Source organism: Mercenaria mercenaria, chromosome 3 (assembly GCF_021730395.1).
Source record: "Mercenaria mercenaria strain notata chromosome 3, MADL_Memer_1, whole genome shotgun sequence".
In the NCBI taxonomy this organism is placed as follows: domain Eukaryota; kingdom Metazoa; phylum Mollusca; class Bivalvia; order Venerida; family Veneridae; genus Mercenaria; species Mercenaria mercenaria.
In genome coordinates, this window is record NC_069363.1 from 103,068,220 (window position 1) to 103,190,115 (window position 121,896).

Below are 121,896 nucleotides of genomic sequence, written 5' to 3' on the forward strand. Positions count from 1 at the left end.
TATCGTCCTAGCTCTCCATATAATGCATCTAAGTTAGTTGATTTTCTCATGCAAAGTATCTTTCTAAGAAATTTACAGTGTACTAATTCAATACTTCTACCTTCGTTGTAGCCAAAAACTTCAGCACCATAATGTAAAATAGATCCTACCAAGGTATCGAATAATTTACATTTATCATGTGTCTTTAGATCTAATTGATTGAATACTGTGAATAAATTATGTAATGCATGCAGGGAATGCTGAGCAAGATGCTGCTGGGTTCGATACCAGTTCCCGTTTTTAAATAGATAAATACCTAGATACTTGAAGGTTTTAACAACTTCTAAAATTTGATTATTAAATGTGAAAATATGAGTAGAATGTCTTCCTTGTTCGAATATCATTATTTTAGTTTTAGCTATATTAACTTTTAAGTTCCAAGTTTGACAATATATCTGTAAATCATTTAATATTGACTGTAACGCCTCTGGTGTATGGGCAAATAGCGCAGTGTCGTCTGCAAAAAGTAGCATGAATAATTGTAAATCATCTAAATTAAAAAATCCCTCAATATTTCTATTAATGCTGTTAATTAGGTCATTTACAAAAAATAAAAACAAAAGACTTGAACTTGGGTCGCCCTGTTTGGCACCTATATTAGATTCAAAGCTTGGCGACAATTGTTTATTGTATTTTACAGCTGCTTTTACACAGCTATACATACCTTGGATTGCTTTTACAAATTTTGAACTAACATTTTGCTGAATAAGTTTATGAAAAATGAAAGACCGTTCTAATTTATCAAAACACTTTTCAAAATCCACATAGGCTACGTACAACCTCATCTTATTGGATAATGTTTTTGCTATAATAGAGTGTAATATAAAGATGCAGTCTATCGTTGATTTTCCTTTTTGGAATCCGTATTGGTTGTCTATAATTTTTTTTTATTGACCATGTTGTTAGACTTAGTAGTACTTGAGAGTACATTTTTGCAATTACATTTATTAAAGTTATGCCACGATAATTTTTAGCATTTTCCACGTCACCACCTTTATGTATTGGTACAATAATTCCGGACCCCCACGCCTTAGGGTATTCACCTGTGAGAAATATTCGGTTAAAAAGAGTAAGAACAAACTGAGAAGTTTCATGAAATGAACATTTATAAATTTCTGCTATTACTGTATCTTCTCCACTGCTTTTATTATTATTTTGTGAAAAGACTGCCTTCTCCATTTCTGACATGCTTATTTCTCTATCTAGATCTTCATCTATAATATTTTGGTCGTACGTTGCATTATCATTTATCGTATCTGTTCTATACAAAGTTCTAAAATGTTCGTATAAGTCATTTGTTGTTAACGTTTCCGCACTTTTACTGTTTTTGACATATTGTTGTCTGATCTTATTCCAGAATTTACGAGGTTGGGTTTTACTCATCTTATTAAGGTTGCTTTTTTCTTGAAAATTATATTTTTTCTTTTGAATTCGCTTTATTTTATTATTATTATTTTTCGCATTTATATACTCCTTACGTAACTGGTCATTATTTTTATTTTTAACAAAGGCATTTCTAGCTTTTTTGAATTGGGCCCTGGCTACGTAACATTCGGTATTAAACCATGGTTTCTGACTTAAACGTTTATTGGTACAGTTATTGCCCGTGACTCGCGTTTTACCAAACACAGCATGCGAGCATCCGCTAAGAATATCGATAAAGGATTGTACAATAACATTTATATCTTCATTTTAGTTAACTTTTTGAGTAAGATTAGTTATGTCATCTCTCTTTAAGGCTATATTTTCATGAAACTGTAACACTTTTGTTTCATCAAATTTTAAGAAAGTTTCCTCAATTACCTCATTACATAAATGATTTTGTTTCCTGACCGGAATGCTAAAATGAATTCCGCTATGATCAGAAAACTCGTTTGAGGGAATTATATTAAATTCAGAAATACAGTCAAAATCATCAACATGTAACAAAAGATAGTCAACAACCGAAGAACCTAGTGGCGAATGAAATGTGTATTCACCAATACCTTGATCATTGTGTAGGCGTGAGTTGCCGATAATGTACCGAGGTAGACCGACAATTTACCTGGATTATCAATAACATTATCTCGGGAAACCCGAGTAGGTATGTTTACATAGTTTGACAGATTTGACAGATATGGGTCATGATCAATAAATTCATCAAATTCCAATATTTCTGTTAAATTCGATGTACGACTATTTAAGTCGCCAAAAATGAAACATTTTCCTTTTGTTTTATATCGTTCAATGCCGGACTCTATTTCTTCAAAGAAATCGAAGTTATGAGTATCAATAACTGTGGAATTACATGGAGGTATATAAGTACAACATAGATAAACATTTTCATTGAAGTGAAACAGATTTTTTGAAAGTTCTAACCAGACTATACCGTTTTGCTGTTTTTCTATCACATTTTTGTATTTATGGAGAAAGTGTTTGTAATATACAGTAATACCCCCGCTGTATCTGCCTTTACGAGTATTGCGGGTTTTATTTCCAAAAATATGAACACAGTCGTAACTCGTAACCAATAATATCAAGATTTAAATTCACATTTTGTGATAACCAAGTTTCCGTGAGGAATATAAGATCATAGTTCTGGATCTGCATCACTTACTTTCCGCGCTAGACCATGAATATTCCAAGAAAGTGTATTAATATCCTTCTCTCGACTTTCCTAACTTTCGGTATAATCCACTATTTGCCCGTTGGTAAACTTTTTGCTGATTTTATGATTAACGTATAGTTTAGTTCCTACTATACGTGTAGCACTCCCATCTACATTTTCACTCTTGATATAGTCTTGATATACTCTTTTAACAACAATAAAACAGTTAGGTATTTTAAAATACAGAGGTACAAGAGGAGGTAAACATAAAGTTAAGTCAATATGGGGTGTCAATGTAGGGGTCCATTTGTTGAAATGAAATCTGCAAAACAGTTCAAATTGTATGGATAGCCAAAATCTTGAAATTTATCAGCAAGAAGGTGAAGTCGTGTGGCACTGACCACAGAAGTTTGACAAGATAACCAAAAATATACTAAGAGACAGACATTATGCTTCCCATCCCTCTAACTCATCATCAAGGGAACTTGCGCAGAAGTTTAGTAACTTTTTCATCGGGAAAATTTAAAACATAGGCATTATTTTGCACAGCCAAGCTGACTGTGATTCAGTAGACTTGCATTGTTCAGAACACCAGGAAGTAGCAAACTGTCTTATTGATTTGGCTCCTGCAACAATAGAAGAGGTAAAACAAATTATACAAAAAATCTCCAAACAAATCCTGTGAAGTTGACCCTTTACCAACATGGCTTTTGAAGAAATGTCTCGACGACCTCTTACCTTTGATAACAAACATATGCAAACTCCGCAGAATAGGTCACATCAGACGGTATCTTACCAATGATGCTACAAAGGCCCTTATCAACAGCCTGGTTACTTCACGGATAGACTACTGTAATGCCTTGTTAAGTGGTATTCCAAACAGCACATTTAACAAGTTGCAACATGTCCAGAACACGACAGCTCGTGTCATCACCAAGACGCCCCGTCGCAATCATATAACACCGGTTCTGAAGGAGCTCCATTGGTTGCCAGTAAAATACAGGGTGCAGTACAAGGTTCTGGTCCACACCTTTAAGGCTTTACACAATCAGTCCCCTGCCTATATTAGGGATAGGTTAGAAGTGTATAAACCGGTCAGGAACCTAAGATCACAAGACACGCTGGCACTGGTTATGCCAAAAACTAAAAACATGATGTATTGCAATCGCAGCTTTTCGTGCACTGCTCCAAAGCTTTGGTACTCCCTTCCCGTCAAGAATAGGGAAGCTGACACGCTAGCTGCTTTCAAAAGCCTGCTAAAACCCACTTCTTTGTACAATATTTTGTTAACTGACCTATACATTGATGTTTTTTTTCTTCTTCTTCATAAAACTGCGTAGAACAGTATTTTATACTAGTGTAACCTAAATACTTTTAAATATGTTTGTATGTTTATCTTGTTTGATTTATACGTTTTACATTTATGAATTTTGTTAATGTGGAATGCATTATTTTTGTATGCGTATTTGTTAGTATTTTCGCAATTTTTCTGTGAAGCACTTTTGAACGTGTACACGTGCATGAAAAAGTGCTATATAAATGTGGTTTTAATAATAATAATAATTACTATTATTATTAACAAATAAAGCTGTAGGTCCTGATCAAATAAGCCTTACGTTACTAAAAGAAACACGTTTAACAGTTGTAAAACCTCTTTGTATCATATTTAACAGATCTGTTCATAAAGGTATTTATCCTATTGCTTGGAAACTTGCTTATGTAATGCCCCTTTTTAAAGAAGGAATAAAAATTAATCCATCGAACTACAGACATATTTCCTTAATAAGTTGTGTCACGAAATTAATAAAAAGAGTAATTTTCTTTCAGCTAGTAGAGGTGTATCACTAAATATGTGAATCTTTTGTCAAGAGAAAATCAACTTGTATTGTTTTCTGTGATATATCTAAAGCGTTTAATAAGAGTTTGGCACCGCGGTCCTCTTTTTAAATTTAAGCAATACGACCTAAATGATACACTACTAAGTTGGTCTGAGGGTTATCTTTTGAATCGCAAACAGCCCGTCTTTGTTTGTAGCGAAACCTCGAGGATACTCTCACTAAATGGCGTTCCACAGGGCTCGGTCCTTGGATCTCTACTTTCTTTAATCAATGTAAACGACATAGCTGAAAATCTTTTATGCATTACCCGTTTGTTTGCAGATGACAGCTACTTAGCTGTAACTTCTTATGATGTGAATTACATAGAATCTGTATTAAATAGTGATCTAACCACAATTATCTAGTTGTCCAAAGAGTGGTTAGTTGATTGTAATCCTGACAAAACTGAAGTAATGTTTTTTTCTAATTCACAAGTAAAGCCATCTCTTTTTAATGGTATTTTACTAGAATATGCTGATTTTCATGAACATTTAGGTTTAACTTTATCGTCCGATCTTAAATGGCACGAGCATATCAGCCACATAGAAAAGTCTGCATCGAAAGTTTTGAGTTCAATGAAAGCACTAAAATTTAAGTTAAGAACATCTACTCTAAATCAAATTTATATTTCATATATGAGACCTATATTAGAATATACATCTATCGTATGGGATGGATTGTAAAACAAAAACAATCTTTAGAAAAATTACAATATGAAGCAGCGCGTACAGTTACAGATTAACAAGGTCTGTCTCAATACAAAATAGTTCAAGAAATAGGATGGGTCTCCTTAGAGGACAGACGAAATATTTAAAAGCTTCTTACAGTTTATAAAGCTAAAATAGTGTACTCCCTGATTTTTTTGGCAAATATGTTTTCCTCCTCTTGTAGCAGAGATATCTAATTACCCTTTGAGAAACAACAATAACTTTGTAACAATAGCTTGAAGAACTCAGATTTATAGTAACTCATTTATGCCGTCATCTACCCCGATCTATGGAATTCATTAGATATAAATATAAGAAACTCTGAATCAAATCCCCAAACACTTTTGATTGGTAAAAGATGCAAGATTAAGAAACCAATGTAGTAATCTGTATAATGATTGATACAGAAACCATTTAAGAGATAATCCCAGTTGTGATTGTGGGTACCCTATCGAGAATGCTGAGCATTATTTCTTTCAGTGTATCAAATTAGGGAACAAAGAATCGAACTATTTCATGAAACAGGAACTTTTCCTCCTATAAAAGACACACTACTATTATTTGTAACTGACGTATACTCAAGCGAAAGCAATCACTAACTACTTTGACGGTACATAAATTTATCATAAATTCTAATCGTTTTCAGTGAGAATAGCGACAACTTGTTATTTGTAACAGTACCTAACATTTGATATTGATTATTTATCAAACCTCATCTTATCTAAAACGAATACTATACAGTTCCTAGCTTCCAGGAAACAGATCCATGAGGTAAACATAGCAATATCAACATCAAATCTAACATTAAACTGGCTACATTTACTAGTATCCTTTTTTCAGTTTCAGTCATACTTCGGTCTTTTCTTCATTTTTTTCTAATACATGTTATAATTGTTTATTTCATAAAAGTAATTAATTATATGTAATAGTTAATTTTCAAGGGAAAGGCCGTTTACTTATGTTGGTACAACTTGTGGCCCGACCCTATTGCCATAATTCAATTGTTTGTTAACACCTATATGTTAACTCACACCCAAAGTGAGGTTTCGAACCCACAACGATGAGGTTAAAACACTTACCATCCTATGGAATAAAGAAGTCCTGTTAGGGCACCAACCAATTTATGTCGGCTTGTCATACAGGCGAACAAAGGGTAGCATATGACACTTGTCTCCAGACATAAAATATAAACCAAAAATACTGAAAATATATAAATGTGTCCAGACATAAATTACATTCAATAAATACTGAAGTAGAACATATGTCTGCAGAAATATATTCTTGCATAAAACCTTTGTTTGTTTGTTGTTGTTGGTGGTGGTGGTGTTGTTGTGTTGTTTTATTGGGTTTTTTTTTTTTTTTTGGTTTGTTTTTTTTTGGGGGGGGTGTTGTTGTTGTTGTTTTCTCTTTTCTTTTCTTTAAACAGCCGATATATGTAAAATTCTGATGACAGTTGTAAAACTAACTGCTGCTAGCTTTGAATGAATCGATCAGTCACCTTGGCGCGGGAAATTCAAATCACGGAAGGGTTCCGTGCTTGTTGATTGATACTCAGGAACATTTTTGCAATTTTCTGAAAAAGAACGAGCTGGATGGGCCCCCATTCCGTTTATATCCTTTAGTTCAGTAGGGACTATTGAATTGAAAATTACAATGAAATTTGGTATTGTTCCTGCAGCGGGGTGAAGCTGTTCAAAAAGTGCAAAATTGATGATTTTGTATGCTATTTTTAATGGATGGTGTAAAACTTTCGTTTTGTTAACGTTCTATATTCTTGTATGAGAGTCCTGATCTTGCCATTAATTAAAAGCACAAAACATGCACGTAATTTATAAAATGGCCATCCTGATTCTGCTCATTAGGGAAGTGCAATATTGCGACTCGCTGCATGTAAGCCCGGTCGTGCCCAAAATTTTCGAATCTAAATGAACCCTGCTATCTTTTCTTGCATATCAGATTTTCAGAGACTTATATTCCCATAAAGAACTACATCGCTACTTTAGAAAAACAAAAAGACAAGGGGGTGTTAACTTTAATATAAGAAAACTACAGTTCGCGTTAAATACAACACACTAAATTTACTCCTTTTCTCTTTCAATTTCTCATTTCAAATTATTAGATTCTTACGCCGCCATTTTTACATAGCATGCGATAGGAACAGCCGATTTTGATAGAATGCTTAGGTAGCAGGGTACACTGGGCATGGACGGTCTTACATGTAGCGAGTCGCAATATTGCACTTCCCTTATGAGCAGAATCAGGGTGGCCATTTTATAAATGGCGTGCATGTTTTGTGCTTTTGATTAATGGCAAGATCAGGATTCTCATACAAGAATAAAGAAAGCTATCAAAACGAAAGGTTTACACCATCCATGAAAAATAGCATGCCAAAATCATCAATTTTGCACTTTTTGAACAGCCTGCAATGATCCCACTGCAAGAACAATGCCCAATTTTATTGCAATTCTCAATTTAATAGTCCTTACTGAACGTCAGCTCGTTTTTTCACAAAATAGCGAAAATGTTCCCCAGTGTCATTCAACAAGCACAGAACCATTCCGTGATTTGAATTTTTCCGCGAAAAGGTGTCTCATTGATCATACAAAGCTACCAGCAGTTAGTTTTCCAATTGACATCAGAATTTTACATGTATCGGCTGTATAAACTTTCTAAAGAATTAATAATCATTATCTCTCACCTTAATTTACAGACATCCAAAATCACGAAGTTCCATTTATAACAAATATTGACGGGGCCAAAATCCCAAGTGTATCCTGCTACCTAAATGATACATACTGAAACGCAATAGAGTAAACGAAAACACGAAGTCAGCATACAATGCAAACAGAATTCCGGTAAAACTGAAATTAATGTGTGGAGTCTATATCTTACAAACAAACTGTGCAGCTTTCAATCAAAATAAAATCGATGACGTTTGTCGCCTGTGTTTATGTGCCTCAGAGACACTCGAACATTATATTCTTCACTGCTGTGTTCTACCTGCGACGCGTATACCTTTCATTAGTGAGATAAAGTATTGATTATTATAAAGCTTGGGAAGAATCTACAGATCATGACAAAATTAACATTATTATAGACTGTACACACATATGTAGAACGTGGAAGTATAAAAACCACTATAAAAAGCTCTCAGATCTAGAATTCCAATGCAGACGACTGCTGTTCACTCTTCATAATGACCGTTATAGAAATTTAATTCATTAAGCTTACAGCAAGCCTTAATAGGTACAAAACTGCATAAGCCTAGTCATCTAATGTTAGACGATTTTTCGATCATAATAGACATTTGGGTAGATTTTGTATATGTTAATTTGTGGTTGCAGAACGATACAAACACGTGAAATGTTTCGTCTATAAAGGCGGTGAAGACACGGAGATAACAGACAACAAATGCTATTGAGAAAGGGCGCGATAAAGGGGAGAAAGATTAACACTACATGTATTTATATTTGGACTACTTGTGGTAGACCAGCGAAGGCTTACTTTGATTTGGTAGTGATCTGCCTTAAGTGCAGACAGCTGAAACTCTTAAAGTAGAAAGGTACACTTCGAATATTGGCCCCCGTCAATATTTGTAATAATTAAAACTTCGTGATTTCGGATGTCTGTAAATTACAGTTAATTCTGAACGTTAATTTTTAAGAAAATTTAAACAACTGGTACGTGTAAAATTCTGATCTCTGTTGTAAAACTAATTGCTGCTAGCTTTGTATGAATCGATGAGTCATCTTCGGCGCGGGAAATTCAAATCATTGAAGAGTTCCATGTTTGTTGACTGATATTCGGGTTTATCGCATAATGCGGCAGTTTTCCTTTGATCTTTGCAGTATGTTAAACATGGTAACACACATTAATACTACAAAATCTGTGCTGTTATTTTACAAAACTGTTGCGATATACACTTAACAAAATTTCTAATCGGTCAGTTTTTATTGTATTACTATTTTGTTAATAATGCAAGTATTCACACGAAATGTCACATACCGACATTTAAATATGTACTGCAGCTAATTATTGATTTATTTTTGACCGACTCACCGCCAAAGTAACCGCCTTAGGCGTTTTAGCCAATTTAGCATATTTTGCACGTGCATGGCATGTGTACCAATATGCACGTATTAATGAACACTTTTGGCATTACTGACGAAAGTTCTACTAGAAAACACGTATCATCGTTAAATTGACACAAGAGCAATGCGCCTGGCTGTCGGAATTATACAACAAAATTCAAAATCGGGCATTTCAATGAATTGTACTTTGGTTAAATTTCGAAAAAAGAGCGCGGATGGTAAATAACCAACGAATGAAGATTTTTGTAAACGGAAATAAGGTTACAAATGGAAATAACCATCAAAGTAACAGTTACAAACAAATAACATTAAGATTCTATTGAAATTGTAAAAACAATAAGACGCTTGCTGTAAATGCGTCCCAGTTAGCAACATTCCGACAGCTCGATCCCATTGCTCTTGTGTCAGTTTAACCATAATATGTGTTTTTCTAGTTGGACTTTTCGTCAGTAATGCCAAAATTGTAAACGTACACGTGCATGTTGGTGCACATGCACTGCACGTGCAAAATATCAGGCAAAACGCCTAATGCGATTACTTTGGCCATGAGTCACCAAAAATAAATTAATAATTAGTTGCAGTGCTTATTCAAATGTTGGCATGTAAAATTTCGTGTAAATACCTGCATTATTGACAAAATAGTAATACAAATATAAACTGACCGATTAGGAATTTTGTGGAGTGTATATCAACACAGAAATCTCTATAGAGTTTAATTCGAAAAAAAACTGATATATATCAGCACAGTAAAACTGTTCCGATATATATCGCAGCACTTTTTCTCTATCGAGGTCCTATTGACGGAGTATATTTTTTTCCTTTCAAAGAAAAGATGATTTAAGCTCTAATTTACATTTCACAGAGAAAGAATTATCACAAACACCTACATTTATAAAGTAAAAGAATAAATAAACTAAAATATTTCAAAAACTCAATAGTTATCGCCAAATTCAGAAATACATGAAATATATGAAATTCTGAGATTTCTCAAATGTTTCTAAATTGATTTTTTTTTTATTTTTACAAACAAAACAACAAGTTTTAGAATATTTTTGGCCAATGAAATGCAAAGATTTAAAACCAATGCAGAAATCTGTCGGATACTTTTATCTGAGGAACACATTTTCTAAAACAGAAGTTTTAGTGTTTCAGTCAGCGAGGCACAGAAAGGGAATCAGAAGTGTAAAAATAATAATAAACAAATTTAAATGAAAATAATATATAAATTTTTATGATAAAACTATGCGATAAAACAGTTATAATATGTAATGCTCGTGTGTTACGAGAATATACCGGCCTCGACGATATGTGCAGAGAAAAATATCCTCGATGTACCCCTAGCTCTGATAAATCCTCGTAACACACTCTCACACATACTATAACTATTACATATTTTTGTTATTTGGAGATGGCTAGGCCGACATAACATTAATATCCTGTAGTTCATTAGGGCTTATTAAGTTGAGAAATGCAAAACAGTTGAACATTGTTCCTGCAACGGGATCATTGCAGGCTATCGAAAAAGTGCAAAATTGTTGATTTTGTCATGTTTTTTTTAATGGGTGGGGTACCAATTACGTTTTGATAGCATAAAGTGAGCACTTTCCTGTGATATAAATAGCACAGCGACGCTATACAAATACAATCACATAACATAGAGTAAGAATGACACGTTTTGTAAATAGAATCGTCAGATATTGAACAACAATGATGGCTTTTACCATAAGAATATTGAACATACAGTAAGAATAACGACATATAGAATAACAATGGTAACACTTGGAATATGAATGACACGGCATTGAATAACAATACCAAAGATACAATAAAAATAACGAAATATAGAATAACAATAATGACTTTTACCATATTAAGAATATCGAACATACAATAAGAATAACGACATATAGAATAACAATGGTAAGACTTAGAATATGAATGACACGCCATTGAATAACAATATCAAAGATAGAATAAGAATAACGAAATATAGAATAGCAATAATGACTTTTAGAATATGAATGACAAGACATTGAATAACAATAACAAACATACAATAATAATAACATACATACATAATTTAGCAACGTTTGACATGCCATATGTAATAGCTTTTTAAAAGTGTATTTTTTTCATCGATCTAGAATCATTTCCCTATCAGTTTGTAATTTCGTCTGAAGACAAGGTGAAATTTAGAACAAGTAAAATGTTTTACTACGGCTAGTGTTATTCAAACATTATAGATATGCAAATCCTTAAACAAGACTTCATATACAAAAAGCAAACAAAATATTTTGATAAAGTAAGATAGATTATGCTCTCAAACATTATTTTGTCATACTAACGGCATTTATAAAGTTTCTTGTTCTTATATAACTGTACAAAAAGGTTAATGAAGTAGAAGGTATTTCTTTCACTAAAGTAAATCTAATGCGCCAGTGATTACCCGCGACCGTCTTGTGCAACCTAGGATGATCTTGGTCAGGTCATTCATTTTTGTGCAATGTCAGTTTCACATAATAAGACATGGATCCATGTTTATCAACACATAGACATGGATTAATGTTTATCAACACTTAGACATGAATTCATATTTATCAACACTTAGACATGGATCCATGTTTATCAACACTTAGACATGGATCCATGTTTATCAACACTTAGACATGGATCCATGTTTATCAACACTTAGACATGGATCCATGTTTATCAACACTTAGACATGAATTCATGTTTATCAACACTTAGACATGGATCCATGTTTATCAACACTTAGACATGGATCCATGTTTATCAACACTTAGACATGAATTCATGTATATCAACACTTAGACATAGATCTAAATTGTCAACTATTTGATTTGCCATAACTTTGTATACAGTAAATATATACTAAAGAAATTTAGCGAAGCTATATCACCTGTAGATCGCATATTCATACAAACTTTCGATATGTACCGTCTGTTAATGTATCACTGACAAAGTAAAATAAATATTTATCATTTTAATTCGTTATGTCTAACGATTAGATGAATACGGACCCTGTCTCCGACTTGTCTGCAGGCTGATAGCACTACTGGTCGCAATACCTTGAGGGATTTGCCATACAGTCACCTTTGATTGTCGAGGACCAGTCGCACGATTGATTACGACTGGTCCTGAATGGATAAGCGTTCGAAGTCGTGTGACTGTTGGACAACTGGAGATTCCCGTGATCAACAAAGACAATGTAACAATAAACATGTCATGTAGCACAACAATCGCACGATTGAAAACCTGCCAAAGACCAGCTACGACCAGCTAAAATAAGACCTTTGAACATGAAGAACTTGCTACAAGCGAATTCGACATGCCACTACCAACGACTGTCCTGTTGTACCCAGAAACTTTTCTACGACTCCATGAGATTTGCAGTCGTAACCGGTTTTAAGTCGTCTTATCTCAGTGTGACTGGGACAGTGAAATTAAAAGTTGTTGCATAAATGTTCAGACTATAAAATGATTATAATTCACTCACTCTTCGCCCAGATTGGCCAGTCGAGTTCATCTGATAATGTTTTTTGTGTTATCTGAATTATGTTTCCGGTCACTGAACCAAATACAAACATAACACCCCAACGGTTACTTGGTTCGTCCAGAAAACCTAGCGGCCTGTAAATATGTGTAAATGTTAGATCAAATCTGCAAAGCAAAGTGTTCATGTTCATTGACAAGACTGCAGAAACCGTTGTTATACAAGGACAATAATTTTCATGAACGATTCTAAAATATTGAGATATATAATTACAGTATTTTATATATGAGAACTGTATAAGTAAGTCAAGTAAGTATATTTTTAGGTTATCAGCTTTGTATCTAGTTCTACAGTGGAAGATATTGCACGTCGTTAGGAATGCAATATTACTCCGCATATTTCTCGAGGCAAGGCTAAAATATTTTTACTGTGAAATCATTTAAATTCGCTGGCATGAAATTTCGCGCAAACGGGAAAAAGGACTGTTTCGCGCGGGCTTTAATTCGCGCATTTTCAGTTTATAAATGAAAAAATATATATAAAAAATAATAATAGCGCGGTCTTAAATTCGCGCATCGGTTCTTGCGCGAAATACGCGAAAATTCGTCCTACGCGAATAAAAATGATTTACAGTATTACAGACGTATCTACACATATTAAAATTATATAAATATTATGCATTTGTTAAATAGCCTGAATAAAATTGACAAATTGAATATGTACGTACTAAATGAAAAATAATTCAGCGATAAAATGACGTCACGTGCCCATGTCAATATGGAAAAAGGTTCCACTGTAACTTAAGGGAAAGTATGTGAAGATACAAAAATGTTATATATTGGTTACCGAACAAGAGCTGGTCGGCCGCCCAAAAAACCTGGTTTAATTGACTTTCGCTTCTCAAGGAACGAAAGCACCGTCAAAATAAGTACCTGAAAAAGCAAAGTGTCCAATGATTTATTTATCATTCATTTTATTGAGTTAATTATGTTGTTGATTGGCAAATATAGTTTAAGAATTAGTCTCATTTAAACCATGGTCTAGATGTTGTGAAGAGTACACAAGAAAATTTGTTAAATAAGTAATAGAAAGAGCATTGAAACTCGAGGGTAAACGATTTGTATGAGGGGGCGTAGCCCCCGAGTATAAATCGTTTACCCGAGAGTTTTAATGTTCTTTCTATTTGTATCATAGCCATCCATATATGGTAGTTGTAGGCGGTCCACATTGCCATATACAGCAGTTCAGTGAGTACTTAAAATCCTTGCTATACAAATGTGTAAAGCCCAGGTAAAATAAACCAATGCTAGAGCAGAAAATCAATAAAATACACTGCTATCTACTGTTCCAGACACGCTGGCATACTTTTCTATCTAACAGTGCGGTAACTAGCGTGCGGGTATTAAATACCTGCACACTTTTAGTTACCGCACCCTGTACTCATGAGTATACGAATTACCTGCACCAAATTTGTTAAGAAAAAACACCAAGCTATGATACAATAAACCTAAACTGTTCTCTATTAGACTATATAGACGCAGAAAAATATGTTAAGATATTAAATTCAAAACTGTAGAAAGAAGAAAAGGACCAATTCTTCATTCGAACGAATGTTGCACATTAAATCAAAAGATTGATGTAAATAAATTATATGCACCATGATGTGGTAAAAGCTTGGCGCCTATGTGTCTTAAGTCAATATTGTAAACATCCAGAGAATGTCATAAGAACTGAGAGGTGTATCAGCTTTGTACATTTGAAAGATTTATTTATTTCATTATTTTGTTTGTGTCGTTCTCATTGTATATTTGCAACGACTTGTATGTTAGAGTTAGGACACAGTAAGAGAATGACTTACAGCAGGGATGAGAAACCAGGATACAGTAAGAGAATGACTTACAGCAGGGATGAGAAACCAGTGTTCAGTTAGAGAATGACTTACAGCAGGGATGAGAAACCAGTGTACAGTAAGAGAATGACTTACAGCAGGGATGAGAAACCAGTGTACAGTAAGAGAATGACTTACAGCAGGGATGAGAAACCAGGGTTCAGTTAGAGAATGACTTACAGCAGGGATGATAAACCAGGGTACAGTAAGAGAATGACTTACAGCAGGGATGAGAAACCAGTGTACAGTAAGAGAATGACTTACAGCAGGGATGAGAAACCGGTGTACAGTAAGAGAATGACTTACAGCAGGGATGAGAAACCAGGGTTCAGTTAGAGAATGACTTACAGCAGGGATGATAAACCAGGGTACAGTAAGAGAATGACTTACAGCAGGGATGAGAAACCAGTGTACAGTAAGAGAATGACTTACAGCAGGGATGATAAACCAGGGTACAGTAAGAGAATGACTTGCAGCAGGGATGAGAAACCAGTGTACAGTAAGAGAATGACTTACAGCAGGGATGAGAAACCGGTGTACAGTAAGAGAATGACTTACAGCAGGGATGAGAAACCAGGGTTCAGTTAGAGAATGACTTACAGCAGGGATGATAAACCAGGGTACAGTAAGAGAATGACTTACAGCAGGGATGAGAAACCAGTGTACAGTAAGAGAATGACTTACAGCAGGGATGAGAAACCAGTGTATATATTTAGTTAATATATTAGCTGTAAACACGTTGTCATTACAATACTGAAACATTTTATCCTCTCCATCCGACATTGTTTGATCCCGTCTCTAGTTAATCCTGTAAAGTAACGAATTAGAGAATGATTAACGTTCACCAGCATCAAAGTCACCGTAGACAACCCTTGCCAATAGATTCATTAAGACTACTTAAGATTTATATTTGTACAATAAACTACTGTTATAAACGATTGGTCTAAAACATTTGTAAACATCGATTAAATACATGTTTAAGTTAATGAGTGCTCTAGTTTAAGAAGCTTTGTCTGATCGTTTTTATCGATATTACCGATCTGGAGTAACCGTTTAATTGGTTTAGACCAACTAGATAAAGGCTGTTCTAACAGACTAGATAATCCTGTTCCAAAGCTTTAATTCATTAAACAAATTTGGAAGATTCATATTTTTTTGATATTAAGGATAACATGGTGTAAAAGTCATATTTCATGTCTTGTAACTAGATGGTAATATTTAAATAAAATTTGGTCATATTAAAGACATTCAAAATTAAAAACGTTTCACCGAGAGATTTTTCAAATTTTATCATTTTTGGGGGAGATAATCGGTATTGAAGTTAACATTGATGCCTATAGGAAATATATCTTTTTTGATTATGAGAATCTGCGCTTGAGTTTCGAGAAAATTTTGCGGTAGAAAGCTGCATTATATGATTCTGATACAAATATAAAAAAGAAATCTAAATTCCCAGTAGGAAAAAGGAGAAAATTATTTTTTCTAGTTTTCAGGGGAGATAACTCATGAAAAACAAAAATTCTCAGGGGAGATAATTTAAAGTAAAATTTTGAGAACTTCTGTCACAATATAACTTGTCAATACGCACCTTATTTCTATCGTTTGACATTTTCAAAGCTTACATTATCAAGTTGTATGTACGCTTTTGGTGAAATTGGGGCCTATTATGGGTAGTCATCCTTAAAAACAATGCCCATTATGTGTATATGTATGCGAAATAGTATATTAGTATTTTCTTCTTAAGGCAGTTCTGCATGTTTGAAACAATTTCAGTATTGTTCTACAATGTATAATTTCATTAAAATACTTTTTTTTTCAAACCATCAATGTATCCGAATGAAATACAGCCAATAATAATAGCACAGTGTTCGTCATGGGCTTCTATCGGAAAATCGCCCTTTTCTTGTTTTTCGCGTATTGATAGTGAAACTTTTCTTATCTGTACACTAACCTATTTTCAATTATATGGCAAAATGAAAAATAAAATGTATATGTATGTGTGCTTAATTCTTCACAGTTCGTCATATAGCCATTTGAGTCCTTAAATTGCTGCTTATATTTTAAGTTATTTGAATTATTTTACATGAAAACATATCAATCCCTAAGAAAGACAATAGCCCTGACTGTTTAATATATCATCTGAAAAGTAGAGCTCTCAGAATCACCGAGAACAAGGCAAACAGTGAAAATTGCAGACACGGTTTGAGGGTTAAGCCTAACACTTAAAACATAGAATATAATAAAACAGTTCCGGCAAGATTTATGTAACCCGTATAACGGCTACCAGGCATTATTCTGTGTTTTCCGGAAAAATGACGTCACTACCGGTTAATCAAATGTGCTCAACTACCTTAAACAGCGACAAAAAATATTAACAAGAGCTGTCACAGGAGACAGCGCGCTCGACTATTTCGATGCTGGATAGTGAAACTTGGCACATCTGAGGAAACTAGAGCTGTCACTGGAGTGTTTAATGACTCCAATTGTGGATGAAGATATTGCACAATAGCCTGAGTCTATGTCAAAACTATTAACTTAAAGTAATAAGAGAGGTAAAGATAAAATGTATCAAAACACTATCTAAGTATATCCTAAGCAAAAAGGGGCATAATTCATTAAATATTGGTGCAAGAGTTATGCACCTTGTGTCATATGGTGTGGGTAATGATGTTGAACAACTATTTCAAGTTTGAATCAAATCCATTCAGTAATAACAGAGACAGAGTGAAAGTGCATCAAAACTGTAACCTAAAATTCTAAGTAAAAAGGGGGAATAATTCATGAAAAATTGGTGCCAGAGTTATGCACTTTGCGTCATAGGGTGTGGGTGATGATGTTGAACAATTATTTTAAGTTTGAATCAAATCCATTCAGTAATAACAGAGACAGAGTGAAAGTGCATCAAAACTTTAACCTAAAATTCTAAGTAAAAGGGGAATAATCATGAAAATTGGTCCGGAGTTATCCACCTTGGTCATATGTAAGGTAATGATGTTGAACAATTGTTTAAGTTTGAATCAGATCCATTCAGTAATAACAGAGATAGAGAAAAGTGCATAAAACTTTAACCTAAATTCTAAGTAAAAAGGGGAATAATTCATGAAAAATTGTGCCAGAGTTATGCACTTGTGTCATATGATGGGGATGATGTTGAACAATATCTTAAGTTTGAATCAAATCCATTCAGTAATAACAGAGTAGATAAAGTGCACAAAACTTTAACCTGAAATTCTAAGTAAAAAGGGGAATAATTCATGAAAAAAGGGTGCCAAAGTTATGCATATTGTGTCATATGATGTAGGTGTGATGTTGAACAACTATTTTAAGTTTGAATCAAATCCATTCAGTAATAACAGAGATAGAGTGAAAGTGCACAAAACTTTAACCTAAAATCTAAGTGAAAAAGGGGGAATAATTCATGAAACTGTGCAGATTAATTCAGATGATGTGCATATGGTGAGATAATATTTCAGTTGATCAAATCCATCAGTATTACAGGATAGTGAAAAATGGTAATGTAAAAATACTTTATCCAAGGTGGGAGCGAAAAGCCGAGTCACGGTCAGTAGATAATCCATACTCGTATAGTCGACCTACAAAATTATATCTGAATCTAGACCTAGACTATTAGTGAGGATAATCATGTGTACTGTTGACATACAAGAATACTTTGAATAATTATAAGATGTCATTAAGGTGAAATCGCAAATAAAGAATAATTTCTTTAACACTAATCATTATTAAAAAAGTAAGGTATTGCAAGGAAAGAATAGATTAAAAACAAAAACATCAAATTTACACCTGTGTTAAAATCTAATTAAAACCGTGTGCACAATATGTTGTAGACCTAATATCAAGCAAAGAGTACTTAAACGAACAGGTGCAAAATTTCGAAAACATAGCCGATTAAGTGGCGTACAAGTCGATTAGATGAATGTGTGTGGGTGAGGTCATTAATAAACATTAAAATACGAGAAACCATAATATAGCAGATGTCTTAAAATCACCATTTATCTTGCATATTTATCAAATTAAAAATTCTCGGACTACCCCAAGCAGCACCTATACCTTACATCAGCAGTGAATGTATATTCAACTGATTGCTCAGACTGTTTTCAAAATTTTCCGGAAATCCTAATAACACCTAGCTTACCCAATAACCCTTGCTAGTAGTGAGACTATTGGGCTTGCTCCAAAGTTGTATTTGAAAATAGCCTTCAATGAGCCTTAGATTTCAAATTTTCTAATTGGATGACCCCCCGCGAACACCTGCCTAACATATCCCACAATTATCTTATATAAATAAAGAAATTATGTTCAAATTTATGGTGGACTATAAATCTAATGTTTACCGAAGCCAATAATACCCTACTGCATCAGTTGTGACGACCTATCGACATTCTGGGTTATATCACACATCGCTTTCATTACTAATGATTTAATTATAAATAAGGTATCAGCTTCAAAGTGAGACCTTGATTAATCATTGCATCAAATCATTTCACATAGAAGACCTCACCCGGAACATGCGAATTCACCATACATATCCACATTTTGATATTAAGACTTCAGCAAAAAGTCAATACGCAAAGTTAGTAACATTCATAGTCAATATCCTAAAGCTTGTAGTATGTAGCAATGTCATATATGAAAAATTGTCATCAGAAAAAGTTGTTTAAATAAAGGTACACTTCTATTTCTGTCTCTAATGGCTTCAGAAAGGGATTAAATGCCCTGTGTTTAAGCTACAGACAAAGTTTAATGAAAATTCAGCAAAAGAATTCATGGAAATAATGTTTAAAGGCATTTCTGTGTTTAGCTCTAGAGGACTCTACAAGGACACCATTGCGCGTTTTGAAACAAATTTGGAAATTACCTTATAATGGTGGTACAGACCAGGTTTGATCAAGATTCATCATGCTGTTCATAGCATAAGTCGTTTAAAGCTTTTTTTCTAACTTTAGCTCTAGTGGTCACCAAAAGGGGTAAAGTGCCACAAGCAGTAATCGTTAACGTCCGCCAATTGACCAGACGCCAGGCTCCGCCTACAGGTCACGTGGTACCACAAAATACTAAACCTCCGACATTTAGATCGATAATGGCTGCTGCTGCTACTTTACGCGATATTTCTGAAGAGATTGGCAAGAAATTTCTGTCTTATTATGTGTCTTTAAAACATTTAGATGAATTTCGAGAAAGTACTGTTAGGAGTCTTACATTGATAGTTTTGGGATTTTCCGACATTCGGGGACGGAATTAGTTGAGAAAGCATGTATATTATGAAGACAAAAGAAGACGGAAGAAGGCTACACGACGACAATTACTGGTAATATTTATTGTTGAAAATTTTTGTGTTGCTTCTTTAATAAATCACTGACAAGGTTATGCGTGTTTTTATTATTATAAAAATATTTGTTTATCATTCAGTTTGATATTTTCTTAGTATTTTCTCGACTTGTACTCTATCAGTACTTATGCCCCGTGTGCAAAACTGGAAAATGTGCATTGAAGGATAATGATACATTTACATTTTAGGTATAAATAGCCCTTCTCCCTCAACCTAAAAAGAATTCACATCACCGATGTCTTTCCACGTACATGTTGATCGAGGCAACTGAAAAGTTTGGGCACGAATAATGTAGCATTTTTAGTTCATATTTTTGCTACTTGAACATTTTGGCACTTTCTCTTCACAGTTTCTCGTTATGTAAATGTCCAATAAGAAGTGCTATGGCTGAGAAATAAACCAACAATGCCTAGTTTATCTTTGGCCTACGATGTGTCTGCAGAACCCGTAGACTGCCCGTATCCTCCTTTCTGTGTGACTGCGGAGGCAGTGGGGGTGGGGAGGGGAAGGGGGGCGGGGGTATGGATGTGCGATTTTCGTTAGGGCTCCGCAGCCTCTACGACTTTGTTTAGCGAAAAGTTATACATATTTGAATTAATTGAAAGCCAGTAGACATGTCGTAGGTGGCATTGCACAATCTCCGCACAGGCATCGTTAGGAGGCCATGCGCTGATCGTGCAGCCAACGCACGATATTCCGTGGACAAAGTGCCTAAAAGAAATCGTACGGAGATTGTAAACACCCGAGACCTTCGCACGGCACTCGCAGAGCTGCCACAAGGTTCCTGCTTGCTGCAGTACCGAATGAAATCGCATGGATATTGAGCAATCATCGCGCGGCCACCCTACAGCGGCCGCATCATTTCCGTGCGGCGGCCTTTATATGGCATAACATTTTTCAGATGGTTATATATATTGGTCATCTCCAGCACGTAAGATTTCCGTTGGAAGCCTGCGGTGACTGCAAGGCAACTGCACTGAAATTGCACGATTTCCGTATAATCTCCACGCAGCATCTGTAAGAATTTCTCCAGGCATGTACAAAAAAAAAAAAAAAAAAAAAAAAAATGGCACGATGCCCGTATTTAATGTGAACACATACACCGTAGCCCGTAGCCACCTACGATGCCAAATTTAGACTACGTTATCGCACGGCGCCCGGGTCAAATGTGAATTAAGTGGAAGCTAGATATATTAATACCATTGTATATACAAATATGTGGTAGTTTCCGTCGATTTTATCCACTTTCAATTGTCTGTGAGGACGTCCACAAGTCTTAATCCAGCGAAGATACTTCTCAAAACTTTACTTAGGTTTTGGAAAAAGAATAATCTAGGCGTTCTGGGAAGCGACTATCGGACTTGCAAAGTCCCCACTGACACATTTTTACCATTTCTAATAAGTTTTACTTGTATATATAATCATTTTCAAAAGGAATTTATCAGTTATTTTTATCGGTGTCGAGATCGCAATGTCGGAGGGTAATATTTACATTAACACCGCCTGGAGGTGTGCGTCGAATCAAGCGCATTGATTGGTTGAACGCTTATCGATTTTTTGGTTTGATTGACAGCCGGCATTTGGTCAATTTGGTTTCCCTATTGAGAACTAGGCAAATCTAACTTTTGATAAGTAATGCGTCGGCAGCGATGGGAAATTGCATCGGAAATTGTAAAATTATTTTGGTCTTTCGAGTGTTTGACACCAGTGGTGATATTGCCCATATGAAAAAATTATCTCAGTATTTCCTAGGATCGCTTTAAATTAGTTGGACTATATCTAGTATGTGTAGTGCCCTTCTGTTTTAAAAGGCACATAGTTCTGTTGCAGCTTGTTGCAAATAATAGAACATTTGGCTTTTGTTACAGAGAGAATGGAAATCTATGACCATGCACACGATTTTGTAATAAAAAGTTTATTGCACAGGCGCCACTCGATGCAAATGCTATTTTAACTGATATTACTTTACTAAATATGCTTTCAGGTTACTATAATACAATGGCACTAAGTCTAGTTCAGTAAGTCATTTCTTCTACACGTGTATCGGACCACAACGCACGCTGAGTGCGACCGGGTAAACCGCGTGCAGTCTTAGCACTTTTTATTTTTAGACTCGTTCAAAAATTGCTAAATGGTGCAGATAAACACGCAGCCAATTGTCATTCTTGCATAAAAACTACTTTTTTCACTGGATCCGCCCATGTATTAACGGGAGAAAAATCGTGTGCAAACAAGGCAATTCACGTGCTGTTAATACCCGATTTTTATTTTTGAAATGCTTTGCCAGGGATATATGTATGTATTTTTACGCACACTGATATTTGGCATCTGCGTCTTGTTTCTTCCTTAACAACCTCATCTTGTAGCATTATAAATACAATGTAATCCATAGTATGTTTAGCTGTATCTGTTTCCAACCCCAATCGTACTGCCCCCATCAATGTACGCCCTAGCTTCTCTTAGAGTTCACTCCCTTTACAAAGCGTCTGTTCAGTTATTGTAAATAACTGTGAATAAATAAGTATCGCGTGTAACTTGTGCTATTGTTCGTTTTTAGGTATTATATTTATGATTTTGGTAAGTATCAGTCGGTATGTTTTTATCTAATTTCTCTAAGAATTTATATAAACAGCTTGGAAACTTGACACTACGTTCGTACTTATCCGTACTCCAACTGCGTGTCCGTACTCAATATAACTCGAATGCAAAGTTATTATTTGAAATTGTGATCGAGTCCACCAAATTGTGAAATGATATGAACAATTATTGGTAATTTTATGTTTGTAATAATGAGAGATAAAAACTCGCTTAAAAACCTTCAGGAGGTGCTTTTGATAGCGTTGTTTATTTCCGGGCCCTGGATACGGATATTTAAAACATGTTTACCGTTTCCAAGAACAACTGGAATGGTAAATAAAAAATGTACCGGAATCGTCAAGTCATCACGTATGAAAACAATACATAAATCGCCGTGAAATATATTTTTATGCAAGAATAGCGACAATACACGTTTGTTTTGTGTATTAACATCTGCAGAAGCCCTTGGGATATGTTTGTGACCTCGACCTTCGGTCTCGGTCACAAACAATCCCGCGGGCTTCTGCAGACGTTAATACACAAAAAAACGTGTATTATCCCTACATTAAACATATACGCATTTCCTTTCCTGGGTATGAATTTACGTAACAATTGTCGGTAAAAAATACAATGTGATGCGGCCATTATAACTATACATCCATCTGAGTCTGATTACTACTTCCAGTCTTCCATTTTTACCGATATTTTCTCTCAAACTGTAGAATACCAAACCAAAGAATTAACATCGATAAGAAAAGATTCCATATGAAAAGATATACATTATTTCGTAGAAATCCGTCAAATAATTACTGCCTACTGAAGACATGTGGTATGCGGTGTCATGAAAACTTATGTCAAACAAAAAAAATAGAGATAAAAATAAGCTATAGTCGAACCCATCGACATAAATCTATTTGGAAGTTCTATATTGACTTCAGTTTGGCATTACTGCAACTACGTACCCATGTGGTTTCTAGATTCCGAATTGTAGTAACCATCCATCATGTGATCGCCCCTGTACTCGAGTGGTTAGTCGCTGACTTGAAATCACTGTAACCTGTGGGGGATGGGTTCGAGCCTTGCTATCGGCCATATCTCTTTATGTTAGAACGGTTGGCAGATTCTTACGGAGGACGGGAGCCTTGTACTGGTTCTTCCCAGGAGCGATGGTAGGTAAACTGCCCACCCGACATACAGGAAGAACTGTTGAAAACGGGCTTTAAATCCAAGAAAAAAAGATTTTTTCCGTCATGAGCAAGTTTCTTGGCAAGGAAACTTACTTAGTCATGAATCCCGAGTCCAGCACTTATTTTTGTTTGGGTTTAACGTTGCATCGACACATTTATAGGTCATAATTATTGCGACTTTCCAGCTTTGATGTACGAGATGAAATTATTCCAGTTGATTCAATCGCATGCTTACTAGATTCTCAAACACATAAAACTTTATTACCTTTATAACTTGAGTTACGTATATAAACAGCGCATTTATGTTTAAATCAAATTTTTTTTATTTTCAACATGAAAAGTCCCTGACCTAGCGATAAAAATACACATGTTGTTTAGGATATGTGTAATTTTACATCTTTTGATCTTAAACTTATATGCACCCGCTGGCTAAATTTGCATTTTGTAGTGAGTGATTTCTTTTATCAATTTGTCACAAGGGATTTTTTGCATTTAAAGAAAAAAAATACACGTGAAATAAATTCAGATAATGCGACCTTAATCAACAGCTATCGAATGGAAATGTTCGCACACATAATGTAATCTGGCCGAGTGGTTGATGTCTATTCTGTACCGTTCTGGATACAGTAGAGATTGTAAAAAATGTTTGACTTGAAACTGATTCTGAGACACGGCTAAAAACTGCAATATCATCAGTTTTTAAAAACCGTAAATACATTGCAAGACTGACTTTTCAGTTTATGTGTTGTTTAGGCAATTAACGGGAAAACCCCACATAACATAACTTGTCTCGCGTCTTGGGCGGAGTTTATGTAAATGACTGTTACCAAATTAGCCACTCCGATAAGAAAATCGATATCAGTCAGTCACTCCATGTGTATGGTGCAAACATTGAATCGGCACACTATTCTGAAATTGGCAGTATTGAAACTGGTATTGATTTCCTTTACATACAGCTCTAATTCACGTAGTCGGTGTCGTGAAAGGATGCGGTATTTTGACGTTTTTCACTTAATCAGACCGTCATGTTAAAGGGACTAGACTCCAAATTTTGTCTTAGAATGACCTTTTTCTTTAACATTGAAGTTTGGTCATATTATGAACATTAAATGTTAAACTATCTTAAAAGATGGATGATCAAGAAAATGTCCGAGCCGGGAATCGAACCCGGGCCACTTCGGCTATAAAAACTTTTCTACCTTCTTAACCAATACACCACAAAAGAATTACCGCCCCTCAAATTTAAAGCTTTATAAATAAGACATATTACTTCCGGTACTCCGTTACAGACGCTTTTTAATTTTAAATGGAAAAAGTAATAATAATAACAAGTGTTCATGTGTTTTCTATAACATATAATCTGTCGGTAAGTTTTAAAGCCTTCTTTAAGAAATACAGCAAGAGCTTCCTTATATCTGAAAACAATACGATCCAGATGCATGCATGTGCCTATAAAGAAAATGCATACACAACAACGTGGTGAAGCTTTACTAGTATCTTTTAGGCTGTTCAAACATTGATAACGACATTAAAGGTCAAGTTGATAGATAACACGCCATATTGCAAGTACCCACTACTTTACCTGTGATACAGGCTAATTTACAATAAAATATTGACTGGTATTTGTTAATGTTTCAACAAAACTGAGGATTTTTAACGGTGTTTCAATAAAAAAAAATATGAATTGAGATTTACAGGTGAGCAAACCAGATATACAGAGATGTTAAGAGCGATAGGTAAGTCGTACAGGTTTTTACTTTTAAGAAAACTTTAAAGATTTGTGATCTAGTCATCCTGCCAGACAGCGTAACATTAGACTAAATATTCACAATTTTAAATATACACAGAGTTTATCAAAGAATGTCGTCATATTCGTTGATTCATTAGCCTGCCTGACTTTCAAGAATGTTTTTAAAACATAATGAGATAAATCGTTGTCTGTATTCGGGGAATATCTAACTGTATAATCTTATTTGCTCGGTGGTCGGGAACACCCCTGATACTCTTCTAATGTTAGTAATCAGGGGTCATGTGATCACTTCCAGCTTGGCTTATAATCGGAGTAGTCGGAGGTTGATGAACAGTCATCTTTCTTGCACAGGGGTCAGGGAAATCCTGTGATCATAGTGCTCATGGAACACCAGTGCTAGTTTCACGTAAACTAACAATACCAGTTTAAGTGAAATTAATGCACTTTAAGCAAGTGGTCCATGAACATGTAAATATCCTATAGCAGAATAATTTGTTCAAAGAATCCAAATACCTGTAATACGATACTAAGTAAATTTGCTTAAATATTTTATATTCGGTGTTTATTAAACTTTCAAAAGTCTTTGTCACTTTATTGCTGTTTAAACTATTTATGACAAATTCTATACACACAGTGGGAACAACCAGCGCGGTATTCAAACAAACCGCTGAACAATTATCTTTAAGTATTGATTCTGATAGAGGCTTGTTATATTGAATTAAGAGCATCGAAATAATGAATATACGAATATAGCATCGCATGCATGAATGGAATGTTGCATTTTCGTGTGTGTTTCTAGGAATAATCGGGTACATTTTCTATATATTCAAACAGGAATAATAACTGATGGTAATGTTGCTAAATCTGTCCAAGCTCGGAGTTTCCAGACGATACCGTACGCTTCTGACAATCTGTGTCATAGGACTGCTCTTAATAATCTACGTGCTGGTGAACCGTCCTAAATACACCGAGAAGACTGTCATTGATGTTAATAAATGGCTGGAGAACCCGACCACCGGATGTCGCACTTATTTTACCGGATATGGACACGAATTCGTGTGGCTTCGTTATGCTCGTGTCGATAAAACTACAAAGACTTTTTCAATACCTTGTGAGAATAAAATACCAGCATATAACTTTAACTACGGTAAGGAGGGAACCATACTGAAGGAATGGATGAAACAGTTAGGAATGTTTCCATATTCTGAGTTATCGAAATTTCAAAAGTCGGCCATTGATACAGCCACCATTGCTGTCATGAGATATGAGGCACACAATCTTTATCATACATTGTGTGAATGGTACAATGTATTTATTGTAACAAAATTACTTAGATTAGATCCTAAACATGTGAATATCTTATTTATGGACGACAGACCACGTGGTTTAATGGACGACACATGGGATACACTTTTTGGTAACGTGAGTAGATATTCGGAACTGTCACCGGAAGTTGTGTTCAGAAACCTGATTTGGAACGTAATTGGCTACGAAAGTCCAATGAATTTTCATAACTTGAATATACTCCCATATATGAATGATTTTTACAGTTTTTTCATTGGATCTTTTGGCGTAAACGAACAAAAAGCACTAAATTGTGGACATTTACATGTAACTATTATATGGCGTAAAGATTACATGACTCATCCTGAAAGACAGAACGAAACGGGGGGATTGGTTCATAGGAAGTTTAAAAATGAAGAAGAAATACTTCAGACTGTACAAGATGTTTTTCCGAGTCATTCAATAAAAGCTGTGATACTTGAAGAAATGGATATGCAACAGCAAGTGAACTTATTTACAAATACGGACCTGTTGATCGGTATGCACGGGGCTGGAATGTCACATGTGATGTTTTTACCACAACATGCGGCTGTATTTGAAACTTTTCCAAATTACTGGGGTTTCTTAAAACATTTTAAGGCCTTTTCACGTTGGAGAGGTATCAAATACCTTGGGTGGCAAAACAGTGATCCGAAAAATGAATATCCGCATTTCTATACATTATTACCACCGGAAGTATTACGGTCTCATTTAGAAGAACTAAAACTGTATTTATGTCCTTCATGACGTAAAAATGTAACACAGCTAGTGAAGACATTTGTTACAAATGGGTAGTGCTATGTTGATGTTATAATACTACATTCTATTCACCGTCAAATTTTAAGCCGAACATGTCAACTTTAAAAGATATATTCGTCTTTGTCTATGTATAAATTTGGACTGTTAGCTACATGTTAACCATCATGTGAAGTTTTTATATGCATTTTTGAAACTTTTCAACAAATAGCTAGCCAAAGATTATATTCAACACCTAGATGTAGATGTGATGGGGTTTTTTTTCTCATGGAAATGTACAGTTGATCTACAGATGGCATGGTTAGAACAACTTTAACTACGATAATAAATTCAGATTAACCCTTACCTGCTAAATTTCTATAATGAACGTGTCCTTCATTCATTTGGACAGTATCATTATCTCTTATAAGAGATGTTAACCAAATAGATACGAACTGAATGGCGGACAGTGCAGATCTTGATCAGACTGCACAGATGTTTGAACTTAGAGACAGTAACTTGTAACTTGCACAATCATCAAATGTTACTATGTTTTGTATCAAAATGTTTTTTGCGTAATTTTTTGTATTACAAAGGTTAGCAACATTGCGCCTAAGGTAATAACATGTACATTGTATTTACATTTACCTAGAAATATTGTTTTAATGTATGTTTGTTTATAATGTTACCTTAAATCTGAAGTAATGTTATTTGTATTTTGGACCGGAGGCCTTGTATTACAATAAAACCATATCGTATCGTATCGTATCGTATCGTAATCAGTCATGTCCAGCATGATAACGGTTAAATTTTACTAAAATGAATAATGAAAGTGAATAGTATAGCTTTTATTGAACTCGGCTGATACTTAAAATTTACGAAAGAAACCCATAACAACCCTTTATAAAATTAAGTAATTTAGAAAAAATCGAAATAATGCCAAAGACTTTTTCGATATGATATAAACGTTAATTTCTAACATTGAAATATATTGAAAACTTGCTAGGATGTAATGTGCGACCTCATGTCTAGTATCCTGTCACATAATGTCAACGTCTCACGTGCGACCTCATGTCGAGTATCCTGTCGCATAATGTCGAACGTCTCACGTGCGACCTCATGTCGAGTGTCCTGTCGCATAATGTCGAACGTTCTCACGTGCGACCTCATGTCGAGTATCCTGTCACATAATGTCGAACGTCTCACGTGCGACATCATGTCGAGTATCCTGTCAAATAATGTCAAACGTCTCACGTGCGACATCATGTCGAGTATCCTGTCACATAATGTCAAACGTCTCACGTGCGACATCATGTCGAGTATCCTGTCACATAATGTTGAACATCTCACGTGCGTGCGACCTCATGTCGATGTCACATAATGTCGAACGTCTTACAAAACTAATAAGATGGAAATGGAAATCAATATGACGAAAACATCCAGTAGAGAATATGAGATATGTTACAATAAATAAATGTTGCAAGTGTCATCAAGTTGAAACAACTGCATATTAATGCATAAGTGAACCTTGCATTTACGCTGTTAAATTCAGCAGGTCAAAATCAGCATCACTTGTGCCTGGTCAAAATCAGACCCTGGTCAAAATAGCTGGTTAAACTGTACCTGGTAAATTTCAGCATAACTTAGTACCTGGTCAAAACCAGTATATAGTTTGGTACATAGTGTAAATCAGCATAACTTGGTACCTGGTAGACTGGCATCAGTCGTTAGAGTCATTAAATGTAAAGCACTTGGCCATAACATGATGTAACATAACCATTGATTGACACCAGTGCCCTGGATCATAGAATTCTTTATGACCTTCACAGTCTGTGTAATGAAGTGCTTGCCAATGAGTACCTTTTATTACCAGATGAGTCGGAGAGGTGTTAAAGAACTTTATACTTTAATAAACTTTCATAAATGTATCATCTTTAAAATGCAGATAAAGTAGAAATGAGTAAAGTATCGATAATTCATTGTCATGTTAAATCATGCTTTAGATGCAGTTATAGTAATTTCATGTAACTAGTTAATACTTGACCTGTATGTGGAAAAAATGATGATAACATCAAACAGACTGATACTGATTATTAAAAGCACTGTCCTTGAGATCATACGACAACAGAAAAAAAGAGAAAATTTTAGGTATCAAGAAATTAATGCTATACCTCTAAAGAAGCTTTGAATTAATTACTGACAGACTATATGTTATTAAACACATAAGAATTAGTTGTCTTTACTAATTTTTACACTGGAAATTGAAAAGCATTTGTAACGATATACTCGAGGTAAACTGCCTAATTATAAATATCTACATTTAAGGGTCGTTGTATACATATTCTTCCGTGGTGTATACTGCTAAAGACAGCAGGAAAATTTTCATTGCCGTGGCGGCCCGAGTTCGATTCCAGACCCTGGCATCTTTTTTTCTTGATTGAGCAGATAAAGATAGTTTAGAAACAAAAACTTGCATTTTAATGTTCATAGTGTGACCAGACTTCAATTTTAAAGAAAGATCATTTTTAGCCTAAATTTGTAGGTCAGTGCCTTTAATGAGAGAAAGTTAATTAACCAAATCACACAATCGGTCAAAATAATAACTGGCGGTCATTATATTTAGTAACTTTCATGATATACTGTAATCATAATTTTGCAGTGTCTACATAATTTCAGGCCTCCATAGCCGAATGGTAAAGGTCCGAAACCTCATATGAGATGTTTCAATTCTTCATGCTCATAAACTGTCCGGTGGCTTATGGAATGTCGGCGGTTGTAACCTGATGTCTGCCATGGCTGGAACAATGCCTAGAAGTGCACACTGGGTCTTCCTCTACCATTAAATGCCATCGCATGACCAAACTGTGACAGTGTGACTGTAAAAAATAAAAATACCAAAAATAAAAAATAAAAAGTGCAAAAATATCTAATAAAACAATACTGAATTATTGACTATTTCATCTGTCAAATTCAGAACTTGGTCAAATGTGTCTTTAATTTATACTTATGAAGTTTGTGTGAGACATTTAAAAAAGGGAGATGTTTAATTATTTACAAATATATAATCTATTAGATAATCAGAAAATTAAAGCTTTAATGAAATTATAATGTCTATTATTAGTTCTGTAAAAAATCATATCACTAAATATATCTATATTAATTGACCACTGTGACAGAAGTCTAACGATTTCAAAAACAGTTCTAATGATATTATGATAAAAACATAAACTCCTGTCATATTGTCCGTAACAACGAAAGTAATAAAAAAATTCGAAGGGTGTAAATGTTAAAAAGATTTAACGTCAGCAACTATAAATGCTTGAGCATACTTCCTCAGGAAAATTACAATGTGGTAAAGGCTTTAATTTCTTTCATTTCTAGAGAGAAATCAAACATCTGGTACAGGTGATTTGAAATAGTTCAATTAATCTTGTTGCTGATCAGTTTAGGGTGGCTATTGACAGGTGGTACTAATCCCTCTTCATGACATTATATAACCTCAGAATAATGCTCTAGTATAGTGTCACTTAAAGACCTGCTCCAGTCCTACCTTTTAACCTTAAATTGTCACTGAAAAAGCATGAAAATCCTGACTATGAACTATGAAATAGTGTGGCGCGTGGCCGTTAACAATTACCTATTGTAATCATGGGTTGCATACACACAACAGAATTTGAATAGCCGCAGAGCAGGGCTTTAACCCTATATTACTGTTTAGTGTATACTCGACGTTCCAAATAACAGTCCATGCTTACTGAACAAATCAGAAGTAACGGCAAATACAAGTATTTATGAAAATATACCTAATTATTCTATACCTATTTTATCTATCCAGTCGCGAACGTTCATTTGCAACACGTGACCGTACACTATATTACGGTATTTGGATGCACGTGCGTACAAAAATCCTGTATTTTCTGTATTTGGACGCACGCGCGTACAAAAAATCCTGTATTTTCTGTATTTGGACGGTTCAACAGTCCCATGTTAAGGTTTAGGAGTATATCACCAAAACACAGAAATATTTTATAAACGAACAACATCGTTACCAATATTTTACCTGACCATTACATGTTCTGCCGTACTGTCCCGTACTGAAAATATTCTGAAAAAGTTGTCCCCCTTTGAAAATGAATGCCATTTGTAAAGAAATAAAAATAAACAATCGATGAAAACTGTGTTCCACCTAGTTATGTGAAATTTCAACACTCGCACGCTATTACAAATGCATCAAAACAAACATGTAACAGTTCCTTGGAAATGGTGTTTTTAAAAGCGCTTGACTGTCTGGAAGTGGGGCCTGTTTAAACAGTTCTTTTTTCGGAATTAAATGCTTATATCAGTATACTGACACTTATTTTGTAGAGTAATATAAGTAATATACACGCTATCATTACAAAAACAACAAAACAAGTGTCAGTATACTAAAATAAACATTGAATTCCGAAAAAAAAAAGACTTCCTAAATGGGACCCACTTTCGGGCAGTCAAACGCCTTCAAAAACTCACCATTTTCAAAGAACTGTTACACATGTTAGTTTTGATTCATTTGCAATCGCATGCGAGTATTGAAATTTTACATAATTAAGTGGAACACAGTTTTCAGCAATTGTTTATTTTTATTTCTTTACAAATGGCATTCATTTTCAAAGGGGGACAACTTTTTCAGAATATTTTCAGTACGGGACAGTACGGCAGAACATGTAATGGTTAAGTAAAAATATTGGTAACGATGTTATTCGTTTATAAAATATTTCTGTGTTTTGGTGATATAGGGATAAGGTCAGTAATTCGGTCGAAAATGTGCTTCCGTGGTGTAGTCGAAAGAAGTCCATAATAAATAGATCCTAATTTTCCCATTTTTTGCGCAAATTCGTGTAGAACGAGTGCTTTAATCACCATTTTTCACTACTAGAATACATTCTGCATGAAATGAGACGGTTTTCTTGTTCATACACCCCACATGGCAAGTGTTGCAGATCGAAACCGGAAGTAGGTGTTTATTGCGCGGACGAGAGCAAATATGCGCCATTTTTAGGGTAGCAGACCACAACTGACTGGCATTTCACTAGGAACTACATAACCCCCTATTTTCTTTTCATTTTTTCGTTAATTTGTGATAGAACTTTTATGAAAAATAGGTGTAGGAAAAAGTGATGTTCTCTAAAGATACGTGAAGACGACCTGAAGTTGTCGTTTTTTATATGAAACAAAGAAGGATTTGAATTACTGACCTTTAACCTATACTCCTAAACCTTAAACATACGATAAAGCCCGAAACGCGTGAAAATGTTCCGAATGTAAATCGGATGAAGTAGGCGCTCTATGTGCAGAGTTTGATTATGCGTCTTGAAATCTGGATTAAATTTGAGTGTTTTTTTTTGTTACAACCTGGAACAACTGATACGGGGACTGGAAACCGGCATTTATCTTATCTTATGCCTGTCGTCCAATCGAAGCGTATGCTGTAGGTTATTCTGCTATTACTCAAACACTTACGCCTTACAGTTTAACTCGTCCTTTCAGTGAAAATCTGGGAAAGCATTTGTTGAATTTTTTGTTGAAAACAAAAGTTCTGCCATGAAATTATTGCCTGCATCTGTTTTTAAATGGAAAATATCTACATTAATGTTACTTTTCGCCCCGTGAAAATGACTAAATCTAGACTTGTCTTACCCAGAGAGAAAGATGTCGTTTTTTACATGATATTTACCTTGTTGATTCAGAGTATTAAGAACAAAAAAAAATAGGACATATTTTAATGAAAATAGCAAGTCAAAACTGTAAACTGTTGCCTGAAAATATTTCTTTATGATATTGCTCTGTTCGTCACCATTTAAATGCGTGTTAAACCTAGATGATTTTCTGCAGTTTTATCTAAAAGTTCGGAATACTAAATGTAACTTCGTTGTCGGCCTTTTTTAAAAAAAAATTGTTATCTTAATTTAAATACATTGTTTTTTTCACACATCAGTTTTAAGATTAAATTTATTAAACTAATTTTTGGAGTTTAAACAACAATTTCGTTTGAAACATTCCCTACGTTCAAGAAGAATGTTTGTTTCTGTATGTAGAAATCTGACATTATAAACAATAATTATAATTATGGCTCTACAAGATTATGAAAAGTGTCAGCTTTCTGTTATTTTCCATTTTTTTTATTCATCCAACAAAAATCGGCCCTTTGATAAAGGTTTGAAGTTACGTGGTAAAATATTTCTTCAGGGAAGTGAGCTCGAGTTAATTCATAATAATTAAGCATATCACCACATGCAGTCGCATGCTGTTTTTGCTTCAGAATCCCTTTAGATCAATCTCTGATCATCTAATTATCGCCACTTAACATGTGACTGGTAAACCCTTTGAACAATAAGTGTTATAGCTCCATGATTAACATGAGGTAATATGCTAATTACACGCTAATCGATAGTGGCGAAAACAAAATATCGATCGCTAACGACTGGTCGATATTTACAGGTATGGACGACAGCATAATACAGATAAATGTATTAGACCTTCCTGTTACAACACACAAAAACGATTCAAGGGATAACAATGCTATCTGATTTAGATATTAAAACGTTCGTTAATAATCAAAAACTTAAAAATACAGTAAAAAGGATCATCAGATGTTGAAATATTTGAAAAGTCGCTAAAAGAAGCCGTTCCGGACGAAACCTAGACATTGGTATCAGCCCTGACTGAATAGCTACCTCAGCAGTTTTTATTTAACGGTTAAGAAACAAAATGGAGAAGATTATGAATGGCAGCGGACGGGCGGTCAGCATCCAAAACAGGTCTGCTCTATAATTCAGTTTTCGTCGGATCTTCACCAAACTTGCTGACAATGTTTGTGGGCATTACATCTCGGCCGATTTCGATAACCAGCCAAATTGTACCAGGCACTCTTTGATTATAGTCCTTGAATTACTCGAAAAACGGGGAATTTACCTTTGTCCGCTCTTTTAAGTCGAACAGTTTTCATCCGATCTTCACCAAGCTTGCTGACAATGTTTGCGGGCATAATATCTCAGCCAAGTATTATTACCACCCAAATCGCCAAATGGCTGCTGTAGGGAGATTGCACCATATACTTTTTTTAATGATGATACGAAGAAAAAAACAACATTCAATGAATTACGTATATTACGTATGAAGTGAAATAAATATAGAATAAAAAGGTTATTTAAGGTCTAACATTGTTCTGTATAATATATATTTGCACTCTTACCAAGCTGGGAAAAACTAGAAAAGGCAGGAATACAATATTCAGTGAAACATTTTTAATTTAAACTATTATTATAGTAAGATAAAATAGATATAGAATAAAAAGGTTATTTAACATTGTACTGTACAATACGACATATATTTGGACTCGTACCCAGCTGAGAAAACCATATTGAACTCGCCTAGCGGCTCGTCCAATATGGTTTTCTCAGCTGGGTACTCGTCCAAATATATCTCCGTATTGTACAGAACAATGTTAAATAACCTAATAATATCGTGAAGTGGTGCAATAAATAAACGCACTGAAATTAAGTTTACTAACGAACATTTCTTTTCTAACTTTAGTTCGATTTTGAATCACCGGTATAAACATAGATTGAATATACATCTGTATAATATAATGATTATTAATTATATACATTAACGGATCAGACATGTAGACAGTAAATTACCATTAAAAAGGCAGGGGCCAGTTTCGTATTGTAGCCCGGGTATTTGTTTATTTGTTTGTAAAATAGGTAGATGTATTTTAAAGACATTTAAATTCAGCTGGTTATTTATGATGTTTACAGAATTAAGGAGTCCTGCGGGCGAGTAAATATTGTGTAAAATAAATAAATGCTTGACTCCGTGTACACGGTCGGGTCTAAAACAGAAGTCAGACGAAATGGAAACGGTCATCCATTCATCTAGATTCAGCTCAAACTTGCGAAAAAGGTGAAAGGTTATGAGACACTTTTTTACCATCATTAATTTCGTGTGGTCACATGCTTTAAAAATATACATGCTTTAAAAATATACATATGTTTTAGGTCAGCCGTTTCAGATAAAACGGTATAGGTCGTACAAGGGGTACATTTTGGTCCATTTTTGCATCAAAATTTAGCCTCCTGAATCCGCAGTTTTACTCGTTGTTAACATTGAAACAACGAAATCGGCAGACTGGAAATGTTACATGATAAAGTGCTCTGAATATGCAATACATCCACTCTACACTTCTTTGACATTTTTTCAAAACTGGACTTTTTAAATGATACTTTTTCGCACTGGTATCAACGCTACTTGGTGGAATTTTCAAATGACCATTCCCCAAGCCCCCATAAACGAGACCAAACACAATATCAAACTCCAAAACATTGTTACTTCCCCTTAATCAGTACACTCTTGATGATGATTGACGATGTAGAAAATAGTTCTGCCTATATTTTTTTAAGTATCCGCAACTTCTGGAGAAGGTCGGAACTTCTGTCAGTGTATTTCTTACACAAGTGTGAGTGTAGTTTGATATAAACATGCTATATATGATAAGTCTATAAATTGTAACTTGATACAGAAACTCTTTATTTGTATCGAAGCTTTATAAAATCTTCTTTGCTTGTATATATGTCACTGGTTGAAATATATAAATATTCAATCTGGTCAAGTTCTCTTATTTTAAGATTTCTGTTGAATTAATTGGAAGTTAGAATGTGAGATGAACATTTCTCAAGACATAGCGGTAAACAAACAAGGCTCAATGAAAGATGGAAAATATTTGATGACATGCTGTTATTATAAACAGTAAGCTGGTGTATTAGGTAGCAACAGGTTCATTTGCAATCTTCTCTAGTATAGGTACATGCACTGTATATGGCAACTGAAAAGTGTTCACGAATAGGAATATATATATGTTCAGTTGATAGCAACAATAACAATGCAGGCTACAGTGAAAGCTGCTATGACGATCACGTGAAAACCGAGTATTATTTTTTTCAGAACGCTTCCACGAGGGTCTTTAAGACTTCCGTCCCTGTAGTAACGTCGGCCTGGAAAATATAAACAGTTTAAAAAGATGTTAGGAATTATGATCTGGTTATAACATTATATTCACAAACACAAAATAATTAATGCCGTTGGGAAAATAGTCCTACAAATAATAAATGTAGTTTGTAAAAGTAGGCCTGTGTGTACAAATGTTGATTCGGTGATTGTCAAACGAGCTATATCCTTGAAGATAATTGAATGACAATCCACGTGTACGGTTGCTGTCGTAACCCTGGATAGGGTATGACTGTTAAAAAAAATATCATAACTTGGTAATTATTTTAGCAATTACTTGTTAAGTATTAATAATGTTACTTAGGCAATATACAATACGATAGAAATTTATGCAGTACACGATTCTCTGTTAGTATATTCAATGCAAGATCAGTTTTCAATTTACAAAATACACGATACGATATAAGTAAGGAAGTTAATAACTCACTGAAACAATTCAAATACAGTACATTTTGATAACACTGTTTACTTGAGGTGGACGGTTATCCATTATAGCAAGGTCATTTATAACTAAAAGTGACAGACCGTCCGGGTATTTTGGCTACTTACTGTTGTCAGCAACACAACAATCTAGAAGTTCGAGTATCAACTCAATCACCATTTGGTATGCCACCCAGGCAACCAGAACCCACACACAGTAGAATGGCACGGACGCTCGAGCAAGTGTGACGCCCAGTATCAACGCCATGGCTGGAAGAATCAAATTAACGCAGTCTGAATATGAATCTAGTAATTTGGAGGTACCTTTCTTGCATGCCGGACAGGATTTTCCCGTGCTTTTCCGGTGCTAGAAAAACTCATCTTGCACCCAGGGGTGTAAGATGACTCACGTGCACTCAGGTGCTACAATTTATGAATGAATGCGTAAATTCATATGCTACTATAACAAAATAGCGCCTTAACGAAAAACCTTCGTTTCTCTTTATATCTTCTACAAATTGAAGAATAAGGCATGCAAGAAAAAGAATCTATCACTAGTTGAAGGTACGGATGGAAATATCTGGCTCTCGGCTAACTGTTTTGCGGTAACTCGGCTGAGCCTCGTTACCGCCTAAACAATTACCCGAGAGCCAGATGTTCCCATCCGCACCTTCAACCAGTGAAAGATTCTTATAGTACATATGAAATGTAATGCTTAAGAGGGTCACACATTTTGAAAACAAAAATATCTTATCCGATAGTATGTTTTATGTATGAAAACAGGAAACAAAATTAAATGCGTTTAACATTTACATGTGATGAATCACAATATCCAGTGTACTGAAGTTGTAATCGAGAATAATAAATTTTCCTATATACCAGAGAGTATCTGGGCTAGAGTTCCAACCAGCCAATGAGCCCAGCTGAAGATGTACCGACGTTTGGCATCCGGATGTGGACGAAACAGTGCCATGATTGGCTGAAAGAAAACAGTTAAAAAATAATTCTACAAAAGTCATTTCTACCGCTCATAGCAGGAAATTAACACTAGATGATGAGATTTGTGAGGTATCGACATGCTTTCAGTAGAGGATAAGGTTTGTTAGGTGGTATAGACAGGGAAATTACACTAGAGAAAGGATAAGATTTGTTAAGTGGTATAGACAGGGAAATTACACTAGAGGATAAGGTTTGTTAGGTGGTATAGACAGGGAAATTACACTAGAGGATAAGGTTTGTTAGGTGGTATAGACAGGGAAATTACACTAGAGGATAAGGTTTGTTAGGTGGTATAGAAAGGGAAATTACACTAGAGGATAAGGTTTGTTAGGTGGTATAGACAGGGAAATTACACTAGATGATAAGGTTTGTTAGGGACGTATAGACAGGGAAATTACACTAGAAGATGAGATTTGTCAGATACAGGCAGGGAAATTACACTTAAGGATGAGATTAAGGCCGTATAAACAAGGAATTACACAAGAGGGTGAGATTTTGGACGTATATAGGTAGGGCAATTACTGTTGAGGGTGAGATTTGCGATGTACAGACAGTGAAATTACACTTGAGGATTTTGCGAGGTAGAAAATGGGAAACTACACTAGAGGATGAAATTTGCGAGGTATAAACAGGGAAATTGCACTAGAGGATGTGATTTGCGAGGTACAGACAAGAAATTACACTATAGGATGATATTTACAAGGCATAGACAAGAACTACAACAGTGTGCGAGATTTACGAGGGTACAGACAAGAAATTACACTATAGGATGAGATTTAAAAGCAGATGATGAGACCTGTAAGGTAAAGACTGGGAAATTACACTAGAGGATGAGAATTGCGAGGAGGTACAGACAAATTATTACACTATAGAATGAGATTTGCGATGTATAAACAGGTAAACTACACTAGAGGATGAAATTTGCGAGGTATAAACAGGGAAATTACACTAGAGGATTAGATTTGCGAGGTACAGACAAGAAACAACACTACAGGATGATATTTACAAGGCATAGACAAGAACTACAACAGTGTGCGAGATTTACGAGGGTACAGACAAGAAATTACACTTCTGGTATAGGATGAGATTGATGAGGCACAGAAAAGGAAATTACAGTAGAGGATGAGATTTGCGCCTTACAGACAAGAAATTACACTACATGATGAGATTTACAAGGCATAGACAAGAATCACAACAGAGGATGATATTTGCGAGGTACAGACAAGGAATTACACTATAGGATGAGATTTACAAGGCATAGACAAGAATTAAGCAGAGGATGATATTTGCGAGGTACATACAAGCAACCGCTAATTAACGGCTTACTTTAAAAATGTAGTTGGTGACCAGTTTGAGACAAGAAATAGTGTTAGGAATACTCTTTCCCATAAGCGAGAAAACTGACTTTCGCTGGTAACAGCAATCAGCATGTATACCACTTTGGGAACACTTAAAAAACGCTCAAGTTGCAAACTGATTAACCATGTATGACTACACACACATACTGTATGAGTTACTGTACTTACATTGAGTTACTGTACTTATATTGAGTTACTGTACTTACATTGAGCACAACGAAGAATGTAACGATAACACCAAGGTAAGGATGAGCCTTCTGCCAGTTTGTAGCTCCTGTAAGCTGAAATAACAACACGCTTATACTTACTGACAAAGGCACTGTTATGTTGAGTTACACAGTCTAGGATTGAAAGCAATTATAAGCTGACACCACCATAACTTTCACAAAGAAATTACACAATTTAGTTTAAATAACAACTTATTTTCTGCTGATTTGCGATTCTCTGTACATAAAATGATTGCTTTACATTACATTATAAGGGATATTGTAAATCCGTGCCTGAATTCAAACAAAATTACAGAATTTTTCCGTATTTATCGCTGGTATCTCTAGTATAAGAGCTAAAGTATTCTGATATGTATATTATTATAAACTAGGTTATTAAACATTATAAATTAGTTTCATACAGTGATATTTCAAACGAGTACAGATTAGAAAAAAATGCTTACTGGCTCGCCCAATAGGTTTTTCGGATGGGTTCGTGTCCAAATATATCCCATATTGACATGACAAAGTTAAATAGTATTTCTCTTGCTTCATCTAGTAAGGAATACAGACTCCGAGAGTTCAGTTGTAAAAATCTAGGGTGGGTACCTTTCACCTTGATCTAAATTACTTCAAACTATAAAGTAACGGTATTGGCAATAAGTAAACATTATTTTGTCATGCTTATTCTACGATTCTAAGCAGAGAACCAGTCGCCCATACTTCAGAGAAAAGAATAATAGAGTTCCCTCTTCGATCGGGGTAGACAGCTTTGGTTAAATTTAGCAGTCACTAGAGTTACCCTAGTCCATGAGCTGAGCTGAACTCGCATATAAGGGTAGCTCTACTATTGGACGGTCAAATGGTATGAATGCGAATCACTGAATGGAAGAGAAAAATAGGTATAGAAAAATATTCTTACTTCTGACCATTTTTTGACATCGACAAAGATGATTATAAAAGCTGCGGCACATGTGATAAATGCTGACACCATACACATTCTATGAAACTGAAAAATTGTTAAATAAAAAATTTAAAAATTTGTCGCGCAGAACAGCGCGATATATTTTTTTTATCAAAAAGTCGGCCTACTGCATACATAGTTTTCGCAATAGGACCTTCAACACACGTTTGCCTTGCCAAATCTGAAAAAAAATTGTAAGGTCATATATAATAAAACTATTGACTGACAAGCTATTCAATGAGAGTATGATCTTGATTTCATAACAATCATTGCATACATCGTGGTTAAAATATGAAGGGGCTTCCGTGGAATAGTGGTTAAGGCCCATGTTTTCGAATCATTGTCTCCTCGTCGACGTGGGTTCAAAACCTCGAAGGTGTAGAATTCTTCATGTTAGTAAGCATCTAAGCTATCTAGCTGGCTACCGGAAGGTCGTTGGTTATACCTAGGCGAACATCCCTGCCTGAAACAATACCTGGATAGACACCGGGGCCTTCCTCCGCCATCAAAACTGGAGAAGTCTCCAAATGACCTAGATGGTGTCGGTAAGACTCTATACACCGTGACCTTCCTCCGCCATCAAAACTGGAAAAGTCTCCAAATGACCCAGATGGTGTCGGTAAGACTCTATACACCGTGACCTTCCTCCGCCATCAAAACTGGAAAAGTCTCCAAATGACCTAGATGGTGTCGGTAAGACTCTATACACCCAGATGGTGTCGGTAAGACTCTATACACCGGGACCTTCCTCCGCCATCAAAACTGGAAAAGTCTCCAAATGACCCAGATGGTGTCGGTAAGACTCTATACACCGTGACCTTCCTCCGCCATCAAAACTGGAAAAGTCTCCAAATGACCCAGATGGTGTCGGTAAGACTCTATACACCGTGACCTTCCTCCGCCATCAAAACTGGAAAAGTCTCCAAATGACCCAGATGGTGTCGGTAAGACTCTAGACACCGTGACCTTCCTCCGCCATCAAAACTGGTAAAGTCTCCAAAGGACCTAGATGGTGTCGGTAAGACTCTAGACACCGGGACCTTCCTCCGCCATCAAAACTGGAAAAGTCTCCAAATTACCTAGATGGCGTTGGTAAGACTCTATACACCGTGACCTTCCTCCGCCATCAAAACTGGAGAAGTCTCCAAATGACCCAGATGGTGTCGGTAAGACTCTATACACCGTGACCTTCCTCCGCCATCAAAACTGGAAAAGTCTCCAAAGGACCTAGATGGTGTCGGTAAGACTCTAGACACCGGGACCTTCCTCCGCCATCAAAACGGGAAAAGTCTCCAAATGACCTAGATTGTGTCGGTAAGACTCTATAAGTGTCCAAATGACTTAGATGGTGTCGGTAAGACTCTATACCCAACAACAAAAACACTCTTTATCAATTACAACCCTAAAATCCTTTTCAACACAAAAAAGATCTTGTGAGTAAGACCATTTCTTTTAGTTTCATTCTGTAACATCACATATTTCTCTTCTTAAACAAAATTAAAAACAGCAATTGCAATTCAGATTCTAAAATACTGGACATCGATACGCTGGATCTCGAACGATACGTTTTCAAAACCTATCTTTTGGTCATATATAAAAAAAATCCTCTAAACACTACACAAGCATTTTCCTGGGGAAGAATGGCCGCTATCAGGCAAGGCGTGCACAAATATTTTCTGGTACAGCTTCGACCATAACCGTATCTCTATAATTTTTATATAATTAATAAAGTAAGAATGCAAACATCTTGTCTTGGCTGCATTACGATTAAAAAAGATAATAAGTATAATAAAATAGTATTACCGTGAACCAGACTTTCTCATTCAGAACTTGGCTGTTAGGCCACATCGGTTTGTAGTGTCTGGCCAGCACAATTCCTATACTCGCACAGAAGATCCACGCAAACATCATCAGAGACCCTGTAATTATATTGTACAATAACATCTAGCAGATAAACTCGAAAGAAAAATGCTGGATTCAATCGTGTTTACTGTCAAACCATACAAGAGCTGTCCGTAAAACAGCGAGCTCGACTTTTCTGTGCTTGACTCTGAATTAGAGCTTTGCCAGTAAAAAAATCCAAGTTAAAAAGGGACATTACTCTGTCAAAATTCAAATCAGAGTTATGGGAATTGTGTCTCCTGGTGTAGACTTTGATAGTAAATAAATATTTTGAGTTTCAAGTCAAAAGCTTTAATAGTAACAGAGATATTTGACTTTATCAAAAATTTTAACATAAAATTCTAAGTTAAAAAGGGGCATAATTCTGTCAAAATTCAATCAGAGTTATGGGGATTGTTTCTCCTAGTGTAGACTTCGATGGTAAATAAGTATTTTAGGTTTCAAATCAAAAGCTTTGATAGTAACAGAGATATTTGACTTTATCAAAAACTTTAACCAAAAATTCTAAGTTAAAAAGGGGCTCTGTCAAAATTCAAATCAGAGTTATGGGAATTGTGTCTACTGGTGTAGACTTTGATAATAAATAATAATTTTGAGTTTCAAATCAGAAGCTTTAATAGTAACAGAGATATTTGACTTTATGAAACATTTTAACCAAAAATTCTAAGTTAAAAGGGGGCATATTTCTATCAAAATTCAAAACAGAGTTATGGCGATTGTTTCTCCTGGTGTAGACTTTGATGGTAAATAAGTATTTTAAGTTTCAAGTCAATAGATTTGATAGTAACAGAGATATTTGACTTTATCAAAAACTTTAACCAAAAATCTAAGTTAAAAAGGGGCATAATTCTGTCAAAATTCAATCAGAGTTATGGCGATTGTTTCTCCTGGTGTAGACTTTGATAGTAAATAACTATTTTAAGTTTCAAGTAAAAAGCTTTAATAGTACCAGAGGTATTTGACTTTATCAAAAAAATTAACAAAAAAATCTAAGATAAAAAGGGACATAATTCTGTCAAAATGCAAATCAGAGTTATGGGGATTGTTTCTCCTGGTGTAGACTTTGATGGTAAACAAGTATTTTAAGTTTCAAGTCAAAAGCTTAGATAGTAACAGAGATATTTGACTTTATCAAAAACTTTAACCAAACATTCTAAGTTAAAAAGGGGCATAATTCTGTCAAAATTCAAACCAGAGTTATGTGAATTGTGTCTCCTGGTTTAGATTTTGATAGTAAATAACTGTTTTGAGTTTCAAGTCAATAGCTTTGACTGTAACAGAGATGTTTGACTTTATCAAAAACTTTAACCAAAAATTCTAAGTTAAAAAGGGGCATTATTCTGTCAAAATCCAAATCAGAGTTTTGGCGATTGTTTCTCCTGGTGTAGACTTTGATAGTAAATAACTATTTTAAGTTTCAAGTCAATAGCTTTGATAGTAACAGAGATATTTGACTTTATCAAAAACTTTAACCAACGGCGACGCCGACGCCGGGGAGAGTACAATAGCTCTACCTTTTCTTCGAAAAGTCGAGCTAAAAATGGCTTCTTACCATTTTTTGTCCTCCGTGATGACTGGACAGTAGAGTGTGTCTCATTTCATTTTTCTCCCGCCTCTGACTCGTGTGGGGAAGTTGTCAGTTACTTGTCGAGATCAGGTAAGTTCCCTGTACAGAATCCGGTGACAGGTTAGTTCCCGTACAGAATCTGGTGACACCAGTTCTTAAGTTAAACACTGGCCACCATTTAATAATGGAAGTGAACAGAGAGGTGAACACTTTTGTAAAATCAAGATGTGTTATACATCATGTTACAGGTGTCCAGAAGTTACAGAGTAAGAACGTTGTATTTTCTTGAAAGACAGTTTTAATCATTTTAATCTTATGGGCAAAACTTGTAAACGTCAAAGAAAAAACGCTTCGAAAAAATTCTCTTTTAAAAATTTTATGCTGAAAAGTTTATAAAAAGCAATATGTGTATTCCAAATTGCTTATTTGCTAAGTAAATTAAAAGATTTAAAGATCTTAACAGAGTTTTATACCGATCCAGGACATGTTGAGTCAAAACTGCAATATATCTTAATTTTATTGTCCAAAATGACTCTAGACTTTAAGTTTTATTGCCTGATTGCAACATTTCCGCTAAAATGATGCAACTCTATACTCATGTTATTAGATACATAATTCTAGCGCAGTTAATTATTTAATTTGCAATTTCTTTTCATTTAGATCTTGTATTATAACATCATGTTCAGGTAGACTAAGACATTCTATATCAATTTTTCAACTTTTAAACGCGCATCTGTCTTCACTCCCAGCTCGAAAAACATTTTCTTACCCAAATAAAACTACAGAACTTTCAGACCTAAACATCTCCTTCCCCGCCAACAAGTTCAAGGTGGCAACTTCAGATCAGTGTGTAATAATACAAGACACAAAACCCTTTCTAGAAAAAAATTGATTCCAACCCTTTCACGGGCTCAATCTTACCATGAACTTTCACCATGACAGCTACAGCTGATCCCGAGATGTCATCAGTTGACTGGAAATCTACTGTATCCGGCGATATTAGCGGTAACGGATCCACACTGTGCTGGGACTTGAACCCTGGAGGTAAATCAAAGTGTACACAGTTATACTACCTCAGAAATAAATATTTCGGACGTTTTTCTATCATTATTCATTTATCTGTAGTTAGCTTTCATACATTCAAAGTGCATTGTTTAAAATAGACAAAAGTTTGTAAATGTGCTTTAGAATTTTCACAAGTTCCAGAATTAGCAGTTACACCGATAGTTTTCTACTGCATAAAACTGGAATGAGGCTCCTTAAATAAACAATCCCTAGTATGCTGGAATGTGAAAACTGTTGCACATACACATACAGACAAGCATGTTTGTTACATACCATTTGATGCTTTTCCATTGGCTACCAGCAGGTGCCAGTCGGTATCGAGATTAAAAATTTCATTGTTTGACGAAGTTTTGGACTGACTGTATGTACAGGTAAGAACACCATCACTAACACTTCCTTGCGCGTTAGACAAACCTTCAGACGCCTGTAAAAGTAAAAAAAAATGTTCAAATGTCTATAAAAGGGAGAGTTCAGACATGTGTCTGGCATCTTCAAGTAAACAAACCTTCAGATGTCTGTAAAAGGGAAACTTCATACGTTTATATGGCATCTTCAAACAAACAAATCTTCAGATGCCTGTACAAGGGAAACTTCCAAAGTTTTTCGGCATCTTCAAGTAAACAAGCCTTTCAGGTATTTTCAAGTAAACAAACCTTCAGATGTCTGTACAAGGCAAACTTCAAACGTGTTCACGGTATATTCATATTAACAAACCTTTAGATGTCTGTACAAAGGAAACTTCAAACGTGTTCACGGTATATTCATATTAACAAACCTTCAGATATCTGTACAAGGGAAATTCCAATCTTCATGTAAACAGTACGGTTGTTACCTGCGACTTCTACAGCGTTTCAGACGTGTATAGGAGTTACCTCCCTGGCAGCTATTTTAATAGTATTTTAAAGTTGTAATTTAAATATCGCCTAGTAAATCGATATACTAGAATACAGACAGAACTGCTAAAGGCGACTTGTTTCAATCGCCTAAAAAGGCAAAGTATGTAATGACAAAGTACTACGTAAGAAGTGTTTTCTCTTCACGAACATCATACTTACATCCGTTAAAGGTGAATTATATTCTCCAGGATTGTAAGATTTGGCTACAACCACATTGTTACCATTCATTACACATTCCGTAACACTGTCAGTGCCCTGTAGGTGGAAAACAGTTCTCCATGATTTAATTATTCATGATTTTATTGAACAGTATGATGGTTGAGGGCTTTAAGCATATATTTTCACGGTAATGAATTCTACATAAATAACCATATTTACTGTGTTAAACGTAATGTATGCAACATAAAGAAACACCCTTTCGGAAAACACGTGTATGTGCATGCGTACGTGCGCGCGTGTATGTGTGTGTTATATGGAAGCATAAATAATACAGAAAGATTATGTAATAATTTAATGACAGAAAGGAATATACTTTGATACAGCTTTCGCGCATATCTAAACTCCTACAACTTATTTATAATTTATTACAAACACTAGCTAGAGAGTGATAAAAGTAATCAAACCATCTCTTGATCGTTCGACAGTCCAAGCGCAATCCACTGATCTGATCCGCCAGACTCCAGTGTCAAGCTAAGCTCGAAGTCTACGTTCCCGCCATTTTCTTTCCACGTGACCACAAACTTGCACGTGCCATCGCAGTCGGAATAATATATAAATACCATATGGCAGCGTGTGTGACATTGATATTGTCAACCCGAGGGCAGAATGTCACCCGAGGCGAAAGCCGAGTGGTGACATTCTGTTCCGAGGGTTGACAATATCAATGTCACACACGCTGCCATATGGTATTTATTTTATTATACCGAACAAAACTAAACACATAAAAAAGAATTAAAAATGTTTTTGATTCATTTAATTCAACAGTTTCATCTTTAGCGCGGTAATCAGTTGTGTACACATTGAATAGCGACGTCATATTACAATATGACATTGTGTACAAGGGAGGCAATCATATGGCTAAAAAAACTGAAGCAGTTATTTGCCCTTATATGACATTCAAAATATCAGCGCGGTCACATGACCTGACAGTCACTTTCGCTTGATCACGTGTCAAAAAGGTTGAAAATGTTTCTGATAGTCAAAATATCTCCTTTTCGGGTAATGGGATTTTACCATTGTAGACAAAAGTGAGGTATAATAACAGCCAATATCGCTACCACATCCCGATGGTTTCTCCTGTAACATTTTGAAACGTCTTGATGATTATCTCTTATACGTAGAGATAGACCCTAAAATTTTCAATGATAGTATTACATTAAATAAAGTCTAGAAATTAATTTCCAAGTCCTTGAAATAACCAAATATGATTTCACAAATGTGAAGTTTATGATAGTTTTGTTAATATCAATAACAGAAGTTTTAATTTTTAATTTAAAGTTGTGATCCACAAAGAATGACAACTCTTGCCTTGGGCTAGTACTTATAAGTAGATATCTATTAGTTTACTTCCCTTGCAATTACACAACTGAGTGGAAAATGAAAACTGTTTCAGACACAATATCATACTTTTTTGCACAACAAAATCATTAAGGATTTATTCATTTGTGTTTGATTTACCCCTCAAGACATGGTTCCTATGATTCTGTCGACTTACATATGGTAAAAAATTAACTTTTAACAAGCCAATAATAAAATGAAGTACCAGTAGGTAAATAATAGCGCAGATAATACAGTTTTGCTTGTATCAAAATGTCACAATAGATCCACTTTTGTAATACAGAACACCTGGTAGGATTAGTAAAGGTGCAATTATATTGATCTCTATTTCCTATGCCTATTATACGTAAACTGTTTCTTGAACATTCTCCTACTAGGGAATTCATCACTAATATCACGCGTAACCTAGTCACTCTCACACCGTAGATATTATAGGCCTTTTACTCGCCCAGCTCTACCCCGCCCGCCCCTTTTAAAAACACATAATGACGAAACAAAGTTAATATTTTAAGTCAGTATAGGCAGACAAGACTAACCCTGAGTGTCACACAGCCCTGTCTTCAACAGATGTCAGTAAAAGCGGAAACAATTATCAGTAAAGGCAGAAAATCTGTCCGAAAATGTGGAAAGGATTGGCAGTCAAAGTGAAGGGACTGTCAGTAAAGGCGGGAAAAAATAATTAGTAAAGGCAGAAAATCTGTACGAAAAGGTGGAAAGGACTAGGAGTCAAGATGAAGGGACTGTCAGTAAAGGCGGAAAAAAATAGTAAAGGCAGAAAATCTGTCCGAAAAGACTGAAAGGACTGTGAGTCAGATTTTTTTGGGTTGGATTTAACGTCGCACCGACACATTATAGGTCATATGGCGACTTCCAGCTTTGATGGTGGAGGAAGACCCCAGGTGCTCCTCCGTGCATTATTTCATCACGAGCGGGCACCTGGGTAGAACCACCGACCTTCCGTAAGCCAGCTGGATGGCTTCCTCACATGAAGAATTCAACGCCCCGAGTGAGGCTCGAACCGACATCGATGAGGGGCAAGTGATTTGAAGTCAGCGACCTTAACCACTCGGCCACGGAGGCCCCCGACTGTAAGTAAATGCGGAAAAAAACTTAGTAAAGGACCTTTACTAAAGGTAGATAATCTGTCAGAAAAGGTAGAAAGGACTGGCAGTCAAGTGAAGGGACACTCAGTAAAGGCGAAAGAAAAACTATTAGTAAAGGTAAAGAATCTGTCCGAAGAGGTAGAAAGGACTGGGAGTCAAGGTGAAAGGACACTCAGTAAAGGCGAAAAAAAACTATTAGTAAAGCTAGAGAATCCGTCCGAAAAGGTAGAAAGGACTGGCAGTCAAGGTGAAGGGACTGTCTGTGAAGTTGAAAGGTCTGTCAGTAAATACGTGGTGGAAGGATTGCCAAAAATGTGGAAGAACGGTCAATAAAAGAGGTGACGATATTTTCCTAACTAACGTTATTTGGAGGAACGCCGATAGTGGAAGTGAAATTTCTTCCTCAGGACAGTTTGAAAAACGCTGATAGTGGGAGTGATATATTTTCCTAAGAACAGTCATTGATGTGAATATATTTACAGTTGAAAGAACACTAACTGATGGAGTGACGATAACTTCCAAAGAAAACTTGAAATAACACTAACTGATGGAGTGACGATAACTTCCAAAGAACAGTTGAAAGAACACTAACTGATGGAGTGACGATAACTTCCAAAAGAACAGTTGAAAGAAAACTAACTGATGGAGTGACGATAACTTCCAAAGAACAGTTGAAAGAACACTAACTGATGGAGTGACGATAACTTCCAAAGAACAGTTGAAAGAAAACTAACTGATGGAGTGACGATAACTTCCAAAGAACAGTTGAAAGAACACTGACTGATGGAGTGACGATAACTTCCAAAGAAAAGTTGAAAGAACAGCGAAAGGTATGATTGACGATATTTCCCAGCTGAGAATGCTGATAGTGGAATAAATTATTTTCCTGAATAAAAAGAGGTAAGAATTCCGATAGCAAAGTGAAGGTATTTTTGTAAAAAATGTTGAAAGAATGCTGATAGTGGTAGTGACGATATTTTCCCATTTATGGACAGTTTAAAAATGGTTGATAGTCGATGTGGCGATATTTCCCTAAGGGCTTTTTAAAAATAGGTTGATAGTCGATGTGACCATATTTTCCTAACAAAGGACAATTTAAAGAACGCTGACAGTTTGAGTGGCGATATTGTCCCAACTAAAAACAGCTGAAAAGAAAGAACGCCGCCGAGTTGGTTTGTTGATATTTAACTAAGAACGGTTGAAAGAATGCAGTGGTTGTTACACAGTTTAAACTGAACACTGACAATAGAACTGACGACAAGTTTATAGAATTGACAAGTTTATAAGGTAACAACTTACCAATGCTGCATCAATAGCGCAGATTAGCACGTGCAATACGAAAAAGCATATCACAAGCCTCATCTTGCTTGGAAATCTTTGCTTGTGTAAAATCTGGAGAGAGAAATGGGATAAAAAATAAATTGGGAAATACTGAGTGCGAAAAATACTTACAATATTTCTTCTGTTTATCAAGGAATACTATGTTTATGGTAAGATACACACGAATGCAGACACACTAGTATAGAGCGAAAAGTAATTATGATAGCTGTTGTAACTAGATATCACTTAAACATATATTTGTCAGAATGCCAATTATTTTCCCACTTAAATGTCTGAAAGTTGTTTGGTATTCGAAAGAAGGTGGGGGTGTATTGGAACTGTAGAGATGTTGAATACAGCCGAGCTTTGCCAAAAATTGTTTTTTATACTTCCAAATTAAGATCATTGAACGGTGGTTAATGAAATCTTAGATGTTCAATGATATCACAATGAAAGGGCGTTGCTCCAGTGATCTAATATATATTTTAGACTTTCTGATTAGGAGACGCAATGATACAATGGTAGTGCACATGAATTCGTAGACTGCAGGTTCGAACCTCGGCGAGCCCGGAATGACCATGGTCTCCACAAATCGTTACAGAAAGCAGGAGTCCAAGAAGCAGTCATCGAGGTAAGTAACATCACCCGAGAGAACATTCCTCACAATCAGTGTAAAATAAATAGTTCAAAACTGAACCATATTGTAGGTGTCACTGGTAAACACGTCGTGTTGCGTCCTTTGAATACTAATTTCTGCCTTAAAATACTTTAATTATCACAAATATGATGGACGTTAAGTATTTGATAATTATAAATACCTGTATATTCCTTGTTTATCCTAGCCAGTGTGGTGTCTATATAACTGTCTAATAACACACCCGGATATATTCCTGTTTTTATTCCGTCATCAAAAAAAGGTGGATATGAAAATCATAAATAAATGCTTTAATGGTTTTCCTTTTTATAAAATCGTGATAAATCGATTTTATAAATACCCAACAGGTTCCGCTTCGACTGACTGGGTGTAAATATCAGTACGGCGATACGGGAATATGAAACAGCTGTTTACAGGACATAGGAGTACATTTACATGAATCCATACTGAATAAAGCTCTGATTACATATTCAGACCGACAATATTACTAGCCTTAAACTAATTCCATCGGTGATTTATAATCTTAGCTACTTAGTCTTCAAAATGAATTCCAAGCCAAACTTAAATTATTCAGGGGCAGCTTCCTTTCATTAAACAAAGTATTGCAAATTTACCTACAATAAAGTCAATTATACGAAATGTTAGTATCATTTTTTATTCACGTGCGTGCATTACGTTACAAAAAAGAAGCATTTTATAAATAATTGCTGGTACTGTTTATGAATTTAAAGCAATTAATGTAATCGATTACCACACCCATCTGCGGTCACATTATGAATACAAGTCCCCTTTATGGTTTTTCTTCTTTCTTTTTTATTTGATACACGTGTTTGGTGTTCAACCCCTTTTAGCTTCTATGCCTACGAGTTTTTTTTTATTTATATAATTATGTTTTAGAAATTCTGCGTTCTAAATTTTGACATCTATGTTCTGAATTTTGACACACTAACGCTTTTTGACGTACCAGTACTTGCTACATCTACATCTACGTGGATACTCCCAACAATCAATTTCTGATCATAACTGGGAGCTCGGGGCAATCGTTAAAAACTTGCTAGAAATCTTAAAAACAATCTCTCGTTCTACTCTCTTTTTTTGTGTGCTTTAACTAGTCATTTTATTTGATGGGACCTTCTTTTTAATTTATTAGTTTGTTTTGAGTTTATCACCGTTTTTCAACAGTAACCTAACCAGTGTTCCTGCATTCTGTACCGGTACTAACCTGTTCTCCGCAAGTTACCAACTTACCCACATGAATCAGAGGCGGAGGACGAATTATTTCAGACAGCATTATCTTTCAGCAAACAGACACAGTGTATGAACCGAACGACCCAGCGGCTCTCCCTAGCGGCTCTACTTTTTATGTAAACACGTACGATTGGGACTTCTTTGTAGCGGCAACAGGGAAACCGGCTTCATATGCTAGTTTGTTTATGAAAGACATTGTGGAACACTGGCTGATACTACTTAAAGAGATGTCGGTGTAGAATAATGGTAGCTGTTTTTTTGGTGGTTTTTTTTTCTGAAATAAAATCCTGCATCAACTTGATAGACAGAGAGGTCTAGAACATGCAGACGATGTAATTTGTAGGTAAATCAATAATTGTTTGTGCTAATGGCAATTAAAAGATAAAGATACTTTATTACAATTGCACATGGTTACACGTTCAATCCAGTAAGCTTACCGTAGTTGCCGCTTCCGGAACGTTCTGCGAATGATGAAGAATGGGGCATCACTCGCGTTATAAGTATATGGATAATTATGGTTACATTCTACCAAGTCAGTTCCTTCTTTATTTCATATAAACAATAAAATATTCAGACCTTATTTTCAACACTTTAGACCATTTCAATGATATGGAAACCATATATGGTCATTTAGTTGCGCCAAATTTCCTTCGAAAAAGCTGTTGCGACATATTTATGACCACTTTTCCTTGCCGGGGCTTATTTTTGCCATATTTTATCAATTTTTACCATAAACTGCACTCAAATCACACACATTTACTTTAAAATATACCAAATCTCACCCCTGACACCTAAAATTTAGCAACATTTAGTTAGTAAATATACATTTTTAGAAGAAAAAAAACACCCTAAACAGTGAAATTGAAATATTTTTAGTTTTTCTACACTTTCTCTGCAAAATTGCACTGAAATTGTCATTTTCTATCATAATCTACATTTACAGCCACATCTAAACAAGTTTCAATTTTTACCCCTGCTCAACTTCTAGGTTACATTCTACCAATTCAGTCCCTTCTTTATTTCATATAAACAATAAAATATTCAGACCTCATTTTCAGCACTTTAGAGCATTTCAATGATATGAAAACCATATATGGTCATTTAGTATGACATGTCATCTAATCAAAAATAGAAAAATATTGTCATGTTATGTTACATATTAGAAAAATAACCTGTTCTGAGAAGCATCATCCTCTAAAAATGCTCCCATGAAAATAGCCATTTAGCAATTACAGTAGGTAGACATTTTCTCAAAGCATAAAACTCATTCCTGGAAATTCACAATGAAAATGGTCTAGATCTTTTCTCAATACAATAACCAATATAACTAAGCCAAAAATGTAACCGTCACATCCTCATATGAGTGATTATACCAGATTTCATCAACAGCATGGAACTACATTTTGGACTACTTCACACTGAGTAGTCACTTCCTGTTTGGTGTAATCAGTCCAGAAGTAAGAAATTTACCATGAAGATTTACTTGACCCTTGTATTTACAAACAATTTATTATTTTTACATATCATTCTGTCTTCATCAGTCATGTCCTGGAAAACTCTTCGTTGGTAGGCCATCCTTAAACTTTAACACATACAGAATTAAATAAGAAGATTAAATTGATCTAGATTTAGTGTAACCCAAACACGATGAAGGAGAAGACGGTGAAATGCCATTTATTTACATTTAAATAGAGGATACATAGAGGATATTTGTTTGTTTCAGTGTAAGATCGATATATATTTCACCGAGTGAACACTATATTAAATGCAATATTTTCACGAGTGGCGCAGCCACGAGTGAAAATGTAAATTATGGTGTTCACGAGTGAAATATATTTCGATCTTACACTGAAACAAACAAATGTTCTATTTATTTTATGTGTTTTAATGGTTTTAACCAAATTATATCCAGTTTGTCCGCGCAACGTCACGTGCATGACATCATGACGTCATATTGTCGTGACGTCAGGATATCTTCGCAGAAAATCTGTAAATAGAGAATATAGAGAATATTAGGTTACTGTCTTATAAATTTAAATTTATTAAGTGAGTCGGAGAAAATATAAAAGTCGAGGCTCTGCCGAGACTTTTATTTTTTCATAGACGAACTTAATAAATTTAAATTTATAAGACAGTAACCTAATGTTCTATTTATCCTACCTCCTGATCTAAAATCATTCTTTAATTAAAATTCAAAATTTACCACCAACTAGATCTGAGTCTGTCTTGCACAGAACAGAAATTAATACGCCCCACCATTACACAAACAGGTCTTTAAAATAAAAATATTATAAAATTAGAGCCGAAAAACAAAGGCTAACCTTGTTCTGCTTTGTGTCTGACTTTTCTGTTCTGCTGAACATTAAAGAATAATTTTAATTTGCTGCCAAGTGAAGTTTTGTCCGAAGTTCAGTTGAATGTCGGATTGCCCATCCTCACCAAGCAAACGATTGACGAGACTTATATAGATCTACACGCCATATCGCCGCTTGACAAAACGAATAGGCAAACCGTTTCCTCGATGATTTTATTCAATAACACTCCATTACAGATGCAATATATTCCTAGATAGACGAGTAGAAAGCTAAAATTCTGAGGAGGCAGTAAACAGTTTTGAGCCGTTAGTGTCGAATTGGCCGGGGTGAAATTTACAAATAAGAGGCAATTTACGGAATGAAGTGCATATTTGAACTTCTAAATAATAATAATTGCTAGAATTGAAGTTTCAGCGGCTAGAATTGAGTTTCACTTATTTAAAAAAAATCAGTTGAGTAGCCTTGATCTTGATAGTATGACGTAATGACTTGCAGGAGCGTATACATGCTTCCTCTGAGCTAGCTTAAAGTGGGGTTGTCATTTTAGCAGGGACCTCAGGAAAACTGGAACAGTGAAGAAACGGTACGGATGGCACATATATTTGAGCTTATTTTCAGATTTTACAGTGTTACTGGAGTATGGAACAGTGTAGCAGTTGGGGCTATCAGTTTCAGGAAATTTTCTGCAGCGATTTAAAAATTGGCAAATTTAGCTTTTTTCGTCATCAGTTTCCGCGACCGGGAGAGCACAAAATTCAGGTCTTGTAAACAGAAAACTAGATATTAGAGATGTATTGTAGATGGTTTGTAACGATAGACATACAGTGATGTTAATGTTGCAATATCTTTATTTCAGGTGTGTGGTTACAGACTTTTGTGTGAGGTTTTGAAAGTTAGGTAGGCGACTCTAGGCTGAGGAGCTCAGAAAACTGTTTACTGCCTCCTGAACAAACGCTATACATGAGTCACTTTCCGTTTCTCCGAGCGTTTCCGTTATAAAAACTTTTTGTAGTAATTGCAAGTACGGTATGTATACACTATACATTTGTGATGGTCTTACATACCTAATAAAAGCGCGTTTATGAAAATAATTGCATAAATATGTCTTTTAGCAGTTATTCTCAAAAACAAGATGGCGTCGTTTTAAAAAAAAAATCCAAAAAGTAGTCCGCCAAGCTTTATTTAGTCACTGACCAGATAAAGCAAATTTTATCTGACACCTTGATTTTTGCCTTTATTTTGCATGAAGGTAGGATAAAATAGGTTAGTGCCGTAGATCTAGATGAGAAAGTTTATCTGGCGAGGTGGAGGAGGTTATCGGGTGAGCCGAAGGCGAACCTGATAACGTCCGGAGCCGAGCCAGGTAAACTTTCTCCATCTTAGGCACTAACCTATTATTCTATTTATCTTGTCATTACTTCATTTTCCGATATTTGGCAATTTATTTTACAAAAATAAGTGTGCGACAACCGCTTTAATGACGTCATATTCGTAATGACGTCACTTATATAATGACGTGATTACCGGCAAAATCGCAATAACTTCTTCGTTTTTGAATAAAAACTCATTTCACCACTCATTTTCTTAGTTCGGTCATTTCCAACACAATGATGATGGTTTCGTTGCAAAATTTCTTATGACAACAATATCGATCATAAGGTCACATGATCAACTGACCGTATATCACTGGTCATATGATCAACTGACGGTATATCAAGAAAGATATACGGCACCCTGATATCGGGTCGAAAATACTGCAAGTGACAGGATAAAAGTTCTATTACGTTTCCTGATTTTTTTTTTTTTTTTGCATTTTTTATGATAGAACGTATATATTTATAATCCTGTTAGTATTTCTATACATGTCTATATCTTTACTGAAGTATATTTTGCAAGGAATTTTATATTATTTATAATTCATATTCTTCCGCATTCAAGTGTAGTACCGTTCCAGTGAAAAATAAATTAAAATAAAATAATAAAATGCGAAGGTCAGCCAAGCATTTTATCCAACGAATTTAATGAATTCAATGTGGAAAGACATAACTGTAATAGATCTATTATTTTTTATCACATATCAGCTTTTCCTGCAGAAATATCAAACTTTCTTCTTTCTTTACCTACAATAGACCAAATAAATTTGTCCAACATCTATACTTAAAACAACACGAATGTCAAAACTTTATTACCCCAGTGTAATTGCAAAATTATGTAATGGCTTTATTTCACTTCAACAGCATCTAACATGTGATAAAGAGTACTATAAAGGTAAGTCTTTCACTCTGCCTTTTACTAAATTAGCGAGTCTATGCAGTTGTAAAAATATATTCCAGTCTTCTAAAAAAAATGGTAAACAAGAGGGCCATAATGGCCCTATATCGCTCACCTGTTATCATTGCACTTAAGGACAAGAAGGTCAAACAAGAGGGCCATGAAGGCCCTGTATCGCTCACCTGACCTACTGACCTAAAGATCATCAAGATCAACATTCTGACCAAGTTTCATTAAGATATGATCATAAATGTGGCCTCTAAGTGTTAACTAGCTTTTCCTCTGATTTGACCCGGTGACCTAGTTTTTTATCCCACATGACCCAGATTCGAACTTGACTTAAAGATCACCAAGATTAACATTCTAAGTAAGTTTCATGAAGATACAGTCATAAATATGGCCTCCAGACTGTTAACAAGCTTTTCCTTTGATCTGACCCGGTGACCTAGATTTTGACCCTGCACGACCCAGATTCTAACTTGACCTAAAGATCATCAAGATAACAATCTGACCAAGTTTCATGAAGATACAGTCATAAAGGTGGCCTCTAGAGTGTTAACAAGCTTTTCCTTTGATTTGACCTAGTGACCTAGTTTTTACCCACCTGACCTAGATTTGAACAAGAACTATAGATCATCAAGATTAACATTCTGACTTAGTTTCATTAAGATACGATCATACATGTGGCCTCTACAGTGTTAACTAGCTTTTCCTTTGATTTGATCTGGTGACCTAGTTTTTGACCCTACATGACCCAGATTCAAAATGGACCTTGAGATCATCAAGATTAACATTCTGACCAGGTTTCATGAAGATACAGTCATAAATGTGGTCTCTACAGTGTTAACAAGCTTTTCCTTTGATTTGACCTGGTGACCTAGTTTTTGATCCCAGATGACCCAATATCGAACTCGTCCAAGATATTATTGAGGGTAACATTCTGACCAAGTTTCATTAAGATTGGGCCAAAACTGTGACCTCTAGAGTGTTAACAAGCTTTTCCTTTGATTTGACCTGGTGACCTAGTTTTTGACCCTAGATGACCCTATATCAAACTCGTCTAAGATTTTATTGAGGGTAACATTCTGACAAAGTTTCATTAAGATTGGGCCAAAATTGTGACCTCTAGAGTGTTAACAAGCTTTTCCTTTGATTTGACCTGGTGACCTAGTTTTTGACCCTAGATGACCCTATATCAAACTCGTCCAAGATTTTATTAAGGGCAATATTCTGACCAAGCTTCATTAAGATTGAGCCAAAATTGTGACCTCTAGAGTGTTAACAAGCTTTTCCTTTGATTTGACCTGGTGACCTAGTTTTTGACCCCAGATGACCCAATATCGAACTCGTCCCATTCTGACCAAGTTTCATTAAGATTGGGCCAAAATTGTGACCTCTAGAGTGTTAACAGCCAAACTGTTGACGACGGACGGACGGACGACGGGTGATCACAAAAGCTCACCTTTGAGCACTTTGTGCTCAGGTGAGCTAAAAATCATAATCAAGATCAATCAAAAGAATTATGAGAAAATATACAGTCGAGACTGCCTTAACGACCCCCTGAATTTAGCGACTCTCTGTCATATGCGACCCTATTTTATGCTCCGGACGCAATTTACTATTAAAAGAGTCTGAATTAAGCAACCCCCTGCCTTACGCGACAAGCAACTGTGAAATCAGGCTCCCGAATCGATATTTAGACCGTTTTCAGCGACTTTGAGACGCTCCCTCGCAAGACTTTACACGATAGAGTTACCGTTCTTTATCTCGCGTGAAGTTGTTTGAGACGAGAACTTATTTGTTTACAAAAAATGGCTGATGAAAAACATAAAAAAGAACTGTTTTGACATTAGAACAGCGTGTTAAGGCACTTGAATTGCTCGATTAGGGAAAACCAGCGTATATAGTCGCTGAAGAATTCGGAGTCGGTGCATAAATTAACTTTATTCCTGGTGAAACAAAAATATGGCGGTATTTAACAGGAAACGACGAAGTAAACACAGATTAAAGATGCAGTCAATAATCGAATAAATGTCAATGAACAATTAGTACACAAAAATATAAATATCATAAACCTCATGAGCAATGTGTAAATAGTTCAAATGGAACATTTATATTTTACTGCTCTCCTTTATTTTCTTGCCAGATCATGAGCTTAAATTTGTTTTATCAACATCATACGAATGACGCAAATTATTTGAAATTTATATTTTATCAATATGCAATTAAAGAAATAGTATTTAATCATTTTCCACTCCTACCTTAAAAGAGGCCAATATATAAGTATCCGAGATTCATGTACTTTAATTGGAAAAATATATGAAACCAGCGTCATCCTGTTAAGTGAGACTGTTTTAAGAGACTACCTGTCATATGTGACCTTTTTCGCTGCTTCCCAAAGTCGGTCTCTTAAAACAGTCTCGACTGTAGTTGAAATTTTCTTAAAGGTACAAATATGTCAAAATACACCTAAAAATTGGAGGTACCATCCACAGAAAAGTGGTCTCTGGTTTTCCCTATGGCCAATAATAAAAAAGTTACTAAATAAGCTATTTATAGTAACATAAAAGGGAAGTAACTAAAAAAAATTACTGTAAGTGAACAAAAGAAAGATCTGCCAAATAAAAACAAGAGCACTGCAATGCAACGCAAATGCAGAGCAATATACATACAAAACAAAGTCATATGACCTTTGACCCCTAAGTGTGACCTTGACCTTGAAGTGAGCCATCTGAAACATGTGCTTTGCATGTCGTTTCGATGGGTGATCATTTGTGTCAGGTTTCTTTGAAATCCTTCAAGGGGTTCAAGAGTTACAAAATGAAGCTGCTCTTGTGCAGACAAGGTGAAAATAGCTAATTTTTGCCCTTTCAGAGGCCACAACTCTGGAACCCATAACGGGATCTGGCCAGTTCAAGAAAGGAACCAAGACCTTATGGTGATACAAGTTGTGTGCAAGTTTGGTTAAAATAAAATCATAAATAAAACCACTATTGTGCAGACAAGAAATTGTTGATGGACAATCGCGCGCACAGACGACAGACGAAGGGTGATCACAAAACCTCACCTTGTCAGTGTGACAGGTGAGATAAAAGCAGAAGAAGAATGTGAATAACAAGCAAAGACACTACAGATTAACAGAAGTTCAGCATCAAATATGTTATAGAATAAAGTAAAACTTGTTACTGCATCACATCTGCTAGAGTAATCCTTGATAAATTACTGCTTGAAATAAACAAAGGTGACATTATTACTTTGTCCTAATAGAGAATGTTACACCATAACAGAGGATGTTACAACATGACAGACCAAGTAATGCCATGACAAACGATGTTACCCAGTGACAGAGGATGTTATACTATGACAGAGGATACTGCACCATGACAGAGAATGTTACACCATGACAAAGAATGTTACACCATGTCAGAGGATGTAATGCCATGACAGACGATGTTACCCACTGACAGACGATGTTACACCATGGCTCAGGATGATACTTCATGACAGAAAATGTTACACCATGATAGAGAATGTTACACCATAAAAGAGCATGTAACACTATGGCAGAAAATTGAACGTTTTGAAGAAGTCTGTCTCTACAATGTACATAATCAAAATTATCATTTGATAGCAAATAGGGTCTAAAATGTTGGTAAATTGTAAAATAACCTGTGCTACAAAGTTTGTTGTTGAAGAAACTATAAAATATAGATTTAACGTCATATAAAATATGTTTTTAATTTCTAAATTGATCTTGCAAAACTTCAACAGTTATAGTTTATATAGTTAAATCATATGAATAAAACATCAACTAAACAAACTCGCCGACCCGTCCAACTGAGGTTCTGTATTCTGTCTATTATTTACAGCATCTGATTTTGATGCCTTTTTTTTCATCTTTCCACTTGTAAAAAGATCATCAAAATCAGCATTACTGTCATCTATAAGTCTATCAACAGCGTTTCTCTTGTCAGGTTCTTTACGCTTACGTTTCTTCCACAGTCTGGGATCGTCAAAACAGTCATAATTATCATCCTTTAACGTACTGGCCTCTAGATTCACATCACTATCTCCTTTCTCAATTAATTCCTCGTTAACATCTTTACTGGCATTCAGATTTCTATTCAGTCCATATCTTATCTCTTCTCCAGCTTTATTTGGTTCTTTATTTTGTTTTCTTCTATCAGTATTATTATTAAAGATTTCATCAACTATTTTGAATGGGTCATCATCATCATCTGATGACAAGTTTTCATTTTTTTCTTTTCTTTTTAATCCTGCCCTTTTTGTGGGTGAATTTGTTCTGATGGTCTTTGAAGGTGGCGGCTTTTTAATCAGTTTAGCAGAAGATTCTGCTTGATCAAACACATCGTCTAAAACTGAAGACACAGAGAACTGTTGTGTATCTCTTTGCTTCTTGTGAACTGCTGGTAAATCATCTAGAATGTCTTCATTAGTTCTGCCTATTTCATCAAGTAAATCCTCTGAATCAACACTTTCTTCCCCAGTTTCTTCTTTCTTTCCATACCTATACTTATCTTCTGTAATACTGTCATAGTCTTCAAAGTAAATAGAAGGAGCAGGCTCATGCCTGGATTTTGTTGCTATTTTACATTTTTTAACAAGTTTCCTGTTAGGAGACCTCTGTACCCTCTTTCTTGGTGAGACTTTTCTGCCCACTTCCATGCTGCTCTCAGCACTGTTAGGTCTACCGTTGTCAGATTTACCACTTTGTTGACTCAGAGATTCACTATCAGGTTCTATATCATCCAGGAAGCTGACACCCTGACCAACTTTACTGCAGGTCCTTGAACTTGCAGGTGTGGTCCTTCTGGGGCCAACCTCATTTTTCCTTTGCACTGAAAGAACATAGTGTTTTGTGCAACAATAATTTTGAAAATTCACTTCCACAGGCATTTAAAACTAAAACTTTGTAGTCCTTTATCATATATCATTACATGACTATAATATACATGGTTCTATTTGTCTGTCAAATAATCAAAAACAAAGAGGACCATGATGGTCCTGAATCGCTCACCTGTCCCCACATAACCTAGTTTTGAACTAAGTATGACGTCGTTTTTTTTATTATTAGACCTAATGACCTAGTTTTTGATGGCACGTGACCCAATTTTAAACTTGACCTAGATATCATCAAGATGAACATTCAGACCAACTTTCATACAGATCCCATGAAAAATATGGCCTATTTGTCTGTCAAATAATCAAAAACAAAGACCAACTTTACTGCAGGTCCTTGAACTTGCAGGTGTGGTCCTTCTGGGGCCAACCTCATTTTTCCTTTGCACTGAAAGAACATAGTGTTTTGTGCAACAACAATTTTGAAAATTCACTTCCACAGGCATTTAAAACTAACACTTTGTAGTCCTTTATCATATATCATTACATGACTATAATATACATGTACATACATGTAGTCCCTATTTATAAATCTTTCATTCCAGCCTATGCATTATTATATAATTCTAACATGGTTCTATTTGTCTGTCAAATAATCAAAAACAAAGAGGACCATGATGGTCCTGAATCGCTCACCTGTCCCTACATAACCTAGTTTTGAACAAAGTATGACATCGTTTTTATTATTAGACCTAATGACCTAGTTTTTGATGGCACGTGACCCAGTTTCGAACTTGACCCAGATATCATCAAGATGAACATTCTGACCAACTTTCATAAAGATCCCATAAAAAATGTGACCTCTAGAGTGGTCACAAGCAAAAGTTTACTGACACACGCATGGAAGGACGAACGATGGACGCCACGCGATCACAAAAGCTCACCTTGTCACTATGTGACTGGTGAGCTAAAAAAGGAAAACTGGCATTTCATTTCTCACAACGTGTCATTATTATTGAACCAATACAAATTATGAGAATGCAAAAGTTTGTTAACCTTATCCAGACAAAAGTCAGAGATTGTTTTACTGACATTTATTTATTATTTATTCAATTTAAAACATCTTGTAAGTGGCCATGTAATACAACTTATATTTATTTTCACAATGTCACTGGAGAAATAACCCAGATTCTGGACCAATTGCAGTCATTATTTATTATTAATTTTATACATCACAACCATCAAAAATAATGAGATTTGTATTTCTTTTGTTTAAAATCTATCTCATTACATTTTTTCTCGAAAAACACAACTTCTTATAATAAATTCTTCCAAACATACAGATCTACCTTTTTCATACTTGCTTCTACTGTAACTCTTCTTGACCTCACGACATGTTTCACTAGACATAGGTGTGTAGTTCTTCAGTTTATGAATACCTTGAAGAGCTGGATCTTTGCTCTCGTAAAACCTATTCAACATTTTTACTCTCTCCCCTAGACTTGAGGTGAGAACCAGCTGTGCAAAGTCTAGGAGGGAACCAGAATTTATGTGTTTTGACATCTCCTCAAAGTACTTCCTGAAATGTGGTAAATAATTTAAACATTCAAGGCATTTCCTTCACTCAAAGCTTTAAATGTTCGAACAATTAGAAACTGTTTTTGACAACTTATATTTGTATATTTGGTGCCTACCAGTCACCGGACAGGAATATATACTGGACAAACTTAATTATGGCTTTATTTCGATTATATTGGAGTTATCGACTAATCAGAAACATTCGGCACTTTGTTTTTACTGTCATATATCAACATTGACTGACAAGTAAGTATTAACAAGGAATATCGTACCAATTCTCACCTGTGTTTACAAAACTGCTGTCCTCGCCTTTGGGCATTGGAATTGCAGTGAGCATGCGCAACTTTCTTTTATTTTTGGGGGCACGAAGTTTGTCTCAAACAATTATAGCACAGACCCCTGGAACTGCAGACGACAGTTTTCTTTTTGATTCATTCCTCACTTGGTTCACATATTGGTAAAAATACTGATTTTTACAAAATGAATGAACATCATTGTGTTAAAAACTGCAATAGGGATGACTGGTGGCCATAAAACACTTTGCTTTCAGTTACTTTATAGAAAGTTTATATCAGCATGTCCTGTGGACACACAAGTATTATTTAATAATAATAATAAAAACATGAGCTGTCTCCATAGGATGACACATGCTCCCGATGGCACTTTGAATGAATAGTTATGGCCGATGTTAGAGTTTAGGACCTTTGACCTACGGACCTGGGTCTTGCGCGTGACACGTTGTCTTACTGTGGTACACATTCATGCCCAATAATTTTAAAATCCATGCATGAATGACAAAGATATGGACCGGACACGCCCATCAATGCACTATCATGAAATATGACCTTAAACGTCTAAGTGTGACCTTGACCTTTGAGCTTCGGACCTGGGTCTTGCGCGCGACAAGTCGTCTTGCTGTGGTACACATTCATGCCAAGTTATTTGAAAATCCATCCATGGATGACAAAGATATGGACCGGACATGAATGCACTATCATGAAAAATGACCTTTAACATCCAAGTGTGACCATGACCTTTGAGCTATGGACCTGGGTCTTGCGCGCGACACGTCGTCTTACTGTGGTACACATTCATGCCAAGTTATTTGAAAATCCATCCATGGATGACAAAGATATGGACCGGACACGAAAATTGCGGACAGACTGACAGACCTACAGACCGGACGGTTAAAAAACTATATGCCTCCCTTCGGGGGCATAAAAACGTAACATTTATTTAAAATGAAAGTGCTACATTGAAGGGAGACAAACATACAAGATCGCTTATGTAATACTGCATGAGTGAATGCCCTTCTATATTATATATATTCACCCCTATCCAAGCCTCATTTGTATAAAAAAACATTTACAGATTTCTTGGTTTTCCGAAAGTGACAAAAACTGAGATAGATTTGACTTTGTTGGCTCCGTACGGTGGCATAAGCTCCGAGATATTTTCTGCAGATAGTATTTCGGGTAAATTGGTAATACTTGTAAATCACTGCTGTTACGTAGTTCAACCCCGAAGATAGTTTAACCTTTTGAATATGCACGAAAACATGTTTTTAGAAGGCGCAGAAGACAGATGGACATAATCAGCTTTTTTAGTACCATTGTCATCGTCAAACAGTCATAATCAATCTTTGAAATATTTGCCCTGTGACTATTCCACCTTGCTGTTTGATGTAGTGTGTTTCATTACACCTTTTGAGCCTCAAAATATCCAATGTCTTACTTCCGACTGCTTTAGTTTTTTACATTTTCGGACAAATATACTGAAGTTTTATGGAGGCAAATTTAATGTTTTTGTGTTCATTTTTCATAAAACGGCAAAGGCAAAACCCGATTTCTGTCTGATGACTGGTCGGCACCCAGTAGTCATAAATATTGAACCAGATAGAGTCCAGCCGACTATAAAGTTTCAATCAGGGAGTATGTCATTGAGCTGTTTGATATATTAGAAACTTACAATCTAAAAGCTTTAGGTGTCTGCCCTATCAGATATTTTGTATTTCCAACCATTGTTGAACGTACAGTGTTATGATCCTCAGATACAGCATTCCGGCCACGCCTCTTTTTCTCCATCACTGGTTGCTCCTCCTCACTTGACTAAACAAGATGTCCAATTTATATTGTTAGAAATAAACTGAATATTAATCAGATTTCAACCAAAATATAAAGTTCCTGTTCTAGTTATAATATGGTAATGCAGTGAACTCCTAGAATATAGTATTACGTTATTCTGTTACTATTCAAACTCTTACATCATTTCAAGGGAGAGACACTGGGTAAACATACAAGAGCTGTCACAGGAGACAGCACACTCGACTATTTTGATGCTTGATAGTGAAACTAGGCACATCTGAGGAAGCTGGAGCTGTCACTGGAGTGTTTAATGACTCCAATGGTAGATGTAGATATTGCACAATAGCTTGAGTCTGTGTCAAAAATATCAAGTTATAAGAGAGATAAAAATGAAGTGTATCAAAACACTAAATGAGTATAATTTAAAGCAAAAGGGGGACATATTTCATAAAATATTGGTGCAAGAGTTACGCATCTTGTGTCATATGATGTGGGTGATGATGTGGAACAACTACTTCAAGTTTAAATCAAATCCATTAAGTAATAACTAAGATATAGTGAAAATGCATCAAAATTAACCTTAAATTCTAAGTAAAAGGGGGCATAATTCATGAAAAATTGGTACCAGAGTTATGCACCTTGTGTCATATGATGTGGGTGATAAGATGGAACAACAATTTTAAGTTTGAATCAAATCCATTTAGCAATAACTGAGATAGGGTGATAGTGCACCAAAACTTTAACCTGAAATTCTAAGTAAAAAGGGGAGATAATTCATGAAATACTGGTGCAAGAGTTATGGCCCTTGTGTCATATGATGTGAGTGATGATGTTGAACAACTATTTTAAGTTTGAATCAAATCCATTAAGTAACAAGTAAGATATAGCAAAAATGCATCAAAATTAACCTAAAATTCTAGGTAAAGGGGGCATAATTTATGAAAAATTGGTGCTAGAGTTATGCACCTTGTGTCATATAATGTGGGTGATAAGCTGGAACAACTCTTTTAAGTTTGAATCAAATCCATTTAGTAATAACTGAGATAGAGTGACAGTGCACCAAAACTTTAACCTGAAATTCTCAGTAAAAGTGGGGGATAATTCCTTAAATATTGTTATCAGAGTTATGGACATTGTGTCATATGATGTGGGAGATGATGTGGAACAACTGCTTTCAGTTTGAATCAAATCTATTTAGTAATAATTAAGATAGAAAGAAAGTGCATAAAAACTTCAACCTGAAATTCTAAATAACAAGAGGGTCATGAAGACCCTGGATCGCTCACCTGAATAATATCAGCTACATGTTTGAAATGTCAAACTGATGCTAAAATATTTAGAAAGTCAGTAAGTCACATTCATGGTCAATGAAATTCAGTTTTACGACTGGTGTGCAAAACTGTGTATGTCATCAAAATTTCAAGGCTGTATCTTAAAAAACAAGAAAGTAGGTCAGTAGATCAAGGTCACAGTCAAGTGACATCATATTACTTAAGGTTATCAGGTGATTATAATTAAACAGTCTTGGAAATAGGATCAGATGGTTTTTTAAGTATTTTTTCCTCTATAACTCACATAATAACTAAGTGACCCCAGGGCGGTGCCTCTTTTAACCCCAGGGGCATAATTTGAATAATTTTGGTAGAGGACCATAAGACAATGCTACAAACCAAATATCAAAGGTCTAAGTGTTGTGGTTTCAGACAAGAAGATTTTAAAACTTTTTTCCTATATAAGTCTATGTAAAACTTGGGACCCACGGGGCGGGGCCATATTTGACCCTAGGGGGATAATTAGAACAATCAAATCAAATCAAAGCCCTAGGCCATGTGGTTTTGTACAAGAAGATTTTCAAAGTTTTCCCTGTATAAGTCTTTATAAACCATGCAACCCCAGGGGCAGGGCCATATTTGACCCTAGGTGATAATTTGAACAATTTTGGTAGAGGACCACTAGATGATGCTACACACCAGATATCAAAACCCTAGGCCCTGTGGTTTTGGACAAGAAGATTTTTAAAGATTTTCCTTTCGGTTGCAATGGTTACCAGAGTTCTGCATGGAATTCATTCTTTGAACAATTTTGAAAGGGGCCCACCCAAGGATCATTCCTGTGAAGTTTGGTGTAATTCTGCCCAGTGGTTTTCAAGAAGAAGATTTTTTTAGAAAATGTTGACAGACACACAACGCATGACGCACGACGGACATTGAGTGGTCACAAAAGCTCACCATGAGCCTTTGGCTCAGGTGAGCTAAAAAGCGGGATTATTCATGAAATATTGTTGTGAGTTATGGCCCTTGTGCCATATGATGTGGGTGATGATGAGGAATAACTGTTTTAAGTTTGAAACATATCCATCAAGTAATTACAGAGATAAGGAGAAAAAAAGAGAAAGTGTAAAAAAACTTTAACCAAGGTGGGAACGTGGAAGGACACCGGCGCCAGGTTGAGTAGGACAGCTCTCCATATACTTATGTGTAGTCGAGCTAAAAAAGGTATAATAATGGTAAATTCTTACACATCAGACTGTAACATCAGGACTATGTTTTGTCTAATCTGTTTAAGAGGTTTAAAAGACCTTTCCAAAATGTACAGATTTACATGCTATAAAAAAGCAAATTTTTTAACAATCTTTAGAACCAATATGACCCTTGTTAAATCAAATCAGATTTTTATGATCATAATCTTTTTATTGTCATATGGTGACTTTCCAGCTTTTCATGGTTGAGGAAAATGTCAGGTGGCTTTCCGACCAATTTCAGACTCAAGGGGGAAACTGGGTAGAATCACCAACCTTTCAATTTCTTAAGCTAGCTGGATGACTTCCTCAGATGGAGAATTCTACATTTCAAATGAGGTTTTGAACCCACAGCGCTGAGGGGCAAGACATTCAAAGTCAGTGACCTTGATCGACTGGCCATGAAGGCCTCTATTACAACCATTATCCTTATTATAACAATGAAATGTAAGCTAATATTTTACCTCTGACATTGGTTCACACTGAGCAGCCAGATCCTGTGAATGCTGGTGTAGTTCATACACATCTGATATAGCACACTTGGACATGTGATCCTCGGCACGACTTCCTCCAACTACCTTCACATTCTTGTGTATATGTACCACACCACAATTATCTGAAACATCAAAAACACTTGATGTATTATCACGAACTTTATATTATATGACAGTAAAACACAACTTGATCCAGCAAGAATATTTCAAGCACCCAGGCTCATACAAGCAATTAAAGTTGTGCAGCCCGTTGTCCTTACACTTTACATATTTGAATTGCAGGAAACCGACACATGATTTACTCTCTCCATGCATATACCAAATTATGAATTACACTCAAGGTCGTACCACCTAAATTTAAAGTCTAATGCACTTTTAACTTCTACATAAACTGGAACGTCTACATACACTGGAAAAAATATAGTCTGAATCTGGGGTCTACTTCATTTTTTTCAAAAAATTGTCCTGTAATACAATTTTTCATTATCTTTTGACCTTATAACCACTACCAACATGAACCTTTATCAGTGACATACCAAATACATCTGCAACATCAGCAAATGTTCCTGCAAGCGTCTGATCATACTGTAACACATTGTCATCATCATTATCATCTTCATCTTCACCATCAGCAGCAGACTGTTTACCACTCCTCCTCACTGCAGCCTTTCCTGTCCGACTCTCTGATGGTTTCACCTTGCCTTTCGGAGAAACTTGAAATCTCACTTTCGGTTTTTCTTTATTTTCGAACTTAATGCGTTTTTCTGTCTCTGTCTTTCCCTTTAATTCCTTAAAATCTCTCACAGATTCCTCAGTTTTATGTTTGAAACTTTTATCTTTTTTATTGTGCTTTCTCTTACTATTCATACGAATCACTGATTTATTTCCTTCCATATCTGAAGAGTCAATTTCTTCTATTTCTCTTTCGATATTTTCTACATCTGATTCTGAAAATATTGAACATTCAGATTAACACTGCATTAAACACATTTTGCACAGTGCAAGAACAAATCTATGACAACTGTGACATACAAAAGTGAACATATATGAACTGAACAGTTACTCTGTGTGGTGAAGAACTGTACTAATTAAGTTAAAGTTTACATAAAACCAGGCCATTAACCAGCTTTTAAAAAAAATACACAAAATATAGGATTTACCATAAAAAGTAATAGTATTTTGACAAAAATAAATATGATTTTTTATGATCAGACCACTATAGTATTGGGAAATTCCCGCCCCCACCACTTAATAAAACCCTTGCCTAGTGATTGAGTGCTTCACCTCATATGATCCAATTTCAAACTTGATTAAATTCTCGAAGACAAACATTTTGGTAAGGTTTTATGAAGACCATATAAAATTATGGCATCTAGAAAGTTCATACCGTTTTTAAATTATTTACCCTAGTGACCAAGCTTTTGGCACAGTTTCAAATTTGACATTGAGTTTATACTGACAAATAGTCTGACTATGTTTCATGTAGATCAAGCAGAAACTAGAGATGCTTTTGAGAAAAGCGCATGTCTCCCGCAACTGCCCCTTAGATGATGAAAAATGTTAGTTTCTCTAGATGTTTTAGACGAGTGGATCCAATTAGATGGTCTGGATGAGTGGATCCAATCAGTAATTAAAGGGCCATAAATGAAAAGTGCCTGGGCGGATTTGGCTAGTTATCGTACTTGGGTAAGTTCTTATGGCCAAACACATTTTGTTCAAGTTTGGTGAAGATCGGATGAGAATGTTCGACTTAGAGAGCGGACAAGAGTAAACAGACGGATTTTTTCGGTAATTCAAGGGCTGTAACTCTAAAATGCCTGGACCGATTTGGCTAGTTATCGAACTTGGCCGAGGTCTCATTGTCAAACACATTTTGTTCAAGTTTGGTGAAGATTGGATGAGAAATGTTCGACTTAGAGTGCGGACAAGAGTAAAAAGGCCGATTTTTCGATAATTCAAGGGCCGTAACTCCAAAATGCCTGGACCGATTTGGCTAGTTATCGAACTTGGCCGAGGTCTCATGGTCAAACACATTTTGTTCAAGTTTGGTGAAGATCGGATGAGAAATGTTCGATTAAGAGTGCGGACATGAGTAAAAAGGTCAATTTTTCGATAATTCAAGGGCCCTAACTCCAAAATGCCTGGACCGATTTGGCTAGTTATCTAACTTGGCCGAGGTCTCATGGTCAAACACGTTTTGTTTAAGTTTGGTGAAGATTGGATGAGAAATATTCGAATAAGAGTGCGGACAAGAGTAAAAAGACCGATGTTTGGTAATTCAAGGGCCATAACTCCAAGATGCCTAGACCGATTTGGCTAGTTATTGAACTTGGCCGAGGTCTTATGGTCAAACACATTTTGTTCAAGTTTGGTGAAAATCGGATGAGAAATGTTCGACTTAGAGTGTGGACAAGCTTTGTGACAGACACACACACAGACTGGAGTAAATCAATATGTCTCCCACACCACTGTGTGGTGGGAGACATAATTATGGCTTCTACAATACTTAAAAATTTGTTCTATGATGTGACCTGGTGACCTAGTTTCTTGAAAGAAACATTCTGACCAAGTTTCATTGAAATTGGGTCAAAACTGGTAGCCTGTGAGTGTAAATAGTTAAGATGTCAACAAACAACAAAGTAGGACTCAAGGAGACTAAAGTAGCTCCTATGAACACATTGTTCAAATGAGATAAAAACCACAAGAAGCTCTCTCAACACTAACATTTCAACAAAATATACTCAGCTCTAAAACCAATATGATACTTCATTAAAAATGGAAGAAATGATGTATAATTTACCATCAGAAGAGGAGAAAAACTGTGCAAACAGATCCTCAGACTCAGAAGGTGTGGAGTTTTCTGTGGCAGCATTTCCCTCACCAACAACATCCTCATACTCTTCATCCTCCTCTAAGCGTACAACGGGAGAAACATACTGTGCCGTGTCAAATCCTTCCAGAGCTGACTCAACTCTCTCATTTCTCTACAAGTAAATGAATACGCAATGTAGTCTGAGTACCCCATTTCTAACAGAAGTTACAGAGTAAACACATTTTATTTTTTAATTACATGTGCAAGACTGACTTTGACCCAAGCAGACAAAAATAAAACTGAGCCTCAGTCTCTGTGCAAGATACCTAAGTACCGAGACAAGTCAAAAACTGCTAAACATTAGTGACATACTCCCTGTTTGTATTGTTCTATAATACTGCTTCCCACCTACCTTGATAATATCTCGTGTAATACACGACTCTCCAGTACCGAGACAAGTGAAAAACTGCTAAACATTAGTGACACACTCCCTGTTTGTATTGTTCTATAATACTGCTTCCCACCTACCTTGATAATATCTCGTGTAATACACGACTCTCCAGTCCGCAGTACAAACATATTCTTCACACCAAATATTTCTCCTTTCTGGTTCCGGTTCCCTTGAACAGCGTAGAAATATCGCCTGGCATTCTCATCCTCTACTGTCACATTCAACAGTTGCTGCAGAGACAATAAACATACAGTAGAATTACACACACACAAAATGTACCAAGTTTCAGTATGCACAATTAATATAATTTCATTAGAAAAAGTTAACACTTCATCGAAAAGGTATGCAACTATGCAAATTTTTCCACGTCTTGATTCAAAAATTGGTGGAGGATGATTAATTTCGGATACAATGTCTTCTATCAAAACATCACAAAGACTACACCTTACACTATGATCAACCTCACAAATCTACGGCCTGGGCTCTCCAAATGTTGCAGTCAGGCTTTCATTGGTGGGAATTTCTTTATTATTTTAAATATATCTGAGATATTTCTTATTAATGTTTCTCTTTCTGACTGTGCTGAACTTCCAAAATTCTGTATCGATGTATCATTGACTTGACAATATTACCACTACCACACAATTATTACGTCAATCCACTGAACTTTATCACAACAAACAGATAAAATATCTCTATGACTCTGTATCCCTACACTGATAAATTACCTGTTTGTATATCTGTCTGAGATACATGTTTTCCTCTATAGTCCCTGTTGATATCAATCTGTATACTTGTACATCACGTCTCTGCCCAATACGATAAGCCCTAGAATTGTAAACAACACAACTTAACAGCAGGATAAGACATAAAGGTAACCAATACCAGTATGTTATGTATAATGAGCTTGTAAAATGAAATAAAGTTATATTTTTCTTTCATTTCATTCAGTCTGCAATGCCCGTTTAGGCCTTGAATGATAAAACCTCGTGCGCAACAGCTTTTTATATACTAAGCCAATTTGTCCATATAATTTTCTTATACAGAAAAAAAACTACAATAAGCATACAGCTCTGTGTATTAAATGAAACAAAAATAAATAAACTTATATATAATTCATGTTAAAACACGACTGTGTTCATAACTTAGTCTAAGATATTGGCAATGTATTCAGTACATATGTTTTTAAGACGGTCGAACAAAAAAATGTACTGCACTAAACAATGATCCAAAGTTAAGTTACTCTGAACTGTTTTCATTGAATAAGGAATGTGTCTGTTGAGAAAAAGTAGGAAAAGATTAACACAAATTCAAGAAAATTGACAAACCAGAAACATATAAATTTAAGAAAAAAAAAGTATGTAATCTCTGTTCTGAAATGTTTGCACTATTCCAACTGATTGTTCTACACAGAACAACTTGGCGAGAAGCAGTTTCTGTTTGCTCCAAAATTTTTTGTTCTGATTTAGAGTTTATATTCACTAAAATCTTAAGAGACAAATTTGGGAACAAAAACTTCTTCAGTTCAGGACAATTCCATTTACCAGACAGTTTTCATGGAGGAGATAAAAAACCTGGTAGTATTTTACCTATCTTGAGCCTGAAGGTCGTGTGTTGGGTTCCAATTAGGATCAAATATAACCACCTTGTTAGCTCCTGTAAGGTTCAACCCTAGACCTCCAGCCCTAGAAACAGTAGGAAGCTAATATATCCCAAAAACATACAATATAAGTAAGACTGTTTTATCATACATTATAAAACAGTCAATAACATGTTAAAGAATGGTACTTTTTTTACATAAAATAGCCCGACACAGATTTGGCATATATGATAGTCATGCAGTTTTAATTTGATATTTTTCACTGTGAAATTATTTGATTTGTGCTTGTGTAGTAGATACCAGCACTTCACAATTTAGGTAACTCTCATGGTATTTATTTACTTTTTCAGTCATGATTACTTCCCTTGGACTATTTGGTATTCTATGTTATTACCCGTCTGTTGGACATGGAATTTGCAATGCTGAGCTGCAGAAAGTTTAAGATATATAGAGGTTCAATATGTAATGACTTTCAGGTTTTGTATAAAACTTACTTTGTTGAAATGAGACAAATAAAGATGTTAGGATCTTTGTTGAATTCTCGAACTACAATCATTCTTTTCTTAGACGAGACTTTTCCATCAATCCTTCTATATTCATACCCTGTACTCATCAAATGTTGCTCAATAATGTCCAATACCTAGAGAAATATAGTAAAAAGTTGCATTTATCAGTGTTGTTGTTGTTGTTACTGGTGTATTTATGATTTAACAATTCAGAGATGGTCCTGTATTAGACATCAAGACAGTCAATACTGAAAGACTAACATTTTATTGTTCACATAAAACATTCTGCTTATCATCACAGAATAATGGGATAATACTATGTAACCATGTCAAGAAACAAGCTTGTGGTATACTTTAATCAACATCTTTTGAGTGTTGACAAAATCATTTCATGACTTTGCTGCTATATAACTTAGTGTTTATAAAGTTAAATCTTGAATAAATATTTTATTCTATAATGTACATGTTGGAACCTGGTTTTCACATGTCTATTTGTATTGCTCCAGATTATACAATAACTACTGACAACAAATCGACTGACAAGGATGAAATCGAGGAAGAATCATCTTGTGAAATGGATATTTTTGAAATGCTGAATTTATTCTGCTATATACATATCAAAAGTCTATTTATGTCTTTGTGATTCTGTAGTTAGGGTTATACAAGAGTATGATTTAGGCTACCTGTCAGTATAATATTTAATTGGGGCAAGAGCATAGTTAATTAATCACAAAATCGCATACCAGAGGTTTACCACAGTCCCTCCTGAATCTCTGGCACATTTTGCCGATATTTCTACCTTGATTACATTCCATTATCATCCAGATTCATTGTTAGCAAATATTTTGGTTATATATTGTTTGAATTTTCAATTTGGCGTGCTAAATAATGGCAAACACTGATAGGCTGAATTTCACTGAAACCACTCCCAATAATAATTACAAGAGTGCATACTCACCAATTAAGCACAAGAAATAAATCAGAGAATCTCTGAAAGATGAGTCAAGATCTTTATTGGTTAGCCTATATGAAATCTATGTGTATACAGGATATCAAATTTGCACTTAATGTCAAAGTAATAAGCACAACTTCTGCAACACAAAATGTGCAATATAGAAAACATCCATAAAAGTTGATATAAAATGTATATAACGTAACACTGACCTGAGTAGAGTAAGAAAAAACGAGAGTCTTGGAATGTTCTTTATAGAATACTTTCAACAGACCTTGTAGAATCTGAAATGTAAGATGAACATTTTATGTTAACTCGATAATTAGCTAAACGCATTGGTAATATGAACTATACAAGAGGGTCATGATGACCCTTAATCGCTCACCTGAATAATATGAGCCACATGTTTCAAATGGCTAACTGGTGCTAAAATATTAAGAAGGTAAGTCAGTAGGTCACATTCATGGTAACTGAAAGTCAGTTTTAACATCAGTGTGCAAAACTGTACATGTCATCCAAATTTCAAGGCTGTATCTTAAAAAACAAGTAAGTAAGTCAGTAGGTCAAGGTCACAGTCAAGTGAGCCTTAATCGCTTGGGGTCATCAGGTAATTATAATTAAACAGTCTAGGAAATATGATCTAATAATTTTTGAAGTATTTTTTCCTTTTAAACTCATAATTATAACAACTGACCCCCGGGGCCGGGCCTCTTTTCACCCAAGGGCACAATTTGAACAAACTTGTTAGAGATCCACCAGGCAATGCTACGTACCAAATATCAAAGGCCCAGGCCTTGAACTTTCAGACAAGAAGATTTTTTTTTTCCCTATATAAGTCTATGTTAAACTTGGCACCCCAAGGGTAGGGGCTCTTTTCACCCTAGGGACATAATTTGAACATTTTTGGTAGAGAAACACTAGGAAAGGCAACATATTTTATATTAAAAGCCTAGGTCTTGTAGTTTAAGGCAAGAAGAATTTTAAAGTTTTTTTCCTGTATAAGTCTATGTAAAACTTGATACCCCGTGGGGCAGGGCCTCTTTTCATCAAGTTACCGAATATACCCATGTATAATGCGCACCCGTGTATAATGCGCACCCCCGATCTTAGTCCAAAATCCTGGGGAAAAAAAATAAATAAAAATTTTTGGTCAATTTTGAGGTGGATGGAAAACGAAAGTAGAGTTTACATCGACACCGGCAATAAATTTTATCTCCGCGGCAGAGAGCAGCATCGGTCTCACGGTACTATCGATTTTTGTTTTCTCGAAAATAAAACCAGTGAATTATTGTTATATTTATTGTTTTACCTTTTTTAATTCACTATTTTGAATAAATAAATAGCAGCTGATTCAATATTTCGGAATGCTATCTTTCAAAATGACATGAGCTTCTCAATTCAAACTGATAACAAAAGGTGTGATAGTCTTTTTGTCACGATCATAAAGCCAGTAATTACCAGCAATTAACGTGTCACCTTGTGTCAATTATGTTGTTCACAGTTTGATCTCGGTTAAAGATAATTCTCGATCTTTAATTAGTATCATAATTTTTGTGATTTGTAAACATTTCTTTCGTCAAAATACTTTTAAATTTATATGAAATTAATTTTGTTTGAAAGAAAAATAAACAATTCGATCTTTTACGGAACGTTACGGCAATCTTAGATTTTAGCGGAGACAGTAAGCGCGGGGAGTAGTTTCCCTTTACCAAAATGGCGAACATCGGTAACAAACTTGTTTTGAAGTTGGAAAATTGTCTATACCTGTGTATTATGCGCACCCACGATTCGGGGGTGGTCCCGGGGGTAAAAAAACTGCGCATTATACATGGGTATCTACGGTAGAAACAAATGTTTTTTACAGTACAATTCTCTAGTTTGCTAACTGCTTCATGCATCGTTATCTTAATATGACACAGACGAAAACATTTCCATTGTACTGCAAATTTTGTCTCTGTTTTAAACCAGTTTCTTAGTTAAGATAGAAGTGATTTCTACATGTAAAATATTTCTTCAAGAACTAACCTTCATTTTCCCACAATATTTTGGATCAGAAAGTGTTTTAAAGGATGCTTCTTTAGTTTGAGCAACAAACTCTGGATGTTTACTTAAAGCAGCTTCACAGATCTTACGAGCTGTTGTTGCCTGTCTCTCACTTGTTTTCTCTGTAGGTATGAGCAGTGCTACATGATTTGACGTCTTCAGTAGTAAATGCATAAAGGTGAACCTCAAAGATCTGATAGACTGACCATCAGGAGTTTTCTGTAAATACAGAACAAAAGGAAAAAACTTTTACTCTTTATTTAATAAAATCTGTAAAAAAGATCCCTTGAAAGCATAGAATGCAATCAAAAAAGAGTATTCAGAATGGTATCGAAACTGCATTAACTTGATAAACCATGAAAAATGATCCAAACTGATTTTATGGTAAGATATCATAACTGGCCAAACTGTAATTATACACTACTTCTATTTATAACAGGCACAAGTCTGGCTGGTACAAAATAGATGATATAGTCATCTCTGATATAGTTACCTAAGATATATTTAACTACAGTCGAGACTGTCTTAACGACCCCCTGAATTCAGCGACTCCCTGTCATATGCGACCCTATTTTATGCTCCAGACGCAATTTACTATTAAAAGAGTCTGAATTAAGCAACCCCCTGCCTTACGCGACAAGCGACTGTGAAATCAGGCTCCCGAATCGATATTTAGACCGTTTTCAGCGACTTTGAGACGCTCCCTCGCAAGATTTTACACGATAGAGTTGCTGTTCTTTATCTCGCGTGAAGTTGTTTGAGACGAGAACTTATTTGTTTACAAAAGATGGCTGATGAAAAACATAAAAAAGAACTGTTTTGACATTAGAACAGCGTGTTAAGGCACTTGAATTGCTCGATTAGGGAAAACCAGCGTATAAAGTCGCTGAAGAATTCGGAGTCGGTGCATAAATTAACTTTATTCCTGATGAAACAAAAATATGGCGGTATTTAACAGGAAACGACAAAGTAAACACAGATTAAAGATGCAGTCAATAATCGAATAAATGTCAATGAACAATTAATACACAAAATATAAATATCATAAACCTCAGTGTGTAAATAGTTCAAATGGAACATTTATATTTTACTGCTCCCCTTTATTTTCTTGCCAGATCATGAGCTTAAATTTGTTTTATCAACATCATACGAATGATGCAAATTATTCGAAATTTATATTTTATCAATATGCAATTAAAGCAGTAGTATTTAATCATTTTCCACTCCTACCTTAAAAGAGGCCAATATATAAGTATCCGATATTCATGTACTTTAATTGGAAAAATATTTAAACCAGCGTCATCATGTTAAGTGAGACTGTTTTAAGAGACTCCCTGTCATATGTGACCTTTTTCGCTGCTTCCCAAAGTCGGTCTCTTAAAACAGTCTCGACTGTATTTCAAACATTTACCAATACTGTTCAGTTCTCCAACAGTTACCTATTTAGAACTCAAAGGATTGTTTCCATGTAAAACAAAGTCCATGCCAGACATGACTTAGATTGTACAGTTACCTGTTTGCAGCATCGACTCTGAGGTTCTCCACTATCACAGGAACAAGGATCATCTCCATGTATAACATAGTCTATGCCAGGCTGGTCCAGTATAGTCTGATAAATGCTGGTTTGTAACTGACTTAGTTTGCAGAACACAACACTGTCATCTGTCAATTTATAGTTTTATCACTTAGTTTGTATAAAGTGGAAAAAATTAGAAACATTTGCAAATTTCACAAATTCATCTATATATCCTCCCCCAACTCCACCGCCAAAATCTTCCCATAAAGTTTGTTTAGTTTGAGTATGAACTAAATTGGGCCATATAATTATGTGGGCTGTGGGACCAAAAAAAAAGTTTGATGTTTACAAGAGGCCCAATGGGGCCAAAGTCGCTCACCTGAGGCGGACTGACCTAACTAGATCTTGCTTGTGTCAAAGTACTAAATTTAAAAAAGAATTTAATTTTTTTTTTAAATTTCAGCTAAAAAAGACTTTTAAAGGTATTTCTATTTTAAACTCTAGTAGCCCCTACAAGGGGCCAAGTGCCCCCATTTGAACAAACTTGGGAGAAGACCATATGACGATGCTACATACCAAGTTTGATCAAGATCCATCTAGCAGTTCATGATAAGAAGTTGTTTAAAATGTTTTTCAATTTTTATCTCTAGCTGCCCCTTCAAGGGGCCAAGTGCCCCCATTTCAACAAAACTGGGATAGGACCATAGACCAAGTTCAATGAAGATCCATTAAGCGGTGCATGGTACGAAGTCGTTTAAAGGTATTTCTATTCTTAGTTCTAGCAGCCACTAAAATGGGCCAAGTGTCCCCATTTGAACAAACTCGGGAGAAGAACATACAATGATGCTTCAGACCAAGTTTGATGAAGATCCGTCAAGTGGTTCATGAGAAGAAGTCGTTTAAAGGTATTTCTATTTTTAGCCCTAGCAGCACCTAAAAGGGGCCAAGTGCCCCCATTTGAACAAACTTGTGGAAGGACCTTTATAATGATGCTACAGACTAAGTTTGATAAAAATCCATCAAACGTTTCATGAAAAGAAGTTGTTTAAAGGTATTTCTTTTAAGCTCAAGCGGCTCCTAACAGGGGCCAAGTGCCCCCATTTGAACAAACTTTGGAGACGACCATAATGCTACAGATCAAGTTTGATGAAGATCAATCAAGCGGTTCATGATAAGAAGCTGTTTAAACATATTTCTATTTCTGGGCCATTATTGTGGGCTGTGAGACCCCAAAAAAAGTTTAAAGTTTACAAGAGGCCAAATAGGGCCAAAGTCGCTCACCTGAGGCGGACTGACCTAATTAGATCTTGCTTGTGTCAAAGTATTAAATTTAAAAATGAATTTAAAATGTTTTAAAAATTTTCAGCTAAAAAAGACTTTTGTAAGTATTTCTATTTTACACTCTAGCAGCCCCTTAAAGGGGCCAAGTGCCTCTATTTGAACAAACTTGTGAGATATCTTATAATGATGCTACAGACCAAGTTCGATGACGATCCATCAGGCGATTCATTAGAAGAAGTCGTTTAAATTTTTTTTTTCTACTTTTAGCTCTAGCAGCCCCTAAAAGGGGAAAAATGCCCCCATTTGATCAAAATTAAAAGAGGACCTAATAATAATGCTACAGACAAGTTTGATGAAGATCCATCAAGCAGTTCATGAAAAGAAGTTGTTTAAATGTTTTTCTATTTCTAGCTCTAGCGGCATGTAAAAGGTGCCAAATGCCTAGATTTGAACAAATTTGGGAGAGGACCTTATAATGATGCTACAGACTGAGTTTGATGAAGATCCATCCAACGGTTCATGAGAAGAAGTTGTTTAAAGGTTTTTTTCTATTTTTAGCTCTAGCGGCCCCTAAAAGGGGCCAAGTGCCCCCATTTGAATAAACTGAATAGAGGACCTCACCAGGATGCTACAGATCAAATATGGTGTTATTCTGACCAGTAGTTTCAAAGCAGAAGCTGTTTAAGTCAAAATGTGGACGTCGGACAATGGACGACGTATGCCAGACCATCCACCTTATACTTACAGCTCACCTTTAACCTTTCGTTCAGGTGAGCTAATTAAAGGTGAAGGTCATATGAGGTTCAGTCATTTACATGTTTATAGGTACATTTAAGTTTGCCCATCTTTCTACAATGATTTGTTGAGTGTGATTATTGATTTAATTGCGTAATTAATGTTGGCAGTAGGCGAAATGGTGAAATCTCAGTATGCACAAACAGACAAAGGGACAGTTCAATCACTAAATATGTCCAAGGGGGCATAAAAATTCTGGAAAATATCTACCATCATAATTATTCACATTCACAAGAAAAATCTTGTCTAGAATTGGCAATCTGCAATCTTTTTTACCTACTAATATATCCATTTACAGTATACAAGCTCTATGACTTACATAGAAAATAAGGCCACACAAGACTCTCAAATGAAATGATAAGCCTATGAAACTGACATAATTTTCATATGGTTAGTATATGCAGCTATCATATGGTTAGTATATGCAGCTATCATATGGTTAGTATATGCAGCTATCATATGGTTAGTATATGCAGCTATCATATGGTTAGTATATGCAGCTATCATATTGTTAGTATATGCAGCTATCATATTGTTAGTATATGCATCTATCATATTGTTAGTATATGCATCTATCATATGGTTAGTATATGCATCTATCATATGGTTAGTAAATATATGTAGATCATCATCATGGTTAGTATATGCAGTGCTATTCATATGGTTAGTATATGCAGCTATCATATGGTTAGTATATAGCAGCTATCATATGGTTAGTATATACATGCTATCTATATGGTTAGTATATGCAGCTATCATATGGTTAGTATATACAGCTATCATATGGTTAGTATATGCAGCTATCATATGGTTAGTATATGCAGTCTTTTTTTTTATATACTATCAATATATGGTTAGTATATGCAGCTATCATATGGTTAGTATATGCAGCTATCATATGGTTAGTATATGCAGCTGTCATATGGTTAGTATATGCAGCTGTCATATGGTTAGTATATGCAGCTGTCATATGGTTAGTATATGCATCTATCATATGGTTAGTATATACCAGAATAGCCTATCATATGGTTAGTATATACAGCTGCTATTAGTATGGTAAGTAATATGCAGCTATCATATGGTTAGTATATGCAGCTATCATATGGTTAGTATATGCAGCTTCATATGGTTAGTATATGCAGCTTCATAGTATTGATGTATGTAGATACAGCTTAATATACTATGTTAGTATATGCAGCTTCATATGGTTATTTCAGTTATATTATACAGCTATCATATGGTTAGTATATGCAGATATCATGATGGTTAGTATATGCAGCTATCATATGGTTAGTATATGCAGCTATCATATGGTTAGTATATGCAGCTATCATATGGTTAGTATATGCAGCTATCATATGGTTAGTATATGCAGCTATCATATGGTTAGTATATGCAGCTATCATATGGTTAGTATATGCAGCTATCATATGGTTAGTATATGCAGCTATCATATGGTTAGTATATGCAGCTATCATATTGTTAGTATATGCAGCTATCATATGGTTAGTATATGCAGCTATCATATGGTTAGTATATGCAGCTATCATATGGTTAGTATATACAGCTATCATATGGTTAGTATATACAGCTATCATATGGTTAGTATATACAGCTAGCTATCATATGGTAAGTATATGCAGCTATCATATGGTTAGTATATGCAGCTATCATATGGTTAGTATATGCAGCTATCATATGGTTAGTATATGCAGCTATCATATTGTTAGTATATACAGCTATCATATGGTTAGTATATACAGCTATCATATGGTTAGTATATACAGCTAGCTATCATATGGTTAGTATATACAGCTATCATATGGTAAGTATATACAGCTATCATATGGTTAGTATATGCAGCTATCATATGGTAAGTATATGCAGCTACCATATGGTTAGTATATGCAGCTATCATATGGTTAGTATATACAGCTATCATATGGTTAGTATATACAGCTAGCTATCATATGGTTAGTATATACAGCTATCATATGGTTAGTATATACAGCTAGCTATCATATGGTTAGTATATACAGCTATCATATGGTTAGTATATACAGCTATCATATGGTTAGTATATACAGCTAGCTATCATATGGTTAGTATATACAGCTATCATATGGTTAGTATATACAGCTATCATATGGTTAGTATATACAGCTAGCAGCTAGCTATCATATGGTTAGTATATACAGCTATCATATGGTTAGTATATACAGCTATCATATGGTTAGTATATACAGCTAGCTATCATATGGTAAGTATATGCAGCTATCATATGGTTAGTATATGCAGCTATCATATGCCATATTGTCATATTCTGCTCTAACAGACATTCAATGCTGTGTTGCTAAGGCCATTGACTTGGAATGACTTGCTCTCGCTACTGTGGGTCTAAAACCTGCTCTAGTTACAGAATTATTCCATGAGAAAATGCACTACAGCTAGCTTACAGGTCAGTGGTTGTATCTAGATGCCCCCTTATGTCTAAGATATTGCCAAGAGGCTGACATAGGGTCTTCCACCATTCAAAGCTGAAAAGTTGCCATATGACCTAAACTTGTGTTCGTGGAACTTAAAATCCCATAAAAAAACATTCAGCTCTATTCTTATGATTAGCAAAATGTTAAAATCTATATGTATTAACGGCTACAACTGTTTTCATATGGAACGTTTTTGGCCGATTATAAAAAAGTTATCATGTAAGTTATTTATAGTAAGAACAAAGGGAAATTAATTAAATTAACCCTTCAAAAAAAAAATTAAAAAAAATCTTTATAATGTAAGTCCATAAGAAAGTTTTTACCAGGTAGAGATAGGTCAAATTACACCTAAAACATGTAACATGTATGTTGTACCACAAAAGTGGTCTCAATTTTCCCCTTTGGCCAGTAATAAAAAAATAACAATATCGAGGGGTGAATGCGACAAAGTGCTAAGTGCATTTCATGAAATTTTACAGGAGAAGGAAAAAACATTCCTGTTGCTTTTTTATTCTGACAGCTGTTGTAATATTTTTAAATCTGATTAAAATCAACTTTATTTTTTTAAATCTAGTGGAATTTTTAAAGAAATGTCTGACAGAAAAGAAATTTTAATCAAAATGTCACTTAGAACTTTTTCGCACTCCAAATAGATACAAATTTGCAAAAAAGTTAAGCGCGACAAAATTCTAAGTGATTTTATATTTTATTATTAAAGGGACATAAAATTTATCTTTTTGTACCCAGTTTTTTGTAGTGTTTGAAATCATTGAATAAAATGAACCTTACTAAAACCATGTCACTTAAAACTTTTTCGCAGTCATTTTTGTGTACTATTCTAAAACTTTGTGACTTTGAAAAGAGTCTAAGTGACATTATAAGTAAGCCCTTACAATGTATAGGTCATCCAAAGTTTTTGCATTAGTGTATCAGTTTTAAGAGAATTATGACATGATATTTTCCTCAGAGTTAAAAATTCATGCATTCTAATATGACTAGCAATGCATTATTCATCACAACGTTATTATGTTAACATCATGTCAACATGATATTTAGCACCATGTGGTGCTTTCAAATTTGATTCGATATTTTACCTTAGATAGCATTTTTAAAACGAAATGTAACACTGCAAAACTGTCTAGATTAATTTACGCACATACTAATCTGGTATATTTGCTTTACAGAATAATTTGCCATCATTTTCGCCCAAATTGAACTCTTCCGCAAGACGTATTACCATTTCCAGTCTGGTGTGTATAAACAAAGGAGCGTGATGACACGCCATGCATACACGAGGAAACAGTTCCATAATATTGATCTAAATTTTACAACAAAGACATTAGAAAGGAAATTTTCTATATAGCAAAATTATTTATACAATCTGGCAGTAATAATCGTTCGAAATAATTTCACTCGAGCTGCGTCCTCGTGAAATTATTACACCTGATGTATAATCACCTATCATGCATAAATAATGTTAAAACACTGCTTTGGTGTAAATTATTTCTTAATTACTGTATCACTAGAATTAAATATTTCTAGACAGCTGGTATTGTTCAGTATAATGCTTTGATTCAGTAAAACAGTTCTTTTTCAATAGCAAAATGTTTTTTTCCTATAAAAAAACTGTTTACAATAAATAATGTTTAAATCATCATGCATTTTCCTATTCTGTACTAATAGATTAATGTTGAGTACAGAAAACAGTGTTTCAATTTATTTTTTGTCCAATGAAGCTTCAATACTTCAATTATTGAGAAATATACATATAAGTTGGAAAGCTTGTTTCAAGACCTAGCATCTCAAAACAGTATAAATAAATAACTTAACCTGACTAAATAATCTATTATAAGAGTTTAAGTCTCAGTTACACTACACCGTATAGCATTAACGGACGTTTAACATATAACAAAATTTTCAATCCATTTGTGTCCATTCGCATGCGTTTCTTTTCCGTTTCTCATGCGGCACCTGCACTCCTTGTTCTGCCAAATTCGTTCTATCCAGTGGAAGGTTTTGAGCATGTTCAAAATTTAGAACGTACACCACCGGACAAAGTTGTCTGTTAGATGTATTGTAGCAATGTGCTGATATGCGTTTTGTTCGTTACTCATGCGTTCCCTATTCTGAACTTAACTGGTTCGCATCCGTTCTTGTCAGGTTCGCATTCGTTCTTGTCCGGTGGACCTGATTCACAGCCGGACCACTACCGGATTATGCAACGGATGTAACGTATGTTCAACAGTTGATAACTGACAAGAACGTTTTGTCAGTTTCTCATGCGTTGCGCTTTTGTTTTACACGGTACAAGTCTGTTACTAGTACGGTGATATCCGTTAATTGAACGTTGTTTGTCCTGTATATATGGGTAAATCTTGCGGTCATTGTGTGTTTTATGCGCCCAGTACACCGATCGTGAGAGCATCGAGCAGCAGTGGGGAATGCCTTTCGTCACCGGACAACTTTCTGTCACAGTTTTTATATACATTTAGCGTCCGTTAACGCTATACGGTGTAGTGTGACTTACACATAAGGAGTTAATGTCAATCTACGCCACATTGCCATTTCTTTGCAGTGCAGGTCATGCATACTAATAACATACACTACAAATCAGACTGTCATTGTATAACATAGATTCCACTTTAATATTAGGTTTAGATGTTTCTTCAAGATATATTAATGATTTTGAGTTTTTATTTGGTTACAAATATGAAACAGTTTCCAGAGATATAGCTTTATTTTCAGTGTGGAATTGTCAATCATATTCTCTGTGGCATGCTGGCATTAATCAACAGTCACTTTAGGTGACACTGAACCTTTTCAAAATCATTAAACTTTGATTCCAAAGATTTCATTACATGTTCTATGAAATTCTCCAGATATCACTATAATTATACAAGGCAGTTAACCAACAATAAGATAAGATACATGTGTTCCTAATAATTTGCTGAAAGCCATGGTCATGCAGTCATTTCAGTTTTATCATTATAGCAGTAACTGTAATGACTGTGTTAAATGTCACTGAACACTACTGATGTAGAAGCTGTATTATACTGTACTGTTTGTAATCTAAAATGCTACAGTACAATTGTATACTGTGATTCAAATTAAACAAGAACTGTACAACTGTACAAACAGTCATAACTTGCCGATCAGTCACACATTAAACCGGAATCCATCTAAAAACATACACTTTCCATAACTGGAATACACCTGTATCTTTTTAAATAGAGGTATTTTTGAAGGCTTTTTGATATAATTCAATCATATATATCATAAATAATTAACATATGAAAGTAAAATAAAATACGTTCACTCAAAACGATAACTGTGCGGGAAATTATCATAAACGAAATACACCCGTATTTTATGAATAAATGGTACTTTTGTAGGGTTTATTGCAGAACTCATTTGTATATAATATAAATAATTAATTTACAAAAGGAAAATAAAATATGATGATTTGTCAGTTTCCGCATATTAGTTGTGTACTAAATTACACGATTATTCTTAGTATTCATATATTACAATGTAGTTAAGTATTTTTTGTTTTGTGTGGTAGCAGCACATAAAACACATGACATGCTGCTGAAATAAGAATAAGGTCATTGTATTTGACAGGCATCGTGGGATCAGATTCTCCCTAAGCTGTTGCAACCAAGTATACTGCTTGGATCAGGGGGTGTTTCATTTGTACACCTGACCCAAGAGGCAAGATTTACAACACGTTAATCAGAACTAGTGCAGTTGTACATATAGAAATACTTTTTGAGTTCAAATAATTATATTTCACTAATATATACTTTTCCCTGTCCTCATTTAGATAAAAAATCTTGAGACAAATGTTTGAAATTAAAAAAAAAAATCAGACAATTTCATCTGAAGAACTTTAAATGCATTCTGTCACTTAGCACTTTTTCACAGTAAACATTACTTGGTTTACAGCCACATGTTTACTGTGAAAAGTACCAAGTGAAAAAAAAGAAGAATAAAAATCAACTGTTTGTCAAAAAAAATAATAATCCTTTATACCAGATACTGATAATGATATCATACTTAAAAAGAAACCAACTAAATGGCACAATTATTGAAAAATATTTGTCACTTGGTACATATACTGAATGCAAACTTGATATAATTCAGTGCGAAAAAGCACCAAGTGACGTAAGGCACTTAGCACTGTGTCGCATTCAAATGGTATGTCATTTTCACTTAGCACTTTTTGACCATTTTGTTATAAATTCATTTAATGACTTGCTATAATCTTGATATTTTTACAGGACATGGGCAAGGTCATAAACACTTGATATATGAAAAAAAGTGATTTTTTCAAAAAATGTCACTTAGCACTGTGTCGCATTCACCCCTCGATATAATCTATTTATAGTAACAACTAAGGACGTCATTCTAAGAACAAGGGTGCCTCATGGTGGTTCACATTTGTGCCAAGTTACATCAAAATCCTTTCATGCATGAAGAAGAAATGCTCTGGACAAAGTCATTCTTGAATTTGACCTTTGACCTCTAAGTATGACCTTGACCTTAGACCTAGGGACCTGATTCTTGCGCATGACAATCCATCACATGGTGGTGAACATTTGTGCCAAGTTACATTAAAATCCCTCCATGCATAAAGAAGAAATGCTCCAGACAAAGTCATTCTTGAATTTGACCTTTGATCTCTAAGTGTGACCTTGACCTTAGACCTAGGGCCCGGGTTTTGCGCATGATATGTTGTCTCATCCAGGGGAATATTTGTGCCAACTGATATTTAAATCCTGTTTTGCATGACAAAGTTATAGACAGGAAAAAAATCCTATTGACCTTTGATCTCAAAGTATGACCTTGACCTTTAAGCTAGAGTTCAGTGTGTTGTGCATGCAGATCGTCTCATCAATGGGAACATTTATGCCGAGTAATATAGTAATCACTTTGGGGATGACAGAGTTCTGGACCGGACAGAAAAAAAAAACCTATTGACCTTTGACCTCCGATTGTGGCCTTGACCTTTGAGTTAGGGGTCCGGGTTTTGCGCATGACACATCTTCTTATCATGGATGGGGAACATTTGTGCCAAATATTTTCAAAATCCCTTCATGGATGGCAGAGTTATGGACCGGACTGGAAAAAAGCCCTGTTGACCTTTGACCCCCAATTGTGACCTTGACCTTTGAGCAAGGGGTCCAGGATTTGCGCATGACAACGCCTTCTTTTCATGGATGGGGAACATTTGTGCCCAGTGATATTAAAATCCCTTAATGAATGAGAGTTTTGAACCGGACATGAAACAGACCCTGTTCATGTCATGTTAACATTTGACTGCTAATTGTGACCTTGACCTTTGAGCTAGGGTTTTGAAAGTTGTGCATGACACATCACCTTATTATGAGGTACACTTGTGCCAAGTGATATTAAAATCCTTTCATGGATGGGAGAGTTATGGACCAGACAGGAAAAAAGCCCTTTTGACCTTGACCTTTGAGCTAGGGGTCCAGGTTTTGGGCATGGCACATCGTCTCATCATGGGGGACATTTGTACCAAGTAATATCAAAATCCCTGTATGAATGACAAAGTTATGGACCAGACACGAAATTGTGGACGGACAGAAGGAGGGAATGATGGAATGACGGATGGAAAAGCACATTCCTATAGTCCCCAAAACTGGTTTTCAACAAGTAGGGGACTAATAAGAGGGCCATCATCACCCTAAATCGCTGACCTGACCTTGACTGATCTTGCATGACACACCAAGAAGTTATTTAAAGGTATTTCTATCATAAGCTCTAGCAGTCACCTTAAAGGGGCTGAAACCCCCATTAAATAAATATTGTAGAGTACCGGTACCTTACAATTATGCTACAGATCAAATTTGATGAAGATCCATCAAGCAGTTCAAGAGAAGCTGCTAAAATATATTTCTGTCTTAAGCTCTGGTGGCCCCTAAAAGAGGCACAACACTCCCATTTGAACAAATTTGGGGAGAAGACCTTTAATAATGTTACATAAGTCTGATAAAGGTCTTAAATTTTTTTACTGTTACAGCAGAACTAAAAAGGCGTCAAGTGAAACATTTTAACAAACTTGAAAGAATACCTTGTCAGCATGCTATAGTTCAAGTTTAATGTAATTTTGACAAGTAGATTGAGAAGAAAAGATGTTAATGTAAACTACTGACAATGGTCGCTGGATGCTGCATTATCAACTTATACTAATAGCTCATTCTTCTTGGTTCAGGTTAGATTAAAACAGGTGATGTACAACAGCTGTGTATGTCACAATAAGTTACCTTTCTTGGGAAGTTGATCAGCTATCAGACTTTTCAACCTTCGTATCATCATTGTTTTCCTGATCTTAGCCAGCTTGTCCTTTTCTGAAAAATGTAACCGGCAGGTAACAAAAAATGAGGAAATTGCACAAAAACTATGTTTTTTCAAACTGTAAACCATTTCACATTGAAAAATTTAGTCTCCCTGACCCTGATCATAATCAAATGGTTCTTTTATCTCAAAAAATACAAAAAGGACCACAATTTATCAACACATTTACCCAACGGAATCTAAACAATGCTATTGGAAATCAAAATTCCAGCATTTGCTAATTTTCATGATTACCAGGATTAACTCTATTTGGTAGCAAATATTCATATTATGTCAATAAACACTTTAATTTGTTGTTTAATACAGTAACTGAATGTGATCAGGATTCAAAATGAATCAGGTTGCTTGGTAAGTATATACCTATAAATGTTCCACTGACAAAACCCTTCTAAGTCAAAACCCCTCCAAACTGAATTTTAACTCCAGTCCAGAGGCTGCTCTGTTTAGAGAGTTCATTGTATGAGTAAAGTTGACACTTTTTCACTGAGTTTAAAGCCACAATAACAGTAAAGGCAAAATGTCCATTTTCCAGTTTTTATGATGCTATATAGTGGAGCCTGCAGCTTTACATTCATAGTATATAAGTGAAGCCAAATTCAATATATTTAATGCAGAATTTTTAGATTTACATCAATTATCTAACAAGAGGGCCATGATGGCCCTATATCGCTCACCTGAGTTTAATTGCTTGCTTGAACAAATTTCTTTGCTAAAGTTTCAAAAACAAAACAAGAGCACCGCCTTGCGGGTGCTGACGCTCATCTGATTTTTTTGTATAATAGAAATATTGTCCTACCCATGATTTTCTAAGTCAAAAAGGGCTATCATTCTTGCAAAAAGCAGGATAGAGTTATGTTTCTTGATGTACAGTGTCCACGTATGATGGTGAAAAACTGTTGCAAGTTTTAAAGCAATAGCTTTGATAGTTTATGAGAAAAGTTGACTTAAACATAATATTCAACCAAGAAAATGATTTTTCTAAGTCCAAAAGGGGCAATAATTATTGCAAAAAGCAGGATGGAGTTATGTTTCTTGCTATACAGGGTCAGCTTATGATGGTGAACAAGTGTTACAAGTTTCAAAGCAATAGCTTTGATAGTTTAAGAGAAAAAGTTTACCTAAACATAAAACTTAACCAAGAAATCTGATATTTTCTAAGTCCAAAAGGGGCCATAAATCTTGCAAAAAGCAGGATGGAGTTATGTTTCTTGCTGTAACAGGGTCAGCCTATGATGGTGACCAAGTGTTGCAAGTTTTAAAGCAATAGCTTTGATAGTTTAGGATTAAAGCTGACCTAAACATAAAACTTAACCAAGAAAACTGATTTTCTAAGTCCAAAAGGGGCAATAATTCTTGCAAAAAGCAAGATGGAGTTATGTTTCTTGATGTACAGGGTCTGCTTATGATGGTGAACAAGTATTCCAAGTTTCAAAGCAATAGCTTTGATAGTTTAGGAGAAAAATTGACCTAAACATAAAACTTAACCAAGAAATCTGATATTTTCTAAGTACAAAAGGGGCCATAAATCTTGCAAAAAGCAAGATGGAGTTATGTTTCTTGCTATACAGGGTCAGCTTATGATGGTGAACAAGTATTCCAAGTTTCAAAGCAATAGCTTTGATAGTTTAGGAGAAAAGCTGACCTAAACATAAAACTTAACCAGGCAACGCCGACGCAGACGCCGACGCCGACGCCGACAACCGCTCAAGTGATGACAATAACTCATCATTTTTTTTCAAAAAATCAGATGAGCTAAAAAACTAGGTGAGAAGGTCATGATAAGGATTTTTCAAGATAAGACTTATTATTTTATTAATATTAAATAATAATATTTATTTTGGCGCATCAAGCTTGGTGTGTATCCAAGGTTACCAAATTAAATTTGGTATTTGGATACACTCCGCATTTTCCGTATCCAGTAATCATTAGCGCGTGACCACTGGTCAGTCAATAGTCGGCATGTGTACAACCAACAGAAAATGAAATGGTTTCAAAATATATCTGTCAACTTCGTAATTTTGCTTCAAGTAAAATGCTTAGTTTGGTCTGGCATTGGTACAAAATGCTGTCAATTATCGTAAAAATGGATATTGGCGGCGAAAACCAGGATTTCAAAGGTAATTTTCATCCTCGAAATTTTTGTTTTTTTGCACTCGTGAAATCGCAATTGAGGTTATGAAAATGGCATGGCATCTAGCATTAACATTGTTAAGAATATTACAGCTGTAGTAAACATACATTTGAAGTAAAAGTTTGTAATGTAGTAGAAATAATGAATGTTGTTTCGTATTTTTCTCGGGAACCATTTTCTCGGTGGTCGTATTCTCGTAATAAAATTAATTACATTGGTGACACACGTCAGGTTGGGGAAGGTATTAAATTTAGCAAATTTAGCTATTTATAGCTAATATAGCTACATATGGCTAAAAAGTGAACAAAAGAAATGTATATTTTTCTCACCCTTGCTCATATTTTTAGCACGAGCATCGTATCACTGTGTCCATCTATTCCACACAATTTTCTACACAGAATTGATCAATCAAGTACAATATTTACCGTTGCAGTTATTGTTAATTGCTTTGTTTAATTGGAGAATTAAGCCCAGTTGTGCCAGTAACCACAATAGCCTGTATTAAACACCTAGGGTGACTTTAAGGCCAATGTAAATTGAATGAAAGTTTAACATCCCATGAATGGTCGTTTTCTGCCCATTACTAGATCTATTTCAAAGTATTTTGATATTACATAAAATTTTGATCGTTTAGCTTATGCTACAAGTATGCACAATTTTGTTTAATTGCAATTAATGTCAGTTAGTTATTGTTGACACAAACACTGAACACAAAACCAACTTGTCTTAGCCTAACAACAATGTGATGACCATGCAGTGTTTATATATGACAGTAAGCTGGTAGGAGGAAATCATGTGTAACTGTATTATTGCATGGAATTTCCATGAAAAATGTGCAAGTTTAAATCTTCATTCAATTCTTTTCACCTCCCTTGGATTGGTTACACATTATACATGCCAGTAATAAAACATGTTGTGTGATATCACAGATCTTTCACAAATCACAACTTTCTGAACATATTTTCATAGATGTGTTAAGAGTGCTTAAGAAAGAAGAGCTGAAAATCAGCAAAATTGTGAAAAATAATGTTTGTTTTGTGACTTATCAGATAATTTACTTTGTGTGATGCAAGGATAAACTGAAATTATTTCTGAAAAAACGCATCGGTAAATATTTTATTTTATTTCTGTAAAATGTTACAAATGCCAACTTCAGTTAATACGCAAGTAACTGATATGCACCTATTTACAGTTTAAGAGCAATTAATGGAAACGTGCAGTTCTTTTGTTCACTTTTTAGCCATATGTAGCTATATTAGCTATAAATAGCTAAATTTGCTAAATTTAATACCTTCCCCAACCTGCACGTCATTCATTAGAATAATTGTACGTGTAACCAACTACTGTGACAAAATGTATTCTCTTGAATGTGAATGTAAATGTATGTGTCCGAGGAAATGCGCTTAGTTGTCGTTTTAGTCGTGCTGTCCGATTATGTCTATCCGAAAATTTGCTAGTCAGATAAACACGCGAAGTCTCGTCGGTAAATGCCTGTTACAAAAATATAGATTATTGTTCTTATGTGGGATAGGTATGGATTATATCATTAGACAGACAGGTTTAGCTATTGTCTATCTAAATTAAATGTTGTATGGATTATAAGTTGTTTGTACTCCGCAATTGTTGTTGTTTACTACACAGGAAAGATAACTCTCGCTCACGTGTGGTTTCATATACTCATGTTTATGCCAGGATCGAAATATTAAAAAACTTTGTTTAATACACATCTGTAATAGGGTAATTGCCAGGAAAATATATGGATTTAATTTCATTTAAGTAATTGTTATTTTTATACTCATTGTAGGGTCTGAAAGAATGTTTGTATGGAAATACTGTACTGGTTTCAGACCAGTTTCCGATAAAAAATGAGGGTTTTCATTATATTTATTTTTAAATACAAATTGTTTACAAAAGTAATCTACAAATTGTTAAACCCTAGTCTTTACTCTTTGCAAGGATGTAAACAATACCGACCTTATCTGCGCATGCGTCCAAAAACTGGGGCTCCAAAAGGGCAGTCTAATTAACGTTAATTGGTTTATCTATAGTACCAGTTTCCGATAAATGGTTTTTTAAGCAGCTTTAAAATTGTTTTGACTGAAAATCTTTTATAATTTTGATTTTAAATTATGTAATTTCGCTCGATGCTTGCTTGTGAAACAGCCTTCCAAAACATATAGTACTCCCTTTATGAAGGGTTACATGAAAGGAGAAATTACGAGAATTCGGATACTGGTACTGTTTGGGTGCAGGTCCGATACCAGTACATTGTATAAAGAAAAAGACACTTGTGATCATTGATATTAATGCGGCCTATCACAGTACTCTGTCTATGGTCAGAATTAAGGCACAACGATCTGAGGTAAATGTCATCACTGAAGTTTTTAATTTACCATTTGTTTACTGTCTTGCATTTTAATTTAGGCCCTTTAATTTAATAGACATCCAGCATGTCCTTACTAGTCTAAATAATGAGACCTGGGGTAGATCGATTTTACATTCTGATATTTTATGTTGTCTGCCTAGAGGAATATTTACCAGTCAAAAAAAAAAATATATATATATAACAATGTTCAAGGCTTGAGTACAATTACTGGGACTAGCATGTCCTAGGCCTTTAGTAAAATCAGTGATAGAGAATTGTGGGGAGAATTTGGCTGCTTATACAAATACAATTTCATATGTGAAAGTTACAAAAACTATATCATATATAACAACATTATTATCAATTACACAATTTTGTTGTAAATGAGCATAGCATTCCGACATGATTATCCACTACAATAATCTGGAAGATAAGTACTTTCCTTGAAAGTAATCCATGTAATTTATGGCTGAATAATTCAATTTTGTGTATGCTATTATTATAAATTGAATATTTAGATAAATTTTATTTGAGGTCAGTATTTGTACACTTCAGTCGTTTCAATCGGTCTTCATAGGATGTACACTTCAGTCGTTTCAATCGGTCTTCATAGGAGGAAGGGATTGTAATTTCGTACAGTCAGTAATTTTGTCAGCAGCTAATTCTCTTAATTAATAAATATTTAGCATGATCACTTGGTTCTAGATAATGTTTCTTTTATAGATAATTTTTACATCTAGCATATAATATTATGTCTGCTAAGTTGGATGACACTGTTTAATCATTCAGTCACCCCCCCCCCCCCCCCCCCCCCCCCCCCCCCCCCCCCCCCCCCCCCCCCCCCCCCCCCCCCCCCCCCCCCCCCCCCCCCCAGTTTCTATATCTATAGATCATGTAGATAAAGCAGAAGGAAGCTGAAAATATTGCACAGCCGAGTTTGGAAAAAGCTTTCTTTTTGCTTTGTCATGTTCAAATTAGCTTTAGTATAACTGCACTTCTACACACTATATAGGCGGGATAACTGAATAATAACAAATTTGCTTTATTAAGGAAGTACACTCTGCATAACCGCATATTGTAAAAAAAAAAAAGTCTGTTCAGTTTTTATTACAGTGCGAAAATGCTCAACTTCTAACTTATGTATTACAAGTTCTATATTTAACATGGTACCATCATCAACTTTTATATTGCAAGACAATGGTACTATTACAGGCAAAATCAGTGTGTTCCATGTGCAAACTTTTAAGCCTGATTCACATTCAGTGGGGATGATTGGGCAAAGAACTGGTCCCTGTGGTCTCCTGCTCGCAGCTTAAATAATATATAATGTTTTGAACCAGGTAAATTTAAGGGATATGGAGGAAAACGTAAATTCATTAGTCCAATGTTGCAAACATATAAAATCCCAAAACAGATTATAGTTATTTAAGCAATTAAAAACAATTTTAGCATTTAATATACATACATATTTAGGTCGACAATCACAAATAGTCTAGCGTACAATAATAAAAAATGTTAGTAACTAAACAAAAGTATTATTCTAAGAGTAAGGTTTGTTATGTGAATGTTTTAAGAGTGGCAATCTTGGGAATTTGCATGACAAACAGTCAGTCTGTTTTTGATATTTTCAATTTGTCTTTTATGCTACGAGTCTATAATTTATAAACAACAACAACAAAAAGAAAACAATAACAACAACAACAACAAAAAAAAATTGTTGTAGTGACAGGTCGGACCTTGAATTCTACATTATGGTTTTAAAATTGAAACAGAAACTGTTTCACCATTAATGGTAAATATATAAAATGGATGTGATTAAAGGGCTCTAATTAACAGAAATTACTGAATCATTGTTTTACTTTAATTTTAATGTTTGTATGAAAAATTTAACTGTATGGAAAAGAAACAATAACAAAATTTACATCAGAAATAGAGCGCACGAAATATCATTCAGGGCCTAATTTGTGCGTTAGACAATTTATATTTTGTCATTATGTCAGTTAGTACATCCATAAGTATCATTAATAATAATAATAAAAAAAAAATGTGTGTCAGTAGGAATACAGTTAGTACAGGATCAAGTAATTGGGCAACATAGCTGACTTGCCCTGAAGGCAAGAACCTGGTAAGGCAAGATAAAAGATGTTATAGTCATCATCATTAATTTTGAAATAAACAGAAGTTGTCAAAGGCTGCAAGTTTCTAAGACAACTTTGATTAGGTTTGTAGTAGTCAATTAGAATTTTGGGGGAATAAATTTTTCAAATTTATTGTGGCGGAAAATTCTATGACTGGGCGACCAGGCAGGCGCATGCTCTTGTAGGATATAGGTGAGATTTAATATGTTACAATCTTTCGGTGGTTTGATGTTGTTGATGATGTATTCTGCTAAGGTCGGTTGACAGTATATCGAACCATGGTTTGCTTGTCTGTTGTTAAAGTGATACTAACAGCTAGCTCTGTTAACACTTTAGTGTGTTAACCGCTAGGTCAGTTAAATTGTGTTAACCGCTAGGTCGGTTAAAGTGTGTTAACTGCTAGGTCGGTTACCGCTAGGTCGGTTTTAAGTGTGTTAACCGCTAGGTCGGTTAAAGTGTGTTAACCGCTAGGTCGGTTATAGTGTGTTAACAGCTGTGTCGATTTAAAGTGTGTTACCGCTAGGTCGGTTAACGGATACGTCAGTTTACAGTGTGAACTAGGTTTTGCCCATTACTACGTAGCGTAATTCCTAGTTTCACAAGTCCGCAGTCTGCAGTTGCTATTTTAGTCACTTTATTGATGAAAACATGCGCTTGCTTGCTCGTCAGTCAGTTGGCCTGATATCATGCGGCCTTTTCTGCCACTTATCAATATGATTGATATACAATTTTGTTCAATACCCTTTGATGTAACTTGTTTGCATGTTGAAGTGTTGACCTGGAATAAAGCACTATCGCTTATATAATGTTGCTAGTTATTTCCTTGAGAAGTCCTAAAATAAATACTGAAATCTGTTAAAAAATTATACAAATCTCTTTGCTGTAGCTTCAAAAACAAGAAAGTACGTCAGCAGGTCAGGGCTAAGAACATTAAAGATGAGTATTGAAATCTTTATCAAAAGTTACTGACGTGGTCCAAATTTCTATGCTGTTATGATCAAAACTGTAATCATCCAAATTTCAAGGCTGTATCTTAAAAAACAAGAAAGTAGGTCAGTAGGTCAAGGTCACAGTCAAATGACCCCTAATTACTTGGGGTCATCAGGTAATTATAATTAATTCTAACTCGATCCAAAGTAATTGCTATATAAACATATGGCGAAATCGCCTAAACATGAATCTACGATAAAATACAGCTGTTCCATTCCACCCTACGATTGTAACATGTCTGTGAGATTCTACTCTGCTTCCGTTGTATGCCAAGTATATACTCGACTTCTTCAGTGCTTAGAAGAACTAGTAGTAATAACAAGAGCTGTCAGTGGACAGCGCGCTCGACTATTCTCAGTGCTTGATAGTATAATATAAGCAATGAGTAAAACTTTAACATTACAATAAACATATTCGAAAAGGGGCCATAATTCAGTCAAAATGCTAGACAGAGTTGCCTTCTCCTTTTTACAGACTGGGGTCATGATGGTAAACAAGTATGCAAAATATGAAAGCAATATCTCAATGGACTTCGAAAATATTTGGGGTGGTACGCAAACTTAAACATTTATTCTAAGTCGAAAAGGGGCCATAATTCAGTCAAAATGCTTGACAGAGTTGCCTCCTACTTTTCACAGACTGGGGTCATGATGGTAAACAAGTATGCAAAATATGAAAGCAATATCTCAATGGACTTTGAAAATATTTGGGGTGGTACGCAAACTTTAACATTTGTGTGACGCTCACGCTAACGCTAACGCCAACACCGGGGCGAGTAGGATAGCTCCCCTATTCTTCGAAAAGTCGAGCTAAAAAGTACATCAAGATTTCTGAAACAAACAATTTCTAACTGATGCATTTATTTGTTTTTCATTTTTACCATATGAAAATGTATCAGCCAGTCTACACAGTACATGCACATGTACTGGTAAGTTTCAACTTCAACATCAGTGCATCTATCAGTGCATCTATATCTGGTCATGTACGTAGTTTACAATTTCTGCGTTGTAGGCACCACAGATGTCAACTAGATTCTACTTTGACAGTATATAAACTAGAAGATGCTTTTGCAAAAAAGCGCATGTCTCCCCCAATGCAAAGTGGTATAGGCAAGAAGTCAGTAGGGGTCAGGAGCGAAAGTCAAAGAGACACTGATGGTTGGCTGCAATAGGGATCATCTACTTGGCATGTCCAGTCATCCCGCTAAGTTTCAACACTCTTGGCCTAGTGGTTCTCAAGTCACTGTTCAGGCTCTTGTGACCTTGACCTTTGATCAAGTGACCCCAAAATAAATAGGGGTCATCTACTCTGCATGTCCAATCATCCTATTAAGTTTCAACATTCTAGGTCAAGTGGTTCTCAAGTTATATTCCAGAAATGATTTCACATGACCAGGCCCCTGTGACCTTGACCTTTAATAGACTGACTAAAAAATCAATAGGCGTCATCTACTCTGCATGTTCAATTATCCTATGAAGTTTCAACATTCTGGATCAAGAGATTCTCAAGTTACTGATCGGAAATGGTTATCAATGTTCAGGCCCCTGTGACCTTGACCTTTAACAGAGTGACCCCAAAATCGATAGGGGTCATCTTCTCTGCATGAACAATCATCCTATGAAGTTTCAACATTCTGGGTTGAGTGGTTCTCAAGTTACTGACCGAAATTGTTTTCCATTTCAGGCCCCTGTGACCTTGACCTTTAATAGAGTGATCCCAAAATTGATTGGGGTCATTTACTCTGCATGTCCAATTATCCTATAAAGTTTTAACATTCTGGGTCAAGAGGTTCTCAAGTTATTGATCGGAAACGGTTTTCCATGTTCAGGCCCCTGTGACCTTGACCTTTGACAGAGTGATCCCAAAATCGACAGGGGTCATCTACTCTGCATGACCAATCATCCTATTAAGTTTCAACATTCTGGGTCAAGTTGTTCTCAAGTTACTGACCGGAAATGTTTTTCAATGTTCAGGCCCCTGTGACCTTGACCTTTAACAGAATGACCCCAAAATCGATAGGGGTCATCTACTTGGCATGTACAATCATCCTATGAAGTTTCAACATTCTGGGTTGAGCAGTATTCAAGTTATTGATTGGAAATGGTTTTTAATGTTCAGGCCCCTGTGACCTTGACCTTTAACGGAGTGACCCCAAAAACAATAGGGGTCATCTACTCTACATGATCAATCATCCTATGAAGTTTCAACATTCTGGGTCAAGTGGTTCTCTAGTTATTGATCGGAAATGGTTTTCAATGTTCAGGCCCCTGTGACCTTGACCTTTGACGGAGTGACCCCAAAAACAATAGGGGTCATCTACTCTTCATGACCAATCATCCTATGAAGTTTCAACATTCTGGGTCAAGTGGTTCTCTAGTTATTGATCGGAAATGGTTTTCAATGTTCAGGCCCCTGTGACCTTGACCTTTGACGGAGTGACCCCAAAAACAATAGGGGTCGTCTACTCTAGCAGCCCTACAACCCTATGAAGTTTGAAGGTTCTAGGTCAAATGTTTCTCCAGTTATTGCTCGGAAATGAAGTGTGATGGACGGACGGACGGATGGAAGGACGGACGGACGGACGGACAGGGCAAAAACAATATGTCTCCCCCAGAGATGCTCCAATCTTCTAAGACTCAAGTGTTTATGTGTTTATATGCCGCAATGTTCTGGTGTGTATGTTGCAGTGTCATCATAGGTGAGGTGTACTATTTTTAGAAACTGCATAGATAAACTTAATAAAGTAACTACTTAATACTTTAATTAAAATTTACTGAATATCTTAATATTCCGTATTGCAACGCTTTCCAATCGTGGAGAGATTTTTATAATAGCATATGGCCAGCCGAATGGCGTATCGAGCTAAAATATAGTGCTGTAAAATGCAAATTTGCTTGGTTAGAATCGAAACAAGAGTGTCATGATGACCCTGGATCGCTCACCTGAGTAATATGTGCTACATGTTTCAAATGTCAAACTGATGCTAAAATGTTAAGAAAGTCAGTAAGTCACATTCATGGTCAATGAAATTCAGTTTTATGATCGGTGTGCAAAACTGTGTATGTCATCCAAATTTAAAGGCTGTATCTTAAAAAACAAGGCAGTAGGTCAGCAGGTCAAGGTCACAGTCAAGTGACATCATATTACTTGGGGTCATCAGGAAATTATAATTAAACAGTCTTGGAAATAGGATCAGATCATTTTTTAAGTATTTTTTTCTATATAACGCTCATATAATAATTAAGTGGCCCCGGGGCATGGCCTATTTTAACCCAAGGGGCATAATTTGAACAATTTTAGTAGAGGACTACTAGGCAACACACCATACTAAATATCAAAGGCCTAGGTCGTGTGGTTTCAGACAAGAACATTTTTAAAGTTATTTCCTATATAAGTCTATATAAAACTTGGGACCCCTAGGGCAGGGCCTCTTTTCACCCCAGGGGTACAATTTGAACAATTCTGGTATCTGTAAATAAGTCTATGTAAAACTTGGGGCCCCCGGGATGGGGCCATATTTGACCTAGGGGGATCATTTGAACAATCTTGGTAGAGGACCACTAGATGATGCTACATACCAAATATCAAAGCCCTAGGCCGTGAGAAGATTTTCAAAGTTTTCCCTATATAAGTCTATATAAACCATGTGACCTCAGGGCAGGGCCAAATTTGACCCTAGTGGGATAATTTGATCAATTTTGGTAGAGGACCATTAGATGATGCTACAAACCAGATATCAAAGCCCTAGGCCCTGTGGTTTTGGACAAGACGATTTTTTAAGTTTTTCCTTTCGGTTGCCATGGCAACCAGAGTTCTGCATGGAATTCAATTCTTTGAACAATTTTGAAAGGGGGCCACACAAGGATCATTCCTGTGAAGTTTGGTGTAATTCTGCCCAGTGGTTTTCAAGAACAAGATTTTTTTAGAAAATGTTGACGGACACACAACACACGACAGACAACGGACACTGACCAGTCACAAAAGCTCACCATAAGCCTTTGGCTCAGGTGAGCTAATAATAAATATGTTCCAATAATTTTATCAGTTAATAAAATATGGGCAGTCATTCGGATGCGAATATTAAATCACCTGTGCTACGCATCCGAACTCCTGCCCATATTTTATTAACTGATAAAATATAGGGACATATTTATTATTTCTTAAACAACCTAGGAAATATGATCAGATAATTTTTGAAGTATTTTTCCTATATAACTCATATACAAGTGACCCCAGGGGCATAATTTGAACAATCTTGTTAGAGAACCACTAGGCAATGCTACATACCAAATATCAAAGGCCTAAGCCTTGAACTTTTAGACAAGACGATTTTTTAATTTTTTTCCTATGTAAGTCTATGTAAAACTTGGGGCCCCGGGACAGGGCCTCTTTTCACCCCAGAGGCATAATTTGAACAATTATGGTAGAGGATAGGCAATGCAACATACCAAATATCAAAAGCCTAGGCCTTGCAGTTTCAGGCAAGAAGAGTTTTTTCCTATATAAGCTATAAAAGTCTATGTAAAACTTGGGACCCCCTGGGTGGGACCTCTTTTCACCTAAGGGGCATAATTTGAATGCTCTTGGTAAAGGACCACTAGGCAATGCAACAAACCAAATTTCAAAAGCCTAGGCCTTGGAGTTTCAGAACAAAAGATTTTTTGAAGTTTTTTTCCTATATAAATCTATGTAAAACTTGGTACCCCCAGGGCAAGGCCTCTTTTCACCCTAGGGATATAATTTGAATAAAATTAGTAGAGGACCACAAGGCAATGCTACATACCAAATATCAAAGGCCTAGGTCTTGTGGTTTCAAACGAGAAGATTTTTAAAGTTTTTTTTTCTATACAAGTCTTTATAAAATTGGGACCCCGAGGCAGAGCCTCTTTTCATCCCAGGGTAATAATTTGAACAATCTTGGTAGAGGACCACCAGGCAATGCTACATACCAAGTATCAAAGGCCTATGTCTTGTGGTTTAAGACAAGAAGATTCTTAAAGTTTTATCCTTCACAAGTCTATACAAGTCTATGTAAAACTCGAGACCCCCAAGGCGGGGCCTCTCTTCACCACAGAGGCATAATTCGAACAATTTTGGTAGAGGACCACTAGATGATGTCACAAACCTAATATCAAAGCCCTAGGCCCATAAGTCGAAACAAACCAAGTGACCCCCGGGGCGGAGCCATAATTGACCCTTGGGTGATAATTTGAACAATCTTGATAGAGGACCACTAGATGATGTTACATACCAAATATCAAAGCCCTAGGCCCAGTGGTTTTGGACAAGAAGATTTTCAAAGTTTTTCCCTATACAAATCTATGTAAAACATGTGACCCCCACCCAGGGCGGGGCCATATTTGACCCTAGGGGGATAATTTGAATAAACTTGGTAAAGGACCATTAGATGATGCTACAAACCAAATATTAAAGCCCCAGCTTTGGTTTTGGACAAGATGATTTTTAAAGTCTTTCCTTTCGGTTGCCATGGCAATCAGAGTTCTGTATGGAATTCATTTCTTTGACTAATTTTCAATGAGGATCATGCAAGGAACATTCCTGTGAAGTTTTATCAAAATTGGACTGGTAGTTTGGGCTGGGAGGTGTTGACGGACGCCGGACAAACACTGACCACAAAAGCTCACCCTTGAGCACTTTGTGCTCAGGTGAGCTAATGATGAAATATTTCAGTGAAAGATGTGCATACATGTTTAAGATTATCCAAGAAAATTACAAGTTGTTTAGTATGGTCCTTATCTTACATTTCTCAGGGTATGAACAAAAAGGAGTACATTGAGTATTACAGGATAATAAAGCATGTATTTACGTTTTCTTGCCATGGCCAACTCTCTCTTGTTGGCATCATGTCTCTGTCCACTTTCTATCGGCCGAATAAATTCATGAACAAAATCTGCTTGTAACCCTAAACATCCTGGCTGAGCCCTATCAAGTAAAACATTTTAATTTGTATCTAAAATATTACAGCGCGAATGATTAATTTTCATTTATGGAAAGATATCACTGTAAAATGTTAGCAAAAAAATTTACTCAAAAAATACTGTTTACAATACTCTAGAACCTAACTATGGTACCAGATAAATAATATGTGTTTGTAAAACAAGCATGCCCACAATGATGGCCTCCCAAGATCACTATGACCTTTGACCAACTAAATACAGAATCAATAGGGGTTACCTACTGACCACAGGCAATCAACCTATGAAATCTGACACCAGCAAGCCAAAGCTTTCTTCAGTTATCTATCAGAAACTGTTTTCAGTCTCAAGGTCACTGTGATCTTGACCTTTAACCTAATAACCCAAAAAAACTGTATAGGTCATCCAGTGACCAGAGGCAATCATCATATGAAATTTAACTCCTGTAAGTTATCTTCAGTTATCAATCTGAAACAGATGGACAGACAGACAGTCCAACTACTACATGCCTCCTCATTGGAAGACATAAAAACCAAAGTTTGTTTTGTACAAAATTAACCAAAACAGAATACTCCAAAAATCTGACAGATAATTAATGTAATGCAGTATAAGTCAAGACTTAATTCCTGTCTGAACACATCAGTACATAATACTCTTGAATCCTAAATTTATTGTAATACAGTAGCAGTCAGAACAAGTGAATGAAGTATTGCCATGCAATACAAAGTCCCCTACTGGAAGGCACCTAATTTTCTCTACTGCAGTATAACATAATGAAATGATATCTGTCAATGATGTATAAACAATATTGTACTATATATACAATATGTTATAACAAAACACTTGGATTAAAATTTGCATGTATAAAAACCTACAGTTGTTTTCACATGGAATTGTTTTTTTGGCCAATTATAAACAAGAGGGTCATGATGACCCTGTATCCCTCACCTGAGTAATATGAGCTACATGTTTCAAATGTCAAACTGATGATTTTTAGAATTTTTTTGGAAGATTTTCCGATGTACAATCAAGTAACCCCTACGGCGGGGCCAATTTTACCCCGGGGGTCATGATTTGAACAAAGTTTGTAAAAGTCTACTAGGCAATGTTACATATCAAATATCTAAGATCTAGGCCTTCTGGTTTATTTCTAGCAAATTTATGAAGATTTCCCTATGTATAATCAAGTAACCCCTGGAGCTGGGTCATTTGATCCTGTGGGGGGGGGGGGGGGGGGGGGGGGGGGGGGGGGTCAAGATTTGAACAAATTTTGTAAGGGTCCACTAGGCAATGCTACATGTCAAATATCTAAGCTCTAGGCCTTCTGGTTTATTTTTAGAAAATTTTGAAAAATTTTCTATGTACAATCAAACAATCAATTAACCCCATGGGGCGGGGTCAATTTGAACCCAGGGGTCATGATTTGAACAAATTTTGTAGAAGTCTACTAGGCAATGCTACATGTCAAATATCTAAGCCCTAGACCTAAAATTTTTGATGAAACATGCATGTTGTACCACAGAAAAGTGGTCTCAATTTTTCCCCAAGGCCAGTAATAAAAAAGTGACAATATAATCTATTTATAGTAATAACAAAGGGACGTAATTCTAAAAACAAGGGAGTCTTATGATGGTGAACATTTGTGCCAAGTAACATCAAAATCCCTCCATGCATGAAGAAGAAATGCTCCGGACAAAGTCATTCTTAAATTTGACTTTTGACCTCTAAGTATGACATTGACCTAAGACCTAGGGACCTGGTTCTTGCCCGTGACAATCCGTCTCATGGTGGTGAACATTTGTGCCAAGTCACATCAAAATCCCTCCATGCATGAAGAAACGAGAGCTGTCCGTAAGACAGTGCGCTCGACTTTTCTCAGTGCTTGACTCTGAATTAGAGCTTTGCCAGTAAAAAAAAATCCAAGTTAAAAAGGGACATAACTCTGTCAAAATTCAAATCAGAGTTATGGGAATTGTGTCTCCTGGTGTAGACTTTGAAAGTAAATAACTATTTTGAATTTCAAGTCAAAAGCTTTAATAGTAACAGAGATATTTGACTTTATAAAAAAAATTTAACAAAAAAAATCTAAGTTAAAAAGGGACATAATTCTGTCAAAATTCAAATCAGAGTTATGGGGATTGTTTCTCCTGGTGTAGACTTTGACGGTTAACAAGTATTTTAAGTTTCAAGTCAAAAGCTTTGATAGTAACAGAGATATTTGACTTTATCAAAAACTTGAACCAAAAATTCTAAGTTAAAAAGGGGCATAATTCTGTCAAAATTCAAAATAGAGTTATGCGGATTGTGTCTCCTGGTGTAGATTTTGATAGTTAATAATTATTTTGAGTTTCAAGTCAAAAGCTTTAATAGTAACAGAGATATTTGACTTTATCAAAAAATTTAACAAAAAATTCTAAGTGAAAAAAGGGGCATAATTCTGTCAAAATTCAAACAGAGTTATGGGGATTGTTTCTCCTGGTGTAGACTTTGATGGTAAACAAGTATTTTAAGTTTCAAGTCAATAGCTTTGATAGTAACAGAATATTTGACTTTATCAAAAACTTCAACCAATGGCGACATCGACGCCGGGGCGAGTATAATAGCTCTACTTTTTCTTCGGAAAGTCGAGCTAAAAATGCTCCAGACAAAGTCATTTTTGTATCTGACCTTTGGCCTCTAAGCGTGACCTTGACCTTAGAACTAGGACCCGGGTTTTGTGCATGACATGTTGTCTCATCCAGGGGAATATTTGTGCCAACTGATATTAAAATCCTGTCTTGCATGACAAAGTTATAGACCGGATATGAAAAAAATCCTATTGACCTTTGATCTCTCAGTGTGATCTTGACCTTTAATCTAGGGTTCTGGGTGTTGTGCATGACATGTCGTCATCATGGGGAACATTTATGCCAAGTAATATCGTAATTCCTGGATGGATGACAGAGTTCTGGACCGGACAGGACAAAAGCCCTGTTGACTTTTGACCCCCATTTATGGTCTTGACCTTTGAGCCAGGGGTCCGGGTTTTGCATATGACACATCGTCTCATCATGGGGAACATTTGTGCAAAGTGAAATTAAAATCCCTTAATGAATGACAGAGTTATGGACCGGACACGAAACAGACCCTGTTCATGCCATGTTAATATCTGACTGCTAAGTGTGACCTTGACCTTTGAGATAGGGGTCTGAAAGTTGTGCATGACACATCGTCTTATTATGAGGTACATTTGTGCCAAAAATATAAAAATCCCTTCATGGATGCGAGAGTTATGAACCAGACAGGAAAAAAGCCCTGTTGACCTTTGACTTCCAACTGTGACCTTGACCTTTGAGTTAGGGGTCCGGGTTTTTGAGCAAGACACATCGTCTCATCATGGGGAACATTTGTGCCAAGTGATATTAAAATCCCTTTATGAATGACAGAGTTATGGACTGGACACGAAATTGTGGACGGACGGACTGAATGACAGACTGACATAATGACAGAAAAGCACATTCCTATAGCCTCCGAAACTGGTTTTTAACCAGCAGGGGACTAATGAATTCCAGTCTGTACATACCAGTCAAGAATACTCAAGAACTCTTACAAATTATTCTATTGTATATTCTATAGTAATATCAAAATCGATCTGTATATACTAATCCAGAACTCGTAACAAATTATTCTGTTATGAAGTATCATTCAAATTTTCTGACTGTACATACCAGTCTAGAATACTCCAGAACTCTAAAAGATTATTCTGTAATGCAGTACCAGTCAAACCAAATCTCCTGCTGGTGTTAATTTCTCTCAACGCCTTTGTTGTTCTTGCTTTCATATCCTACAAACAACAATTTCTAACACCTAAAATGGTGTTTTAATCAGAAATATTTGTTATATTACTTTTAATGGAACTTAAGTTATCCTCCATCTTCACCTTTCACTTCATACTTGAAGTTATTCATCCGTGGTCTTACATGTATAACCCAGGAATAATTCGCTTTTGTAATTTTCAAAACAGACATGAGGGTCATGATGACCCTATATCTTTCATCTGTTTAACTTGGACTTGGAATCATCAAGATAAATATTCTGACCAAGTTTCATGCAGATAGGGTCATAAATGTGGCCTCTAGAGTGTTAACAAGCTTTTCCTTTGATTTGAGCAGGTGACCTAGTTTTTGACCACCACATGATGCAGTTTCCAAGATGACCAAGGAATCATCACATTCTGACCAAGTTTCATGAAGATAGGGTCATAAATGTGGCCTCAAGAGTGTTAACAAGCTTCTCCTTTGATCTGACCGGGTGACCAAGGTTTTGACCCCATATGACCCAGTTTTGAACTTGGCCTTGAAATCATCAAGATATACATTCTGACCAAGTTTCATGAAGATAGAGTCATAAATATAACCTCTATGGTGTTAATAAAGCTTTACCTTTGATCTGACCTGGTGACCTAGTTATTGATTCCACATGACACAGAGTCTAACTTGGCCTAGAGATTATCAAGATAAATATTCTGTGCAAGTTTGTATCAAATCAAAGCACAGAAAATTTTGCGCCTTTCAGGGGCAGTAACTCTAGAACCCATGATGGGATCTAGCTGGTTTTCGAAAGCAAGTGAGATCTTATTGTGCCTTAAGTTGTGTGTAAGTGCGGTTAAAATTAAATGTAAAATGTCTACTCTAACATGTTCACAAAGTAAAAATTAACAAATTATGGCTCTTTCACTCCTGGAACGTATGACTGGATCTGATGGATTCATCATGGAATCCAAGATCTATTGTTGTTAAAGATATTTTGCAAGTTTGTATCAAATCAAACCATAAATGAAGTCTTTTTTGCCCTTAAAGGGACCATAACTCTGCAACCCTTGATGGAATCTGGCCAGTTTTCGGAAAGAACTGAGATATTATGCCAATACCAGTTGTGTACAAGTTCAATTAAAATTGATTGCAAAATGTGGTCTCTATCATTTTTACAAGCAAAAATAGCAAATTTTGGCCCTTTAAGGGATCATAACTCTGGAACCCATGATGGGATCTGGCCAGTTTTAGAGAAGAACCAATACAAGTTTGATTAAAATTGATTGCAAAATGTGGTCTCTATCGTGTTCACAAGAAATTGTGGATGGACGACTGATGGACAGACAGATGACGGACAAAGGGCGATCACAAAAGCTCACCTTGTCACTATGTGACATGCGAGCTAATAAAGCAGACACAAGAGGAAATCAAATAAGCTGTAGACTTTCTTCAAAAATTAAGTAACAACAAACTACAGCTATTACTGAATGTGATAAATACACCCATAACACTGCTTTATCAAAGGATTAAAGGGAGCAAAACTACAATGTTTCCACCAACCCTGAAAAGTATGTGACCATGTGTATCAAATTTCATTGTAATCCCTTTTGTGAAGAAAGTTTGCACCACAAATTTTTGCATATCCAAAAGCAACAAATTAAGCAAAATAACCGTTAACTGACTCTTATAATAAAACTTTCCATTATGTTTATTGTGTGTGGTTATAGCAAGTATATACTTACAATGAAGACATCAGACATGGATCTGTCGGAATTTTAATAACAATGAACCTTAATCAGTCAGAATTTCAGTGTTGGAATTTCAGCAACTACCTACCTTGACCTGTCGGAATTGTTGCAACTACATACCTTAATTCATCAGAATTTCAGCGTTAGAATTTCAGTATCAACATACCTTGATCTGTCAAAATTTATGCAAATATGCACCTTGACCTGTTGGAATTTCAATGTTAGAATTTTAGCATTTAAATACCTTGATCTGTTCATCTTTTAGCAACTACATTCCTTGATTTGTTGGAATGTTCAGCAATTACCTACCTTGATTTTATGAACTTCATCAACAATTACAGCATCCCAGGCCACTGAGTTCAAATCCGCCTGTTCGAATAAATAAAAGTTAGTCTGCTTAAAACCAATATAACAAGTTTCAACAATTTGTCTGATATGAGTTATTGTGTTCTTTAAACAGTATTTCTATTTGTAATTAGGTAAGTAAACCTTACCAGGTTTTTTATTCTCTACCAGCACTGATCTATTCTCTGTAAGTAACAGTGAGATCAGCATTTTTTTGTTCCTTTCTCTCTGTCAATCTGCCATGAAGAACATTTACTTCACTTTAAAATCTAGCTTGAGTTCTTTCCATTCAAAGTCTTGTACGATACCTAACTGTATGGACCCCAGTGTTATACCTGTAAGGACTATTGTGCTATACCTGAACATATGGATGCCAGTGCTATATGGATCAGATGTCTATACCTACCTATATGAAACCCAGTACTATACCTAACCATGTGGACTTCAGTGCAATACCTAACTATGTGGACCCAGTGTTACACCTAATCATGCAGACTCCAGTGCTAACTATGTGGTCCAAGAAAAGTATCTAACCATGTGGACCCCAGTACTATACCTAACCATGTGGACTTCAGTGCAATACTTAACTATGTGGACCCAGTGCTACACCTAATCATGTGGACTCCAGTGCTAACTATGTGGACCAAGAACAGTATCTAACCATGTGAACCCCAGTGCTATACCTAATCGTGTGTACTCCAGTGCTATACTTATCTACATGGACCCAGCGCTGATTCTAACCATGTGGACCCGAGTGCTATATCTATCCGTGTGGACACGAGTGCTATATCTAACCATGCGGACTCCAGTGCTATACTGTAAAATCATTTAATTTCATGGGCATGTAATTTCGTGGTTTTGGTCAAAACGGCAATTTCTTGGGGATATGAATTCGTGGATTTCAACCTTTGAACATAAAATGAATGGGAATTTTACATGTTTGTTGGGATTAAATTTCGTGGACTGACTCAACCACGAAATCCACAAAACTAGTCCCCCACGAATATGAATGATTTTGCAGTACCTAATTATGTCGACTCAAGTGCTATACTTAACTATGTGGATCCAGTGCTGTATCTAACAATGTGGACCCAACTGCTAAACAACTGTGGGCATCAGTGCTATACCTAACCATGTGTATCCTAGTGCTATACCTAACTGTGTGGACCCCAGTGCTATACCTAACTGTGTAGACCCCAGTGCTTTACCTGTGTGGACCCTAGTGCTTTACCTAACCATGTGGACATCAGTGCTATATCTAACCATGTGTATCCTAGTGCTATACCTAACTGTGTGGACCCCAGTGCTATACCTGTGTGGACCCAAGTGCTATACCTCTGTGGACCCTAGTGCTTTACCTAACCATGTGGACATCAGTGCTATATCTAACCATGTGTATCCTAGTGCTATACCTAACTATGTGGACCACAGCAAAACTTACCATCAGATTTAATACAAATAATTTCTTATCAAATATTTTCAGATTAACTTTTTTATTATATTCATTAGAATTTAGAATAATCATTTACAAAGCACTAGTTACAGTAAAGTTTTTGCATTCTCTCTAACTTTAATAACTCACCATATGTTCTCTAAATGTTTCAAATGTGGTTACAATGATTTCTAACTTTCCTTTCTTTATTTCTTTTAAACATTCAGCTTTGTCTGTTCCATGATATTTTCTGGAAAAAAAGTAAATTTCTAGATTGATTTAGAGCCCTTTTTTCTGTCCCTGTTCTCTTTGGATAAGGCAAGGGGGATAATAAGGACATGCCAGTTTCTGTGTCTATATTGCAGTATTTCCCTTGTCAACCAGTGTAAAGACAGTGTAAACAATATTATCCAATATAATAATATATTTATCTTTAATCAAATATTGGTACAAAAATTATGTGACGGTTCAAAACAATGTATAAAAAGATAAGCTAATCTTATCAATTCACTTTGCAGTACATGTAAGGTAATATTTGAGCGAATCAGAATGAAAAATGTTATAAAACTGTTAAAACAGAGGAGGTAAAAACACCTATAAACATTAATTAACATATTTAGAGCAATCTAAATTTGAACGGAATAATAATCAATTTGCCAACAAAGATAACCTGGTTTCATACCTATTTTCAATCATCCAAGATATGCTAGTTTACCAAAATTCATAAAAATTGTATTTACTGCGAAATTGTTTATTTTTGTTAGCATATTTATTTTAGTATCACCTAATAATGGCTTTACAAGGCCTTATATTTGTGGATATGTAATGCAAAATTCTGAGAGAGGAGCCAGTCAGCATAGTTGTAACAGTTACTTCAATTTATTTCTAGGATGTTTCAACAACCTGGTTATATTGAGAATGTGTCACTGAGACTGTCCGAGGTTCTTGCTGATATAGGCGTGGTTGAGAGAATACATTTTGTAGTTCTGAAAAGAAGGTCGTGCCTACTTATGGAATCTATACAAATAATATCATTTCAACAATAGGATGTGAATGGTTCAATATACTACTTAGGCAGTCAGTCTGAGGGTACAACTACACTGGCACTCAAGTCAGACACTGATGAACTTATCTGTCATTATACTTTAATGTGATACAAGACTGGGCTGACTGGGAACCTGGTGTAAGCAATTTTTCGATGATCCAGGATGAGACTGTATCACCTGGTTACTGTCTACTACAATGTCTAAGACATTATGCTCCTCTTCCATACAATGATGTACCTAATGAACACTATTTCAGAGACAGAACAGGAAGAACACTGTTAAGGAACATAATCATGACTGCAGTACCAGCTACATGTTTTGAGGGAGGAGTAAGACATGGTCCAGCATATGCACAACATATGCCTGGGTTTACTGACACTGACACTGTTGGTGCTTTACCCTGTAAATCATGGCCTCAACCAGCTAGACAATGGTTAGACCAGCAAGGTGTAGGTCAGTGGCCTTCAGATGACATGAAGAGATATTGCAGCAACACTGGATGTTTTGTTGTTGGTGTTGGAAGCAAGGGCAGTGACCATGAAGAGCTTGAATGGAGAATATCAATATCTCTAGCAGAAAGGTGTTTAATATTTAATCTAAATATTACACAGATTCGATGTTACATCTTGATGAAGATGATATTAAAAACCTTCATCAAACCACACTTTGTTGACGCGATTTCAAGTTTCATGTGTAAAACAGTTCTGTTCCATTGTATTGCCAATACACATTCTAACATCTGGAGAGAAAATAACTTACTTGTTTACCTATCATTGTGTTTATGTGCCCTGTACAACTGTATTTTGAATGAAAACTGTCCTCATTTTATCAAACCTGAAAACAACTTGAAGCAAGTATATTATTTCTCATGAATCTAAACCATACATTCTTGAAATACTGTGGAATATCATAAACAGTGAAGGGAGAGCATTACTGCAGATTGAATGTGATCATCTTGGTTTAAGGATTCAGCAGAAATTGAATGTTTTGGTCTCATTCAGATCAGGTGACATCATTTCAGGACAATTTTTAACAAGAGTTGTCCGTAAGACAGCACGCTCGACTTTTCTCAGTGCTTGACTCTGAATTAGAGCTTTGCCCGTAAAAAAAATCCAAGTTAAAAAGGGCCATAATTCTGTCAAAATTCAAATCAGAGTTATAGGGATTGTTTCTCCTAGTGTAAACTATGATGGTACATAACTATTTTGAGTTTTAAATCAAAAGCTTTTATAGTAACAGAGATATAATTGACATTATCGAAATTTTTAACAAACAAGAGCTGTCAGAGGACAGCAATGATCGACTATTCAACAGCCTTGTCAAGTGAGTGAATATTAAAGTCCAAAAAAGGGGCATAATTTTGTAAAATTGCAAAACAGGGTTATGGAACCTGTACAATGCATATCAGCTCATGACAATGGAGAATTGTGTGAAGTTTCAATCCTTTCCCATTAGTGGGTACTGTGATACCAGCTTACATACAAAAACTGATATTCAGACAAAAGAAATAAATAGATTAGACAAACAATGTTCCTGTATTACTATGATTTCGATAAGTCTTGCACTAAATGGCAATATATGAGCCAATTTCAAAGTCCAAAAACGGCCATAATTCAGTCAAAATAGTTATGTACTCTTGCCTACAGATGGAAATCATAATGATAAACAAGTGTTCAAAGTTTAAAAGCCATATGTCAAATAGTTTTGACAAAACATGGACTTGTATGAAAACAGAACTAATTTCAAAGTCCAAAAAGGGCCATAATTCAGCCAAAATAGATGACAGAGTTATTTTCCCTTTCCTACAGATAGAGACTATTATACTAAACAAGTGATAAAAGTTTCAAAGCCATATGTCAAACACTTTACAAAAAAAATAAACTGGTACGAAAAACTTAACCAAGATTTCTAAGTCAAAAGGGGCCATAATTCAGCCAAAATCCTTGATGGAGTTATGTACTCTTGCCTATGACTGGACATGGTGATGGTAAACAGGTGTTGAAAGTTTCAAAGCTTTATCTCAAAAGACTTTGTCAAAATATGAACTGGTACGAAATATTAACCAAGATTTCTAAGTCAAAAGGGGCCATAATTCAGCCAAAATCCCTGATGGAGTTATGTACTCTTGCCTATAACTGGCCATGATGATGGTAAACAAGTGTTGAAAGTTTTAAAGCTTTATCTCAAAAGACTTTGTCAAAATGTGGACTGGTACGAAAAACTTAACCAAGATTTCTAAGTCAAAGGGGCCATAATTCAGCCAAAATGCTTGATGGAGTTATGTGCTCTTGCCTATAACTGGCCATGTGATGAATGGTAAAACAAAGGTTGAAAAGTTTAATAGCTATATCTCAAAAGACTTTGTCAAAAATGTGTGATGGTACTGTTGAAAAAACTTTAACCAAGGATTTTTGGGACGCAACGCCGTGGTGAGTAGGATAGCTCTACTTATTCTTCGAATAGTCGAGCTAAAAATAAGCAAAGAGCATTTTCAAACCTTATCAGAATCACTGACCAGGTACCTAACCTTGGACACAGGGAAACAGCCCTGAACCTACTAAGACAGTGTATGGAACAAGTGGACAGAGCTAGAAATGCTTTATGTTGTTACTTATTATCCCTATATCTAGGGGAGAGAAACAATGCTGCCAAGTTCCATATCTGTAGTCTTGCTGTCTACTTTGATAAATGACCATTAGTTTAGAATGAACAAGCAAGTTCTTTAAACAGTAAGTTTGTCCATATATCATAAGTAACCAGTAAGAGACATAAATATTCAGGCAGTTGTTGACAAACAGAATATCATTTCAATCTTATAGTGTACTGATAAGGTCTCCTTTAAAGGCAAATTGTTTTTTATACCAGTGCTGGTACTAACAGATCATTTCATATTTCTCCAGTAAAACAGTGTATGAAAGTATAAAAAATATTTTGCACATATATCATATCATGTATCTGATTTATATAAGTGATTTATTTACAGAAAACTGAAACTTTTAAATGATACAATTTAAGATTTTTCTGTCTTCCAAAAATGTTGCTGTAAACAATGCTAAAGATGATTTGTCTTCCTTTCAAAATAAGAGCCTTGTATTGCTCAAACTTTACATAGTTGTAAGAAAGGCATTAACTTTCTGACAAAGTTTTAATAAGAGGGCCAACATGGCCATAGGTCGCCCACCTGTGTAACACACCATAACAGTGTAAACATGTTTTACCTAGTGATTTCATGGAGACAAATATTCTGACCAATTTTCATTAAGATTGGACCAAAACATGTGGCCTCTTGAGTGTGAACAAGCATTTCCTTTGATTTGACCTAGTTACCTAGTTTCTTATCCCACATGACCCAGATTCGAACTTGTCCAAAATTTTAATGAAAACAAACATTCTGACAAAGTTTCGGGAAGATCAGAGCAAAAAAAGTGACCTCTAAGAGTGTATACAAGCGTTTCCTATGATCTGACCTAGTGACCTAGTTTTTGATCCAACATGACCCAGATTTCAAATCATCTAAGACTTCATGATAACAAACATTCTGACCAAATTTGATGAAAATAGAATCAAAAAAGTGCCCCCTATGGTGTAAACAAGCTTATTGTTTGATTTGACCTGGTGACCTAGTTTTTGACCCCACATGACCCAGATAAAAATTCATATGCTATTTCATGCAGACAAACATTCTGGCCAAGTTTCATGCACATCAAGTGATAACAAGCTATCCTCTGATCTGACTGGGTGACCTAGTTTTTGACTCCATATGACCCAGTTTAAAACTTGGCCTAGGAATCATCAAGATAAACATTCTGACCAAGTTTCATGAAGACAGGGTCATAAATTAGGCCTGAATAGTGTTTTTGACCCATTACCCGGTTTCGATCCAGGCCTAGAGATCATCAAGATAATCATTCTGTGCAAGTTTGTATCAAATCAAAGCATAAATGAAACCTCTATGTGGCTGAAAGGGCAAAAATAGAAAATTTTGCTGCTTTCAGGGGCAGTAACTCTAGAACCCATGATGGAATCTAGCCAGTTTTCGAAAAGACCCTAGATCTTATTGTGACTTAAGTTGTGGTTAAAATCAAATATAAAATGCCAATTCTATCATGTTCACAAGGTAAAAATTACCAATATTTGGCTCTTTCAGGGGTCAATCAGGGGCTGTAATTCCCGAACCTATGATTGGATCTGACAGATTCATCATGGAATGCAAGAGTTACTGTTGTTGAAGTTATTTTGCAAGTTTGTATCAAATCAAACTGTAAATGAAGTCTCTATATGGCTGCAAAAGCCAAAATAGCAAAATTTGGCCCTTTAAGGGGCCATAACTCTGGAACCCATGATGGGATCTGGCCAGTTTTCGAAAGGAACCAAGATATTATGCCAACACAAGTTGTATGCAAGTTTGATTATAGTCGATTGCAAGATGTTATCTCTATCATGTTCACAAGCCAAAAATAGCAAATTTTGGTCCTTTAAGGGGCCATGACTCAAGAATCCATGAAGAGATCTGGCCAGTTTTCAAAATAAACTGAGATATTATGCGAATACAAGTTGTGTGCAAGTTTGATTAAAGATGATTGCAAAATGTGGTCTCTATCGTGTTCACAAGCCAAAAATAGCAAATTTTGGTCCTTTAAGGGGCCATAACTCTTGAACCCATGATGAGATCTGGCTAGTTTTTGAAAAGGAACCAAGATATTATGCCAATACAAGTTGTGTGCAAGTTTAATTGAAGTTGATCGCAAAACGTGGTCTCCATCATGTTCACAAGCCAAAAATGGCAAATTTTGGCCCTTTATGGGGCCCATAACTCTAGAACCGATATATATCCTGGATCGTTCACCTGAGCAATATGAGCCACATGTTTTAAATGGCAAACTGATGCTAAAATATTAGAAAGTAGGTCAGTAGGTCACATTCATGGTCACTGAAAGTCAGTTTTAAGATCGGTATGCAAAACTGTACATGTCATCCATATTTCAAGGCTGTATCTTAAAAAACAAGAAAGTAGTCAGTAGATCAAGGTCAAAGTCAAGTGACCCCTAATCTCTTGGGTTCATCAGGTAATTATAATCAAACAGTCTAGGAAATATGATCTGACAATTATTGAAGTATTTATTCCTATATAACTCTTATAACAAGTGACCCCCAGGAAGGGATCTATTTTCACCCCAGGGGCATATTTTGAACAATCTTGTTGGAGATCCACTAGGAAATGCTACATACCAAACATCAAAGGCCGAGGCCTTGAACTTTCAGACAAGTAGCTTTTTATATTTTTTTTCTAAAAAGGTCTATGTTAAATTTGGGACCCCCTAGGGCTTAGGGTTAGGGTTAGGGTTCCCCCCAGGGGCATAATTTGAACTGTTTTGGTTCAGGAAGGCAATGCAAATACCAAATATCAAAAGCCTAGGCCCTGCAGTTTCAGGCAAGAAAATCTTTTGTTTTTTTCCTAAAATAAATCTATGTAAAAATGCCTCCCCCGCCCCCCCACGGGCAGGGCCTCTTTTCACCCCAGAGTTATAATTTGAACAATTTTGGTAGAGGACCAGAGAAGACAATGCTACATACTAAATATCAACGGCCTAGGTCTTGTGGTTTTAGACAAGAAGATCTTTAAAGTTTTTTCCTATATAAGTCTACGTAAAACTTGTGACCCCAGGGCAGGGCCTCTTTTCACTCCAGGGGCAAAATCTGTTCAATCTTCACAGAGGACCATTAGATGATGACACATGCCAAATATCCAGGCTCTATGCCTTGCAGTTTTGGCCAAGAAGATTATTTAAACAAGAGCTGTCGGCAGACAGCAACGCTCGACTATTCAACAGCCTTGTTAATTGAATGAATACAAAAGTCGAAAAGGGGGCATAATTTTGGAAAAAGGGTTATGGAACCTTCACAGTGCTTATCAGCTCATGACAGTTAACAAGTGTGTGAAGTTTCGATCCTTTCCTATTAGTGGATACTGAAATACCAGCTTAAATAAAAAAACTTAACAAAAAACTGCTAATTCGAAAAAGGGGCATAATTTAAAAAAAAATGCAAAGTAGAATTATGGGACCTGTACAGTGCATGTCAGATCATGACAATGAACAAGTGTGTGAAGTTTCAATCTATTCCCATAAGTGGATACTAAGATACCAGCTTACATACAAAAACTTAACCAAAAACTGCTAAGTCAGAAAAGGGGCATAATTTTGAAAAAATGCAAAGTAGAGTAATGGGACCTGCACAGTGCATGTCAAATCATGACAGTGAATAAGTGTGTGAAGTTTCAATCCATACCAATTAGCGGGTACTGAGACACCAGCTTACATACAAAAACTTAACCAAGAATTTCTAAGTCGAAAAAGGGGCATAATTTTGTAAAAAAGCAAAACAGAGTTATGGAACCTGTGCAATGTATGTCTGTTTATCACAATGAATAAGTGTGTGAAGTTTCAATCCATTCCCACAAGTGCTTACTGAGATACCAGCTTACATACAAAACCTTAACCAAATCGGGACACAACCACAGACGCCGATGCCGACGCATGGGTGAGTCCAATAGCCCTACTATTCTTTGAATAATCAAGCTAAAAATTCCTTTTGGTTGCAATGGCAACCAGAGTTCTGCATGGGTTTCAATTCTTTGAACAATTTTGAAAGGGGACCACCCAAGGATCATTCCTGTAAAGTTTGCTGTAATTCTGCATGGTGGATTTCAAGAAGATTTTTTTAGAAAATGTTGACGGATGGACGACGCACCGTGGACAATCGACATTGAGCAGTCACAAAAGCTCACTATGTGCCTTTGACTCAGGTGAGCTAACAAGAGCTGTCTGAGAACAGCAAAACTCATGTTTTGAAAAGCCTTGTCAGTTGAATGGACAGAAGTTGGAAAAGGGGCATTTTTGTAAATGCAAAGCAGAGTTATGAAACAGAGTGATATATGTAATAAGGTCTTATCCAGTAGTGGTACTGAGATATACCAGCTACAAAAAAAAAACTTAACCAAAATTGCTAATGTCAAACAGACACGCCTAAGTCGGGTACTGACCTTTCATTGAATTTTATTGTGATAAAGAATATTGACCTACCATTCTTATTCTAAGTCCAAAAAGGGCCATCATTCTTGGCAAAAGCAAGTAAGTTATGTTCTTGATGTTCAGTATCCACTTATGAAGGTTGAAAACTGTTTGCAAGTTTTATAAAGCTATAGCTTTATAGTTTATGGTACGATTTGACTTAAACAATATATCAACAAGAAATTTGATTTATCTAAGTCCAAAAGGTGGCAATTAATTATTGCAAAAAAGCAATAAAGATGAGTTTATTTGCTAACTGTACAGGGTCATGCTTATGATGTCAACAAGTGTATTGCAAGTTTCAAACAATAGCTTGATAGTTTAAGACGAAAATTACCTAAACATAAAACTAACCAACGAAAATCTTAATTTATCTAAGTCCAAAAGGGCCATAAATCTTGCAAAAAGCAGGATGAGTTATGTTTCTTGCTTACAGGTCAACCATGATGGAACAATTATGCAAGTTAAAGCAACAGCTTTGATGTTTAGGATAAAAAGCTGACTATAACATAAAACTTAACCAAGAAAAAAACTGAATTTTCATAAGTCCAAAAAAGGGCATAAAATCTTGCATTTAAAGCAGATGGAGATATGTTTCACTAGATTGTACAAGGTCTTCTGCTTATGAGATCCTGAAAATACCAAGTTTCAAAGCAATAGCTTTGTAGTTTAGGAGAAAAGTTGACCTAAACTCAAACTGAACCCAAGAAATCTGATATTTTCATAAGTACAAAAGGGCCATTAAAATCTTGCAAAAAAGCAAGATGAGTTCAAAGTTTTTGCTATACAGGGACAGCTTAAGATGAGTAACCAAGTATCCAAGTTTCAAAGCAATAGCATTTATAGTTAAGAGAAATACGACCTTAACATAAAATTAACCAGGACAACTGCCAACGCCGACGCCGATGCCATCGAAACGCTCTAGGATACAATAACTCATCATTATTTATTTCAAAAAATACAGATGCAGCAATAACAGGGATAATTTTGTTAACAATGCATAAGGTTTATGGACCCAGATGCACTGCTGTCAATACACAAGGTTCTCAATTCATAGTTCATAGAGATACCAGCTAACATACAAAACTATAACTAAATGGGGACCCAGTGCCCGAAGTACAGTATAAGTCAAAGTAACTAACCTATATCTTGAAATAGTCAAGCATCAAATTTCTTGATAAGTTTGACTAGTTGGGACACTCCACTCCTCTAATATTCCAAGATATTCCAGTCAATCTTGTGTAGTTATACTCAGTTTTTTAGACAAGTGGACATTGGATGGACCACCTGACTGAGCTGATGGTTCAGTTTTCTGTTGACAATTATTCATGAAGTGTCAGTAACAATATATATATCTTTAAAGTCTACTTCTGCTTTGTTTGAGTCCAATGATGTTCAGCGTGAATCATTTGTCTTGATTTCACTTTCTCAAGTCACATAACTGTGAATATAATGTGATTAAAAACAGTCACTTTCATAAAAATAGAAAAAACCTCTTGACATACCTAGACAGTTGAAGTAACCCCCATGTTTGCAAGCTCCCTAGCCAGTTTATAAGCACACCCTGACCAATAATGAGAAATGGATCCCTTTACTGACATTATCCCTTCCTTATTAACCTAGCAGAATCTGACACTGAAATACCATCATTACCGCTTCAATACTGTCACAAGCTTTAAACTAAATATTTGAGATAATGAAAGAACCCAGGTTATCAACATTTAATGTTCATTCAAACAGTGAATACAAAACGCAGCCAAACATAAATACAGAAAAATTAATGAAACTCAAACATGTATATTTCTTTGCAGATTTGCAAACATTTTATTGTCCCTACAAACAGTCAGAAGTTTAAACAAACAGTTCATGCAACAAGAGAACAATCTGGCATTAATGAGAGTCAGTAACAATACTGCCTGTATTCTGTCAGAACTAGTGAACTCAATCACAACAGATCAATGGTCAATCATCTTACCTCATTTTCACTTATTTTAACAATCTCTTAATTCTCTACCAAAAAGCAAGTTTTAAAACTATGTGTACCTTCGAAATTCATTCATTTTGAATCTATCATATTTATACTAATGCTAAAAATATCTCTATCTTGGTTGAGCAACAAAGATAGAAATTTCTAATTATGAAAATACCACCAGTGAAAATCTTATATGTATTAAGCACTCAATGAACATAAATAAGTGTAAACATCACATGATCAAGTTTCAAACAAATACATCACTTAACCATCTAATTAACTTACTTGAAAACTTTATATGCATTTATACTTTATTTAGTGAAAAAGATTTCAATCATGAACATAAGACCTTACAATTTTACTCATGGCTACACTAGTTGAGAAAATAAGTACTGCATCAGTTATTTACTTGGTGAAAGATATATCGATCTTACACTGAATTTAACAAATACTAGTATTCTCTATATACAAACTCCAACCTTTCTGATAAATTTAGGTTTTTGTCTCATCACATCCACTCTGTTTCCCAGCTTCCCTAGCAATGCAGATAGAAATCCTATCACCTGAAACAAAAATAAGGGAACCAGTCAAAGCACTGTTGTTTTGAAAAATTATTTGAATTGTGTAGGATTACAGGCATTGATCAGATTATAAACTGGATTCTAACTGTCTCCATTGAATCAACAGTAGAATTCAAAATATTTTTGTTATAATCATAAAAACTTTAATGTTACAGACAAAAACCAGCAAATAAAAATGTGAAGTACCACCTTATGTATTTGTGTGGTTTGCAGCTTCCTTATTCATGTTCAGGGTACAGACAGTAATAAGCAAACTCAGTAAATTGGTATCCCCACTGGATAACGGTCTCACCCTTGAAAAAGCATTCTCAGCCTATAAAAATCACTTAGATCCTCAAAATGGATGTCAGTTTGGTCTTAATGAATATGTCAACATATGAATAATATATATGTACTATACATGTAAGTACAAAGGGCCATTAACCTTTTCTTCCTCAAACAACCTATAGTAATATTTATAGGGTAGCATTTCCCTGTAAGCTGGTAAAAATTTTTCATACCATAATTCATTTTAATACTGCCAAAATCCTATGTACTTTTAGAAATTACAGCATTCTTAACTGACACTAGACAACACAAGACTACATTCTTCTCCCTTCAAAGCAAGGTATAATAAAGTTTAACCTGTACAGTTTTTCCCAGTCCCATATCATCTCCTAGAATTGCCCCTCTATCCTCCATATAGTGACTATACAGAAACTTGATACCTTCCCTTTGGTAATCCCTCAAATACTGATTTAAGGTTCCTGGTACCTAAAATAAACAGTAGCAATGTATTCCCTCATGTATTACAATATACCAGATTTATACAGTGCCCTTTTCATGACAAGCACGTTCAAAGGCCCTTTACATACATTTCAGGTAAATATTTTCTCACTCTAAAATATCAATCAAATGTGGCTACTGTAAAAGCGACCAGTTGTAGAAACTTATTGATATAGTTATGAATTTTGCATAATATCCAAATAAATTACCAGTTTAGAAGGGAGTATACAATTATAACACATAAAATAATAGAGAAAGTCAACACTATCTTCGCTATTTACCAATATCTTGTACTTTAAAACAGGGCTCAAGCTAGGTCCAATATTTCTTCTTTAAGCTGATTTAGGAAGAAATGGGGAGACTTTAGGGAGAACTGGGGAGACTTCAGGGAGAATAGTGGAGACTTCTGGGAAAATTGGGGAGATTTTAGGGAGAAGTGCATTATTTTTTTATTTCAATCTCAAAGTAAACAAAAATCTTGTGAAGTGATTCCAAAAATGGCTATAATTTCAGCTGAAGCTGTAAGTGTAACCCGCCAATTTTTTGTGTGTATATGTTACATATCATTTGTAAAAGGCTCATATTTCATCATATATTTTTCAGTCTGGATTGTTTTAAGATGAGATCAGTGTTTTTTTTCGTCTGGTCATATTTTTTTCATTCCAATACCCGTGCCTGTGTGAACAGTATCTCACTTGAATGAAAATGGAAGTAAATTG

At 35.5% G+C, this 121,896-nt stretch overlaps 4 protein-coding genes and 1 long non-coding RNA gene across 7 annotated transcripts; 2 read left to right on the top strand and 3 right to left on the bottom strand.

The window, feature by feature from the left end:
- Positions 1 to 5,860: 5,860 nt before the first annotated feature.
- Positions 5,861 to 15,639, bottom strand: LOC128555430 (stimulated by retinoic acid gene 6 protein-like). Its single transcript, XM_053537707.1, has 4 exons — positions 15,388 to 15,639; positions 13,662 to 13,747; positions 12,819 to 12,952; positions 5,861 to 6,410 (listed from the first exon to the last, which is right to left on the bottom strand). The coding sequence occupies exons 1-4, from the start codon at positions 15,484 to 15,486 to the stop codon at positions 6,286 to 6,288; spliced, it is 444 nt and encodes a 147-aa protein (XP_053393682.1). The 5' UTR covers positions 15,487 to 15,639; the 3' UTR covers positions 5,861 to 6,285.
- Positions 15,640 to 25,299: 9,660 nt separating this feature from the next.
- Positions 25,300 to 28,385, top strand: LOC123523772 (uncharacterized). The gene is made up of 2 exons (XM_045301419.2): positions 25,300 to 25,550; positions 26,399 to 28,385. Exon 2 carries the CDS (start codon positions 26,411 to 26,413, stop codon positions 27,632 to 27,634), a length of 1,224 nt encoding a protein of 407 aa, XP_045157354.1. The 5' UTR covers positions 25,300 to 25,550; positions 26,399 to 26,410; the 3' UTR covers positions 27,635 to 28,385.
- Positions 28,386 to 34,750: 6,365 nt separating this feature from the next.
- Positions 34,751 to 51,042, bottom strand: LOC123523773 (putative ferric-chelate reductase 1). Its single transcript, XM_053539553.1, has 13 exons — positions 50,843 to 51,042; positions 50,004 to 50,096; positions 47,301 to 47,340; positions 46,668 to 46,807; positions 46,204 to 46,299; positions 45,422 to 45,572; positions 45,005 to 45,121; positions 42,418 to 42,533; positions 40,573 to 40,659; positions 39,651 to 39,725; positions 37,967 to 38,066; positions 37,217 to 37,357; positions 34,751 to 36,654 (listed from the first exon to the last, which is right to left on the bottom strand). Exons 2-13 carry the CDS (start codon positions 50,064 to 50,066, stop codon positions 36,521 to 36,523), a joined length of 1,260 nt encoding a protein of 419 aa, XP_053395528.1. The 5' UTR covers positions 50,067 to 50,096; positions 50,843 to 51,042; the 3' UTR covers positions 34,751 to 36,520.
- Positions 51,043 to 54,525: 3,483 nt separating this feature from the next.
- LOC128555845 (uncharacterized) lies at positions 54,526 to 55,139 on the top strand. Its single transcript, XR_008370382.1, has 2 exons — positions 54,526 to 54,825; positions 55,099 to 55,139. It is a non-coding gene; the product is annotated as an uncharacterized LOC128555845 (long non-coding RNA).
- A 1,271-nt stretch (positions 55,140 to 56,410) lies between these two features.
- LOC123523704 (DNA excision repair protein ERCC-6-like 2) lies at positions 56,411 to 110,038 on the bottom strand. 3 transcript variants are annotated; one of them, XM_053539552.1, is made up of 19 exons: positions 109,894 to 110,038; positions 108,276 to 108,335; positions 106,135 to 106,250; positions 102,319 to 102,434; positions 88,777 to 88,860; positions 77,925 to 78,073; positions 76,394 to 76,630; positions 74,581 to 74,652; positions 73,405 to 73,550; positions 72,900 to 72,995; positions 72,039 to 72,138; positions 71,388 to 71,540; positions 70,848 to 71,031; positions 68,584 to 68,994; positions 68,018 to 68,169; positions 64,920 to 65,059; positions 62,723 to 62,952; positions 61,757 to 61,821; positions 61,140 to 61,372 (listed from the first exon to the last, which is right to left on the bottom strand). In XM_053539552.1, exons 1-19 carry the CDS (start codon positions 109,894 to 109,896, stop codon positions 61,274 to 61,276), a joined length of 2,613 nt encoding a protein of 870 aa, XP_053395527.1. In that variant the 5' UTR covers positions 109,897 to 110,038; the 3' UTR covers positions 61,140 to 61,273. The 3 variants fall into 3 exon arrangements, with proteins under 3 accessions (XP_053395525.1, XP_053395526.1, XP_053395527.1); XM_053539550.1 differs by lacking the exon at positions 61,757 to 61,821 and having other exon boundaries at positions 56,411 to 61,372; positions 109,894 to 110,037; XM_053539551.1 differs by lacking the exons at positions 61,757 to 61,821; positions 72,900 to 72,995 and having other exon boundaries at positions 56,411 to 61,372; positions 109,894 to 110,037.
- Between the last annotated feature and the right edge of the window lie 11,858 nt (positions 110,039 to 121,896).

What these genes read in the sequence shown, in the direction of transcription:
- LOC128555430 (XM_053537707.1), bottom strand. Translation starts at nt 15,486, where the DNA reads ATGTCGGATGGAGAGGATAAAATGTTTCAGTATTGTAATGACAACGTG. An exon ending in GGCCGACCAGCTCTTGTTCG is followed by an intron (nt 12,953 to 13,661) that starts GTAACCAATATA and finishes ACATATTTACAG; the next exon opens with GCCGCTAGGTTTTCTGGACG. An exon ending in CTGGCCAATCTGGGCGAAGA is followed by an intron (nt 6,411 to 12,818) that starts GTGAGTGAATTA and finishes ATATATTTTCAG; the next exon opens with TATTTTTGGTTTATATTTTA.
- LOC123523772 (XM_045301419.2), top strand. Translation starts at nt 26,411, where the DNA reads ATGGTAATGTTGCTAAATCTGTCCAAGCTCGGAGTTTCCAGACGATAC.
- LOC123523773 (XM_053539553.1), bottom strand. Translation starts at nt 50,066, where the DNA reads ATGAGGCTTGTGATATGCTTTTTCGTATTGCACGTGCTAATCTGCGCT. An exon ending in GCGCTATTGATGCAGCATTG is followed by an intron (nt 47,341 to 50,003) that starts GTAAGTTGTTAC and finishes AAAATGTTACAG; the next exon opens with GAGAAACCATCGGGATGTGG. An exon ending in ATAATTCACCTTTAACGGAT is followed by an intron (nt 45,573 to 46,203) that starts GTAAGTATGATG and finishes TTACTTTTACAG; the next exon opens with GCGTCTGAAGGTTTGTCTAA.
- LOC123523704 (XM_053539550.1), bottom strand. An exon ending in AGAGTCGATGCTGCAAACAG is followed by an intron (nt 76,631 to 77,924) that starts GTAACTGTACAA and finishes CTGTATTTACAG; the next exon opens with AAAACTCCTGATGGTCAGTC. An exon ending in ACACCTAAAGCTTTTAGATT is followed by an intron (nt 62,953 to 64,919) that starts GTAAGTTTCTAA and finishes ACCACATTTCAG; the next exon opens with GAAGTACTTTGAGGAGATGT.